The sequence below is a fragment of the Panthera leo genome, chromosome D2, assembly GCF_018350215.1.
Source record: "Panthera leo isolate Ple1 chromosome D2, P.leo_Ple1_pat1.1, whole genome shotgun sequence".
Classification (NCBI taxonomy): Eukaryota; Metazoa; Chordata; class Mammalia; order Carnivora; family Felidae; genus Panthera; species Panthera leo.
In genome coordinates, this window is record NC_056689.1 from 51312344 (window position 1) to 51456522 (window position 144179).

The 144179-nt window shown below is 40.1% G+C and overlaps 1 protein-coding gene across 7 annotated transcripts; it reads left to right on the plus strand.

Moving 5' to 3' along the window:
- Nucleotides 1–33418: 33418 nt before the first annotated feature.
- HECTD2 (HECT domain E3 ubiquitin protein ligase 2) lies at nt 33419–113418 on the plus strand. Of its 7 annotated transcripts, XM_042908623.1 has the most exons (23): nt 33419–33556; nt 52552–52681; nt 68951–69089; nt 69767–69869; nt 70532–70621; nt 72662–72726; nt 76716–76761; nt 78496–78605; nt 80021–80169; nt 80736–80859; nt 83139–83235; nt 87076–87183; nt 88043–88175; nt 88337–88402; nt 89102–89190; nt 92929–93087; nt 96192–96266; nt 97355–97442; nt 97529–97635; nt 98907–99022; nt 106631–106774; nt 108602–108705; nt 113160–113418. In XM_042908623.1, the coding sequence occupies exons 1-23, from the start codon at nt 33419–33421 to the stop codon at nt 113171–113173; spliced, it is 2394 nt and encodes a 797-aa protein (XP_042764557.1). In that variant the 3' UTR covers nt 113174–113418. The 7 variants fall into 7 exon arrangements, with proteins under 7 accessions (XP_042764557.1, XP_042764556.1, XP_042764558.1 ...); XM_042908622.1 differs by lacking the exon at nt 113160–113418 and having other exon boundaries at nt 108602–111050; XM_042908624.1 differs by lacking the exon at nt 113160–113418 and having other exon boundaries at nt 87076–87162; nt 108602–111050.
- The last annotated feature ends 30761 nt before the right edge of the window (nt 113419–144179 follow it).

Consider the following 144179-nt stretch of genomic DNA (forward strand, 5'->3'; position numbering starts at 1 on the left):
GCTCAGGTCATGATCTTGCCGTCTGTGAGTTCAGGTCCCGCGTCAGGCTCTGTGCTGACAGCTCAGAGCCTGGAGCTTGGAGCCTGTTTCAGATTCTGTGTCTCCCTCTCTCTCTGCTCCTCCCCCACTCACGCTCTGTCTCTCTGTCTCTGAAAAATGAATAAAACTTAAAAAATTTAAAAAAAAAATAAGTTTTGTCTTAGAACTCCTCTAATAAATGCACATATAGATTTTAATAAATCTGAAAGTGTTTGCTATTTAACTAGAGAATTTAACTCTTTTATACTTATTGTCATAATTGGCATGCTCCCTCTCACTTCACTGTCTTTTTCAAATGCTTCCTTACTATCTCCTTTGTTTTCTATGTTTTTATGGTTTCTATGGTTTATTTTTGCTTCTTCCCCCACCCCACTTCTCTTGTAATCTGAAAGATAGATATGATGTGCTTTATTTTTTAACTTTTACTAGCAATTGAAACTGTGTTTAATAACACAGGTATTTAAGTCCATATGAAATTTTTAACTAGTGGCTTGAAACATCAAAACAAAAAGCACCAATCAATAGAAACACTTGGAGGATAATCTTTTCTTGGTAAACTATTTTATTATTGTTGTTTTGTCTAGAGAAGTATTTAACTCTTTATATTTAAATTTTTTAAACATCACCAGCCTTCAATAGGTGAATGTTTAAGCAAACTGTGGTCCATACATACCAGAGAATATTACTCACTAACAAAAAGGAAGGAACTGGTGATACACACAACAAATTGGACAAATCTCTAAGGAATTATGCTGAGTGAATAAAGCCACTCCCAGGAAGTTACATATTATATGATTCCATTTGTACAACATTCTTGAAATAAGAAACTATTGACATGGAAAATGGATTTGCAGTTTCCAGGAGTTACCTATAGAAGGCAGAGTGTGGGGATGGGAAGGATGTTGGTATGGTTATAATACAAGGGATACTTGAGGTGATGGAAATGTTCAGCATCTTTACTATGGTGATAGATGTACAAAACCACACACATGATAACACTGTACAAAATACACACACATACAAATTGATCAAAACTCATACAAATGAGTGCAGTGAAACCAGAAGAATCTGAATAAGATTGGTAGATTGTATGTCAATATATTCTTTATGATATCATACTACAAGTTTGCAAATTGTTACCATTAGGAGAGCTGGGTAAAGGGTATATGAAATCTCTCTGTCTTATTTATTACAACTGCATATAAATTTACAATTTTCTTTGTAAAAATTTCAGTTAAAAAAGATTCACCAGGATTTATACAGGGCTTGGTAACTTTATAGAAGTATTTCCCTTATACTGCTATGAATCAATCACTTTCATTTTCAAACTCTAGTCATTCTTAAGCTTAAGGTCATATATGTTTGCAATTGTTGCTTCAGATTCACTAGCTTTTTTTTTTTCTTGTCTGTATTTTCAGATCTGTCTTCCTTACCCTCCACACCTGACATTCATTATTTTTTTTTTTTATCATGTTCTTCTCTGAGTCTTTTTCCTCTGTATCCTGGAAGAGTTTCACATTGGTTCTCTAGCCTACAGCATGGATTTGATTTTCTGTAGTGTTAATTCTTTAGTGTTGATTCTATTTTGTATTTTTAATTTACATTTTTACTTCCTTTGGACATTTTTTTAATCCCAGGCCTTTTCTGCTTATTAGTCAGTTCCTTTTCCATTTTAATGTTTTATCTTCTCATCTTTGATCTTTTGCTTTGTGAAGTTCACAGTTTTCACATTTTTAAAGAGTACAATATAGATGATTTCTAAAAATTAACTAGTTCCTTGAAGTAAATCGTTTTTAATGCTTTTAAATTTTATTTTTAAAGCTTATTTATTTTGAGGGAGAGAGAGAGAGCATGAGTTGGGTAGGGGCATAGAGAGGGAGAAAATCCCAAGCAGGCTCCACGCTCTCAGCACAGAGCCTGACATAGATAGAGCTTGAACTCATGAACCGTGAGATCATGATCTGAGTCGAGATCAAGAGTCGGTCACTCAACCGAATGAGCCACCCAGGCTTCCCATCCTTGAAGTAAATCTTCAACAAAAGTAAGCTCTTTTTCAGACAGTTGAGTGTTATGTTATCATTTTTCACTCTACAGAAACATTCAGTTTTGTTTTTAACTGTACTCATCCCTAAAAGAGGAGAGTCCCAGCATTTGTCCTTAAAGTGTATAGTTTCTCCTTGTCTCTTTTTACTATTCTCCTAGCCACCATCAAAATCTTTCTCTTTCCTCATAATCTAGAAGGTCATTTCTAGACAACTTTCCAGATTTTTGTGCCTTTTACTTGGTATAAATTCGCATCCTTAGAAAATATCTTTTGATCTTTTTGCTTGATTACCTTTCCATAAGGAGTGGAGCTTATTCCAGAATTCTCTGAAACCGTCTATGTTTCATTCCCTTCCAGAAACCATTCTTTTGCATTCAGTCCCTTGCCACTACCAAATTCACAACCCAAATATAACTGCTCCTAGGCATTTTAAATGACCTGAAACTGTAGCTCTGCATTGAGGAGAATGGGAATGGACATGAGTCTGGCAACCCTGGAAAGCAGCTCTTGTATATAAAGCTTCTCTCTCTCTCTTTCTCTCTCTCTCTCTCTCTCGTTCAATGCTTCTGTCTGTGACATAAGAGTTGTAGCCACATGCTTCTGACTCAGAGCTTCATTCCAAATAATACTAGTTGATAAATTTGTAGTGCTATTAATTTATCTAAATCACTTTTTATGTTTTCCAAAATAGTGGTAAATAATCCAGAAATTACCGTTACATATTTTTTTTTAATTTTTTTTCAACGTTTTTTATTTATTTTTGGGACAGAGAGAGACAGAGCATGAACAGGGGAGGGGCAGAGAGAGAGGGAGACACAGAATCGGAAACAGGCTCCAGGCTCCAAGCCATCAGCCCAGAGCCTGACGCGGGGCTCGAACTCATGGACCACGAGATCGTGACCTGGCTGAAGTCGGACGCTTAACCGACTGCGCCACCCAGGCGCCCCTACCGTTACATATTTTAAGCAAGGAAATAACATGGCTAGATTCATATTTTTAAAAGACTACTCAGAAAATATTGTGGGAAATGAGTTTTAAATGCATTAGAAGCAAAAGCAGGAAGTCAAATTAGGAGGATATTATAAGAGTCCAAGAGAGCAATGGTCTGACTTGGGCCAGGGAAGAGCAGTGGAGATGGTGAGGAAGCAGAGATTCATGAAAGGTTTATGAGGTAGAATTGACCTGAATGACTCCCCTGTGGTAAGCGGGTTATTTCAAGGTAAACAATTGTAACTGTGCTAAATAGAGAAATTCGAAGCTTCTAAGTGACTTCTGGTGAGTACATTAAAATGTTAAATTGTTCAATTTATTGGGGAAGGGATGCTAATATAGTAGAAAAACCAATAATCCTTCCTAAAGGTGTATAAGGGTTTTTTTCATCCTGTTTGTTATCAATCCCTGAATATTATGTTTATTTAATTCTGTTACAGCCAGGTAACTTTTCAAGAAATTTCTTTATTTTATGATACAAAGAGTCAATAGCATTAGCTTGCCTAAGGGGTAATCAAAACTGAAGAAACCACAGGATCAGTTGGTGCTGTTGTCTGGGATGCCATCTAGTGACCAAAATTCCACGCAGCAGACAAGGAGCCCTGAGGATATTACAGCTAGAAGTGATCCTGCTACTTGAAATTGATGTGGGTTGATATCCTTTCATATCCAGTCCATAAAGTGAATGCCTACCAAATGCAATCCAATTAACCAGTTGTTTGATTTTAGGCAAGTAACTTCATCTCAGTTGGTCTCAGTTTCCAAATACATAAAACGTAAGGCAAATGCTAGCTTCATTTATTTTGTTTTTGTGTGTGTTTGAGAAAGAGAGAGTGAGCTGGGGAGGGATAGAGAGAGAGGGAGAGAGAGAATCCCAAGCAGGCACCACACTGCCAGCACAGAGCCAGATGTGGGGCTTGATCTCACAAACAGTGAGATCATGACCTGAGAAATCAAGAGTCAGACACTTAACAGACTGAGTCACCCAGGTGCCCCACTAGCTTCACTTCTAAAAAATGTTTAATAGTTCAAATCCTTGTATTTTTTGGCAAACAGGTCAAAACAACAATGTCTTTTTGCTTTAATTTAGTCACCAAAGTCACATATTGTGTAGCTAGCTTAACATCATCTGAATGACCTCAAATTTTGAGATATCATGTTCAGCCATTTCATATCATTCCAGGTACTTCATTGCCTCAAGAAATTGTCCATATTGTTAACCCTTTGGTTAATTTTTCTATGAGCTGAATCAAATAATAAAATAATATCATATCACCATTTGCAACACTCCAATTGGTCTTTATAAGCCACAGCAATCATCTCCAAGATTTTAATCATTCATCCTTATCTGAAAAAAAAATGAGCATGCAACTCCTGTGTAGAATATATATTAGTGAAATATTATCTCTTCATTTGTAAATATTATTCATGCCTACTACACTAATATAAAAACAGAAATGTTCAAAGGGTAAGATAAAGGTGAAATAAAAGTTATTTATTGATTTCAGGAAAAAAAAACAACCCTGTTCTCACTAAATAATATCTTAGCACTTTTAAAAGAGATTTTAAAATAAGGAAAAAAAGAGTCTTCTGTATTAGCCAACATATTTACAATTCTAGGTACCCTTCATTCCTTTGTATAGATCCAGATTTCTATCTGGTTCCATTTTCCTTCTACATTAAGGACTTCCTTTGAGATTTCTTGGAATACTGGTCTGCTGTCAGTGAATTTCTTCAGCTTTTATATGTCTGGAAACAACATTTGTGTTGTTTTCATTTTTGAAAGATATTTTTGCTGGGTATAGAATTCCAAGTCGACAGAGGTGTTTTTCTTCCAATACTTAAAAGGTGTTGCTCCACTCTTTTTTTTTTTTTTTTTTTTTGTTATTTTTTTTAGTTGCATTGTTTTCAACAAGAAGTCTGCTGTCATTCTTAACTTTGTTCCTCTGTATTTAACTTATGTTTTTACTCTGGTTCCTTTAAAAGATTTTTCTCTTTATCACGAATTTTAATCAATTTGATTAGAAAGTGCCTTGAGGTAGTATTCATTTTTCATCTGCTTGTAGTTCATTGAGTCTCTTGAATCTGTAGATATGCAGTTTTCATCAAATTTGGAAGTTTTTCAGACATTATTTTCTCAAAAATTTTCACCTCCAGCCCTTCTTCTCCTTTTGAAACTCCAGCTATGTGCATATTAAGCCACTCGAAGTTGTTCCAAAGCTCTTCAATATTCTTTAGTGTTTTAATGGAGCAATTTCCGTGCTATTTTCTTTTTTTTTTATTTTTTATTTTTATTTTTAAAAAAAATTTTTTTTAACGTTTATTTATTTTTGAGACAGAGAGAGACAGAGCATAAACGGGGGAGGGGCAGAGAGAGGGAGACACAGAATCTGAAACAGGCTCCAGGCTCTGAGCCATCAGCCCAGAGCCTGACGCGGGGCTCGAACTCACGGACCGCGAGATCGTGACCTGAGCTGAAGTCGGACGCTTAACCGACTGAGCCACCCAGGCGCCCCATTCTGTGCTATTTTCAAGTTCACTCATTGTTTTCTTCTGAAATATCTAATCTGCTGTTAATTCCATTCAGTGTATTTTTCGTCTTAGACATTGTATTTTTCACCTTCAGAAGTTCAATATGGGTCTTTTTTATATCATCTAGATCTCTCCTAAAGCTGCTCATGTTTCCATATACAGTTTGAGCATATGGAATATATTAATCATACTTATTTTAGCATTCTTCTCTCTTAATTCTATCATCAGTGCTATTTTTGAATCTGCTTCTAATTGATTATTTTCCTCCTCATTGTGGGTTATCTTTTCTGCTTCTTTGCATGTCTGGATTGATTGGATGTCAGACATAGTGAATTTTATATGTTGGCATGCTAGATTATTTGTGTTTTCAATATTCCTAAATTTTGTTCTAGAATGCAACAGAGTTTTGAAACAACTTAATCCTTTTGCAGCTTGTTTTTAAGCTCTCTTAGGCAGGACCAGAGCCACTTTTCATCTTAGCAACTGCTCTACCAGGGACAATTTTGACCCTAAGGGAAGGACACATTTGGCAGTGTGACACTTCCAGTTGTCACAACTAGAGGAGTGGATGTGCTACTGTCATCTAGTAGGTAGAGGCTAGGGATCCTGATAAACATTCTATGATACACAGGACAACCCCCAATTATTTGGCCTAAAATGTCAATAGTGCCAAGATTAAGAAACCATGGTCTAGACTATTGGGGCTCCACTACTGAAATAGTACCCTTCTGAATGTTCTATGTGATGCCCCATTTATTAAGAGATTTCTCCGTTCTGGCTGTTGGAAAGGTGAACTAGTTCAGGTTCTTTGGGATGTCCAAGCATTCTTTTCCCTACCTCCCTCTGGTGTCCTCAGGTAGATTCCTCATACATACATGCCAATCAGTCTTTCAGTTGAATGGTGAGAGGACCCCTGTGATTCTTCTCCTCTGCAACACTTTGCGTGGTGGATTCTAGCCACTCTGACTTCTCTAAATTCTCAATTCTGTCCTAAACACAAGGCCCTGCCAGCCTCAGTTTGGGATTTCCTTCCCTGTGCTTTGGACTGGAAACTCTCTGTGAGCAGTAAACTGGGGTAATTGTAGGGCTCACTTCATTCATTTTCCTCCTTTCAGGGATCACTCTTTTGCACTGCCTGTCACCCAATGTCTGAAAGCCATATATTCTGGCTGTATTTTTAGTCAACTGGTTTTAAAAACAGATGAGTTATATGAAACAGTGACTTCCATCTTTAAATAGTGGTTAATGTCCTACCTAAGGCACAATATGTGGTTAGGTCAGGATTCATCTTTAAACATATTTCAAATAGTCTTGGTAGCTTAGAAGATTTTCCCCAGCTTCATGTCAGCTCTAATGAGATTATCATTGTTTTTATCTTAATCATTAGATGGCTGATAAAAGGCTCATACTAGGAAGAATATGTCAGCTCTGCTATTTTCTTGTTGGTATTTGCATTATTTGTATTCTCTTCAATCTGTTATTTTTTATCTATTTTATATTTATGACAGAAAAATTCAATCATATACAAAGGTAAGAGGATAGCATAATGAACCCTGATCTTCCCTCCACTCAGGTTCAACAATTATCAATTCACAGCCAATCTTGTCTCATCTATATTCCCACACACTTCTCATAGCATCCTCCTAACCCTGGATTATCCTGGAATGAATCCCAGGTATCACATCATGTTGTCTATAATTATTTCAGTGTGTATATCTAAAAAGCAAACCACAGGTCCATTACCATTCCTAAAAATGTCACAATAACTCTTTAATATGATGAATATATAATTCAGACTCAAACTTTGCTGATAACTTTAGACCTCTTGTTTTTTTGTGTGTTTATTTATTTGAATCAGCATCCAAATGACATTCATACATGGTGATTGGTTATATATCTCTAAAGTGTCTTTTAATTTATAGTCTCTGCTCCATCTTTTTTATCCGCCCCCTCCAATTTATATGTTAAAGAAACAGAGTCATTTGTCCTGTAGAATGTCAGGTGTCATTTAACAAACTCTTCAGTTCCCTGTACCAATTAAACACTGGTAATTATAGGGGTGCCTAGGTGGCTCAGTCAGTTAGCGTCCAACTTTGGCTTAGGTCATGATCTTGCAGTTCAGTGGTTCAAGGCCCGCTTCCAACTCTGTGCTGACAGCTCAGAGCCTGGAGCCTGCTTCGGATTCTGTGTCTCCCTTGCTCTCTGCCCCTCCCCCACTCACGCTCTGTCTCTTAAAGACAAACATTAAAAAAAGTTTTTTAAATTTGTAATGATACGTAGAGATTTTCTCAAATTCGGGTTCAATTTATTTGAATACTTCATGAGTGATGTGTGATTCTATCAGGAGGCACATTTGGTAATGCTAGCTGCCCTGGATAACCATTGCATAAATCCATTAATTCATTAGGGATATGGTATTAGTCTAATCTTATCATTCTTTCTTCATTTATTAGCTGGAATAAATGTGTAAAGGCAATCTTTTCTTCATGGTTATATTCTAATTCTATCATGCCCTCTTCATTCAGTAAATTGAATACTTCTATAAAGTTAGTACTTCTTAACTTCAACTATTCCTTTTCCCAAGGGTTAGGAATTGTATGGGAAAAGAATATATGCTCAATCCTTTCCCTTCATGTACCAGTTTTTTAAATAATAATTGTTTTCCTATGATGCTCCATATGTAACCAAAGTTTTTTATATCATTAGGAACTCATGGATTTAAATGTATTTGAAGTATATCAATCCATTGCACTCATTATTCTCGTCAATACTTGACTTGTTCCATTTCTCACCAGTGGGAGCCCATTCAAGTGAACGCTTGTGATCTTTTGACGTGACCCCAGTAGTCTTTGATGGCTTCCTTGCCACTTGGCTTCACAAGATATTTCAGGCTTCTGTGCTGGTTTCCCCATAGCTTCACCAACTGAGCATTGAGTCAAACTTGGATATTTAGAAATCTGATAGGTGATAAATAACATCCCTGTGCGGTTTTCATTTCCATTGACTGCCATGGGTTAGACTGATCGTCTTTAACATGGTTAAAAGCCACTTGCTGTCTATATTCCAGCCCATTTTGCAAAAAGCTTCTTGGTAAGCTATGGTTTCTTTTTAAGACTACCTTCAGCCATGTGCCTGTCCATTTTGTAAAGTCAGTTTAGTGAAAATGTAATATAATCTATCGGTCCACTTAACCAGGCAATATACATTTAAATGTGTGCTACTGCTAAAAGGCCCAAGTGATAGACTTTGAACTATAGAGCTGCCATCTCACTCTGTCCTTGTGATACTTCATGCTCTACATGTGACACTTTGGACCGAGGAATTAAGTGAGGGGGCCACGGCCAATGCATACGTTGTAGTTTAGAAATCTTTATTTTTTAATTTTTAGATTAAAAATATAATACAAGATACCTCAATAAAGCTAATTTTTTTTATTTTATTTTTTATTTTTTTAATAAAGCTAATTTTTTAATGAGCATAGGTATATCTAAATTTGCTTTTCATACTCCAGTAGCCCACTTTACACATCCCCAATGAGTAGACAGAGCCCATCTTGGAGACCACTGACTGCAAGATAAAGTTTAAATCTTTTGGCTTGGCAGAACAGAAAGACCATCAGAATGTGGCCCCTGCCCCTGTTTCAGCCTGTCCTGTGCCTCGGGCCCCCTTGCTCTGGCTATATCTCTGTCCTTGTAGTTCCCTATCCTGCTGTCTGTTTCAGCAGTTTAGGGATTTACTGACCAGCAAGCTCCTACCATGGGCTGCCACATAACCTGCACATAACCACATAACCCCAGGAGCCCTGTTCCTATTCCACTAGGGAGAGACAGCTCCTCTGTGAAACCATCCTGACTTTCTCAGACTGACTTAGGTCGTATCTTGCTCTAGGCTCACCATGAACACTATGGCAGGACTCCTGACATCTCTGCGGAGCATCTAGCAAGCAAGCGCTACTGGGCCTCTTCCCTTGACTTGAGAATCACCCTACAACTCTCCTCCACGGGAAGGCGGCTTCGGAGGAGGCATAAGAAGAGGTGACTGAGAACAAGGTCCCACCTGCACTTGACTTTCTCTGTGACTTCCCCCATTGCTAGTGATCTGCCCAGAGAATTGGCTGAGGGCTCAGAACCTGGAATGGTTACTTGAAGGCAGGCCAGAGGCGGAAGTCCTCGCCAGACACAACGGGGAAAAAACTGAGCTAGTAGAAAGAACTAAGCCAGAAACCGGGCTTGATAGGTGAAATCTGAAATTCATGGAGAAGTCAGGTGGAATCCAACTGAGAGTAGCTCAGGGAAGCAGAATATAATGTGATTCTAGAAGGGAACTCTTCTGTCAGCACCTGCCCTCTCAGAGACGGTAAGGATTAGAACGAGGGACTCTCGTTCACACCTGTCTACCAGGCAGAGTTACCATTTTCCAGCATAGCCCAACCTCTTGTCTCTTGATTCCTCTGGACCTACCCAATTGTACCTGACCCTGCCCCCACCCTTGGTGCACAAAGGCCTCCTAGTCAGGGCCTCCCTGCCGTTCTTCATTTCAGATTCTGAAAGCCCCCAAATCTAAGATCTAATAGAGAGCTGGGAGGCCCCAGCCCACTTGTCAAACTAAGCCTGATCAGAGAGTGCTAACTAAAAGCAACACTTAGATCCCCATTTGACTTCTTATATTGATTATTCAATGAATTAGAACCCAGAGGGGAGGAGAGATGAGCTCCTGGCTTCCTAGATGTCACTCAATAAGTTTAACTGGGCAAACCTAATCAACCAAGAACACTTCACTTGAAGAAAGACTGAAAAGATAGTGAATGGTCTGGGGTACCTGGGTGGATCAGTCAATTGAGCACCTGATTCTTGATTTCAGCTCAGGTCATGATCCCAGGGTCTTGGGATCGAGCCCCATGTTGCTCCCATGCTCAGTGTAGAGCCTGCTTTAAATTATCTCTCTCTCTCTCTCTCTCTCTCTCTCTCTCTCTGTCTCTCAGAGCACCTGGGTGGCTCAGTCGGTTAAGCATCCAACTTTGGCTCAGGTCATGATCTCACAGTTTGTGGGTTCAAGCCCCACATCAGACTCTGTGCTGACAGCTAGGAGCCTGGGGCCTGCTTCAGATTCTGTCTCCGTCTCTCTTTGCTGGCACTCTGCCTCTCTATAAAAAATGAATAAACGTTTTAAAAAAATTATTTTAAGATTCTCTCTCTCTCTCTGTCTCCCCCTCTGTCCCTCTTCCCTGCTCATGCTCTCTCTCAAGAAAAAGGGGGGGGGGGGAGGGAATGGTCAACCTAAAACTACATTCAGGCTTTATACATCCTATGAAGAATTTCTAAAATGCAGATTCTGGGGCCTCTCCCTTGAAGTTTTGGCTCTGAAAATCTCGGATACCTGAGTATCTGAACATTACTTTCCTCGGTGAGTTTGGATGCAGGACCCTGTCCAGATGACAAAACAGGGAATTTAAACCTGAAGTTAAATCTGAAGTTGCTGGGGTCATCTAAGCACTGCCCTGGGGATAGTCATTCTGTGTCAGCTGCAACCCTGTTGTGAATCGTGTAGCAAACTACCCTTGTTCTGGTTGTGGGCTCATCATAATTTGACTTCCCTCGTCTCTTGCCCACGGGGACATAACCCACAGATCTGCCCACACGAACACTGTCCACAGCCGTCTTTCTCATCATAAATCAATACATGGGCATTTGCTTCCTTGTTCATTTCTGTGGTTTTGTTTACTACAGGCCGCTCCTGAAAAGTAGAGCTTCTCTCACGGTGCGGGCGCAAACCATTTCCTGCCATTACAGAAAGTGAGCCTTAACTGCGAGCGAGCTGATCAGTCTCACACCCCGACAGGTCCAGAGGAACGTTCCGAACACTAACTTCCTGCTGGAACCATCTGCTCGAATTCCATCAGCTCCCACCGCGCTCAGCGCTCCGCCCCCGCCCGGCCTTTGTTCTCCACTCCCGGGCCACCCACACTGTCGCTCCCCTCCCGGGGCCCCCGGGAGCCCCCTCCCCCCTTTACCGAGTTCTTCCAGTTCCCTACCACCTCCTGTCTTTTCAGTCCCTCCGCTCCTGGCTCTCTGATCTCATCTCTTCCCCTCCTCGGCTCTTGGTCTGTCTTGTCAACCATTGCTTTCCCCTCTGCTTTTTGTAGCGCGCAGCTACTTTCCAGCCCCTGCTGGTGGCGGCAGTTCTGGCACAACAAAAGACCCCTTTCTGTCATCCTCGCCTAGTGCGAGGACCCCGGTGCACGCCGGACCCCCGAGCGGGGCTGGGTGTGTGCCATGCCCCAGGCAGAGGAGGGGAGGAGGGGCAGACTCAGCTGCCAAGAGGGTTGAACCAGCCCCTTGGCTGTGTTCAACTCACTACAGTGAATGTCACCCTGTGCCGTCTTGGCAGCCAGCTGGCTTTCCTGGGCGATTCCCCTGTGAATTGCCTGAACTGCGCGCATTAGCATTCACACTGCATCACCATTCAAGGAAAAGAACAGAAGAAAAGCTCCACTAGATTAGACCAATCTTCCTTCCCAGGCAGTTCTGGGGGGGGGGGGGGGGGGGGGCGGTGTCCTAATAGGGGCCATGACTGACAGGCTGCCCTCCAAGCTATTTACCTCAATAGATTAGGGACAGCCTCACACAGCTTCTTTCCTTTGGTAACCTGTTATTTAAGCTTCTCCTTTATTCCCCTCTATCGAATTTGTCATCATGCCCTGCCAATTTCTGCTGCCGCCGTCCTTCTAACCCTCATTTCCTCACATCCTGGCTCTGGAGAGGGTCTGGCTTCTGTGATGACCTCCCCCCCACCAAAAGCGATCTTCAGCATTTTCACCTTCCCTCTCGGCCCTCCTCGGGAGGTGGAGCCGTTGCCCCTTCCCAGATCTCAACAGCCTGGCTCCACCTGAACTGACCCCTCTTCCCACACATGTTCCCCACTTGCAGTCCAACCCACTCTGGTCCAGTGTGCAAAACTTCACATTCATATCTGCTTGCAGTGGCCTCACCTGTGTTTTCTTTGAAATTCTACCACTTTTTAAAATGCCCACTACAAACCTTGTGATTTCCGTTTTTTTTTTTTAATGTATTTTGCTTATTTTTGAGAGAGAGAGAGAGAGAGAGAGAGAGAGAGAGAGAAACCAAGTGTGATCAGGGGAGGGGCAGAGAGGGAGACACAGAATCCGAAGCAGGCTCCAGGCTCCAAGCTGTCAGCACAGAGCCCGATGCAGGGCTCGAACTCATAAACTGTGAGATCATGACTGGAGTTGCCGCTTAACTGACTGAGCCACCCAAATGCCCCAAACCTTGCGATTTCAAGTGGGCCACTGGGATAGGATGAGATGCCACTGGGCGTGGTGTCACAGGTCCTGGGTTGCCAGCTTTAAGACCACTTTCTGAGCCTGTGAGCATGGGCAGCCTGGATTGGATGGGGATCCACCAAATGTGGGGCATCCCGATTGGATGGGGACCAGCAGCATGGGCAGTGAAAGAATTCACCCACGGCAGAACAAAAGAGTTTATTAAATACATTGCAAGGGAATGACTGTCTGCGACAAGGCAGTGGTGAGGGGCCACAGTTACAGGATGGAGTGAGAGAGTATGGGGATGTATGGAATTTTCCCTTTTTGGTAATCTTAGGAACTGCGCTGGTTGTAATTGGTCAGTTAGGGCCTATGGCTGTTTCCAGGTGGGCCACTTAATGAGCCTGTTTATATTCAGCTTGGTGGTCACTGTGGGCCATTTGGCCTTGCTTAAGTTTCCACTGCTCAAGCCTATTGCCTAAAAGAGGCCTCTACGGGCAGGTAACTTAATGTCTCTGAACTGCAGCATTATTAGATGATAATCATACTTCACAGGGTTTTGTACTTTGAACCAGTTTGTTAACAATCTGAACTTGATGAGGGATACACAGGATATGGTGTTATTTCGCTCCAGCTTCCTGCCTTCCACCAGGTTATATCAACTTGAACAACAGGTTTCTGGAAACTTTGGGTCTTAAGAACAAATCTCAATTCCAAATACTAAAAAGTCCAGTCCAACCCAAATGCAAACCTAAAAGCTTCTCCCCTGCCCTCACGTTTCCCCTCCCACCAATTCAGCTTGACTGGTGGCTCGGGGACCAGCTGGCATCTACCTTTTTTATTCCTTCTTGCTTTTCCATCCCTCTTTGGCCTGCTTCTGGGTCTTCCAGAGTCGAGCAAGGGGAGGCAGAAACAGAAGAAAGGTGGCTGTCTTTTTTCGTAGCTGGCACTGTCTTCACCATGGAGACCCTCTCTCATGACAGGAAATGAAAGCCTGGGTCTTGTGGTAGCAGATGCCTAGATTCTTGGGTGGCCCCTTGAGGACGGAGCTCTGCATTGCACAGCTCCCAAAGGAAGTCAATGCATTCTTCACCTGGCCTCTTGATCCCACGCCCGGTAGCACACAGCATGTAGCCTCTTCTTGGCAAGAAGGCCCTTTCAGTGGGGTCCCAATAAGATGGACGGAGCCCGGTTATCTTCCCCAATGTCTGATTGACCCAGGAAACCTTTGCGTGTTTTTGCCTTCTCAATACCAGTCATGCAGGCTCTCCCCTCCTCACACTCTCTCTTTCCCTGCCATGGTGGGCAGCTCTAGCCCAGCTTCTCCCCTCAGGATGTTGAAGAAAGAAGCAGCTGTTTCACATCATAACCAGCAGTCAGTTAAGGCAAGAGATGCCAGTCTCCCCTAATCGTTCTGGGACCTCACTTCGCCCGGCTTAGGGGAAGGTGGAGCCCAGAGCTTGCCAGTAGGTCAACGAGTCAACAAATCTCTGCCTCAATGACATTCTCCATCATCTGTCTCTTCCAGTCTTTCCCACAAAAGGTAAAAAATGACAGCGAGAGATGAAAGACCAGCCTGTCTGTGAGTCTTCGCAGGGATGTAGCTAACGACTCCAGTAAAAAAAAATGTGGGGCTACTATTATCCACCGTTCTCAGATTTGGAGGCCTCATCTAGAAGTCCAAGACCTGAGGGGCGCCTGGGTGGCTCAGTCCGTTAAGCGTCTGACTCTTGATTTCGGCTCAGGTCGTGATCTCACGGTTCACGGGATCGAGCCCCACATCGGGCTCTGCACTGACAGTCCAGAGCCTCCGGGGGATTCTCTCTCTGCCCCTCCCTTGCTCTCTCTCTTTCTCTCTCAAAAAAATAAATTAAAAAAAAATTTTTTTTTTTTAAGTCCAAGACCTGAGGAAAAGCCCCTTTCAGTATTCATCCCATGTAGAACAGAACAAATAATGTCAAATTCTCCACAGAGCCTGGCATGGTATACACTTAATAAGTGGTCATTTTTACGTGGCTGTCCTCTATGAATGCTAAAAACAGTATATACACATGAGGTCATCTGATGCTAGTTCTCTGTCAACTTTGTGTAAAATTTGCTATCTCTACGCTGCAATAGCAGTCCATTCTATCTTATTCAATCATTTTTTTCATATGTATATGCGTTGGATTTTTCATTAGAATGTAAACCTCTTGAAAGCAATTATGCTTTTTCTCTATTCCCTATACCATCAAAAATGGGGCTGAGCATGTCATAATTGCTTAAGTAATATTTATTAATTTGTTCTCTTATTTTCCTTTACTTGATCTTCGATGATATTCAATTTAGAATTCTGTCATATTTTTCCTTCGGGACTTGCCATTGTTTTGTGGGTGCATTTTGCTATACCACGAAAGCCATAGAGTCACTGAGTGTAGGCATGCAAACGTTTGCCTCTTTGCCATCCTTCCTCGGTCTAATCGGAGAGCAAAGGTGAGTAGACAGGAATGGTGGACCACAGGCTGCAGGAGAAAGGTGAGGCCCCACGAGCACACTGCATGTAATGTAGAACGAGGCCATTAGTGACTTTCTGAAGAACGGTTCAGGTCTTAGAGATTCCTAGAGGGAAACTCAGACTCGTTGCAGGTAAGGGTTGTAAGCCAAGGGCAGCAAGCCCATTTCACACTTAAAATGAAGAAGGTAAAGAAGAAAAGAGAAGACCCTGTAGAGAAAAACTGCCCTAAGGAAGCAAAGGGGATGTTGGAGCAAGTTTATAGATCAAAAGAAAGGCACGCTGTGGTGCGTCCTAAGGGTGACAACGGGTGCCAGCAATAAGAACCTAAGCGGTGGGGTGCCCGAGTGGCCCAGTCCATTCGGCATCCGACTTCAGCTCAGTTCATGATCTCAGGGTTCATGGGTTCAAGCCCTGCATCCAGCTGTGTGCTGACAGCTCAGAGCCTGGAGCCTGCTTCAGATTCTGTCTCTCCCTCTCTCTCTCTCTCTGCCCCTCCCCTGCTCGCTCACTCTCTCTCTCTCAAACATAAACATTAAAAAAATAACATCATTAAAAAAAAAAAAGAAGAACCTAAGCAGAGATTGGCCTGGAACAGGCACTCTCAACGAGGGGCGATTTTGCCCCGCAGGGGATATTTGTCACTTTCTGAAGAAATTTTTGATTGTCATGACAGTGTGAACTATTGGCATCGAGTGGATAGAGACCAGAGATGCTGTTAAACCTACTACAACGCACAGGACAGCCTGCCCACCTTCCCCCTGCCCCTAACAGCAAAGAATTATCTTGCCTGAAATGTCAGTAGCACCAAGGTTGAGAAATCTTGGCCTAGAAAAGGGCGACATGGAAAGTCAGCATGAGATAGACACCCACTAAAACTAGCACAAGGAAAAATGGAGGGCATTTGACAGGATTCAGGGGAACTTCCCGGAACTCAGGTTTGGAGGCACAGCCTCGTAGGAACTGGAGAGTGATTTGGAGGCCATTGCCTCCATCTTGCTCAGTTTGGGGTCACAGGCTTCCCTTTTCTTCTCTCTGCTCACCTGCTGGGTCTCCTCCTTCCACTCTGCTTTCGCAGTACATGGCCCAGGCTCCCAGTCCCAACCCTGATCCCACTCCTGGCCCATGGTTTATGGTCCAAGTCTGTATATAGGCATTTGTTGCAATCTTGGTGCTGGGAGACCCAGATGGGCCAGTCCCGGCCAATGAATGATCTGGCTTTGAGTCCCACTGTAATCGACTATGGCCAGAGGGCAAGACCCTACCCATAGTCCTCTCAGCAGGGCTGTGGCAGGCAGAAGTGGTTTTTCCCTCAGAGACATGAAGAAAAAGAGTGGGTGAGGCAGAGAGAAAAGTATTCTAAGGAGTTCAAATCAGGTGGCCCGAAATCTTGCTAAAATGGTTACCTGCCAAGACCAGGGCCTCTGAGAAGATCATGGGGAACTGCAGAAGTAGGTGAGCTGGAAAAGAATAGCTGTGGGGGATTTGATCAGGATCTGACCAAGAGGCAGGGATCGCCAAGTGGCTCTAAGAGTCTCCACTACAACTGGAGAGGCGCCTGCTTCATGCAATGAAAAGGAGATGGGCTTCCCCTCCCGGATCACAACCGCTGGAGAGCCATTTTTTGGCCTGTGGAGAGACTGGGGCAAGTTCGGTAAGCGACCGAACAGGTGAGAGTTATAGGGGGAGACACTCCAGCCAAACAAGACTTCCCAGAACAGACGGTGAGAGGCTGAGAGCTCACAGGGTCTCATCACTCCTCCCTGGGAAACCAGACAAAGGGACGCTGCTTCTGTCCGAAGTTGGCCTCCTTCAAATCACCCGAAGTGGATGTCCAGAAAGGCTTCCTGCCTCCCCTCTGCTTGTGTAGTGGGCAAGTTATCAATTTATTGCCTCTCAGTTCCAAATATACGCTTCATTGCCTGCTCTGTGATCATTCAGGTGGGCCCTCTAAGCATTTTTCCATTGCAGCAAGCACGGTGTTACACATGATCAGCATAGGACATTGGAGGGACTCGAGGAGAAAGAGGCTTCTCTTCCTACATCCAGTATGCTTTCATCTGCTTCTTTCTGATCGCACTGCAAAACCTACGGAGCTGTGGAGTGTGGAACATCCGTGGCGTTCCACCCCAGCCAAGAGCCCAGACCTACAACGGTTTGACAAATTCACACCCCTAGCCTGGTGACCACCTTGTGGTGGCCCTCCTGATGGAACGTGGCGTATGTTCTACACACACAACATATACACACGTGCGCACACATGGGACGTGTGCACCTGTCAGCAATCACTCTCTCTATGCTGTGGGATTATGGGTAACTTGTATTTTACTATTACATATATATGTCAGGAATCAAGGCCGAAAAAAGAGGTATGAATTCTCAAATGTCAAAAGATCATCTTTCTCCTGTCTTTTAGAAAGAAAACTTCCCCTGGGGCACCTGGGTGGTTCGGTTGGTTAAGTGTCTGACTCTTGATTTCAGCTGAGGTCATGATCTCACAGGGACGGAGCCCTCCATTGGGCTCTGCGCTGACAGCACAGAGCCTGCTTGGGATTCTCTCTCTCCCTCTCTCTGACCCTACCCACCCCCTCTCAAAATAAGTAACCTTTTTTTTTTTAATTAAAGAAAGAAAACTTCTCCAAGTTAAGCTGGTATATATCAGTAGGTTAACTTTCCTCATGTAAGTGCATAGAACTATTACACGAGCTCTTATATTGGTTTGGAACACATGGAAATATACAGAAACAGAGCAGGCACTTCAAGTCTATTTACCTGCTGCCAAGGACAATAGCAGCCCACCTGGGAGGATATTGTACACAGAAAAATACATCTTGTATTTCTTTCTTGAAACTTGGGACGTGGGAGGAGAAATGAAAAGAAATATGGAATGCAAGCACATAGGAGTAATTATATATGCAAATGTGTAGTTACTTATTCATTTGGGGTGTTTCATTTGCCCTTGCAAATGTGTATTCTGAAACCACACAGGATGAGTAGTGTATACCCTGAATCTCTACCTTAATTGCTTTATTGATTTTGGCATTCCGGGAAGAAAAGCCTCAGGAAAGACAGAGGGGTGGTATGTTGGGGATGGGGTTGCATTTGTGATCATAATTGTGCTGTAATACTTGTGAAGCCCAAATTCTCTGCCCTCTTTTCCGTGGGTTAGAAATGTTTGTCTGTAATATCAAATGAATTTATTCCTTGACATTTAAAAGAAACACTCAAGTAACATAGTTTCAATGGGTTAAATCAATTTCAATTTCTGGGAAATGAAGGAGTGTGTGTGTGTGTGTGTGTGTGTGTGTGTGTGTGTAAATCATTTTCCAAGCCTCTTGGATTGTGCTGACACCATTGTTATTTCTTGAGAATAGATCCTTCCTAAGTCACCCACTCATATTTTGAAACTTGCCAGGATTTGAAATAACTTGATGCATTTTCAGTGCTAAAATTACCCTTGGAGGAAAAGTTCTACACACCAAACGTTACCCAAAAAAAAGGACTCTAAAAATGCTAATTTGGGGTTGTTCATGCCAGGAAGCAAGGCTGGAGAAGAAGTGAATTCATCCCTGCCCAAGTTAGGGAGGGAAAAAAATATCTGCTGTGCCTCTCGAAGCACAACTCTGTTACCATCGCAGCTTGGAAGCCTGCTCGTCATGCTGCTGTGTGTGCTCCTTCACCTCTCTTTGGCATTCTGATTCTTTAGCTAAGCAAAATGAGGAGTGAATCCAAGATGTCCACATCTGGTGAGTAGCTGGGGTGCAGGGATGGAATGCACAGTGAATAAATCATATTGTTAGCTAAGAAACTTTTTCTTCTTTTTAAGGCAGTTGTCGTAGTCTAGAAAATGCATGACTTTCTTTAAGGAAAACTACATCGCAGGAATATGCATGTATATGAAACAGTATTGGCACCACGATTTCATGAATAATTATCGCTACTCTGATTAGGATTAGAGACACTGTGGTTTAGCTAATGACTTTGATCTGGCTTTAACGAGACCGTGGCTAAGTTGTTTCAGGTATAGGTGATGGTTTTTCTAAGAGGCTTCAGTTACCTGGGCTACAAAACCCACTCATTTCACATCACATCCACCAGGCACATAAATAAATGACCAAAATATGATGATTTAGAAGATTCATTTGATCACAAATACGGATTTTCTCTTCTAGCCTTGATACTCTGTGTTTCCTCTTTCTGGAAAAGTCCCCTCTCTCCATCTTCACCACTCTCTGGCCCCTCCCTCACCTTCCACCTTCCCTCCACCCCAGCCCCCATGCATACTTCCTTTCATTTCCCACAAGACAAACTCTTCTTCCTGATTCACTTTACGTGCCCACTGCATCCCAAAGACCAACTTAAATTAGGTGCCCTTCTGTGCTCCTTCAGCACCCCCACCTATATCAGCACTTATTAAGCTGAATCGTATCTGGTTTTCTCATCTGCCTCCTCCCGCCTGACTGGAGGGCTTCTGGAGGGCAGTGATTGATGCTTTAATCCTAGCATTTTATTCGGCACAGAGTAGATTCTCAGTAAACGATGGTCAAGAGATGTTAAAACGCTGTGCCTCACAGGATTGGCCGAAGATCCAATGAAGTGAGGCAAAGGAGATTGAGTTTCAAATGGCAAAGCCCTTTCTGAGTGTTCGATAGTTTTGACAAAATGGAATACACAAAAAAGTTGTTCTGTTGTGCTCATGTTTAAGTGGAAGTTTGGAACAGCCTACGCTTGTTACAATGAATAAAGGGAGTTGGGAAGGGAACGGATCTTTGCTCATCATTTTCCCTGTGCCGCACACTTTTTCATATATTCTTATTAATCCCTTCAGCAATCCTGGAGGCGATATTAATATCCCCATTTTATAGAGGAGGAAATTGGAGCTCATAAAGACTAAGACACTTGCCAACATCACACAACTAATAAGTGGCAGAACCAGGATTTGATCCCCATCTGTCTGCCTTCAGAACCCACGTTTGCTCTCCTGCAGGATGATGCTGTTGCAGAGGAAAGAATCTTGGGCCATTCATAATTACCTTGCTCTTTCCTATCCTACCCATCCCCCATTCCACAGATCTGGAAAAAAAGGAGGGGGGGAGGTGGTGGGAGGGGGGGGGGGGGGGGGGGGGAGAAATTACCCAAGGGCGAAATTGCCTAAGGCATGCAACCCAGTAGTGTCTGAGATGGGGATGGCCCAGGAATCTGCACAAGTGTTGATGCCCAGAAGCCAGGAAGGTACTGCATCTTTTGCACAGCAAAAAGAAAAGGTATTCACCCATAGGGTAAATCAGCAAATCCACAAACCACTGGAGTCTGATAGTCAAATAAGTGTATTTTTCAAGCTCTGTTTTTATCCCACAAATTAAGGAACATAGGAATTTTTGTTTGTTTATTTTTCAGGTAGCCTCCAGCCCAACATGGGGCTTGATTTAAGACCCTGAAGTTAAGAATCACATGCTCTACTGACTGAGTCAGCCAGGCGCTCCAGGGTTTAAAATTTAGAAATTCTAAAAGGGATGGTAAACAGGTGTGCCTGGGTGGCTCAGTTGGTTAAACATCCGACTTCAGGTCATGATCTCAAGGTTTGTGAGTTCAAGTCCTGGGGTCTGGGCTGTCAGTGCAGAACATCCTTCAGATCCTCTGTCTGCTCCCCCCCATCTCAAAAATAAACATTTAAAAAAATATTTTTTAAAAAGGGGATGGTATATGTTTTCACTCTTATGTGGATCCTGAGAAACTTAACAGAAACCCATGGGGGAGGGGAAGGAAAAAAAACTGAGGTTAGAGTAGGAGACAGCCAAAGCATAAGAGACTCTTAAAAACTGAGAACAAACTGAGGGTTGATGTGGGGGTGGGAGAGAGGGAAGGGTAGGTGATGGGCATTGAAGAGGGCATCTTTTGGGATGAGCACTGGGTGTTGTATGGAAACCAATTTGACAATAAATTTCATATATTAAAAAAAAGGGGGGGATGGTAAAACAAAGTCAGTATTATATATCCAAGAAGGGGAGGATGAGAACCATAGCACGTGTTATAACAATAGTCTGGATTATTATTAAGAACACAGTCACTTACATATTATTATATTAATTGTATTATATTATATATAATGTTATATGTATTATTATAATCATGATAGATACAATCAGGGTAGAACAAAATCTTGACTATGATATATAATTAGTGTGTCCTCACATTTCCAGTAGAAAATCTGCAGTAAGTTTGGGAAATGTTTTGTGGGTATACATGGGGAGGTAGGATTATTTTAACATCAGGCTGAAGCACGTTTGAACCTCACATGGAAGGCACCTAGCCATCACCAGAACATCCTGTGTATTCTAATAGCTAATAAAGGACCAGCTTCCTTTACTCAGGCTGCGCCTTCAGTCATGAAGGAACACACACACACACACACACACACACACACACACACACCTCAAAAACTCCTATGCATTTTTGGAGGTGCTGCTCCAGTGTTATGTGTCCGAAAAGCCCTTCCAGACATACTTAGGGAGAATTAGTTACTACTGTCTCCTCTGCGTGCTCATGCATCTTTGTACATACTTCTGCTGTAGTTCCGTTTCACACTGTGCTATGGTTAATGTCCTTACTGCTGGACCAAGAAATCAACAAGAGTAAGAACTAGGTCTTAGCATCTCTCTGTTCTCAGAGGTGATCTCTGAGTGCTATGCAGTAGGTGCTCAATAAATGTTAAGAAAGGCGACCTAAAAGGAAATGTTTACTGCACTTTATACCCTCTTGCACCACTAGAGGGCAATGTAATCAAGATTACTGAACACCACTGTTGTAGTTCCAGATGAATAGATTTGTTTCTTGTTTTTGTTTTGTTTCGGCCATGCCTTTTAATGAATTCTGTACTTCAGGGTGAGCAAACATTTCACAAGTGTAAAAAGAACACTTGAAATAGAGGCTAAGTGCTGGAGTGCCGAGGAGTCTAGGGATTAAGTCCCTGGCCTGGCAAGAAGAAACCACGGACTACAAATGGGATTAGAGATGCTCCTTAGCCCTCTCAGACGTGAAGCGGCGATCTGAAACACTGTAGCTACATCTTTTCACATTTTTACATGCTTGATCCTCCACATTAACCCCAGGGTGAAGTTAAGCATCACTGCGTTTAAGGGAAATCTGAGGGATAAGGGAATTACATTTATGGGGTGCACGCTGAGGGGATACAAATTGAGCGCAAATTTCAGTCTAAGCAGTTTCTACATGTCCGTTCTGAGGCGTAGCAATTCCACAGCTGGTTTTCCTCCTGTTCTCATTTCAGGCCCTTGGCAGGACAAGAATTCGAGGGGCAAGTTTCTCATGAGACATCTCCTCTGTCAAATGTAATACGCTTTGGAGGAAACTCCACTCAGTGACCATTGCCGTGGTGCCAGAAGATACCTCCAGGAACCCTTTCCAGGTCTCTTCCACCACGGGGAAGCTCTCCACCCTTTCAGCTCCCGTAGGGTTTGTTCCCCGTGAGAGCCCCCGTCACACTCCACCTTGTACTATATTTATGCGGGTACCTGCGTCTGCCCCCCTCTAGACTGTTACTCCTGTAGGCGGGTTTCTTCATCCTCATAGTGCAAAGAGTGTCTGTTAATACCTTACATGTAGTAGGTGTTCAGTACATTTTGTTTCATTAAACCAAACGGAAATGAGTTTGTGTTCCACTAGCCATGAATCTGAACCTATTTTTTTTAATTATTTAATTTTTTTTTTAAGCCTGATTTTTTTAAGTCTATTTCCACTTTCTTTTCACACAGCTGACTTAGCAGCAGCACCTGTCAATTTTAAATTTGGATAGATGCTTGTTTGATTAAACAATTTTTTATCATAAACATTTAAAACCGGTCCAAGATTTAATTAACAGTTACATACTTATTTGGCCTAACTAGTTCCCTCACCTCTATATTTAATGGTGAGGTGTGGACAAAAATAATAGCTTTTTTTAAAAAAAAACAAACAAGTTAATAACTAATGTCCCTTTTCTTACTGTCTCCTGCCCATTAAAGCTATGGTTTGAATGATTTAGCCAATCTAACTGCATTTCAAAATACAAACAAGTTTATTATTGTCTAATGTATTCAAAACATAAATAATTGGCAAACCGTTGAATAACTGTGGTTATAGTACAGACTTGGTATAATTCTAGCTCAAATCATTTATTTGTTTCAGGTTCTGTTCTTAATGTTGGGCCTAATGGGAATAACTTCTAGTGGGGCTGAAAACGGAGAAACTTGATGGTTATCAAGATTAAGTAAACCTGTGTAGCAGTACTTAATAATAAATGCGTGACTTAATATAGGCTTTAAAATTTGGAAATAGCTTACAGCTTAATATAGGCTTTCAAAATGCTTCCTGTGTCTAGAGACCCTCTTTGTCTAGGTAACCAGTGGACTAGAGGCATTCTGTGGTCCCTTCTACCTTAAATATGCTGGCATTTTTCTCGACCGTATCAATTCTATGACAAGGCAAAAAATTAACACAAACTTAGCTGCTTAAGACAATACCCATTTTGATCTTACAGTTTTGTAGGTCAGAAGTCTAGGCAGGCTTGGGTGAGTTCTCTGCTTGGGGTCTCACAAGGCTGACGTCAAGGTGTCGGCCAGCTGGCCCTTCCGTGGAGGCCCTGGGAAGAACCCACTTAGGAGCTCATTCAAGCTGTTGTTAGAATGCAGTTAGTTGCAGTTGTAGGGCTGAGGTCTCTGTTTCCTGGCTGGCAGTCACTGAGTCCTCTTGCTCAGCTCCTTCAGGCCACTTAAAACTCCTTCTTGTGGGGGAAGGCCACGATGGCACATGAAATCCTTCCCGTACTTGAATCTTTCTGACTCCCGCCACCAGCCAGAGAAAGCGCTCCACTTTTCAGGACCCATGGGATTAGATGAGAGCCAGCTGCATAATCACCCTATTTAAGGTCAGCTGTGCCACATAGCACAATCACAAGTGTGACATCTCATCACATTCATGGGGGCTGGCTTTCAGCGAGGGACCTCTTTGAGGATCATTTCAGAAATTCTGCCTTCCATACTGACCAATGGAATTTCCACCTCAAGCAGTCAGTCACGGGGACACCTTTGCTGCCAGACAGGAAGATTTCACCCACGCCAGAGATAAGGTTTTCAGAATCATATAAGATTATTTTATTTAATTAAATGGACGTCTTTTAAAAGTGCCTGTTGGAATTTTATAGAATCCTTTCTAAGATTGTTCTGGTCCCTTTTCCTTCATGTCATTTCCTCAGAAAACATTACCTTTTTAGGGAGATAATAGGTTAATCACAGATACAATAAGCAGCTTCAAGTAAAAAGAATATTCATATTCATGAGGTGTCATTTACAGAAGTCTTTTTATGCCTAATCGTCTAAGATAGGGGTTAATAAACAATGCAATTCTCTTTTGGCTATTTTCATCTGCCACTCATTAAATTTTAGCATTTGGCTATTTTTATCGGCAGAGTACAGATGTGATGAGCTGGCACCTGAGGGAGGAAGATGACGATAAATGTGCAGATCACTGTTCTAGAACATTTTTTACTTTTGTGGAGTTGGAAGAGTAAAGGAACTGTTAGTTTTGTTTAAGTGTTCTCATCTGACTGTTGACTGGTTGACAGGTGACAGGTCACTTTCCACTAAGTAAACTCTACACTAAACACTACATAAAACTCATCTTCTCCACTTCACCCTGTAAGAGGCATTAACAATTGTTGTCATTGTGACCGCAGCGAACCTGGCTTTTCTGGCCTTATAAAACTAGAGTTTCATCAGCAACAATGGACAAAAGAGCCTAAAATCATAATAAGGCCATCACTAAGAATGCAGCTTCCTCCTTAGAAATGGCTTTCCAAAAGAGGTTTGTAATCATGATGATAAAAGTATATGAGTATCAAGGTAGTCATGGGACTTCTTGACTTTCACCATGAGCTTCTTTACCAATTTATTACTACTTCTATATTTATTTTTGGGACAGAGAGAGACAGAGCATGAACGGGGGAGGGGCAGAGAGAGAGGGAGACACAGAATCGGAAACAGGCTCCAGGCTCCGAGCCATCAGCCCAGAGCCTGACGCGGGGCTCGAACTCACGGACCGCGAGATCGTGACCTGGCTGAAGTCGGACGCTTAACCGACTGCGCCACCCAGGCGCCCCATTACTACTTCTATATTGATAGCATTCCCCCCTCCCTCCCCAAGAAGATGTTCTAGTGCCATTTAGTATTTTGTCACTAAGCAAAGCTCCTGCATGGTGAAAAGAAGGGTCAAAAGAAAGAAACAATGCATCAGAATGCATTAGTACAGACCCTGAAGCCAGGAACCCCTTGAAATTCTGGAAGATGTCCTCATGTTAGCAATCCTCAAGTCACAGGATACTGTTACCTTGTAGGTGATGAAATGAGTCAGTACTTCAGCTCCCTATGAAGAAAAATACAGTAGAAATAGAGTGGACCTAGGAAGGTTTAATGCACCCTCTTTGTTTTTAGAGGAAATTTACCAGGTGAGTGCTAATGACTGCCTAAATAGTGATACTGGGAGCCCCAGTTCCTTATCTGTCTGCCCTTTAATAATGAACTCTAATACCTGATGTGTTTCAATAACACAGGATTTACTACAAATCTTTCCAAAATGTCCTCTGTTGCTTTCTTGATCAAAATCTGATTATAACATAGTACGTTGGCAAAGCCCACAAAGGCAGAGTCTCTGTGAAGCATTTAACATTCTTCTGTTTAATAATATTTGTTGAGCCTCTGGGCCAGAAGGTTGCAAAAGGGATTCTCTGTACCTGTTCCAAAAAACTTCCAGAGGCAATAGAAATTATTAGCCAAAGATGCTTAACTTGAATCACCACCTCAATAAGAGCTGATTATTTCAATATCTCTAGTAGAAAATGTTCTATTAAGATGTTAGGCAACAAGGAGGTGCTGGATAGGCCCTCAGTAGCAGTATTTCATTGTGGCCAAATCTGAGTTTACAACATCCTAAATGGTATGCAATTCCTCAAAAGGAATAAAGTGCACCTCTATTCCTGCCACAAACATTTTTTGAGCAACTATTCTGCATTTTTTGGAGAGTAAAGAGATGAATCTGCACAATTTACTAGATATGATTGTTTAATTTCCCCATCTGTATAATGGGTTTGAGTTCTACGAAACAGAATAAAGGAAACCTTATTTAAAATAGAGTCTGGACGCACCTGGGTGGCTCAGTTGGTTAAGCCTCCAACTCTTAGTTTCAGCTCAGGTCATGATCCAGGCTCAGGTCATGATCTCATGGTTTCCTGAGTTTGAGTCCCGTGTCAGGTTCTGCACTGACACTGTAGAACCTGCTTGGCATTCTCTCCTCTTCTCTCTCTCTCTCTCTGCTCCTCCCCTCACGCTGTCTTAGTCTCTCTCAAAATAAATAAACAAACTTTAAAATTGAATCTGGAGGCCAAAGGGGGAGCGCTCATACTCTACCACTTAGTCAATCACAGATGCAAACTTGGAAGAATCCTACTTTACTACTCCCAAGGGAGGAGGTAGGAAGAATTTCTCCTTGCCCAGCAACTAGCTCAGCCAATAAGAAAATACCACAATTCGGCCAATGAGAAACTGTCATTAGCCTGAACTCTCCATTTCCTCCAATGGATGTTAGTTCAAAGCAGCTGCTCCCAACTTCCTTCTTCTCTCTATGAAGTTCCTCTCTTTTGAACTCCAGACTTGCCTATGTTTTGCCACAGCTTGCATGTCCTGGATTGCAATTCCTCTGCTATTCCCAAGTAAACTGGTTGTTTTACTTTTAAAGTCAATAGTCCCTACTCTACAGCAATATTAAAAGTAGGTTCCTGAGAAGAATACATGAGCCAATCCTTGGAAAGTGCTTAGCACAGCCTCTGATACCCAGTACGTGCTCATTGTTAGATTTATTAAAATGCATCACAATTCACAAAGCACTTTGTATGTTTTCTCATTTTGCCTCACAACACCCACGCAAGGATAAGGAAACTAACTCAAAGACAGAGTGATTTTGCCGAGGCCACATAATTAGTTAAAAATTGGAAGAAACAGAAAATCCACTGTTCAAAACTTCTAATTTTACTCTTTCCAATACCTTGCATTGAAATATAGAGGCACCTTTTCTAACTCTGAAGGGAAATGTTCATACTTGTACAGACGTGATTGCAATTTCTGAACTATTCATCTTAGAATTAAGACGACACATTTTACTTGATGAGGATTGTGTTTTCATAACTGAAAGAAAGGTTAAACTGATAGAAATTCAAACAGTTTACTAGTTTTGGGATCAACTAAGATGAAAACAAAACAAAACAAACCGTGTGTGTGTGTGTGTGTGTGTGTGTACGTGCACACGTGTGCAAGTGCGTATACACACACACACACTGTGTGTAACAGGAATGTGTTCAGCTGCAAATGACAGAATAAGCAATTAATACTAATTTAGGCAAGATAGGGACTTGTCTCATAAAACAAGAAATTTAGATATAGGTAGTCCAAGCTGATGCATCAGTTAGTTCCACAACGTCAGGAATGTTCCAGATGTCTTCCATCTTGTGACTACACTGTCAGTGTTTTGGCATTCATCCTCATACTTGCATCCTCATGGTTACAAGATTGTAGCACCAAATCCACACATCATACACTAATTTCAGGTGGGAAAAAGGTAGCAAAACTTTGCCTAAAACACTCAGCTTACACTTCATTGGCCTAAATTGTCATATGGCCACATGTAGCTACAAGGAAGTCCAGAAAAAAAGCCTCTTTTGGTTGGGCATACTGTCATCTCAAATTGAATCAGGGTTTTGTTAGCAAGACAAAGGGGAAGGATGAATAGCAGCGTCTGCCACTTTGACTTATTTTGATGTCGTCAGCAACCTTAGAACATGTAGTTTCTTTTATTTTTTAAATGTTTATTTTTGAGAAAGAATGTGAATGAGCGGGGGAGGGGCAGAGAGAGAGGGGGGACAGCGGATCTGAAGCAGCCTCTGTGTTGACAGCAGAGAGCCCGATGCAGGGCTCAAACCCATGAACTGTGAGATCATGCCCTGAGTTGAAGTCAGACGGTTAACCCACTGAGCCACACAGGTGCCCCAATTTTTTTAAGTTTCATTTATTTAAGCAGTCTCTACACCCCATGTGGGGCTCAAACTTGACTCTGAGATCAAGAGTCACACACTCTTCTGAGCCAGCCAAGTGCCTCCATATAGTTTAAGTTAGATTCATGAAAATTTGAAATAGGTGCATCATGCATGGGATGTTTTTGTTGTGCCATTGTTTTATTGTTGTTTTTTGTCTCACGAGTAGAAAACAAATCTAAAATTGGGGTTAAAGATTTAAAAGAAGTATTTACCTGCCTATACTGAGGTATCTAGGGGTGTCTATGTGTGTGTATGTGTGTGTTGACATACTGCTATTCCTTTGGAAATATCGAAAGATGGAATCCAAAACCAACTTGAAACACTCCATTTTACTGCCATTCACATTTTCTTCTATGTAGCACTGGGCTAAGACAAGATGTTTGTTTCATCCACAAGTGCCGACTCCCATGAAAACCAAGGGAAAAAAAAACTTAAAAAAGGAAGAAATTATTGAGAGTGTTAGGCTTGTTATCAGAACTCTTTAAGATCTGCCCTCATTATCAGGGAAGGTTTGCCTGCAGACATTCTAAAGAGTGAAGTTGAGAGGCAGTAAAGCCCATTAATAAAGATGCCAAACTTTTAAAAAGTTGAGATGTGACTCCAGAGCTATGCTGTGCAATAGGGTGACCATTAGTCACATGTGGCTGCTCAAATATAAATTAACTAAAATTTACAATTCAGTTCCTCAGTCACAATACCCACATGTAGCTAGCGGCTATCGTACAGGCCAGTAGAGATATAGAACACTCTCACCATTGCAGGAAGTTCCATTGGACAGTATTGGACTTTCAAGAAGCATTCAAGACCAAATTGTCTGAATGAGTACAGCCCATCACTCAGAGCATTTTTCTAATTCCTCTCCGAAAACTGTCTTCAAAGCTCTTACAAACCACACTAAGAAAACATCTTATTTCATTTATTCTGAGCATATCAAGAGCCTCCTTAACAACACACTCCAGATAGCGCTCCCTGAATAGCGATTCAAGGAGTAATTAGGCATGCCCCTTCTGCTCTGTGCCATGACCTACTGGGGGGAATAAATAACTAAGATGTAAGGTAATAGGTGTATAAATGTAAGTATGTACAATATGCTCTTGGAGCAGAGAGAGAGAAACAATTGATTCTAATTAGGACATTAAGAAAATGCCTTCTTTGTAAAGAATTCAAGTAAATGCTACACGAGCAAGGGGTTTCAAAGTTTTGCTTTGAAATTTTGAAACAAACGACTGACAAGAAGTTACGTATTTTGAAAAGGTCATTCCAGTAGGAATTGGAGCAAGTAAAACAGTGAAGGCAAGACCAAGTGGCAAGCTATGGAAATAATTTGGGTTAGAGGTTGTTGAGGGCCCTTACTAGGTCAATGGCCAATGGTATCTAGAAAGAAAGAACACATTCAACAGAGGTCTGATTCAAAATTCAAAGCTTCAGTTTTGCCTCTACATAAACTTCTGCAATTCTTAAAAAAAAGCCATCTTGGGGGTATTCTAAAGAATAAGTTGCACAGATTCAAAACGTATTTCAGTATGTTCTGTTATAAAAACAAATCAAGAAACTCTGTGTGTGTGTGTGTGTGTGTGTGTGTGTGTGTGTGTGTGTGCGCGGGTGTATGGATGGAGAAATTTTCTAAAGATACAGACCAAGGTCTTAGCAATTATCTGTAGTTGGTACGATCCAGAGTTTATTTTCTTCATTTTGCTAACCTGTACTTTCTTTTTCTATAATGACAATGTGTTGTTTATGTAATAAAGAAAAGCTATTTTTTACATAATAATTTTTAAAAGCCACAGTCATTAAACATAGGGAAGAGTTCTAACAATGTTTTTAACGACGTCAACATGGCTAAAATAGTTTCTTTCACCAAGTTTACTACTACTTTAGGACAACAGTTGAAATGTGAAAAGGATGTTTTCTTAAAAAAAAAAAAAAACACCTTAAAAAATAAAACAAGTTTACTATTTCACAGCTATACTTTCTATAATTAAGGTATTAGTTATAAATCACTCTTGAAAGACCCGTCAGAATTTACTTTTCTATTGTTCACTAGATTACTATTGTTCTGTGTAATTATAATAGAATGTTATCTATAATTAGACCTTCCATTACCTTGTAATTTGGTCCTTCCTTTTCTTCCATGGAAATAACCAGTTCTCTAACCTTTCCACTCTTCAAACTCCTAATCCCCATAGGTATAATTAATGGGCTTGGTTTTCTATCTGGATTTAGGAGGGTGAAATGTTTCTCCTGCCTCACTCCCAGTTTTTCCAAGGCTAATGAGTTTATACTTAGATGCCATCACTGTTGCACTTCTGGCTGACACTTGCATAGCCAAAAAGCATCTTCATACTTTTGTATGGAACTGCCAAAGCACGTCCTGCTCCACAACCCTCTCTCTCCCACCTGGGCCCCAGAGGCATGTTAGTGGTGATTGGGAATGAGCCCCTCAAGCCCACTAGTTCCCTGGGAGCCATCACTCTGAAGCTTTCCAGCATCCCCTTCCCTGCCTCCAACCCCCATCCTAGAGTTCATGTGCATCAAGAAGGGAAGGAGTTTTGCCTGGAGAGCAATGTACTTAGTAGGATGTAAAAGAAAACATCAATGAATTATGGTTTGGGGTATGTAACTCACAGGTGAGTTAATCAGTGGGCTTGTTTAGAAATGGATTATCTATGTTGGTGCAGTAGCAGAAATGAAAATTTCTGACTTGCCTGGTTTCGCCAATATTTAGGCATTTTGTTCTATTGAATGGGACTGCATGTACAGACACACTTTTATTTAGTCTCACACATGAAAAGAGAAAGCATAAGGGATGTAACTCAAGTGATTTCTCATCTAAGCATTTTTATCACAAATTACTAAATCTAGTTGAAAACAGTAAGAAAGGATACTTTTCCCCCTCTGGTATGTGTTCTACCAACCTAGCTTGGCAGCTCAGAACATCTTGAATTGTAGTTAAAGGCTTCCCTTTACAAAACAACAGCTAAGTTGTTGCCATTATCAAAAGATCAGCAAGCTGGCCTGCTCAAAGTCGGGTGTGATTATATGTTCCTCCCTAGAAGGTATTTCAGAGGCTTAACAAGGAAAGAAAATCCCGAGAAAGAATTCAAGAAAAATAGGGAGAATGCCTCAAAGTGATGTCTGTATACATTATTTTCCCCCAAGGCTAATTAGCACAGAAATACTTTTTCCTATCACACTTGCCCCATACCTTTTACTAATTAACACTTAAATTGGTGATAATGGCAACGATAACTAGAAAGCCTTTCTATAAATGAGTCATAATTTGTAATTTAGAAATTAATTGAATACTAATTGTTATACTCATTACATTGGTTGCTTCAGATCTGCTTGCTACAAATTCGGGGTTTGAAAAACATGCAACTTCTGCACTTTAGTACTTAGTTATGCTACTAATTCTGAATTATGTAAAACAACAGATGACCCAAACATCATCTTTGGCTTTGTTTCAGATATATTTTTGGTTCTTGGATCTGGGTATCCCTTTATCTGACAATTCACTCAACCTCAAAGCAACAAAGCCACAACCTAAAAATCTGAAGACCTGAATGCCAAGAAATTGCCTACATTTAATAGGCAAAACAGCTCATTCTTACTCTCTCCCTTCTCTTAGATCTGCAGGTGTCCCCGCTGCTCCAGTAGACTGAGAAAAGAAAAAAGAGGGGGCGACAAGAAAGACAAGGAAATTGTCTTTGTGGTTGGGGGTGGGGGAGAGGTTGTAATATCATGATTAAAAAGCTTTCCTTTTCTGTTTGAAAGTTCTTTCCCATATTAATGATCTGACATTAAGAAATATGAGTCTACGCAGCAGCGGAGTTTGAGCCTGTCCATCTGTAACTTATAAAAGGAAAGGAACAAAGCAGGGATAGGAGGCAGGAAAGGGATGCAGGGAGAGAGCGAGATGTAGGCGCGTGGGGACGGGAAGGGAGAGGCGGATTTGGCAGTCAAAGGGGGGACGAAACGAACAGGAATGGAAAGTGTGGCCTGGCCGTCCAGCGCTGTGGTGGAGAAGGTGGAACCCACGGCGTCTCACTTCCCCCCCACCCCCAGGTTTTTCCTTTGTAGGTGGGGGCTCTCAGGGCATCTGGAAAGGATCGGTGGGCTAAGAAAGGAAAGGCTGTCGCCTGAGGATGCGCAGGCTCGAGACCGCCTCTCCTGGAGCAGGCGGGCAGGCAGGGACAAACAGTGACCCCAAGGCTTTGTGGGCACTGGGCGGGGGAGGGGAGGGGAAAGGCCACCAGCCAGGTCCCGCGGGTCCCGGACGCCCAAGGTCAGGGCTGTCCATGCAAAGCATGTGGCCGCGCCCGCCCCGCCCTAACCAGCGCCAACTCGGGCGCTCTCTATCCCGGCCCGACCCTCTGCAGACCTCCGCTTGTCCCCCGGAGCCCAGACCCTCTAGGGCAGACCCCTCCTCGCCGTGCCTGGCGACAGTCGGCAAACAACATGGCGGCCGGCGTCGGCCGCGGCGCCTCCTCTCCCAACCCCGAGAACGGCCCGGCCGGCAGCGGCGGGCGCCCCGACCAGCAACCCGCGAGCCCGGGGCGGGGCGGGGGCGGCCGCGGCGAGCGGCGAGCGGCGAGCGGCGGCCGCGGGCCCGGGCGCGCGCGGGAGTGGTGGCAGGGCGGGGCATCAGGGCTCGCACACCAGGCCGGGCGGCGCGGGGAGCGCGGGCGCGGGGAGCGCGGGCGCGGGGAGCGCGGGCGCGGGGAGCGCGGGCGCGGGGAGCGCGGGCGCGGGGAGCGCGGGCGCGGGCGGAGGCGGCGGCGGCGGTTGGAAGCGGCGGCCCAGAGCCCTCTCGCGGCCGCGGCGGCAGCAGCGCCAGCCCCAGCAGCAGCCCGGCCGCCGCCGCCGCCGCCGCCGCCGCCGCCTCGCGCTCCCGCCGCCCGGCCCGACATGAGTGAGGCGGGTCGGGTGCCCTCGCCTGCCGCGCCGCCGGAGGTGGCGGCGGCCGCTCCGGACGACAGGAAAGGGAAGGAGCCGGAGCGCGAGAAGCTGCCGCCCATCGTGTCGGCGGGCGCCGGCGCGACTGCGGTAGGTGACGGGCGGGGGCAGCCGGGCGCCCCGACGGCGGGCGTCTGGAGGGAGGGCGGGGGGCGCTCGGAGACCCTCGGGGCCCCCCGCGGAGATGCGCCCGGGCCACCCTTCCCCGGGCTGCAGTAGAGTGTGCCTGGTGGACAGCCGCGAACACCTCTAAAGCTGCACCTTTCACCCTCGGGAAATGTTGGGGTGGCCGCTCCGCTGGCTGTTCGCGGTTATTGTCTGCTTTGAGGGGCCCACTTTGTCTAAGGAAATGGCCAGCATCTCGGAGGCGACGTTATCATCTGTTGGATGAGGATAAGGTGTCAGGCAGGGAGGAGTGGGTTTTCCACGGAGGTGCCTGCCTGCCTGCCTGCCTTAGGGGCGCCGAGATTTCCCCCCTGGCTTCGCTTTTCTTTCCCTTCCCCCCTTCGGATTGCACAGGCTGGGCGGCGAGTTTCCACTTAATTGTGACCTTTCCGTGGCTGTCAGGGTAGTGGGAGATAGATGCCTCGGTGATGGTTTTAGTTTTCATATGGTACAGACATGTGACGTAAGGTGGGGAGGCTTTTTTAACCTTTTATTTAAACTCAAGTTATCTAAGCTTGACAGGGATGATTTCCCAGCTGGATTTTCTTAAGGATTATTTGGAGAGCGCTCAGCGGCTTCAAACTACATATTGCCAGATGATGTAATGGGACAACCCCCCCCCCCCCCCCCCCCGCCCCTTCCCTGTTTTTACTGATGGTTATGACTCTGGTACTTTGGAGCACACACACAAAAATTAATCTTTAACTTCTGGGATTTTTATTTGACATAACATGTACTTTCTGAAAGTTTGCTTTGGTACATTTAAAGACCATGACTTGTCATGCATCTGTGCTTGACAAAATAGTAAAAGTTTAAAGAACATGATACATTTTCTTTATTCCTACTTGCAGTTCATTTCTTAAAACCTCCCTCTTAAATGACTAAGAAGTTACTAAAATAGCTCACTCTTTAAAGCGTTAGGAATAATGTTTTGATTCTGTAGGTTTTTCAAAAATGTCTAAGGACTGTGATAACTGGAAATTGTTAGAACAAGCTCTCTTCATTAAATCATTGTGGCTAAGTGTGGACAGTAATAAAAGAACACATATGGTAAAATATAGCTACAGTTGAGTGGTAAATTGGAGTTGCGGTTAGGAATCACTTTGGGAAATGCTTTGAAGGAATTCGTCATCCAACTGCTTGCAGACCCATTGGGGTTCCTGTGTTGGTACCCTGGACTTTCAGAGCTTATCCAGGACTTTCTGAACTTGCAAAAAGGCAGTGTTTTAAAAGTTCATTTCTAAATCGGTTGTTTAAAACAATGAATGCATATACTTATGAGAAACAGTTACATGAATGTGGGTCCTCAAGTGAGTGTCCTCCCCAAAACATATTTATCTCAGTGTGGCTGAAAAATTGAAGGCTTGTAACAAAAACTTGGAGAAATTGATAGTACGGACCCAGGACTACAGACTGTTTCCTGAAACCCTTGGAATTCAGAAATTTTCAGATTTTTAGGAAGGTAATTTGGTATATAGGTCATGTATAATATCCACAAGTGGGGTCCTGGCCAGTTCCCTATAATCAACATGTCAGTAGTTCTGCAGTGTAATGTATGTTTGTTCCCACTAAGTGAGGTGAAGTCAGACTTAAGTATAAATAGCGTCAGATCAGTTCAGATCAGGTTGGATTGTCAAAGAGTTCAGGTCAGGTACATGTTTCATCACCATATGAGTTACAAAAGCCTTTCCGTTTTAATAGCTTATGGGGTTTTGGAAGTGTGAATAAAGGATTATGGGCTTTTACCACTAGTCAAACAGAACAATAGAGTTCAGTAAGCTTTTTTTTTTTTTTAACCTCGAATTACAGAAGTTAAAGAAAATTGAAGAAAATATGTGTTTGGTTCTCCAGAGGGCAAGAGAGCTGGGATGATGTCTCAGTTCACCAGCAAGTGGGGAAGGCCTTCTTGGTGTGGAGGGGCAGGGAAAGACAGTTTGTGGCCTGTTTGGTTCTTTTTCAGCCTCCATTGTGGATTAGATGGAGCTTCTGGAAGTTTGCTTAGGAACCTGATTGCCATCAGTAACTTTTTTCTCTGGGCTATTTTCGTGATTCTTTTTTGCCCCAGGTGATCAGTTCTGTCTATGTAGACTGAGTTCATGATTCAATTAATGTAACCCTCCATTATTGGCTTTTTCCAAAAATCATTCCGTTACGTTTTTGTGAGAGTTTGGAAATAATTCAGAGTGACAGCTCCCTAGAATAAGTAGAAGGTCAGATTATGAAGACCCTAATGAAGCCTGAGGAGTTGGGACTATATCCTGGAAGTTTAAAGAAATGTGCAGGAGTGGGCTTCAGGGTGCTGGAAAGAGAGCCCTAAAGTGATTGATCCTAAGACCCCTGAAGTGTGAAGGAACCCCATTCTAGCCAGGAAGTGCCTAACACAGTGGTCTCAAACCTGACTGACCAGAGTTCCCCTGGTAGCACGTCAAAATCCTAATTCCCAGGTCTCCCTCCACAGCGCGGGTTTTCAACATTTGTTGCACCGTAGAATCGCCTGGGGAGCTGTTAGAGCCATCATTGCCCGGTTTCAAATGCAAGCCAGTGAAATCAATCTCAGTCTTCTTTTTACTTCTCACATGTAGCTAAGATTGAAAAATTGATGTTTTATGTACTGAATTAAGGGCTCCATGGAATCTGTGTTTTAACTACATTGCTTCAAGTCTACTTAGTTTGTAGAGCAGTATTTGAAATGGACTGGTGAAAGGTATGGATTAAATGAATGAGGCACAGCAGAAACCAGGGGTGGTGGGAGAACTGAGAGAAAAGGTGGTTAAAGTGGCTCTAGGATGCTCGAGAGGCTCAGGATAGAGCCCTGAGAGAACCATCAAGGTGCGTGGTTTGTGTGGCGAGGTCGTGCAGATCTGCAGAGATGAGGAGCCCAAGGAACTGGAAATAGTGTGTGGATACGAAAGGCTGGTGGTGTGAACACTGAATATACGGAGACTGATGGATTAGAGTGGAGGAGAAGATTGCAAATTAGTTGCTACTGTAGTTGCTAATGGAAGTTAGAAAAATATGGTGAATGGGGGAGAAGAAAGTGGTCAAAGGAAAAGCAGAAATGAGTGGTGGTGAGGATGAGTTTGACTGTCTACTTCAACATTTAAATCAGATGAACAGGAAAAGGGAGGAGGTTCTCCACAGGATAGGGTGGCAAGGAGTGGAATGGGTTCTAGCAAGAGTTAGCTTTAATCAGGTCAAGAAGGTGAAGGGAAATGGGGAAATCAGTTTAGGATTTCAAAGAGAAGTTTGCCCACAGTGAGGGCCAGGAGACTTGTCAAGTAGGTGGAAGGTGAGGGAAGGTTTTGAGGAAAGCACAAAGTTTGTGGAGAAGATTTGATAGGAAATCAGCAGGAATGAGAAGTTTGTACACATTCTATGAGGTGTGTATAAATGGGCTTAGTGGAACCACTAGCCAAAATGTAACTACCAGTTATTAAACACCTATTATGTTTAGCTTTGGGCTAGATGCTAAGAAAACCTAAAAACAAGGTTTAAAAACATTCCTGCCTCGGGGTAGGCAGGGCTAACACATAGAAACATAACAAAGCAAAGCAATGTGTAGAAGTCACAGTGAGCCATAGAAACAATTTGCCCCATAGGAGACCAGAGTAAGGAAATCAATGTGTGCAGAACTGTGAAGAAAGGCCTGGAAGTAAAGGTAATTATTTAAGCTGGCTGGCCATTGAAGGATGATAGGATTTGGATGGGCAAAAGAAAGTGGGAAAAGTACTCCAGTGGGGAAAACAACATGAACAAGGCTTACAGAGAAGCATTAGGGAGCCATACAGCGAGTCCAATGGAAGCGTGCTGGGAACTTGTGGGAGGTAAGTAAGATTGCATGGGGGCTGGAGCCAGATCACTAGGCACAGAAGTATGGACTTTTTTTTTTTTTTTTTTTGTCCATGGTTAGTGGGAAGCCACTGGAGTTGCTTAAATAGAGAATGAATGACATAATGAAATCCATGGTGGTGTTAGCGATAGCATGGACAGGAGGAGGAAGAGTATAAAGGAAGGAGCTTTATAGTTGGTACCCAAGATGACAGGTGCATCCACTCAGGTGGTGGCCACGTGATAACGGTAAGGGATGGAGGAACCCGAGTGATGTGGAACCTTATTAGACAACAGAATGAAAAAGAAGGAAGATTGATACATAAAAGGATTCTGCAGTTTCCAGACAGGTTCTCTCAGAGAAACATGTTTACATAAAAAGGTAATCCAGCCAACATCATTCCAAATGATGTGTATAAACTCACATAAACTCTGTCCCATCTAGTGTTCGGAACAATCTAACATATGGAGAATCTTGTGCCCTTTGTCCATCTTGTTCTAAACAAGAGGTGAGACAGGAAAGAGTGAAGGCTGTGGTGCCGAAGGTATTTTAAGCAATTGAATAAACAACAGATATCACAAAAATACATCATATATGTGTATGCTTAATACATATAAGTCATATAAATAATAGCTAGTATTTGAGTACCTACTCTACACTAAGCATTTTCCCTGTGTCTCTTGTTTAGTCAGACTGCAACCAAAAACAGTCACCACAACCACTGTGATGGTGAGGAAGATAATCTTCTTATTTCACAGAAAAGGAATCTGAGAGAGAGGTTACCTGTTCCTTGCTGGAGGGTAAAATGGCCGGTTAGGAGCAGAGTTGGTTTTAAAATTGAGATGTTTCTGACTCAAAAACTCTATAGTATGCTCTTTCCACATACTGTATTGCTGGTGAGGGGCAGTGTGCTTCAAAAAACCTACAGCAGTATTTGTTATTTTTGAAAAGAGGTTATGGTCCAGTGACAAGTTTGTTCAAAATTTTGTTACTGGAGCTAGAACTATTATGGAGGAGAAAGATGTGTTCAAGGATATCTGATAGTGTCAGTTTTCGTGATGGTGTGAATATATCATTAACTTCTATGTAAAATAAAGCAGTCTAATTAGAGAAAAATAATCTGAGAGTCTTGAGATGTAAAAAGGAAGGGCTATAGCTATATAAACACATATCCAGGGTGTCTCTAATTTTGAGTGGGTTGTAAAGTCTGTTTGTCAATTTTTTTAACTGCACAGCCATTATGTAGTTGCCTGCTTATTCTCTCATTCATAACTAATTCAGAATGTTAGGACGTGAGTAATTTGACTATATTTAACAATTGGAGAAAAGTGGTCGTTGTGCGTTGTGAACCAGGGAACCTCCAAAAGTGCCTTATATGATTCTGAATCTTCTGCACAGGGGAAATGAGAAGACTAAATTAATACACAAAAAGCATTTAGGAAAGAGGCTTGACAAAGTGAGCTGAATAAATGTTGGATGATATTATTATTATTATTATTATTATTATTATTATTATTATTATTTGCAAACCAACATCTGTCGCTGGAAAGCTGTTTGTAAGCCAGCCAGCCCTTTCTAAGTCCATCCTGTGGCTTTGGTACTTTCCTTCACAACTTTGTGTATCAAGCCCCGTATTACCCTGTCTTCTTTCTCCTTTCCTTCTGTGCGTAGGCACCACACACACACACATACACACACAGACACTCACACACACTGAATTAAAGGACCTCACGCGTCCTCTGAACTCTTCAGGGCTGGTGTATGCCTGGGTTCACGTGAATTTCTTTTTGGAGAGGAAAAGAAATAGCTTCACAAAGGGATACAGCTAGTGTTGCCAGAGCAGCAGCTTGTTTTGGCATAGTGTTTGGAAATTAACTTATTTTGAGTTTGAGTTGAGGAAGAGAGAGTAGAGAAGGATCAACAGAAGACAAGTGAGGAAGTAGGTGGAGCTGAGAAGGCTCTGGGAAGCTTTGATTTTTGATTTCCCTACTTTTTCTCTGGTCTTGCCTTGCAAAAATGTTAGACTGCTACGCCTTATATGAATAACAAGTTGTTCCTAAGTTGATATTTGTAACTTAGTGACATTTTGGTATGCAATCAAAACACATCTTTGGGGAAATGATTGTAGTAAATGAATATGCCTCTTAAAAATAGAAATTATTGCCTGGGTGCCTGGGTGGCTCAGTCAGTTAAGGGTCCGACTTCGGCTCAGGTCTCATGATCCTGTGGTTCATGGGTCGGAGCCCCATGTAGGGCTCTGTGCTGACAGCTCGGAGCCTGGAGCCTGCTTTGTGGATTCTGTCTCTTGCTCTCTCTGCCTCTCCCCTGCTCGTACTCTGTCTCTCTCTCTCAAAAATAAATAAAACATTTTTAAAAATTTTTTAAATTAGAAATTATTGAAATTTTACTAATTCAACTGAATTGAAAAGTCTGTCTGAAGTCTGAGCCTAGTCATTAAAAAGAGCTCTCTTTCAAATTACCTTGCTTTTGATCCACATGTTTTTATTAAAGAATAGCAAATTGGTTGAGGAATTGCGATTGCATCAAATCAGACATTTTAAAAGTAGTATTTTACTGTCTAAAGATAATCTGTTGATGAAAATTTTTTTTCTATTCCTATGTTGTAAGATATGTGAATAAAATTTCCCATGCCACCTTGCTTTCCTGATAAGTGAATACTGAATTTTCTGAGCTTCAGGACTAACCTTTCTTTTATATTAAGTCGGATTACTTTTCAGTTATTTATAAGATTAATTAATTGCATTGTGACTTTTCTGGTGTCAAGATTTTGTTTCAGAATCCACATCCTTATTCCTAGTCTCCTTTGAAAGAATTGGTTTATGTCACTTAAGAAAAGCAATTCCACTTGGACTGGTGCTACTTAGTTTGGGAGGGAAGTTCACACCTTGCAAGTAGCTAACTTTTCACATCTTAATAGAAGGCTATAGAGCAAAGTTAGCACTTCTGATTTTATAACGCAGCATCCTAATAGGGAACTGTGGAAAAAAAAAAAAAAAAAAAAAGAAAAACAAAATGTCTTTATCCAGTAACAGGGCTTAAAATAGTCTCCTTTGTAGACTAAATACAATTGAGACCTCTCATCTGATGTGTCCCTAACTGGTGGTTTAGGTCAGTTTCTATAAAAAAAAAAAAAAAAAAAAAAAAAATTGATAAAGCAGAGAATCTTAAATGCTTTTTATTTTAACTTAAAACAAACATATAAAAAAATTTAATGTTTATTTTTGAGAGGGAAAGAACAGGGGAGGGGCAGAGAGAGAGGGAAACACAGAATCCGAAGCAGGCTCCAGGCTCTGAGCTGTCAGCACAGAGCCTGACGTGGGGCTCGAACTCACAAACCATGAGATCATGGCCTGAACCAAAATCAAGGGTCAGACCCTTAATCGACTGAGCCACCCAGGCACCCCATTAACTTAAAACATATAAATGTACATATGTTCACCTGCCTTTTGATACGGTGACCTTTGCTCAGTATCATAGAAAGTCACTTAATCTTTTGTAAAGTAGTTTTTCTATGCATGATAGGTAGTCCCCGGACTCCTTAATACTGAATGATACATGCGTTACCTTAGGAGCACTTAAACTGTTGCTGAAATATTTATCTTTGGACTTGAAAAATAAATTTCAGTGAGGCACGGCCCAAAGTATAGATTGCTGTTATCCCTACATGCATATCAGAAATCACCAATGCAAGAAACTCAGTTTTTATCCATTTAGATAATCTTTCGTTCTTTTTCTATATTTTATACTGCATTTATATTTACCACTTTTCCAGCAAAGCCCTTCATCCAAAAGTGATGCAGGGATATTCTGAATCAGAATAATAGTTCTTTTCTTTTTCCTAAGGTTGTATGTTGTATTGAGTCTAGTTTAGGAAAGTATGTTTTCATCTGTCTGGATCAGCTCTGTCGAGTAGAAATATAATGTGAGCCACACATGCAATTAAAAACTTTCTAATAGCTACATTAAAAAGAGTAAAAATAAAGAGGAAAAGTTACTTTTAATAATATATTTTATTTAGCCCAACATATCCAGAAACTTACACTTCGGTATTTAACCAATATAGACACTTCCTGAGAGACTTTGCCTCTCTTTCGTACTAAGTCTTTGAAAATTGTGTATTTTATACTTCATAGATTATCTGTTTGGACTAGCACATTTCAAGTACTCAGTAGCTCCCTCTAGCAAATGGAGTATATGCTCCAGCAAATGGGCATATTAAGCAGTGCAGATCTAGAGAATATCTTCTTGTCCTCCCAAGATTCCTTAAATTCATTCTTAGTTTGAATGCCTATTGTTGCAATCCTCAGAGTGTCCTCCTCCTCCTCCTTGTAGAGATACATGAGGTGGAAACTACTTCTGTGATGATACTAAGTGTAGCATCGGAGTGTAGAGTGTAGTTTTCTAGAGGATACATGACACTTGGTATTGCAACAAATTGAACACAGAAGCAGGTAGAAGAATCCAGCTGTCTTCTGTGAAATCAGATGTTAAAAAATAGATTTGCAAAATGTAAAACAATGGCACTCTTCTCACTAAGAGGTTTGTTTGTTTGTTTGTTTGGGAAAATAATATTTTCCACAAATGGGTTTATTGTTCTCTTAAAAGGAATTAATACATGCAATAATTTTTAAGAGGGTAAAGGGATTCTCCGACCAGAAAGTTGGAGACACAGGTTGAATTCCCTTGGTTCTTTATTTGGCATTATTGATGACAGGTATTCTACATAAGTGTGTTTTCCAACTAACGAAGTGTTATTGCACATTTTAGAATGTCCAGATGTTGTTTATTGTATGGAGCATTTTCTAAAATACATCATGTACATGTCAGATAGACGATACTGAATGTAATCTAGCATGTCCTGTTGACTGGACCCCTGCGACAGCTCTGCATCCAGAGCTTATGTATCCGCGGAGTTCTGTGTCAAGTTCATCTAGCTGTACATTTGCAATGTTGGTCTCTTCCGTGAGTAAAATTTTGGCCAGTTGACCCATCTAAATAGCTAGAATGTAACATTAATTTTCACTTGATACAGTTTAAAATGCAAGCATTTCCAGCTTGTTCACAAAACTAGTAGGTTGAACCACGTTATGAATGAATAATGAGTTTTGTAGGTAGAGAAATTCAATTTTAATTCAGTCTAACATAGTGGTGAGATGCTATGGCTTGAAAATGTTTCATGATGAAACAGAGCCAGCAAGGATTATTTTATCAATGATTGGTTTAGAATGTGAACAAAAATGTTTTATATTGTACAGCAGCTTTTGGGGATTAGAGGATGAGCAAGGTAAATTTTATCACAATCTTGAATATGGTGGAACTTGGTATTCAGCACAAAAGCTATTATGGAAAACTATGAATGTCCTTTTTATTAGTATCTGATGAGAAATATGGTAAAGAAATCAGAAATTTAACTCAGGGGTAGTTTGTTCCTCAGTAAAAGTTGAAAATAGGAATTTGTATTAAAATAAAATTTAAAATAAAGTTGACAGTATTATATGTTAACAGGAGCAGAGTAGTTTTTGTCTATTTGTCTAAGTATTTTTTATTTCCATTTTTTGAAATTGCTTGTGATTATAGAGACCACTGAGGTCAATGTTAGGTACTTGTGAAATGTAATCTTTGATTAGTTATATAATTACTGCGTAAAAATTTTTCTGCTGTTCGTTGAACTCACAGTTGCCTCTGCCTAGAGAGTCAAGTCTATTATTTGCTATACCAGGTTTAAATATTTTGAGTTTTTTCCTCAATGAATTCTTGCTGTTCCCTGCCCCCCCCCCCCCCCCCCATTTGTGCTTATCTTCAATCTGTAACAGCTGGTTGGGTATCCTGCTACTCTGTGTTCTTCAACACATCCAGCCCACTGTTTGCAGGCTGGCCACATTCCAGGACTTCATCCTTAATGTTCTCCTTCTGTAGGACTCACAGATCGCATTTCTGAAACTCCTCACGAAACCAGATGTAATAGTTGTGGTAGATCCAATTCTTAGATGACTCAAAAAGTAATGATCTCTAACCTTTAATTTAGTCTGATGTTTGATGTCAATTAATACCCAGTAGCTTGTTGAGTTGATTCTCTGATTTTTAGTTTACATGGCACAATATGCTGCCCTGTTTCTTCTCATGAAAGTATTGGTTTCGTGTAAGAGTTCTCTCATGTCTTGGACAAGAGTGTGGGGCAGCGGCTGTTTTGAGAGTTGGCTGTTGTTAATCTGTAGTGTACTGTCAACCTGTAAAACGGTCCACGATTTATCCCATGTCATCTAAGTATAAGGTATCAAGAACACAGCTGTCTTACAAACGAGAGACTTACGAGACCAAGGATTTTTTTTTTTCATGTCATTTAAGGTTTTTTTATTAGAAGGAGCAGAAAGTAAGGCCAAATATGCCTCCTTTTTGAAAAAGGTGGGGGACGCCTGGGTGGCTCAGTCAGTTAAGCATCCGACTTCGGTTCAGGTCATGATCTCGCAGTTCATGGATTTGAGTGCCGCATTGGGCTCCAGTTTGGAGCCTGGAGCCTGCTTTGGATTCAGTGTCTCCCTTTCTCCCTGCCTTTCCCCCACTCACGCTCTGTCTCTCTCTGAAAAATAAACATTAAAAATTTTTTAAAAAAGAAAAGAAAAAGGGGGATTTATTGCAATGATACATGCATGCATATCAGAACCAGAAAGCAAAGTGGAAGAGAGACTGGCTACTTTCTGTGCCTCTGCTGTTCTCTTACTCTTGGCTGGGCTCTCTTTTCCATATTCCTTTATCTGAAATCTGGAAAGACCTTCTGATGAAATGCTAGGAAGCATCGATGCCCTTTATGTCAGGTAACCTAATGTGTAGCCACATAGGCTACAGATGGCTGCCTTTTGGTTGAGTGCCTGTCTCCGCTCCCATCCTTGGCCATTCCTGCACAAAGAATAGCAGTAATGCTATGGGGTCAACAGAAGCAAACATTGGATTTGGCAGCCATGAAACATGCTCGGTGTATCTTCCCTCAAACCTTTGTACCTTTCCAGCCACTGGCCTTTCTCCCCTGCTATGAAGCTTCTGGACAGAGCAATCCCTGCTCATTGCCTACATCCCAAATTTCCCATTCATTCACCAGTCCATTTCATATAGTTTCTGCCACTGCCTTCCCTGAATTTGTTGTCTCCAGTGTCCCCTAGATTTCACACTTGCTCATTCTAGTAGGCTCATTTCAGACCTAACCACTCTCCATCATTTAACATCGTTGATCACTTTTTTCTTGAAACTTTATCCTCCCTTAGTTTTTAACACATCACCTTTTCTTGGATTTCATATCTCTTTGGCTGTTGACTCCTTCTCTTCTTTGTCAGCTTAATCATACATGCCTCAGAGATACTGTAGGTTGAGTTCTAGGGCACTGCGATAAAGCAAATATTGCAATAAAGTGAGTCAAATGAATTTTTTGGTTTCCCGGTGCCTATAAAATTATGTTGACACTATACTGTAGCTTATTAAGTGTATAAAAGCATAATATCTAAAAATCAATACACATACCTTAATTAAAAATACTTTATTGCTAAAAAATGCTAACCATCATTGGAGCTTTCAGTGAGTTGTAATCTTTTTCGTGGTGGAGGGTCTTGCCTTTTTTTTTTTTTTTTTTAAGCAAAGCCTTGTTACTTATTTTCTTTAAAGGATGGGGAGAAGGACAGAGGAAGAGTGAGAATCCCACACTCAGTGTGGAGCCCAACATGGGGCTCAATCCCATGAGCCAGAATCAAGAGTCAGACACTCAACCAACTGAGCCACCCAAGCACCCCAGTCTTGCCTTGAGGTTGGGGTGTCTGTGGCAGTTTCTTAAGACAACAGTGAAGTTTGCTGCATCGATTAGCTTTCCTTTCACAAATGATTTCTCTGCGGCCTCTGATGCTCATTGATAGCATTTACCCACAGTAGGATTTCTTTCAAAATGAGAGTCATTTGTCTCAAACCCTGCTGCTGCTTTATCAACTAAGTTTTCATAATAATCTAAATCCTTTCTTGACATTTCAACAATCTTCACCAGGAGTTGATTCCATCTCAAGAAACCACTTTCTTTACTCATCCATAAGAAGCAACTCCTCACCTGTTCAAGTTTCATCGTGAGATCGCAGCCGTTCAGTCCCACCTTTGGGCTCCACTTCTGATTCCAGTTCTCTTGCTCTTTCCACCACATCTCCCTCCAGTGAAGTCCTGAGCCCCTCAAAGTCCTCCCATGAGGGTTGGAGTCAACTTCTTCCAAACTCGTGTGAATACTGATATTTTGACCTCTTCCCATTAGTCACAAATGTTCTTAATGTCATCTGGAATGGTAAATCCTTTCCAGAAGGTTTTTGGTTGACTTTGCCCAGGCCTATCAGAGGTAATCCTGTCTATGGCAGCTATAGCTTCATGAAATGTATTTTTTAGATATGACTTAGAAATCAAAATGACTCCTTGATATATGAGCTGTAGAATGTTGTGTTAGTAGGCATGGAAACAATATTCGATGCCTTGTACATCGTCATCAGAGTTCCTGAGTGACCAGGTGCCTTGTCAATGAGCAGTAATATTTTGAAATGCATCTTTTTTTTCTGAATAGTAGGTCTCAGCAGTGGGCTTAAAATACTCAGTAAACCATGTTGTAAACAGATGTGCTGTCACCCAGGCTTTGTTATTCCATTTATAGAGCACCGGGAGAGTAGACTTAGCATAATTCTTAAGGGCCCTAGAATTTCCAGAATGGTCAATGAGCATTGGCTTCAATTTAGAATCACCGGCTGCATTAGCTCCTAGAAGAGAGTCAGCCTGTCTTTTGAAACCAGGCATTAACTTCTCCTTTCTGTGAAAGTTTTAGGTGAATCTTCTTCCAATAGGAGGCTGTTACGTCTACACTGAAAAATCTGTTGTTTAGTGCAGCCCCCTTCGTGAATTAACCTTAGCTAGATCTTCTGGATAACTTCTGCAGCTTCTACATCAGCACTTGCTGTTTTACCTTGCACTTTTATGTTATGGAGACAGCTTCTTTCTTTAAACCTCATGAATCAACCTCTGCTAGCTTCCACCTTTTCTCCTGCAGCTTCCTCACCTCTCTCAGTCTTCATGGAATTGTAGAGAGTTAGGACCTTGCTCTGGATTAGGCTTTAGTTGAAGGGAATGTTGTGGCTGGTCTGATCTTCCGTCCAGATCACTAGACCTTTTTTCATATCAACCACAAAGCTGTTTTGCTTTCTTATCATTCATGTGTTCATGGGAGTAGCACTTTTAATTTCCTTCAAGAACTTTTCCTTTGCATTTTCAACCTGGCTGTTTGGTGCAACAGGCCTAATTTTCAGCTTATTTCATGCATCAAAATACCTTCTTCACTAAGCAGAATCACTTCTGGCTTTTGATTTAAAGTGAGATATGCAAGTCTTGCCTTCACTTGAGCACTTAGAAGCCATTGTAGGGTTATTAGTTGGCCTGATTTCAATATTGTTGTTTCTCAGGAGACAGGGAGGCCCAAAGAGAGGGAGAGAGATGGGAGAAAGGCCAATCCATGAAACAATCAGAACACACACATTTATCAATTAAATTTCCCATCTTATATTGGCATGGTTTGTGGTGCCCCAAAACAATTACAATACATCAAAACAATTATACCAAAGATCACTGATTACAGATCACCATAATAATAATGAAAAAGTTTGAAATATTGCAAGACTTATCAAAATGTGGCACAGAGACACAAAGTAAGCAAATATTATTGGAAAAATGGTGCTGATAGACTTCCTTGATGCAGTTGCCACAAACCTTCAATTTGTAAAAATGCAGTATCTGTGAAAAAGGATAAAGTAAAGCATAACAGAAGGTGTGCTTGTATTTCCCACAGTTCTGTCCTTATATTAGTTGTGCCTAACAATGGCTACACAACAGTGGCATAATGATAACCCTGTCAATTAGTAAAATATCCATTATCTTGACATGAGAAACATGCTTTTGCCTAGCAGCGAGCATTGATTCCTTTTCCGGTCACTCATGAATCATAGTCTTATAAAACCCAGTCTAGAATTTTCAAGTTTTTGGTGAGTTGTCAAAGTATGCCTGTTCTCCTGAAATTTGAAATAGAGCATTTTACATTCCTTATTTATTTTGTAATTTATGGAAGAGTTCTGTGATTCTCATTATGCTTCACATTTGGAACTGAAATAGCTGTTACGTTTTGCCATTGTTTTGGCCCAGCCCTTCATGCCTCTTCTTTCCCTGTTCCTGTTGTCCTGGTTCAGACTTCCTTGGTTCAGACTTCAGATTTCCTCTGATAGGCCTGGTTTAGCTTCTAGTATTAGTCCCTTCAGCCTCTTGCCTACACTGCCGACAGAGTGATTTTTCTAAGATACAGATATGATCATGTCACTCCCTGCTTAGAAGTCCTCAGTGATTTTTCCCTTTCTCCTTCCAGCACATCATCTCTACTCCATAGCCTGAAGCCTTCATGATATGGTTCTGCCTGCTTTTCCAGTCTCATCTTACTGGGCCATTCTCCCCTTCTGATTCTCTATTTCAACCACACTGCTCCCTAAATCCTACTATTGCTAAGTCTTAAATAACGGCTGTCTTTGACAGTTATCAGTGGAAAAAACAAAAACCTTCCTTTGCATATTAACTTATTAGAGATATTTAAAGCTAAGTTAACAAAGCTCCATTATTGAGAGGCCATTCATTGATCTCATTTTACAAATTGGTTACTTATATTGCTTACTATGTGTAAATGAAATATATAGTGCATCAAATTTGGCATTTGCTCCCACTATCCTTTAAGATATTCTATAGAACAAAACATACAAATAAGCAAACTTGGCCCTAGTAGTTAATAAAATTCTTATTTAAGTATCCTAATATTTATAGTAAGGAATGATTTACTTTTTAAATATATAGCTTATTTTTATTTTATTTTCCTAATCAACATACTAGTTTTGTGACTTTGATTATGCAAATTATGTAATTTACTAAGACTGTTTTATAGAAAAATATTGGATATCACTGTCTTTTTTTTTTTTAATGTTTTTATTTATTTTTGAGACAGAGAGAGAGCATGAGCAGGGGAGGGGCAGAGAGAGAGGGGGAACACAGAATCCGAAGCAGCTCCAGGCTCTGAGCTGTCAGCACAGAGCCTGACGCGGGGCTCGAACTCACAGACTGTGAGATCATGACCTGAGCCGAAGTCGGACGCTTAACCGCTTAACCGACTGAGCCACCCAGGCGCCCCTGGATATCACTGTCTTATCTCTTTATCCAATTTTCTCTCTCCTTGGGAATCTGTATTCTAATTCTACTAGAGATTAGAATTGATAACTGTTAAATGGCTTTATTGATAGGATCAGTTAGTTGTTATTTTTTGTTATTTGGAGATTCCACATATGAACTGAGCAATGTTCTTTGGGACCTTCTTTTATTGAGAAGGGGTAGAGGAAGCAAGAGGAAAATAAAACATTGAGTCTTTCCTGGATTGCTAGGACATCAAATATTTCCTTAAAGTACACTTAGTTTTTCTCTTTAACGTTAATTTCCTCTGCTTAGGTGAGTTGCTCCTAAAGCTATTGAATTTCATTCAGCATATATCTGTAAAAGTCAAGAAGATAATGTCAGCCACAAAAGGTTGTTGTGAAAACAGCCTGTGTTAGGTATAACACACTTACTGTCACAGGATAGATTCTTAATAAGTGATAGCTACTATACCGAGAGACTTTGATATAAGGTGATTTAAGGGTAGAGAGTTCAGAGTCATTCAGAGTTTGAATCCCCATTTACCAGCTTTGTGGCTTTGGGTTTGGCACTTCAGTTTCCTCATTCACAAAGTGGGGTGTAAATACATACCTCATAGGAATGTTATATTAAGGTACTTAATACAGCACCAAGCCTATAGCAAGTACTCAATAAATGACTTGTTTTACTGTGTTATCACAGGAATAGTCATTTCTTGAGCCACTCATTACATCATAGGTTTTGTATAAGACCCTACATAATCCTGTTTATGATTCTGAAAACAGATTCATATCCTACATCCATTAGAAAACTACTTTACAGAGGTGCCTGGGGGGCTCAGTCAGTTAAGCATTCGACTCTTGATTTCAGCTCAGTTCATAGTCCCATGGTTCGTGGGATCGAGCCCCGTGTCAGGCTCTGTGCTGACAGTGCAGAGCCTGCTTGGGATTCTGTCTCTCCCTCTCTCTGTCTCTGCCCCTTCCCTGCTCATGTGCTCTCTCTTTCTCTCTCTCTCAAGATAAATAAATAAACATAAAAAAAGAAGACTACTTTAGTTAGGCAATATGTTTAATGGGCTGGATTATATAGACTAATCCTAACTCAGAAATACTAATTAGTCTTCACTGAGCCTAAGTCTAGGCAATGAGGAAGTAAAATTTCTACTTGTCCCCATTAGAATGAGCCAGATGGCCCCACTTGTCTGTAAAAGAGTAGGGAAAGTGGGAGCATGAATCCATGGTAATTGTAAACATTTCTGCTACATGTTATATGAGCTGATTCTGAAAAGGCAAATGGAGGTCAGTTTGGTGAATGAGGAAGGAGGAGAAGAAAAAAAGAAACTGAAAGACAAATTAAAGGAGCAATATTCCATAGTATATATACACCACATCTTCTTTATCCATTCATCAATCAACGGACACTTGGGCTTTTTCCATAATTTGACTATTGTAGATAATGTGCCATAAACATCAAGGTGTAGGTACCCCTTTGAATTAGTATTTTTGTATTCTCTGGGTAAATACATAGTGCAGTTGCTGGATCGTAGGGTAGTTCTATTTTTAACTTAAAAAAATTTTTTTAATGTTTATTTTTGAGAGAAAGACAGAATGCAAATGGGGGAGGGGCAGAGAGAGGGAGACACAGAATCTGAAGCAGGCTCCAGGCTCTGAGCTGTCAGCACAGAGCCCCACGCGGGGCTTGAGCCCACAACCCGTGAGATCATGACCTGAGCTGAAGTCAGACGCTTAACTGACTGAGCCACCCAGGAGCCCCTTAACTTTTTGAGGAAACTCCATACTGTTTTCCAGAGTGGCTGCACCAGTTTGCAACAGTACAAGAGAGTTCCCCTTTCTCCACATCTCACCAACACCTATTGTTTCTTGTGTTGTTAATTGTAGCCATTCTAACAGGTGTGAGGTGGTATCTCATTGTAGTTTTGGTCTGCATTTCCTTCATCTTGAGTGCTGTTGAGCATCTTTTCATGTGTCTGTTGGCCATCAGTATGTCTTCTTTGGAAAAATGCCTCTTCATGTCTTCTGCCCATTTTTAAATTGGATTATTCATGTTTTGGGTGCTGAGTTTTAGAAATTCTTTATATATTTTAGATACTAACCCTCTATCAGATAAGTTGTTTGAAAATATTTTCTCCCATTTTGTAGCTTGCCTTTTAGTTTTGTTGTTTCTTTTCTTCCCTGTGCATAAACTTTTTATTTTGATACAGTCCCAATAGCTTATTTTTGCTTTTGCGTCCCTTCCGGAGACATATCTAGAAAGAAGTTGCTGCAGCTGATGTCAAAGAAGTTACTGCCTGTGTTCTCATCTAGGATTTTAATGGTTTCCTGTCTCACATTTAGGTCTTTAATCCATTTTGAATTTATTTTTGTATATGGTGTAAGAAAGTGGTCCAGTTTCATTCTTTTGCATGTTGCTGTCCAATTTTCCCAGCACCATTTGTTGAAGGGACAGTCTTTTTCCCATTGGATATTCTTTCTTGCTTTGTTGAAGATTAATTGACCATATGGTTGTGGGTTCATTTCTGGGTTTTCTTGAAGTCTGGAATTGTGTCTCCTTCAGCTTTGCTTTGTTTTTCAAGATTGCTTTGGCTATTTGGGGTCTTTTGTGGTTCCATACAAAATTTAGGATCGTTTGTTCTAGCTCTGTGAAGAATGCTGTTGGTGTTTTGATAGGGATTGCATAAATATGTAGATTGCTTTGGGTAGTACAGACATTTTAACAATATTTGTTCTTCCTGTCCACAAGCATGGAATGTCTTTCCATTGCCTTGTGTCATCTTCAATTTCTTTCAGCAGTGTTTTGTAGTTTTCAGAGTAGAGGCTTTCACTTCTTTGATTAGGCTTATTCGTAGGTATCTTATTATTTTTGGTGCAGTTGTAAATAGGATCAATCCCTTAATTTCTCTTTCTATTGCTTCATTATTGGTGTGTACAAATGCAACAGATTTCTGTACGTTGATTTTGTGTCCTGCAACTTCTGAATTCGTTTTTCAGTTCTAGCAGTTTTTTTGGTGGAGTCTTTCAGGTTTTTTATATATAGTATCATGTCTTTTGCAAATAGTGAAGGTTTTACTTCTTCCCTGCTGATTTGGATGTCTTTTGTTTCTTTCCGTTGCGTGATTGCTGAGGCTAGGACTTCCAGTACTATGTTGAATAAAAGTGGTGAGAGCGCACATCCCTGTCTTGTTCCTGACCGTAGAGGAAAAGCTCTCAGTTTCTCCCCATTTGGGATGATATTAGCTGTGAGTTTTTCACATGTGACCTTTATTATGTTAGCATTATCTTTTTAAATTCTGGCACACCCAAGGTATAGTCACAGTGCTTGAAAAGAAATGAACTCTAATAAAAGGTTTATCTTTTTGCCTGAACTTTTCAAGTTGCTGCATCAAAAGACAACAAAACCCTCAATGAATTGATGTGTGAAGTATCACATGCATGTTACCTATTGGAAATAATATTTGTGGAGCTCATAAAAATAAAGTTATCTAAATACAAAATGAAAAGAGCAGTTAACATGAATGGAGCGTGTTGTGCGAGAAGCTATGCCAGTTACTTTATGTGCATTATCTCAGTGAAACCTCACAGTAACCCTGTGAGGAAGATACTGTTAATACCCCTGTTTCCAAACTCTGTCAGTTTATAGCATGATATGACTATTTTCATTGTATATTTAAAACAATTTGGTCCTAGAAAAGGTAAGTCAATGTTATATATTTTGTCTATTATCATACATCTATCATCAAATTAAAATCTCTGTTATAAGTGTTTATGATTTCTGCAATAAAATAATTTAAATATAGCCAGTGGGAATTGTGCTGCAATGTTAACTTTTCTGTTTTTAGGGTTTGGACAGAGGATCCAAAGGCCAAATTTCCACTTTTAGCAGTTTTATTTCAACTGTTAACCAGAAGAAAGAAGCTGCTGAAAACAGAAGTTCACCTACACATCTTGTTTTCCCTAACATCAAGAATGGTAAATTAATAATAATTAAAAGTACGCATAGTCTGTATATTTTGGTTGAAAGTATATTATCAAACTATTAAAGAGTCATCTGGTAGGTGAAGTTAATTAATACAGTATGAAAAAGAAATAAGCAGTATAAATATTTACAGAAAGAAGCAAAATTGTTATTTGTAGGCGATTGTTACATAGGGTAAGGTATGAATGACATATAAATCTCATGAATAATAACGTTTGGTTAGGCAGCCAGACACAAAACAAATATACGAAAATTCACTAGATTTCCTTTATTTGAGGAATAATCAATTAGAAGACTTGATGGAAAACAATGAAATACTTAGAAATAAACCTAAAAGGAAACAAGCAAAACCTACATGAAGAAAAGTGTAATACTTTATCAAAAGACTAAAAGGTCGTGGGATGGAAAAATGTCATGAATATCATAAAGATGTCAGGTATACCTGGTTTACTCTCTACATTTAATCAAATTTTGGGCAGTTCTTTGGGGGAGAACTTAAGAAAATGGTACCCTATGTGATCTAGAAGCGTCATTGTCCAAGAAAATGCAAGCAAAAACACTGAGGAAGCCCGTTCCTCCAGAGGACATATATTATGAAGCTATTCTACTTGCATCAAAAGTAGCCAAACGGACAGTAAAAATGCAGTGTATACGTGGTATTCAGCTATTCAAAAAATGGAATCAGGATGACTGGTTAACCTATCAAAAATAATAACTTGAGATTTTTAAAACTAAAAAATACTAGAAGAAAAGGCAGGAGGTTGTTTCTATACGGTCTCCTGGCATGACAACAATGCCAAGAGCCATCAAACAAAAAATTGACAAGTTTGAGTACATAAGAAAATGTAAAACTTCCGTAGGAATTTTTAAAAGTCATAAAGTTAAAATATAAATGTCACAGTTGGTGAAAAACATATCCTTAATCATAAAGATTATGAATAAATCAATAAAAGGCATATTCCAATAAAAAAAAGGCGAGGGGTATGAGCAGACCAGTCAAAAGAGGAGATGTGAGCAGTTAACACGCATGTGAAAGGATGCTCAGTCTCACTTGTATTTAAAGAAGTACAAATTATAACAAGAAGTTAACATTTTCCTCTTCAGTTGCAAAGAGTGAAAGGATTTATATCTGTGATGTTGTCTAGGGAGTGTGAAAATTGGCACTTTTATGAATGGATGGCTTGGAATACTATGCCTCTATTAAGAAAAATGTGATATGTATATAAAGTGTCTAGGAGAAAGAGCCACACAATACACTGTAAAATGAAAAACCCAAGTTACACATAATATGACTCCAATTTTCTAAGAATAGGGAAACCTTTTTTACTTCTTTGAGCATATGAAGAGGCATGGAAGGATGCCCACCAATCAGTTAATGGTTTTCTCAGAAAAGTAGAATTGGGTGTATATTATAAATATGCTTTATTTCTTTATACAACTCTGTATTGTTTTGTCACAGGAAACATCCATTACTTGCATAATTTTGAGTTCCCCTGGCCTATAACAAAAGAAATCTGCAAAGGTTTAAATGTCCCTTGCATCCAAACAAAAGAAAACAAACCTAGAAATGTTTAAGGACACAGTTTTTGGTAAATTATTGTGTCCATCAGGTGCATGTGGCATAAATTATTCTTTTTTAAAAAATTTTTTAAATGATTATTTATTTTTGAGAGAGAGAGAGAGAGAGAGAGAGAGAGAGAACGAGCCAGGGAGGGGCAGAGAGAGAGAGAGGGAGACACAGAATCCAAAACAGGCTCCAGGCTCTGAGCTGTCAGCACAGAGCCCGACGTGGGGCTCAAACTCATGAACCATGAGATCATGACCTGAGCCAAAGTTGGACACTTAACCGACTGAGCCATCCAGGCACCCCTGGCATAAATTATTCTTACACAGATTTTTAAGTGACATTCCACACTAGTGCTCGACCTATTGATTTACACTTTTACTTAATTTACTTTTACTTAATTTACACAATAATTTACACTTTTGCAGGTTAGTATTTACATTATCTGATTTATCAACCTTTGCCTTTGATAACTTCCTTTTTCCTTTATTTATATACTCAACAGTGTGCACACATACATAAATTCATATTCTGTCATCTCAGGCTTACTCCAAGGAGGCACTTGTGCCCTTTATGTCACAGTCCCCAAGCCCACAACAAAATAAAATAAACCTGTAGTTTGGTACCATTAAACAAAGAAAATGAGCCTATTTGATGAGGGAGTGGAGTTGAGAGAAATGATATGTATATGAGACATGTTAACTGCATACCAGCTATAAATTTTATTTGTGTATTATTTGTGTATACATCATTTTATTTGAGCCTCACAGCAGTCACACAAAATAGAATAGATATTAGAATCCCTGTTGTATTAGTTATCTATTGCTGTATAACAAATTACCATAAACCTAATTGTTTTAAACAACACCTATTTATTAGCTGATGGCTCTTTAAGTCAGAGGTCTTGGCGGGTGGGCAGGGTTTTCTACTCAGAGCCTCACAAGGTGTTGGCTGGGCTAGACCCTGGGGAAGAATCCTTCAGGCACCTTCAGGCTGCTGGCAGAATTCGTTGTTTGCAGTTGTAAGGCCAACGTCCCGCCTCCCTGGTGGCCATAAGCCAGGGATGCTCTCAGCTTCTAGAGACCACTTGCACCCTCCACCTCCGCTCATAGACCCTGGAGTATCACAGCTTCCTGTTTTAAGGCCGGCAGCCGGCGCCCTTGTGTTGAATCCTCTTCCTGCTTCCAGTCTCTCTGACTTTATCTTTTGCAACCAGTGGGAGAAAACTCTCTGCCTCTAAAGGTCTCAGTCATTAGGTTTGCCTACCTGGATAATCTCCCTATTTTAAGGTCAACCAATTAGTAACCTTAAGTACTTATTTCTCTGCAGTCCCTTTTGTCATGTAATCCCGATGGAATATTAGAAAGCTGAGACTCATGGGGGCCATCTTAGTTTCTGTTTATAACACCATTTTATAAGTAAGGAAACAGGCTCAGAGAGGGTAAATGACTAGGCCGAGGTCACCGCTAAGTGTCAGAACCAAAATTCAGTCCACAATTTCTGACAACAAAACTCTTGTTCCTCTGACAGATAGAGGAAACTCCTGATTGACTTGTTTCTCTTGCCTGATTAATCATATCACATTAATCATACAACTCTTATTATATCATCTTCATATTCCCTAATGCTTCCAAAATTAAATTAAAAAAAATTTTTACCATGACACTCAAGGATGTTCAAAATATGACAGCTTTTCGTCATTATGTCCCACTTTTCCCCTACATATAACTTACATTTCAACTCTTCTCCTGGATGCCTCCTCACACCTTACCTCAGAGGGGTTTTTTTGCCAGTTTGATCCCACTGCCTGGAATGCACTCTCCCCTCATCTCCACCTGACAGAGATCCTGTCCTTCCAAACTACTTCTTTACCAAACCTTTGCTGATTCTCTCCAACCAGATACAGTTCTTCCCTTCTTTGACGCTCCATTTAGGTTTTCTTTTGTTATTACCTCTTATTAGTCTCCCAGTCTTATGAAATATCACTTGTATACTGTAATCTCTTAGACCGTATGTTCCATGAGGGAATAAATACCTCTGTAATCCCCACAGGCCCTAGGCAGTTACCTTGTCCATTAGAGGTTCTTAGCAAGTAGAGTTGACTCTTAAACAACACAGGTTTGAACCGTATAGATCCACTTATATGCAGATTTTTAAAATAAATACAGTACAGCGAATATATTTTCCTTATGATTTTTTTAACATTTTACTTTCTCTATCTTATTATTGTAAGACTACAGCATATAATACATCTGACATACAGAATATGTGTTAACCAACTGTTTATGTTATCAGTAAGGCTTCCAGTCGACAGTACACTATTAGTAGTTAAGTTTTGGGGGAGTCAAAAGTTATATCTGGGTTTTCAACTGAATGAGGGGTTGGTTGCCCCTAACCTCCACATTGTTAAGTGGTCACCTGTATATACTACATAGAGTAAAACCAAAGAGAATTCAGAACAGAGGAAATGGCTGTCGGAGTGGATGTCCCCAAGCAGTAACAGCAGCAGCCACAGCAGCAACTTCATGTAGTGCTTACTGTGTGCCACTCACAGTTCTAAGCACTGTACATATGTATGAATTCCTTTAGTCCTTACAGCAGTCTGATGTTGGAATTCTTTTCCCATTTCAAGGCTAAGGAAACTTAAGCCACAGAGACTTTTAAGTGACTTGCCCTGCTTGAATGTACACAGCTAATGAATGGCAGAAATAGAAAAAGGAAAAGAAAGCCAAAAGTGGTTTTTCGTAATGCCTTCATGGAAAGAAGAGTTGGTGAAAGAAAAGGAAGCGAGTCCTGAAAGAGGGAAAAAATCATGTTGTGCTGTGACTTAGAAATCAAGGGGGAAAAAATTAAAGGAGAGGATATAGTCTATAGTGTCATTGCTGAGTGAGGATAAGATGAGTAAGCACTGAGACAAAGCCAAAGATTTGTTGGTTAATGTGTGCATGGGTGACTTAACAGAACAGTTTCAGTAGGATGGTGTGAGGACAGTGCAAATTGTAAAAGTTAAGGGGTGGACTAGTGGCGAGGATGTAAGGGCAACGTAGACTGCCTTTAGAGTAGCTTGAACTGAAAGAAAAGCAGGATCTTGCAGGGTAGTGTTGTCAAGGGCAAGGATCTAATACAGAGGGAGACTAAAGTTTCAGTAGGAACATAGAATAATAAAATGAACTAGTAGACTAGAGAAGTGAGCGGCATGAGGATGGGATCAAGGAAAAACGCAAAGCGTAGGGGTTGAGACGTCAGCTCCAGTGAGGAGAGAAGAGCACCTCTTACTCACACTGTGGAATTAGAAGGAAGAGAGGAAGTAGGAAGAGGAAATGGAAGTAGGAAACTCACTTCTCACCTTGAATTCACTTCTCTCTGTGGAGGGTATATTAGTTTCCTCCTGCTGCTGTAACATAGAACATAAACGTGATAGCTTAAAACAACAGAACTTTATTCTCTCAAGGTGCTGGAGGCTAGAAGTCTAAAATCCAGGCATTGGGGGAATTGATTGCTTTTGAAGGTTCTGAGAGAGAATGTGTTCCATGCCTCTGTCCCGGCCTCTGGTGGTTACCAGCAATCCTTGGTGTCCCTTGGCTTGGAGATGCCTGTCTCCAATCTCTGCCTCTGTCTTCACATGGCATTATCTCGTGTATGCCTTTCTGTGTCCACATTTCCCTCTTCTTGTAAGGATGCCAGTCATTGAATTAGGGCCCACCCCAATCCAGTATGACCTCATCTTAATTTGATTACATCTACAGAGACCCTTTTTCCAATCAAGGTTACATTCACAGGTCCTAGAGTTTAGGACTTCAGTGTATCTTCAAACCTATCTATTTGAAAGACACAGTTCAGTCCACAACAGTGTCAAGAACCTTAAGAACGTTGAAATGTCTGCTGTGGAGAATGACAGTCAAAAAGAAAGTCATGATTAGCTGTGACCTTCTTTGTTTGGACTGTTTGTTCAAATTCATTAGCCTTTGCTTCCACACTGATTCCTGTATTCCATTCTGTCCATACTAAAATCCTGATGTCTGAACCAACTTATTTGCCCACAATCTACCTGCCTCCTCCTTGGGTGGGTGCGTTGACTCTGAATATGGTCCGTGTGTTTGAGACCCCACTGCTTGTCTGAGGCCCTCTCATCTGTGCCAGTCGTGTGGAATCTGGGCTCAGCCCCAACCTGAACTTGGAGTATTTGTATGCACCACTCTAGAGGAAAAGACCTCTTAGCAGACTTCTTTTACCCTCTTGGAATTCCTAGTGCTGACTTCTCCTAGCTGTTCTGTCTGGGTGCCGGCTGGATTCAGGTATGACCTGGAGTTCATATGTCAGGGATGCTGTAGACAGAATTACTTTCTTGAATGGGAAGTTAGACTAAGTCTGGCAAATGTAAGCATGTTTATAATTCCTTGATCTTTTGGGAAGCCTCTTTTACTTGCCAGTAAGATGGTTTCCTCAAAGATGCATCATTCTTGGCAGTTATTACAATTTCCTCCCTCTGGTAGCAGGACCTATGCTGGGTATTCTCTAACAGCTTGTCTCCCCATCTGATCTTCAAGTGGTATTAGAGAAGCTGCAAAAGCCCAGCGTGGGTTTACCTAACAGCTGAGGGATGCCTTTCCTCCCTGGAGATCACATGACTAGGTATGTGTGTCGAGTTGGCTGTCCTTTTGGAGATCAGGGAAGTGTAGGAGTTTTACCTACTACAACAGCTGCTAGGGATGATACATCTTCAGAGAAACAATATAAATGGTAAGTAATGGTGGAGGGGGATTAGCACTACCTTCTCTCTTATTCTTTTGTATCTTCCTTTCTAAAGTGGTTATGTCCCCTTTCAGACTTATTTAAAACATCTTTAAACAGCACAGAAAGATTTAAAAGAAATGAAGCAGTATCCTCCCCGTATCTTTTAAAATGTCTTTGCACTTCCGGTAATTCAGAAAAGAGTAGACAGGAACCCTGACATTTCCCTCAGGGTCACTGTCCCTCTCTGGCTCAGTGCATTTGGTGAGTTTAATCTAGAAGAGCCCTGAGGTGACACCGTGAGCTCTGCAGTTTTAGGCGTAACTCCGGAGAAAGGCGTCCTGTGAGCTTTGCCCCTCTGAAATAGCTCTGGGAAACAGAGTGGTCCTCAGCTCAAATGGTGGGTGGAGCCGTGCGTGGCGGGGTCCTGCGACCTCTACACAGGTGAACAGGTGAAGCACCACAGAGTTTGCACGGTTTCTCCGACAGCGGCTTCAGAGGCCGACCGAGCCACAAGCTGTTAGGAGAAATCCAGCACAGGACTTGCCATCTGGGAGAGAGAAAAGGATCTGAAATAGCTGCTTTTGGAATCTTACCCTAGAAGTATCTCCAAAACCTCAGATGACCCCACTTCCAGGTTTCTGGGGAGAATGAACTGATTTTGGACTAAATCTCCAAAATCTTTCCCTAGGTCGGAGTGCGTACCTTGGACTTGACTTTTCCTAACTCTACCTAGGGGAGAAGTACATCTATCGTGAACTCAGAGTGCCTTGCTGCATTTATTTGTTTATTCATCTGTCTCTTTACTAGTCTGTAGGCTCCTTAAGCCTCTATTTTGGAGAGGGAAAGGGCTATCTATCCTTTCTATTTTTTATACTGAAGGTAATTTTTTGAATAGGTAGCACATTTGTGTATTTCAAAAATCAGTACTATAAAAAATAAGTTATGTTTTGGACGTCTCAGTTTTACATTCCTCCCTGCTGTCTGTTGTATTCTTTCCTGTGCTTCTTTATGGAAATGAAATCAAATACAAATACACATTTTCACTTCCTACCTTTTCTTAAAGAAAAAGTAACTGCATGTGCATTGTCTTGCACCTTATTTTTTTTTAGTCCGTGTATCCTGTGTGTTTTTCTGTATCAGTACATAAAGAGCACCCTTATTCTTTTTTATAGTTTTCTTCCCCTGTATTGGACATACTATAGCTTATTTAATAAGATGATATTAAAAGAAATTTAATGAGTTGTGTCCATTCTTTTAGTGTAAACAGCGTCACACTGAATGAATTTATACGTGTCTTTTTGTTCATATGCCAGTGTTTCTAGGATATTCCTAGAAGTGGGATTGTTGGGTCTGAGAGCAAATGCATCTACAATCTCCTTGAGTTTTTAATACATCTGTGCATCAGGATCCAGCCTCCACGGTACATGGTGTCTTTACTCAGTGCAGAAATACATGGGAGACTGTTTTTTTCTGGGTTTCTGGTCAGTTTTCCCTGTTGGAATGTCAGACTCATCCCTATAATAAATTTTCAAAGATATGTCCAGTAGCACATCAAAAGGACTTTTTAATATTTTTATAAGTAGACCCACAAGAGAACATTTCGCCTATGCTTTTGTTGCAGTTTTACAAACATAAACATCATTGAACTTCGTAAAAAGTACATCTCCAAAAACTAATGAATATATTGCAATATATTTGGTTCTGGTGGCTAAAGTCCTATGAGTCAGAGGATTTTCCCCCCTCTCTCTTCCTTTCTCTCTCCCACCTTCCATTTTATTTTTTGCCAAATGTTCAGAAAAGTCACCCTATAGACAATGATGTAAACACCACCTGTTATGACTAATCCACTCTGGTCTCTTTCTGTTTCAGTTGCCTGCCACTACTAAAGTAATCAAAAGCAATAAAAGTACTGAATTGAGGGAGGGATCCTTCAAATTGTAGCTCATTTATTACTGCCTGGTATCCACACATTGTAAATTATAATATTAAATAAGAATTGAATTTTTGAGTTAACTACTACCAGTAATTGTCATTGCGACCTTAGACATTACATATAGCGCTCATGAGCCTTCTTTTTTACTCATTTATAGAGTGAGGAAATGGGGCGTTATGTGTTGAAAATACCTTCTACCTCAAAGTTTTATGATTTAAAGGGTTAATTTTCTAACATACTGATTTTGTTCGATCCTTGCTGAGTTTTGTTTGCCATTTCATAGTTTACCAGCCCCTACTTCCATGCACTTTAGGCTTTAGTTTTGCTACTTGTTTTCCTACATGGTAGAAGGTTTGGCATTATTAGACAGTGGAAAAAACATGGATGTTATGACTTATCAGGGTGTGTTTGAATCCTGGCTCTGTAACTTACCAGCTGTATGGTCCTGGAAAAGTTATTTAACCTCTCTGTGCTTGTTTTTCCATCTATAAAATAGCGTAATAAAGAAATCACCTCATAAATTTGTAAGGATTAATGAAAAAAAGCATTTAAAAGCATTCAGTTATGGGGCGCCTAGGTGGCTCAGTTGGTCAAGTGTCCAGTTTTGGCTCAGGTCATGATCTCGCAGTTCATGGGTTTGAGCCCCACATCAGGCTCTGTGCTGACAGCTCAGAGCTTGGAGCCTGCTTCGAATTCTGTGTCTCCCTCTCTCTCTGCCCCTCCCCCACTCATGCTCTGTCTCTGTCTCTCAAAAATGAATAAATGTTAAAAAAAAAATTTTAAAGCATTCATTTCTGTGCCTTATGAAATTCAGTAAGTGTGAGTGACAATATGACAAGCAGTTACATTGGACGGAAGGGATTACAATGGGCAGGAGTTTCCATTACTTATTTCATGAGTAACTGCACAAATTATTTAAAATTTGAAACATCACACATATAGAAAAATGTCATCAACATTTGTGTATGGTTTTGATAATAATAAAAGGAAAGCACACGAACTTAGCACTCAAATCAAGAAAAAGAACATTACGGGCCCCTTAAAAGCCCCATTGAGCCCACCCCAGTTGCATTGCCCTGCCTTTGTGTCCAGAGGTAACTACTATTCCCTTGATTTTTTTTAATTTTTATTTATTTTTCTTAATGTTTATTTTTGAGAGAGAGAGAGAGAGAGAGAGAGAGAGAGAGAGAGAGAGACAGCATGAGTAGAAGAGGGGCAGAGAGAGAGAGACAGAATCTGAAGCAGGGTCCAGGCTCTGAGCTGTCAGCACAGAGCCTGACATGGGGCTTGAACTCACAAACCCAGGCACCCTCCCTTGATTTAAAAAAAAAAAAATAGTTTTTATACATTCCTGTAAACAATATACTGCCTAAATTATATAATTATACAGACACACACTCACACACACACACACACACTCACACTCACACACACACACACACACTCACACACACACTGCTTAGTTCTGAAAAACTGAATAGCGAGCATAAACCTTGGATGTTTAAGGGACAATATTGCCACTATTAGGTGAAGATTCCCAGGAGATGATAGTCTGAACAGAGTCTGTGAATCAAATGTGGCTCCAGCTTCCCCAAGAATTTATGAGTCCTTTCTGGGGAAGTCAGTGGGCTTCCAGGCCATGAGTGAGTCCTGGGAAACAAAAGAACCATTGGCATATCTGACAGAGCTGTGATTTGGACTATGTAGTAAATGTCTGGCAGAAATATGGTCTCTCCAGCTGTCAGCAGTTCCCCAGGTTAAAGCAGTGAGGTGAACTGAGTGCCCTCAGCTGATTCAGATACCACAGCAAGAAATTTCATCTGGACCTAAGTACCTTTCTCTTTGGCTTCCTTCTTTTTCTGCTCATTTTCCTTCACGGGTTTCAGGAAGCTATCTTGGCTCTTTGAGTGCTTAATATGCTCAATACTTAGATTCATTCTCTTGGCAAGAATCTTGCCTTTAGCTTGTTTGTTTACGACAGTGCCAACAGCAAGATGGGTAACACTGTAGACTCTTCCAGTTTTGCCCTGGTAACATTTGTGGGGCATTCCTTTTTGAGTAATGTCCATTCCCTTGATGTCAACAACATCACCTTTCTTGTAGATTCACATGTATGTGGCCAAAGGAACAACTCCATGTTTTCTAAAAGGCCTAGAGAACATATGGCAGGTGCCTCTCCCCTACCCTTTGAGTTGGTCATTTTAGCGAATCACTAGAAGATGGTGGTTCCAGCCAAAAGGCTGGCGATAGGTTTTTAAATTTTTTCCCTCCCTGCATGATTTCTGACTCTTCCAGGTTGCTTTTGTTTATTTGTTTTGGTTTCTACAATATTGGAATCCCTTGAAGGCTTGTTCACTCCTATGCTGGTGACTGATGCTGGCTGTAGTCTTGGACTTTAAATCGGTTCTAGATGGAACACCTGCACCTGGCCTTTTCGTGGACTGCTTGGCTTCCTCACGGCATGGTGACTGGACCCCAGGGTCAAGCACCCCAAAAAGAGACAAGCAAGCAGAAGTTTTATTACCTTTCGTAACCTAGTCATACAGCATCACTCTGTCACAGTTTTTCATTAGCAAGGATTAACTAAAGCTGGCCCGTATTCCAAGGGAGAAGAGTTAGACTCCATCTTTTCATGGGGGAAATATAAAAGGATTTATAGATGTATTTTATTATTTTTTTTTTAATTTAAATTCAAGTTAGTTAACATACAATGTAGTCTTGGCTTCGGGAGTAGAACCTGGTGATTCATCTCTTACGGGTAACACCCAGTGCTCATCCCCACAAGTGCCCTCCTTAATGCCCATCACCCATTTAACCCATCCTCCCACGCACCTCCCCTTCAGCAACCCTCAGCTTGTTCGCCGTATTTAAGACTCTCTTATGCTTTGTCTCCCTTTCTGTTTTTCTCTTATTTTTCCTTCCCTTCCCCTATGTTCATCTATGTATTTTAAAATGACCACACCATGTGAGTGTAAAATCCTCAAAGAGGAGCCAGGTCTTTTGACTCTTGTTTTAGAACTTTTTCTTATATCCTGTTGTAGGACAGGAAATCATAACTAAAATCAGGTGTTTAGAAGACATATGCATGTTCCGTTTCCATGCTGCTTCAGTTTCTGTCATAATGTCATCGTATAGTTCACTCTATTAATAGAGAATTTTTTTCAACTTTTTTGATTGGTTTGTAAGTCCCCCTTTTGTTCTTAAGTAGTTGTAGAGATGGACATTAGAAATTATTAAACTAGTGGTTTTCAAACTTATTTTTATTTTTTATTTTCATAGAAAACACTTTTTTGAAAACTAAAATTTTTCTTGGGGCATCATTATGTTAAAAGCAGAGAAAAGCTAAGCTGCTCTGAGCAAACATATCCACCAGCACCAGTCCCATGAGGTGGTCCTTGAAGTTCTTTGGAACCTTGGGAATAATTAACTTAGGTTATCTCTTTCATATTATCATTATTATTTCTTAGGTTTATTTATTTTTGAGAGAGGGAGAGAGACAGACAGACAGACAGTGTGAGCAGGAAAGGAGCAAAGAGAGAAGGAGACACAGAATCTGAAGCAGGCTCCAGGCTCTGAGATGTCGGCACAGAGCCTGACACTAGTCTTGAACCCACTGACTGCGAGATCACGACCTGAGCCAAAGTTGGATGCTCAACTGACTGAGTAACCCAGGCGCACCGCCCCCATCTCTTTCATATTATAATGTCAAAAGTGTGGTCTAAGGAGTTTCAGTGACATGTCTAAGATTATAGGAGTAAGTGAGCCAACAATGGGACCAAGTCCTTACTTTTTTATTATTACTTGAGTGTAAATTATTTGGGATGACACTTAGAGGATGGCATTTTGCAACACTGTGTCACCAGCAGCAAACCTTTTAAACTAGTGTTTCCTTTCCATCAGTAGAGGGATAAGGAACAGGCCCAGGTTCTCCTCCTGAACGCCCAGCCTCCACAGAGACTCGTGTTTACCTCTGATGCTGCCATTGCCATCTGTGCTGGATGGCCAGGAACAGTCTTCAGTGTCCTAATCATGTGGCCAATTTAAAATGTCAGTCTTAATTTTGGTGGCTCCACTTGTGGAAAACCACATATTACGAGTTTCCAACCAGAGTCAGCTTATGATCGCTTCTTGAAAACAGTGAGTGAGCTGGCAAAATTTGGCTGATAATCTCACACCCTTATACATAGTTGTATTATGATCTTCACTCCCCCCCCCCCAATATACTTCCAGCCCCCACCAGAACCCTTAATCTTTTTGCACTGGCTTCAAGTGTTTCACTTAATGTTTCTAAGCAACCAACTAAAATTGGCAGCACTATATTAAAAGCTAGGGAAGACGATTACTGCTTATCAATTTAGCACAAATTGTTCCCAAGTATTGGCTGAATGAAACCAAAATGACAGGTTTTCACTGATAAACATATTTTGGCTTTTTTCAGCGTATTACAGTATTCTATATTGCAGAAAAGCCTGCACGTGATGGAACAAAGAATTGTTCTATTTATAATATCAGTTTGAGATTTAATTAATCTCTCATCACCACATTTATTGATTTTCTCTCTTGAATTAGACTTTAATAACCATCTGTGAGAACAGACTGAAAGCCTGTCTCTGGAAACAATGCCTTGATATTTAGGGGCATGAGAGCAGCTGTGAGCTGTTGTTCTTCCTTTCTTGATAGTTGAAAGTCACATCCTGTAGTTTGGCTTTCATTCACTAATGTGAGCAAATGATCTGCCTTTCTTTCTGACTCAAGTTCCATTTACATAGTACGTTAACATTCTGTGTTACTCTTCTGTCCAAGTTACCTTCTGACCTAAAAATAAATCCCATCTGGGCCTCTGGATCTAATCTCACCCTATAATCCTCTCGGTCTCAGCATTACTATTTCTCTTATATAAGAATCTTCCCACTCTCAGGCTTTGCCAAAATCCAGCTCTCTTACTAACTAGACTTTTTCACTCTTCTTCCACCTCAGCATGGTATTAATAAAAATGAGTGGGTATAAAAATGTATATATACGCTTTGTGAGTGAATAAGTTAATTTATATTTGAATGAGTCTGTGTGTATCTAATAGTGGGTGTTTATAGCCCAGGTTGGGAAAGGTGTGTGGGAAGGGATAGGAAAGGGTGAGCCTGGTGAAGAGGAAGAGAAACTGTAGAGGAGCCTCAAGACAACAGTAACAAGACCGGTGTTGGAGAGAGGAGACTGTCATCTGTTTCTTTGCTACTGAGATGCCCATTTCTTTCTTATGGTTATAGGTTTCCAAACACAACAAGATATCATTTGTAGAGATACCTAATTTTACTTGCTAATAAATTGAACCTCAGTCCAATATATGCCTAAAGTAAAAATTGCTAGAAATTGGGTATTTCCATATTGAATAAAGTGTATAAAAATCAGTTCTGGAACTGAATGAAAGAAATTTAATCGTCTCTCTTGTACTGTCAGCATCACTGGTCTTTCCTAGTACCCACTGAACAATGTTTCTCTGTGCGATCCTCGGACCGGCGGCATCAGCATCATCTGGTAACATGTTAGAAATACAGATTCTTGGGCCCCACCCCAGACCTACTCAATCGCAAACCTTGGGGAAGGCGCTAGTAACCTGTGTTTTAACAAGCTCTCCAGGTGATTCTGATACACAGTAAAGTTTGAAAATCATTGCTGTTAATTATAAGAAATTGGCATGTCTGAAGTATCCTCTAATATGAAAGATATTTTACTTTAAAATACACCCTGACACTAATGAAATTTATCCTAGTTTATTGAAGTTAGTCATAGATGCAAGGACCGATACTAGACTGGGGGAGTGGATAAGGAAGGAAAGACCTTATAGCTATGTTACGACTGTGATGATTGATACAGCTATGTTTGCTTAGTTGAAGATATATCCTGATTACATAAGAGTAGAATTAAATTCTATATGTGTACATTTCATTATTGTAGAATTTAGGATATGAAAAATATTCATCTACTCTATTGGTTTGGAAGTATTAATAATTCATAAAGTAAAATAACCAAAATAAAATGCTTAGTAGATGGGCTCGAAAGCAGAATGGAGGAGACAGGAATAAATTAGCTGGAACATAGAACAATGGAAGTTACCCCCTCTGAGCAATAGGCAGAAAATAGACTAGAAGGAAAACATGAATTATCTCAGAGACTTGTGGGACTGTAACAAAAGAGGTTACTTTCTTGTCATTGGTGTCTTAGAAGGACAGGAGAAAGAGGGTAGGCTGAAAAAGTACTTGGAAATGACTTAAAGCTTCCTATATTTGGGAAGAGACATAAACAGGTTCAAGAAACTGTGAACCACATACAGGATAAACCCAAAGAAATCTACGTCAAGACATTCGATAATCACATCTCTGAAAAGCAGCCAAACACAGCACCTTACCTATAGGGTAAGATCACTATAAACAGAAAACAGTGAAGGGAAGTAAAAGGTACCATTTCTATACTTCACTCCAACTGGTAAAATGGTAACACCAGTAGACTATGATAAGTTGTATGTATATAATATCTAGAGCAACCTTTCAGAAACACTACAGATGAATCAAAATGGAATTCTAAAAAATGCTCAAAATAACCCACAAGAAGGTAGGAAAAAAATAAAACAAATAGAAAACAAAAAATAAAACAACAGACTTAAGCCCTAATGGATCAATAATTACATTGATTGTAAATGGTCTAAAATACATCAGAAAAAAGAGATTGGCAGAGTAGATTAAAAATCTGACCTGACTGTATGTCATCTGTAAGAAATTCAACTCAAATATAACAATACAGGCAGGATAAACGTAAAAGGATGGGGAAAGATATACAGTAGTGGCTGTATTAATATCAGATAATCTAAGTAGACCTAGAACAAAGAAAATCCTGGAGAGAGAGAGAAATATTATATAATGATAAAATCAGAATTATAAGGAAAGAGGGGCGCCTGGGTGGCTCGGTCGGTTAAGCGGCCGACTTCGGCTCAGGTCATGATCTCGCGGTCCGTGAGTTCGAGCCCCGCGTCGGGCTCTGTGCTGACAGCTCAGAGCCTGGAGCCTGCTTCGGATTCTGTGTCCCCCTCTCTCTCTGCCCCTCCCCTGTTCATGCTCTGTCTCTCTCTGTCTCAAAAATAAATAAATGTTAAAAAAAAAAAAAAAAGAATTATAAAGAAAGAATTAGAAATATATTTTTTTTAATTTTAGAAATAAACCAGAGGGAACACAAAAGCAAACCTACATACCACATAATGCCCTAAGAGAACTAGAAGATGAAAAGGAGGAAATGTTTAAAATTTAAAAAGAAATGAAGAAATTGATAAAAAATTTGACAGAAATTAACTACAATTGAAACAGGCAGAGGCTCACATCTGGGTAATTGGAGAAAGGAGGGGCTTGGTAAGACTCTGTCACTCAACTGATTCATGATTTCAAAGCTATTTGTCTTCTAATAATTCATTAAGCCATGCATTCCTTTTGTGAGATTCTTCTGTATTTGTTTTGTTTTGCAATTAAAAGATTATGAAATGCAACAAAAAAGCAAACAGTGAACTGGCAAATATTTGCAAAAAGAAAAAGGAAAATATGGAAAAGTGTCATGCAAATAGTTTTTTTTAAAAAAAACTAAAACTACAGTCAATAATTACAGAGGATGTAAATAAATGGTTTACATATATTCAAGAAGGTAATAAACATTAAAAACATTGAGTCTCACTGAAATACTCCCCGAAACACAACTTTCTGGAAAGGAGCAAGGAAAGAAACTTTAAATTTAGTAGATTATATCTGTAGATAACTTTTAATTAAGATACGGCCTAATATTCGTTGTGAGTGAAGTTGGGGTTAGAGGGGACTGGTGGCAATAGAACCTACAGTAGGCGCCCTTTAACTGTGGTGGGTTTTCTGTTATGTGATCCCAAGGCAAATGTATTATTAAATAATTCATTTGTTTTCTGTTCACGTTGAGGTAGCCTGGCATTTTATAATTTGGAAAAGTTTTACCATTAATTACATTGAGTGCTTTTTTTATACTTCACAGTGAGAGACCTACCACCAATTTGCCTTGATGTTAGACAAAAACAGCGTATCTCTACAGAAGCATCATCATCTGAAATGAAGGCCCCAGTTCTTCCAGAACCTGTTCTTCCTAACCAGCCCAAGACCATCAAAGACTTTCAGTAAGTTTCAGCTCACTGTTATATGTAGACATATGGATATCTGCATGCTAGTACTTTCCATATTTTAATATTTTTGTGTGAGAAATTGGACTCGTGGCTGTTTGTAAGGCATTGGTCAAGAGGGAAGACACAAAAGTTGAAGGTGAAAACAAATGTATAAATAACAGGGAAGGGGTAGACAATGTGGCAGCAACACTAAATAACAATATGAGTTAAAATAGACAAAAAGGAGATGAAGGTGGTGATAAAATAATAAAATGTTGCCTTTTTAAAAAAACAGTATTTCATCTACTATGTAACACATAAACTCTAAAGCCTATGTCACTACTGAAGAAAGTCCAAATGGATACTTGAAGGGCTGAGTGATAATGGGAAAGTAGAGACAGAGAATGTAAACAAATCTTTCAAGAAGCTTAGCTGTGAAGTGGAGGAAAGGAAGTGTTAATTGTAAGGAGCATGTCAAGAATGACCTTTTTCAAAAGCATGTAGATGGGAAAGCTGAATTGATATCATGAGCTAATTAAGAATTATAGATTCATAAACTATATTTACGTTAACTGGAACATACTGAACGGCTTCAGTATTTCAAGTTACATGCTTGGTGACATTTGTAAAGAAGAAATGCTGTTTTATCCGGGTAGTATTTCTGTCATAGTTGATGTATGTTTTCATTTTAGGGAAGATACAGAAAAAGCTAAGTCGTCAGGAGATTGGAAAGCAGTACATGATTTTTATCTGACAACATTTGATTCTTTCCCAGAACTAAATGCTGCATTTAAGGTAATTACACATAAAACACATTTTTCAATTTTAGTTTTCTTTTTTTTTCTTTTCTTTTTTTTCTTTTATTACTTTTTTAATGTTTTTATTTATTTTCGAGAGACAGAGAAACAGAGCATGAGCAGGGGAGGGGCAGAGGGAAAAGGAGAAACAGAATGCAAAGCAGGCTCCAGGCTCCGAGCTGTCAGCACAGAGCCTGAGGTGGGGCTCGAACTCACGAATTGCAAGATCATGACCTGAGCCCTTCAGATGCTTAACTAACTGAGCCACCCAGGTGCCCCTAGTTTTCAATTTTCCAAAGAAGATACGATAATTCAGCTCTTTCCCTACCCAATATTGACTTAAGCAGCCGTTTAAACAGACATTTATAGGTATTAATTTCTGAAATTATGCATATCACAAATAAATATTACTTAACTGATATCTTAAAGGTTGTTTGTATTTGTACTAATGCTGATGCTTCACGCCACTCTTTCAGTTTTAAAAAGGAAAGTGACTAAAATAATTCTCATACGTTCATTTTTATTTTTAGCAACTTGGCCCTGAAAGTTCTTTTTCAACATCCTACCAAGACATTATGAAGTAGTGGTTAGGGCTCAGATATTACTAAGAACAGTCCTTAAATGTTATATATACACTAAACTTACTAATTGAATTTGCAGAAAGATGCCACCACCTCATTTAATACCATTGAAGACTCTGGGATTAATGCTAAGTTTGTGAATGCTGTATATGATGCCTTACTTAATACTGTAAGTATTGTTTGTGAACAGATGCAAATATCATAACTCTCTATCTCTTCTGTATTTCAAAAGCAGCCACAGAAATATTGTAATAATCACTTTGTAACATAATTATATTAGAAATTCTGATATAATTTTACAGTAAATTTAGTTGGAATTCTCAGAAAATTAGATTTTTTTAATTAAAGAAGAATTAAGCAGAAAATACTTCTGTGTCCAGTTCATCTAAGGCTTGCCGAAATAAAATCACGCTTCACTTAGTCAGCAAAAGAAGATAAATTATTTGATTGTACTGGCATTGCATTGAATTTATAGTGGTTCTCAAACTTTACTATGTATGGCAATCACAGGAAGGGCTTTTTAAAATACAAAGTTTCAGATTCAGTAGGTCTGGGTAGAGCCCAAGCATTTGTGTTTCTAACAAATTCCCAGGATATATTGATGCTCCTGATCCAGGGACCACATTTTGAGAACCACAGTACAACAGATGAATTTGTGAAGAATTGACATTTTTTTAATCCGTAAGCATGATATATCCCTCCAATTACTTGGATCTTGTTTAGTTTTTCTTGGTGATTCCTTGTAGTTTTCTGGATAAAGGTCTTACCTGTATATTGTTACATTTATTTCTAGTACTTGAATTTTTTCTGATGCTATTGTAATTTGCTATTCATATTCTAATTACTAGTAGATAGAAATACTTTCATATATTTATCTTTATTTACTTACCATGCCAAATTCACTCACTAATTCTAATAGTGCATCAGTAGATTTATTTGGATTTCTGTATGGACAATCCTGTCATTTGTGAAAAAGGAGACTTTGACCTCATTAGTCCTTTTATCTTGCCCTGGCTAGGACCTCTTGTACACTTTCAAATAAAAGAAGTAATAGATATCTGAGTACTTTACTGTTTAATATACATAAAAAGGTACATAATAATATTTGTCATGAGAGAAATGTAAATAACATTACATATTTGTTCAAAATGAGTAAAAAGTTTTTTAAGCACCTTACCATGAATTGACAATATTGTGGAGCAGATGGAACTTTCATACCTTGATGAGAGATGGATAAACTAGTACAACCACTTTGGAAAATTGCTTGGCATTACTTACTAACTCTTAAGCATGTACATATATACTGTGACCCAAAAATTCCACTCCTAGGACATTTGTCTGACCTTTTTTGACTTGGAATATTGTCAATGTTTTATAGACACTAAAAAATTAAATCTACAACACAAGGGGAAAACTCTCTAAAATGGAAATACGATTTTTTTTAGTATTTGAATTATTAAACTATATAGGAATTTTTTTTATGCCTTTTCCAAATCCAACAATGAGAAAAAGTCTTTCTGTTAATGTTTTATTTTTTTGAGAGAGAGAGAGAGAGAGAGAGACAAAGCATGAGCAGGGGAGGGGCAGAGAGAGAGGGAGACACAGAATCTGAAGCGGGCTCCAGGCTCCGAGCTGTCAGCACAGAGCCCGATCGGGGGCTCCCACTCACAAACCATGAGATCGTGACCTGAGCCGAAGTTGGATGCTCAACCGACTGAGCCACCCAGGCGCCCCTGAAAAAAAGTCTTATTTTTTTATTGAACATAATTTCATTGCACTTAATAGGATTGTGGGTTTAACTGCTAATTATAACTTGGTTCTGGTGGTATTCATATGTTTAAATATATGCAGCCATTTTATACTGTTAAACATGCTACTCTTGGACTTGTGCTCGTGATTTTATCCTGTCAATCCAGGGAGAGTGAAATTGTTTTTCAGTCATACAAAACTGATGTTGGTCATCAAAGGGCCACCGTATATGTTTGTGCAGTTGGTGGTGCATGACCCATCCCGGGGAGCATTCTCATTGTAATCTTATGTCATTGGTGCTCTAGCCCTCTCAGATGTGAAAGTGATACCACCATAAGTGGCAGTTCTGGGTCCTCAAGTCAGATTTTAACTATTGAAACAGATCTGTCACTATAATTAACATATAAAAGTCACCTAAGTAGTTAATCCTAATTATTTTATGATTTTCTTTTGCCTACAGCCTCAAGACATTCAGAAGACGGTATTAAAGGGAATCATTAACAGCCTATTACGAGAATGGAAAGGGTAATTGTAACTATCATTTAGCTAATTGATACAGATAATTTCTACATCCCATACGTCTTTAATATATATGTATGTAGTTTACTCTCAGAAAAAAATTTTAGTTGTTATAAAAACATAGATCAGAAAGAAATTATAAACTTTATGACAGGGGCGCCTGGGTGGCTCAGTCGGTTAAGCGTCCGACTTCAGCTCAGGTCACGATCTCGCAGTCCGTGAGTTCGAGCCCCGCGTCGGGCTCTGGGCTGATGGCCCAGAGCCTGGAGCCTGCTTCCTATTCTATGTCTCCCTCTCTCTCTGCCCCTCCCCCATTCATGCTCTGTCTCTCTCTCTGTCTCAAAAATAAATAAACGTTAAAATAAATAAATAAATAAATAAATAAATAAATAAATAAATAAATAAATAAATAAACAAACTGTTTATGACAAAGCTTTCTAACTTGAGATTTGTGACTTCTCAGGAAGGTCCATAGGTGAGCTTCAGAGGATCTGTGAGTCCTTTAAAATTGCATATAGGGGCACCTGGGTGGCTCAGTCAGTTGCGCATCCAACTTCAGCCCAGGTCATGATCTTGCGGTTCGTGAGTTCAAGCCCCGCTTTGGGCTCTGTGATGACAGCTCAGAGCCTGGAGCCTGCTTCAGATTCTGTGTCTCCCTCTCTGCCCCTTGCCCACTTGCACTCTATCTCTCTCTCAAAAATAAATAAACATTAAAAAAATTGCATATAAAATTTGTTATGTACAGATATGTGTGTGGAACAAAAACGGGATGGGTAGTTACATTGTAATCTAGAATTAAATAACGTGGACATTAAATTTAGCTTTGGACTTCCTGGTAACTAGAGCAAAATTTTTCTTCTTTCTAATATAAGGAAATGTAAGTTTGGCTACTGAAGTATTTTTTTTCTTAGAACTAAATCTTGAATCGTTATATAAGGAATGATGGGCCATGTGATTGATAATGTTGAAACTGTGGATATGCATAACACAACAATATACTTTCAAAAGTCCATATTATTTAAAATGATATTATTTAAGTAGGATATAATGTAAATAATAGCTGCTTTTGAAGCCAAAGAAATACCATTAAATTATAATCCGAATGTTTATATTAAGCCCCATTTAAAAATAACATCAAAATTATTAAATGTTAAATGTGCTCCGTATTTTTAAGTAACATTGCTCTGATTTTCAAAGAAATTCATGGTTATTACAGAAAATTTAGAGAAAGCACTACTAGTATTATTTAAAAGCATAAAAATGTTGAGGCACCTGGGTGGCTCGTCGGTTAAGCGTCAGACTTCGGATCAGGGCATGATCTCACAGTTCGTGTGTTCGAGCCCCACATCGGGCTCTGTGCTGACAGCTCAGAGCCTGGAGCCTGCTTTGAATTCTGTGTCTCCCTCTCTCTCTGCCCCTCCCCCACTCACACTCTGTTTCTACGCTGTCAAAAAATAAAACATTAAAACAAATTGTTTTTAAAGTATAAAATGTTAACATTTTGCCATCTTTTTTCCTAGTCACCTTTTTTAAACAATTGACATCACACTGTGTAGTTTCATGTGATTTTTAACTTAACAGTATTTTTCCTAATTTATCATTCCAGTAATAAGTTTACATTTCCTTGAATTGTATGGTTGTGGTCAAACACGTAGTGCTTTACTGAAAATGGAGAGATTTAGCACATGCGGAGCGTTCCGGAGAGATGAGGAAGCCCAGGGACCTGACCCTGCCCGGCCTCAGTCCACGCTCAGCATACTCAGTGCTTTCTAGCCTAGCACATGCCCTGCCGAAGCGTGCCTGAGACACATTAAATGATAATTCCATTGATCTATCTAAGGAGCGTGTGGTCTTTACCCAAAAATCTTGTTTTATTTTGGGTTTATTAGAATAACAACAAGATCTAAAGCTCGCTGACTATTATGGGCTAGGCACCTTTCTAATAATCATCCATGTGTTTCTCATTGAATCTTCACTACAAGCCTGTGAAGTGGGTAATACGATTATTTTCATTTCACAGTAGAGGAAACTAATTTACAGAAAAGTTACATAAATGGCTCAAGTTAACACAGTAAGTGCTGGAGTCAGGACTAGGACCCAAGCAGTCTGGCCTAGAGCTGTGATCTCCCGCCACAACTTGAGTGCACAGAACTGTGTACTGCATTGGATTACTAGTCCCCAGGACAGGAAATTGGCAATTGGCATGGTATTGCTATAAAATGGAAAAAATAGTGTTTGCCTGTCACCAGGAATTTTAATATTTATGAATTGCCTTGAGCATTTAAAAAAAATTTTTTTTAACATTTATTTATTTTTTGAGAGACATAGACAGAGTGTGAGCAGGAGACAGGCAGAAAGAAAGGGAGTCACAGAGTCCAAAGCAGGCTCTAGGCTCTGAGCTGTCAGCACAAAGCCCAGCGTGGGGCTCAAACTCATGAACCACGAGACCATGACCTGAGCCGAAGTCGGATACTTAACCGACTGAGCCACCCAGGCGCCCCTAAAATACTTCCAAATATAATTTCTAAAACATAACAATAGTCCCATTCAGAAAATAGTATGACAATTATTTAGAATATTACAGACAGAAATAGTTTAGATTTGTTTTAAGCGCAGTTTAAATCCTCATTCAGTCAAGATAGTTCTTCTACAAAGAAATGTTATTGACTAAACATTTTTATAAAAATATGTGTATACATTTTTCACATTTTAATACATATGTTATATATTTTCAGATTATGTAGCTTCACATTTTGTAAAGGTCGTTTAAGACATTTGGGGTAATGGTTTATGTTTTTAGATTTATTTTGTAACTATAACAGAAAAGTAAATAATTATTTAGTGATTTTATTTTCTTAAAGGAAATTCAAGGAGATACTGGAAGGGGAACCATTTTTCCCCAGCATTTAATTTTGAAAATTTTCAAACCACAGAAAACTTAAAGATGATGAAAACTCAGTACATCTTTCACCTAGATTCACCAGTTGTTAATTTAATGCCACATTTGCTTTTTGCCTTCTCGCCCTATGTATGTGAGTACATGTGTAATTATTTTTTGTAGCAAGTGGAAGACACTTCACCTCTAATTACTTCAGTGTGTATTCCCTAACAACATTCTCCTACATCACCATAACACTGTGTCGCACCAAACAAATTTAACATTTTTCTGATAGGACTCTCAAATGCAGTCCACGTTTACATTTCCCCCTGTTGTCTCAAAAGTGTTCTTTAATATCTGGGTTTTGTTTTTCAATCAAGGACCCAGTCAAGGATCATGAATTGCATCTGGTTAACATACAGGTGAACCATTTTTAATTCAAGAAGTTACTTCCGGGTATTTGCGAGAACGTATTCATTCGATCCCGAGAGGGTGAAAAAGAAACCCTTACCAGCTTTGGAATATCAAAAACTCTTGGTCAGATTTGATAATGTGACAATCCAGATTAACATGGAAGACAATTACCAGTTAGTCATTTTTCAGAGGTATTAAAATATGAATTTAATTTAGAATTTAATTTGAAACATACTAGATATATTTAAAGTGTGATTTGATTTGCAGACATTTCTAGATCTATCTCTTCAGAAATAGACCTGTAAACACAAACATATTTTCTTACTTCAGTGCATCAGTATTTTTAAGTGAGATATCAGCTATCCTTTATTAAAACAAAAACATAAGTGTTCTAAAATTGTTGATTGTTCATAGATTTTTAACTCCTTCCTGAGTTAGTCATGATATTTACCCCCCAAAATGTTATAGCCTACTTAATTCACTTTTTAGTTATCTTCAGAACCAGCCAAGGGTAAGCACAGAGGAACCTATATTCCCAGCATATCGTGAATGTTACTGTCTCAGTAATCATACATATTAACTCAAGTCTCATTTTTGGCTTTTACCAACTCAGTTCTCGCAGAAACATGTAGTGATCATTTTTTGTTAGATGCTATAAGATCAAATACGAATCTATAATCAATTATGCTTGTTTCTTTTACAGTCCACGAACAAAAGATGATCTTAGAGCATATTTTATACTTTTACAGGTAAGAAAGCAAGATCGAAGTTGTCTAATTCAGATCTTGGTCTATGCATGTGTTAAGGGAAATGATATCAAGTACTAAGTAGTATTTTGGGCAACATTATTGATACTTTTTAGGTTATAATATAACCAGAACATTAAAGTTATAACAGATAAACAATGGGAAGCTAAATTATCTTGGAGATTAAAATTTTAATGTAGTTCTTGCCTTTCTGCTGTGGTATTGGGTAACAAGCAGCATGGAAGCTCCTCTTCCTCCTCCAGCCAACCTCTTTTCTTGTCACTAGTTCTAACGGGCTTCACAACTTTATTGTATTTCCCAACTAATAGGTTTCTAACTTCTCTAGGTATTTTCAGTAAATGCATTTGTTAGAGTTCTAATGGAAAAATCAAAGTGGTTGCTTATATTTGCTCTACAAAGGTGATGAACTTTTTCCTCGTGAGAGATACAGGTTCTTGATATGAAAAAATAAGGTCCAGACAAATGAAAAGCAATTTTTAGTTTGTCTTATTTTTTGAAAAAGAAATATGTTATTACATAGCTAGCATACTGCTTTTGTATAGTCTTTACAATTTACAAAAGGTGCTTGTGTATATTCTTATCTCATTTAAAGGTAAGAAAAAATTATGTTAAATAAGATACGGTGTTCAATTCAATTTTATGTCCAGTAAAAGGAAACCTACATGGTAGGAATAAAAGAAAGGGGAGAAAGGAAAAATGGAAAAAAAGAGGAAGATGGAAAAGAGGTAGTTGAGAGATGAAAAAAGGGAAAGAGAGAGGTAGGAGAACAAAAGCAAAGGTAGAAGAAAGAGAGGAAACATATGTAGATAGTAAAAGCCAGAGAAATGACAGCTTGTTCAGATTTGTTAAGTGCGTATATTAATTAGCAGTCCCCTCTGCCCATGATACCTTCTCTTGAGCACCACTAGGTGAGGCTATCAACTGAGGGCATTCTCTGAATTTGAATTTGTGCTTGCCAGTAAGTCAATTTTGAAAATACATGGTGCTCTCTTATTTCCCACAATTTCAGTTTATTTTTCATTAATAATCCTTTCTTCAATGACGTTTTGAAATGCACATGGTGAGAAGAGTGCTAGATTTTGGAAATATAACTAGAGATTTTGCTTAGCCTTCAGGTACTCCTTCAGTGTCCCTTTAACATCTGAAAGTTGTCGAAAGCTGTTATATGGTTCTCTCCTTGTTCTTTGTGAGATATGCAACTAACTCATTTCATAGTGGCCAAAGTTTCACAACCAGCTTTTATTTTGTTTTTCCAGCATTGTTTTTTTTTTTTTTTTTAATCAAGGAAGAACCAGGTTTTTAAATTGGATGACAGTGATTGCCATCACTTATAACAGCCACCGAGCTAGGTGCCTTACATACATTTTCTTTTTTACTACTTAAAACAAGTAAGATAGGTATTATCATTCCTGTTTTACAGATGAGGAAATTGAGAATCAAAGTTTAAGGAACATGCCTAAGTGGTAGAATCAGCCCTCAGACCCAGATCTGTCTAAATTTCAAAGCCCATGCTCTTTCTGCTGTACCATAGCCAAAATCTAAAAATCTGTTAATTAAATAATCAAACAAATAGATTATTGTTTTCTAGAACTTCACCCAGTATTTCATAATCTCAAATGTAGTTTCCTAATTTACCACTTAGCTCATTAAGCATAGTGTCTTTCCTTTTACATGTTAACAAAATTTTAACACAATTATCTTTAATATCTTTTTCAGAATCCTCAATTTAATAACACATCTACGTATGTCATCTATGCTCACTTGCTACGACAGATAGCTACCTTAGTGGAAGCTGATCATCATTTCCTAGTTCACTGGTTTAAAAAGTAAATCATTCTATGATACTAATAAGAACTCTTATAATCGTACAGTTGCAAGTTTGATATTAGTGCTTTTATAACAAAATATATTTAAATGTTTTCAGGTCTTTAGAAATGATCTTCTAATTAACAGTATTTCAAAGCCAGTTATAAACATATATGTTAGTACCACAGAGAGGGCAAGTAACCATTTGCTGGTGCAAGCTGTTGAGATTTCTGTCCACTGCTTTCACCTTCCTGTCATTGGTTTTCATATATCTCAAAGATGGTGATTGGATTTGCTCAGATACTACTATTTCAGTGTGTGTTTTTTAATTTCCTATCTTTATGTCAGTAAAGACACATAGTGTCTTTTCCTTACCTAATAACATCATCATAAAATATAGATTAGCCATCAATATCAATTTTTTAAAAATACGGTATGTTTTTTCATAGAACTATACTCACATAAACAGTGACTTTTCTCTATGATTGAGAAAATATTAGAGGCAAAATATTTTCAAAATTATTTTTAAATACAGTGGATTCTCATTACTCATGATATTCGTGTTCTGTAAAGTTGCTGCTAACAGTGAATTAACAAATACTGAACCATTGTTCCCATGAGACATGACATGGTTAGGTTCATGTGAGCTGTGGGTCATAGCATTTCCATCAACCAATGAATACATCATCTTGCTTTATCTCCATTCTCTGTAAAGATATCTTATTTAATATAAGTTGTCAATTCATTAACATTGAACTTACGACCAACAGCACTATAATGTCTGAACAAACTTTGTCTAACACAAGTTTATTCTCCATAAGGTACCTCACATTCCCCTTGTACTTAGGAACACTGGACAGAATGTCAGCACTGCATTTTAGGAACTTTTAAAACACAGAATTACAGCAAAAAGCACAAAAGTGTGGAAAACATGACACTGAGTAAATTGTGTAAAGGATACCTGTTTACAGTATGAAAGCTAAAACAAGAAGGGAGAGTGTTTCTTTGTTCGACCTCAGCTGGGAAAATGCACATCTGGCAACACACATTCTTTGCCCTTCTCCACATCTGCAAATGACCACACATGAAAGCTCCACCAATACCGGTTTTGGGGGTTGCCATTAAATTTTAGCAAGTAGGCGAATTTGCAAATACTGAGTCTGAATAACAAGGATTGACTGCATATTGAAAGCCTTAAAAATGAAATGCTCAAGACTAACTTTATAGTAATTTTGGTGTTTATTTCTTATTTAACCAAGAAACACTATTCAAGGTAAGATTTTGCATCTTTTCAAATGTTTGGCAATTTAAGAAATAAAATTTGAGGGGATATTCTAAAATTGTATGTGTACAGGATGCACTTTGATATCTAACAAATATATTGCCAAAATAGAAAATGTGAATTTTATTGGAATTATTTCAAAATCTTTACCAGATTATCCCAGAAGAGGTTCAAACAATTGGTAGAGAGATTGCTGCAATTTATTTCCTTACGCCTGTTTCCTGCAAAGCCTGAAGAATTTCCACCTATAACAAAGTGCTCCTGGTGGATCCCATCAGCATCTAAAGTGTTGTCTTTACTCAGTAGGTTTTATGATTTTATCTTCTATTTTGTGAAATATTAGGGACGTTTCTATAAGGATCTCAAAGTACTGTAGAGGCATTCTCTTAAATTTTAAAACTTTCCTTTGAAGTGAAGAGTTGTAATCTACTTGTTTTGATAACAGATTTCACAGTCAATTTATAAGCATGGAAAAGCTTTATGCATTTTATTGGGCAGTGTTCTGTGTTATGGCCATCTGCTGCACGTGACCTGCTAAGTAGTGACCCATAAGGAAACAGGAACTTGCATTGATTCCTGAGAATTCCTAGGAGAGAACACACTGACAGGGAAGTGGTGGGAGAAGGTGACCATCTGTGTACTCCCTTTACTATAGTCTTCTAGTCCCCACCACAAGTTATTTTATAAAAGCAAGAAACTATTGGCTGCATTTGGACCGTAATTTTAAAACTACTTTTTAACTTCGGAACTACAATTGCTTAAAATAGGAATTTCTAGATAAAGTCTATCTGGTGGACATTAAAGTGTTCTTATTAGAGTGAATCACGTGTATTTTGGAAAAGATCATTGTTAGAATTTATCTTTACAGATACTGCAAACAGTTTGGTTCACCCTCCCCTTATTCCTTATACTGATTTCTATAATTCTACATTGGATCACATTGATCTCATGGAAGAATACCACACCTGGCAGAGCTTTGGAAACTCTCACAGGTACGCTCAAAAGCTCATTTTGGTTACTTACCTAAATGAAATACTGTTCAAAACAATGACTGGACGTTAAATTTGTAAAAATAAATTTAAATCTGCATATGACTTTATATATAAACTTTGGATATCCAGTCCTGAAACATTATTATATTTCTTAAGGCATTTTTTTCTTACATTTTGAGTTTATATACATGTTAATTTGGCTTTGGTTTGATTAACAACATCTTTTTAAGAAGGGAAAAGTTGTATCTTAGTATGCAAGTTTCTTATGTCCTCTTCTTCTATATGCTATCATCCAGTACAGTGGTCACAAACTTTCTCTCTAAAGAACTAGATGGTAAATATTTTTGGCTCTTTGGACTACACCAACTCTAGTGTACCACTGTAACACAAAAACAGTGTTAGAGAATATATAGATAAATGCATGCATCAGTGTCCCAGAAAACTTTCTATACAAACACAGGTGGTAGGCCATATTTGTTCCACGGGCCTGAGTTTGCCAGTGCCTGATCTAACACAGCAATCACACACATGTGCACATACACACATACATTTCATTCTTTTTCTACTTTATTCTGCAGAAAAAGTATCCTTTATACACAATATAAAAAGAAGGGGTGTTAGAGCAAAGGGGCTTCACCACAAAGTATTTACTACAATAGTATAATAGATTTTTTAAACACTTGACCAAATTCTTTAATACACTGCACCTATATCCACATTCATAGTTTGAATTAAACCAGTGAGACTGTCCCAAACATAATTTAATCCCAGACCATGTGATATCCTGGAGAGTGTGTTTATTCTAAAGGAGATTAAGAGATATAGTGTGGATATAAGTATCCTCAAAACCCCAGATTACTTTATAAATTGGTTCAGTCCACCAGGGACCCTTTCTACTAGAATTGGCCAAAACCATAGACTGGCCTTATGGACATATCTCAGTCCATATCTGAACACTCAGAACCAGATAAGAATTGTTTCTGGGGACCTTGTTCTGTCTGATGGATGTTCTTTTGGCAAAGCTGACTTATTTTACAAAGACTTTTTTTCTCCACCTTTAATATAATTGTAATGTTGTAGACAGAACAATTCCAAAAGTTACTGTGCATATTTCAGTGACATCTTTTAATACAGAGCTCTTCTAACCACTGGGCTACAGCATTGGTGTACCAGAATGAGTTACAGCGGAGTTTTGATCCTATGATCCTTTCAGTTTGGGGGAAGCCAGCCTGGACTTAGAGGGGGACCTGGAGCCCTAGAGCAAGTCACCTTTGGCCATGAGCAGATACATCAGTTTATTTGCTTAGTACCATTTTTCTATGTGCAAGACTAGGAGAAGGTTGAGACACACTGTTTGAAAGAACAGAATAAGACCGTTATATATCCTGCTAAGCTCATTGTACCTGTTTTATTTCCAGATTTTTAGTTAGCACTTAGTGATTCAAAACTATTACACATTAGTACTGAACAGCTCTTATTAATTGACAGTCGCCTCTTGGAGAAAGCTGCTTTATTTGTGGTTCACACTAGGGCTATCTCCTTTTTCCTCACAATGCCTTCTTTGCACCCAGGGTTTGACTGTACTTGAATGGATTCCAGCTGTAACTGATGGAGTGATTGCAGCCACTTCTGGTGAAAGGCTGGCTCCTGAAGTGTCACAGTTGCCATAGTAGTTCTCTCTAAAGGCATTTCTCTTGGGATAGTTTGTGGCTCTTTTATTAACATAAGATCAGCTCTGATCCAGGAAGGAAGTTAGTTATATTCATGACCTTTGATCATAATGTTGTGTGTCTTTACAAATACATACCATTCAATTCAACTACATTATTAAATACAATGAAGCTTGCACATCAGAAATATCCATGTAATAATGGATTTTTATAATAATTTCCACACATGAATTTTCTGTCCTAATCCTCCTTCATTAGCACTTCTGCCTCCTGGTTTTGGTGCCGGCCATATTTTCACAGGTAATGATCTACAGGTGACTATTCATAAACTGAAATTTTCTGTATAAACCATGTAAGTGATGAGCACGTTTCAGAACGTTCGATGTAGCTTGCTCTAGAGGATGAAAGCATAGTGCATCTAGTAATGATCTATGCTTCACAAGGCTGTGGGGATTGAAAGAGATGATACACATAAAATCATTTTGTAAATGGTAAAACACAATACAAAAGCAATGTTTTATATTGTTAGGAGGGGTACCTTAGATTCCCTTAGTATAATTTTGCTAAAAATACACCATTTTGCTTTTTCTGTTTTTACTTGTTGAGCAGGTTTTCCTTCTGTCAGTACCCATTCGTTATTTCTATAGCTGCAAAAAAAATCATTATTCAAAGAGACTCAGAGCAACAGATGATAAGCATCGCAAGGGTAAGCCAGCTACGAAAACGTATTTATGCTGACTATAATCAATATAGTACATAATTTAATAAATAAATCAAGTGTCTTGTGAATTGTTCTAGCATAATCAGGAAATGTTCAAAGTAAAATTCATTTTCTAACTCCCCCCAGAAGTGCTTAAACCTATTCACTATACAAGAAAGAGATAGCCCTCATCAAATTCTCACTGTATTATGAGTAGAGCAGGAAGATGAGAAGCCTCTCACAGATGCAAAGTACTGGGAACTTGTTGGATGCCATTCTGTGGAGACCATATTCCAGCTCCATGGCAGCGTCAGAGCACTGATGGGAACTATAGGAAGGCCAGGCGTGTCCTTACGAGCAAACCTCTCAAACCACTGGAATATTCCCTAGGTTTTATGAAAATCCAACAGAAATAACCTGAAAGTTATAAGATGTACAATGTTGGGAAACTGGGAAATAAGTCCAAAAAAAGTGAAAGACATTTTATCGATTCTCAGGGAACCAAAATGCATGGAGACCCATAGAAACTGGGATGGTAGTCAGACTGGCTGTAGGCACATCGTGCGTTCGGATGAAGTTGATCTCTGGGCCTATCCTTACCACCCCTGCCGCCTGTGATCCAGCACAGCGCAGGAAAACTACGTATTTTATCTAATAGATACAGATCTATCTAATAGATACTGCTCTGAAGGAGCAGATTTTCTTTTATTAGAATGCTAGACTATATATTTAAATGCTCATATATTTGGAGTATCTGCTTTCATGACACTACTTTAAAAATTAGAAGAAAGGTTGGCTGTAGTCTTCTAAAGATAAAAAGAGATCCTCAGAATAAAAAGAAATGATTTCCATGTCTTGTCCAAGAATATAAAAACAATTCTAAAGTATAAATTAGAATACTTCAAAATGCTTTTAAAAATAAGAAATGTTTATTCTTAAGTATTCAGTTCCCAGAAGGTGAGTATTTTTTTCTGTCACAGAGCAGGACAAAAGATTTGAGTGACTGGTGACATCCCAGAGTCAGCTTACACTGACTATGAGAATATTAGAAGAAACGTTATTGCCTGTGTGTACCAAGGGAGTTCCAAAGCCACTGTACCCCCCTGAAAAGTAAATTTAAACAGGTATATTTGGCATCAGAATTATTACTTAATCTCGGGTAGATATTGGCTCAAATATTAGTCTATAGAGCTACTCATTTTGGCAGTTTCTATTAGTTGCATTTATGCAATTTCATGCCACTAAACCTTGTCTACCATTAGCAACTTAGTATAACTTGGTTTGCTGGATATTTCCAGTGTGATGGCTTTCCAGGAGGTAGACTGGGAACAGAACATAAATGCAGCCAATAGTTACAATTGTATGCAATTTTAGTACTTTTTTTTAACCTAGGGCTATGATTTTGTACATTTGTAAAAACAAAAAGTCTGAAAGAGCTAGATAGAAGTTTCCCTTAGTTCCTCTGAGCAGTTTTCTGCTGTGGCACTCATTTTTGAAACATCAGATATCTTCTGTGGAACTTTTTTCTAATTAAAAGGAGAGTGGCAGCTGTAGACGCTGTCACAGGCGACTTCCACAGAGAATGGACACAAATGAGTAGAGATTGAAGACTTAAGTGGAATTATGTGTTATTATGGGTGTTTCCCAACATTTTAACTTGTAAATTGTCACACCACTTGGAATTAATGACTGGTGATCATTTTGACCCAAGGACAGACAGCCTTACATGTAGTTAATGTAAACAAGAGCTTATCTGAAGTTGCGAAAGAGATTGCCCAACAAAAATAACTTCCTCATCAGACTGTGTCCCAAATTCTACCATTTGGGGCTTACTTCTTTTGTTTGAAGTATTTTCTATTAAATATTAGTTCCTGATGGGAGGAGTAGCCACTAAACCTTGTCTCCCATTAGCATCTTAGTATAAATTTGTTTGCTGATTATTTCCAGAGCTATGGCTTTCCAGGAGCTAGACTGGGAACAGAACATAGGAAAGAGGACAGTAGGGTACTACCCCAGGAGTATAGATCTTTTTGAGTATCAAAGGGAAGACCCAGAGAAGGAAGAAAAACACTTTTAAAAACCTTTAGAGAAAGACAAATACCATGTGATTTCACTCCTACTTGGAATTTAAGAAGCAAAACAAATGAACGTGGTTCATAAAACGTGGTTTTATGGTTTATTGTTAACCATAAAACAGACTCTTAACAATAGAGAACAAACTGAGGGTTGCTGGAGGGGAGTTTGGAGGAGATGGGTTAAATGAATGATGGGCATTAAGGAGGACACTTGTGATGAGCACTGGGTACTTGTATATAAGTGATGAGTCACTAAATTCCACACCTGAAACTAATATTACCCTATATGTTAACTAATATTTACCCTGTAAATGTGAAACTAAAAAAAATATAATAATTTTTTTAATTGGAGTGTAACTGACATACGGTATCCTATTCGTTTTAGATGTATATCATAGTAATTCTATATTTTTACCCATTATGAAATGATCGCCATGATAAGTCTAGTTGCCATCTGTCACCATATGAAGTTTTTACAGTGTCATGACTATATTCCCTATGCTGTACGTTATATCACTTAGACAAATAAATTTTTAAAAAGAATAAAATTTCTAAAATAGGAAACAAAAATAAAAAGTAAAAGTCTTTAGAATTGGAAATAGAGAGATGAAGTGCTCTGAATTAGAGTGTTTTATTATAGTAATCTATAAAATCATGAGTACAGTGTTATGTAGATTTTTGGTATTAAAATTTTATCTACTAAAGCACTTTGCTGCATGTATTTAAAATGTCTGAAATGTTCATCTCTAGTCTGTAGAGTAATTTTCCTTTACTACCAAAGAAGATGAAGTAGTCTGATAAAAATTATTTAGGTAAATTATATAAAATTAATTAAATTATACAAGCTTGTAGATGCTATATGATAAATATTTATGTATTTCTAATAGATATCTTAAATGTTTTTTACATACTCATTACTTATATTTTGAAAAACCATGAAAAAAAGATTTTTTTAAATTACATTTCCATTAGCCAAACATAACAATTGTTAATATTTTGGTAAATTTTCTTCTGCTATTCCTTCTCTGTATTATTTTTAAAAGGCAATAGAGTTGAAACCATTTTGTATACACACTTTTGTTCCCTTATTTTTTCACTTGTACCTTTCTTGGATATTTTCATGGCATTTATATAATTATAACCATCCATTTTAATAGTATTAGATTCCATTATATAAATACATATATAGAATATTTCTAAAGTTCCACTTTTATAGGTGATGCTGTGGTGAACATCTCACTGTATAAAATAGTTTTTGTGTTTAGAATTCCCAGAATTGGAATTATTGGGACAAAGGGTATGGACCTTATTAATGTTTCTGATAAATGTTGACAAATTATTTTCTAAAAGTAGACTAATTGTGCTTTTAGAGTAAATTCAGTACCATTTAAAAAGCTTAAGCCAAGCTTGTCATCAGTAGTATGTACCTCATTTCAAATGTTCCCACTTTGTATCTATTGGACAGAAAGACTTACCATTTAAGAGATGAGACATATGGAAACTGATATGCAACATACTTTACTGTAGAAGGTGAATTATTTTTGGTCCTCCCTTTTGGACCCCGTTTGGTTATCATTATTTCAAAATGAAAAAAATATATAAATATATAATAATAATAATTTGTATAATTGAGTTTATGAAAATATTTATATGAGAGAGGGCATAGAGAAGGATACAACTGGTTTTTAGTCAAGTGCTTAAATGTTTTAAATGAAATTATAGTCTAAGTAAAAACTAAAAAGTAAAATGTTTGCTTTTCTTTTTTAATCAGCAAAGTCTGGTGGATAAAGTATCTCGAAGACAGAGACCTGATATGAACATGCTATTTCTAAATATGAAAGTAAGACGGACACATCTGGTTAGTGATTCGCTTGATGAGGTATAGATCATTTATTCCAACATGGAACTAATTGATTAAAACTTTAAATAAATTCTACAACATGGTGTATTACTGAAATCTTAGTAATCTGTTTTTCATTTCTGTATGCCAGTAGGTGTGCATCCTTATATTTTGATACCATAGTTAAAATCAGTCGTGTATTCACAATTAAGCCTTGTGTTCATTATTTATGTTTCTTAATGGTTTGTTGTTAACTCCCCAGAAAAGGATTTTGTGTTGAACACTGAAAATGAGTAATTCGTGTTTCTGAATATGTAACTTAGATTCTAGACCCACCTTTGTTACTGGTTGGGTGGGTAACAAGTCATTTTAACTTCTCCAGGCCTGAGATTACTCATCTATAGAGGTCTGACCTACAGGGTATATTAAGTATACTCAGGCTCAGAGGTACTTTGATTGTATGTATATGTGTATATTACAGAGCTTCATGTGTTTACGGTGCTTCAGCCAGATCTTCATGTGGCTGTTATAAGATAATGGCTGATGTCATTATGTGATTTTTAAAATCAGGAAGGAAAGTTAAAGAAAAGGAAATTAATTATTTTATGATATAACCTGTTAAATTAAAATCTTGGAGGCAGTGTAAGAACCCAGAAGACAGTAACTTTGGGCAAAGTACTTGATCTCTCTTAATCTTTCTCTTAATCTATATGACAGACATAATAATGCTTAATTCACATAGTATCTGACAAATTACAGGATGAATGGATGAATGGAGTGAGTTTTATGACATTGTAAAGAAAGATAAAGATTGCTTACCACATTTCCCAGAATTGAAAAAGTTAATTTCCTTTTTACTGCTCTTTGTTCATCTCTATAATATAATTTCTTCAAATAGTTAACCCGGAAAAGAGCAGACTTAAAAAAGAAGTTGAAAGTTACGTTTGTAGGGGAAGCTGGTTTGGATATGGGTGGCTTGACCAAAGAATGGTTCCTTCTTCTAATTCGCCAAATTTTTCATCCAGATTATGGTGAGCATTTAATTTTTATGAACTGGTCTTTCTTCATAATTGTTAGATTCAAGTAGTGACTTATTTTTCACCTACCCTATGACTTTATAGGTTTGTTTGTTTTTTTTTTGTCAACCAAAAATGTTGAATAATTTAAGGATTTTTGTTTATATTTTTAAAAGTGACCAAATTGATGATCAAAATGTTTGTTACCTTACTGGGAATCGTACACAAAATGTATAAAGACTGTAAGTATATATTTGCAAGGCAACATCCACCTCTTTCCTGAATAAATCAAACTTATGAAAATTTGTCATTGAAATAAAGAACATACAGAATTAGAAACAAGATGGCAGCTTGCTTTACACTAATAGCTGAGGGCTTTTCGTTAGATTGTGAGCCATTTTCATAAATAAGAATTCATTAATTTTTTAAGACAAAAGTAAACTTGAAATTTAAATTTTATTTTTTATTTAGAGAAAACACCTATACAGTCCTTAGTATCTATAAAATATTTTTCTTCAAATAGTTTTAAGTGTTTTTCTTATTTTTTATTTTGTATATATGTAGATATAACCTCTTTCTGGCAATGGAAAATAGAGATGACATGGATAAATTAAAATCCCCAGATAATCCTCATAATTAATTTTGATCATAACTTATAAATTATACATTGTTGTTTTTAAAAAAGAAAATCAACTGATTAATTTAGTTTCTATCTTTTTAATGCATATATACCCTTGGTTCAGGATACCAATAAACAGTAAAATGTTCTCACATACTCTTTGTGTATATATTTTATATATTTTACCATGAAAGATGGTTTATAACAATAACTGGTGCTGAAATGTTTTGCTTCTAATAGTTGAGATATCATGTACATTTTTAGTACTTTGATTTTTTTTAATCAGTCATGTTAATGAAATGTTTCTTTTTTTTTTTTTCAGGCATGTTTACATATCACAAGGATTCACACTGCCATTGGTTTAGCAGTTTTAAATGTGATAACTATTCTGAATTCCGATTGGTTGGAATTGTATCCTTTAAACTTTCCACTAGGAGGTGCTAATAGACTAGAAATTTTAAATTTTATCAGAATTTTGGAAAACTTCTCATTAAGTCTTGCAGATTAAATATTCTTGTCAAATTTGCTAATAGACTTTAAATCATTTGCAGTATCACAGTATATCACAGTTATATGTCAGCAGACTTAATTAAAAGGAATTATGAATTTTTTATATTTTTCTCTGAAAACATGATCTCAAAATAAAAACAGTTCTTGTTTCATATATTATTTAAATTATTAGAAAATTAAGATATTTTTAAAACAAAAGTATCTTTCCCATTCATAATGAGCTATTTTTCTGTTCTTTTACCTGTGCTTATTTCACTGAGTTTAATAAATTGAAATTGTGGAAATTAAATCTATGTCTTTAATATTCCCCCAAATCCTGAGACATCCATAAAAATTTTAAATTGAATAGAGTGGGAATATTTAAAGTATATGTTGTTATTTAAAGTGTTTTTTTAATTATGTAAATTAATTTACATCCTCTGTGCCATCCTCTGATGCTTCTCCGGTGTATTGAAGATGGCATTCCTGCATTGGGTAGGAGATTGGAAAAGATACCTACCGCATTAGGTCTTTTAATTCTAAGAAATATAATCGTCGGTGGAAGAAAGGAGGGAAGAGTAAATAAGTGAGCTAGCACTGGAGATAACTAGCTTAAAAGAGAGAAGAATATCCACCTTTAAGAAGGTTACCCTCTAGATGGGCAGATGACCACCAATTCAAGGTCATCAATTCTCAGAGTCACATGATTATTTGACATGAAGTGGTAAGGAGTTTGGAGAAGGAGGGGTCAGTGTATTCTTCCCAGAGAAGATAGAGATTTAAAAATGGAACCATTCTATCTGATTAGCACAGGGCTGGAGTGACTGGGAGAATGGCTAGAAAACAGGCTGCATTGTGCTGGGCTTGTTACAGAGCAGTGTGGGGGGCCTTGATTGAAGCAGAGGGCACCCCGGGAGTTAGGGAGGACACCTTCAGCAGTCAGGAATGACCATAGAGAGGGCTTGGAATGTCTCTTATACTTGTAATAAATCCTGAGGATTGTATATTAAAACTGAGAGAGTAGATGGAAGAAAAGGTAGTAGGGAGAAAACCACACATTAAGAGAATAAACTTAATTTGAAATTTTGTATATGTTGTTATGTCCAAAGGTCTGAAGTGCCAAGTTCCACAAAATAGAACACTTACCAGTTCTTAGACCTATGGTTTTATTTTGTATTATCTACAGTAATCATTTGTTGCACGTTCCAGTTTCACTGAAGGCCTGAGTCACAGATGCTTCTCACTATACTATGAGTATGAGTTGTTTGAATTCCCTCATATATATGTTTATTATACTTTACATTCTTATCACAGCTTAGATTTGGGTGATATTTTGACTTTCTAATATTTATAATGAAGTATTAGAGCTTACTTAGCCATCACATTTTTAGAATGGTATTATACATTAAGTCATGAGCTTACTAATTAGCTTCTTTGGCAAATAGGCATTAGTTTCTATCCAATCATTACCCAAAAAAGCAAGCACAGTAAGCATATTTACATATGCTGCATATTTCAAGTTAATTTATTAAATCTAAATTAAATTATTATAGCCACTACTATCGCATTATTATGTGTCTTTATCTCACATGCACACACATGACAAAACTATAGAAAGTGAGATTGACGCCCAAAAAGCACGATAATATATAGGAAAAATGTGAGATGGTTGTGAGATCACATGGATTGTGATCATGTACGTAGGTGAGAGATCTATCAAAGGTGAGGAGAAGTAAAAATTGAGAACACACATGACAATTGAGAAGATGTAGTTGGTTCTATAACGTATTTTCACCTTATAAATTTCAGTTCCAAAGATTTGTTGTGCTAGTAGTTCTGACAGCATTGCATTCCAAATACTTCATTTTTATATACAGTAAGGCTTTGGAGTTTACAAGAAATGATATAGGGAAACCTATAACAATAATTATAAAATGTTTCGAAGATTGCATGAAGAACCATAGTATACCAGTTTTTAAAAACTAGAATAGCTTTTACCAAAAAGGGCATTGACGCATGGTATTCAAACCCTACCCTGTTTGCACTACATGATGCCTCCCTCAGTGACCCAGAAGAACCTCCCTATCCTTGTCTCGCCCCTGCTTCAACCAGCGCAGCTGACTTACTGTGAAATGAAACACTGTACTCTGCATATGAAAGTGCCCTGTAGCAAATCTTATGAGCCTACTGTTAAAAACCTGCCTTTAGAGTTATGATTTTTTTTTAATTTTTAATCAAAAATGCTTGGAACTTGTCACTCTGGTAGATGATCATAAATGGTAACTATAATTATATTATGGTCATTATCATTGTTATTATTGCAATTATAGAAGTATGTTATAGCTCATTTTCAGTATCTGTCCCTTGAATACACTGCTCAGTCTCTGTCGATATGGCTACCTATAAAATAACTTATCAATTCCTTAAATTATTATTAACTTTTGTTCTGCCTTAGTAAATTGAAATACTGCTTGTCTTCCGATTAAAAATTTTTTTTGAGAGAGAGACAACACACACATGCACAAGAGGAAGAGAATCTTAAGCAGGCTCCGTGCTCAGTGCAGAGCCCAACTTGGGGCTCGATCTCACAACTGTGAGATCATGACCTGAGCTGAAATCAAGAGTCAGATGCTTAACCGACTGACCCACCCAGGCGCCCCTTCTAATTTCTAAAAACTATTTTCAGTAATTTAGCCAGCCCACATGTTTAGATTTCCTTTTGAGCCTATAAAATTAATGATTTCCTTAATAACTTGATATAGTAGTCTTTATTTGGCGGTTGAAATATGACATTTAAAACCCCTCTTTTCGTGGGTTCAAACCCCAAGTCAGGCTCTGTGCTGACCGTCCAGAGCCTGGAGCCTGCTTCGGATCCTGTGTCTCTATCTCTGTCCTTCCCCTGCTTGTGCGCATGCTCGCTCTCTCTCTCTCTCTCTCTCTCTCTCTCTCTCTCTCTCTCAAAAATGAATAAATAAACATTGAAAAAATTTTTTAAAACCCTCTTTCAGCAAATGGATAAGTTAAATTCTGCCATATAAGTAATAAATAATATATAGTGGGGCAGGGTTTAGATATATAACATCTATAGCTTTTTAACTTCAGCACTTTGAGTAAACTCCAGGTAATAAAGCCCTTGCAACTATTTCTGTAGGAGACTGATTGTCTTATTAGCTTACCAGTAGCATGTGTGTGCGTTTGTGTGCGTGTATCCATATGGTTTATTCAGTTCAGCTGTCTTTACATAGTCTGTAGTTAGTTTTAAAATAGCAAAATGATCACCAGAATTAGTAGTGTGTTCTGCATCGAGTTCTGAATAAATTGCTGCTACTTATAAAATCACCAAAATTGTTTAAATTTAGAAAATGTTTCCTTGTATGTTAAACAATTTATGAAATGTCTGAAGTTGTTATCTACTGTGATCTTAGATGAATTTTTCTAGGGAAATCATCAAATACTGTCACCTGAACCCTTCCCTCTTTTCACATGACTTTTGGTAATCAAGGAATTATATTATGGAAAATAAAGGAAAGGAAGTATGTGGGATTAATTAAAGTCGGTGTTAGATCTGAAAAAACTGTGCAAGAAATATACTGATGCATAATTCAAAACTCATTTGTTGTCATGGATTTTATGTTAATGCTTAACATTCAGTATGCATAGCTTATGGGACTAGCTGTTTATAACAGCATTACCTTGGATATTCGTTTCCCCCCCTGCTGTTACAAGAAACTGTTGAGCCCTCCCATCATTCCTAGTGATCAGAATACACCAGTAGGCATCTGCAGTGTGACCACTGACGACTTATGTCAAATTATGCCTGTAAGTATAAAGTCATTAGCATCTTATTCCTTAATGCTAAATCATCTCTCTTCTACCTGAAGCCTTTCTCCTTCTAATGCTATTCTTGTTTTTAAATATGGTTTCTCTCTACCTTTGGAACCCATCTCCTTTTTCGTCTTTCTCCTTCCTCATAGAGACACATCACCCACTTTGCAGCACCCCTAAGCTCTTGCAGCATAGTGGAACAGGCTTTGAAGTGAGCTCTGCCACTTACAGTCCTGTGAACTTGGATAGGTTGTTTAATCTTTCTGAACTCTAGTTTCCTTATGTGAACAATGGGATAGCAAAACTTACATACGGAGGATTACATGGGATAATAAAGTTCTTGGTACTTGATTACTTCTGTGGATTCTTATTAAGATGATACTGTGCAGTATCGTTAATAGTATCTGCAAAAATGTCTCTAAAATGAAGACAACAAATGAATTTCATGGTACTGTCTCTTATAACATTCCTCAATTCAGAAATTAGATTTCTGATCATCAGATTTAATCCAAGATTAAAATTTAGTAGAGGAGTGGATACTATCCATATCCTTCTGACAAACCCCTATGATCATGTTTTTTACAGCTGAGTTTTCATAACTATTGGTCAGCAGAAAATTCTCAGTAAAGTCTTTGGCAAATAGCCTAGATGTGGAGAATCTCTGTTGCTAAGTATTCCTATCTAAATACCCCGGTGTTTTAATGGCCTGATGAGTTTGGTGCAGGGTTGGCGCCTTCCTGTGAAAGTTGAGAAACGCGTCCAGAACACGTGTTTGGTTAGAAAACTACTCTTCATACTCCTCAGTGGGTTGACACCAGGCACATTTTTGGAAGTTAGTTTGGGATATTTTCAATTAAGAGCATAAAACCACATTTTTATTAGACTTAGTAGTTAGAAAAAAATAGGATATGAGAGTTTACCCAAGTTAATAGAGTAGGATCTGATTAAGAAACTGAGAGGTCTCCCTTTTATGGTCTTGTATCTGCAACACACTAGCTATGACTCTGGATGATTCACTTAATTTTTTATCTGTAAAATGTTGGGAGTAGACTGATATCTGAGTTACTGTCTCATTTTAGATTTTTGTGATTTTTTTTTTGTCGCACATATCCAGTTTTTGTCAAATTTGTTACCAGTCTTCTCATTTTATTACTGGTTTTGGCCAATAAATTGCCTAATTTTATGATTAAAGTTATTCAAATTTGGCTCATTTAGGTCTAATTTTATTGTTGTTGTCAATAATAATGGATATTTTATGAATAACCATACCAAAACATTGTTTTATATTATGGAGCTGAAGATTTCACTGCACTAATTTCATATTCTTATGTTGGCTCTTTAATGAATCAAGATTCTGCGTATACCAGATCAGCTGTAGAAGAAATTAAGTTTCTATACATGCATTAATCAAGACTAAAAGGATGTAGAAAAACTGCTGTGTTAGAGTAGTGGAATGTGGGTAATTTTTTTTAATTTTTATGAATGGATTATTTATTAATAGCACCTATTAAAAGTTGCTACCTAATTTCCACTTCACATGGGGTAAATATATCCATAAAAATTTTTAATGCTTTTTTATTCAAATCTTATTTACCCATTTGTTCACTGTATGTTTCTAAGAAGAGTAACACGAAAGCAAAGAGAAACATGTAGAAGTAGACAGGTTTCTTAATTTAAGGACAGTATATGTGAACACAGGATGAAAGTACAGAAAGTAAGTGAAATATCCAACGATGGAGCCTAGTGTGTGCTGTTAATAAATACAGTAATAAATGCAGTAATACTCGACTGTTTCCTTAGACAAAGCACTAGAATTGTCCAGTGGCAACAATAAGAAATCTTCCCAACACAGTCTTGTGAAAATTACACTTGAGGGTTTTAGATGAGAATAGAAGAGACTCCAGAATAACCTTGAATCAGCAACTGTAATATCTCTTCTGCTTAAGTCACTCCCGAATATGTTGTATTAAACAAGACCAGAGTATTCAAATGGTGTATAAAAATAGTATTCAGTATCTTCACATACTCTTTCTTTAATTACACGTTTACAAAATCATAAGTTTATGTGGGTAACTAATATTTTAGAAATAGTATATTATAGTTAAGAGTCTAAGACTGACAGTACAGGTAAAAAAAAAAAAAATTCTCCACAAAAATAGGGGTTTGAGACTACAAAGTCTGGAAATAAAGGGCCTGTAGTCCTAAATAAAACAGATCTGAATATATAACTTCATGACCTATTAACTTTGTCATTAAAAGTTTCACCTCTGAAAGATGAGAAGTCCTTTCCCTTGGGTTCACCTACTAGTCCCTGGAGTTCTTACAAATTTCAAACTCCCAATTATAATTTTCAGCATCCATAATTTTTATTAATAATTGAAGGATGACAAGCATACCAAATCTGTGCCAGCCTAGATTTGTATAAAATTTTCTGACTTTAATGGAATGGAAAATGTATTATGTATGTAAAATCTAACTATTCTGTTGTTTACCTTTTCTTCTAATAATTTAAAATAAATTAAACTATAATATTTTTCATAAAACGTGAAAATTTTTTTAATAATGCATTAATTTTTCTGTTTGTAAATATTTGTTCATGGATAACATGAGTTAGAGGAAACTATTTCTTCCACTGTTCTCACTTTTTGGGGGGGAGAGGAGAGCACTGTAACAAATGTAGGAACCACTTAACATATATGAACTGTGTGTATTTATGCTTAAAAGATGTATCCTAATACAGCAGATTTTTTAAATACTACAAATTCGTAAGTAGTAATGTTGCAGAAAGCAGTGATTTACTATGGAAACTGCACTCTTGCTACCTAAGAACAGATCCCAGAGTCATGCCTCCATCATTTCAACTGGATGTTTTCCTCTTATATGACTTTTTCTAGTGAGTTTTTCCAAGCCTTTTATGTCATAGAAATCACTAACAAACATTTCATTCCCTGGAAAATATATCCCAAATATTACCTTTAGTTTAAAATTGGAGTGTATCGACTCTATCTCACATGTAAGTTAACTGAAGTAGACGTGCTTAACTATTTTAGGTAACGTTATTTGATTTAAAAACACGGGTAACAGATTTCTTTCTACAGGAGTTGGCCCATGGGTTAAGTGAACTCCTATCATATGAAGGCAATGTTGAAGAAGATTTCTATTCAACATTCCAGGTACTATTAAAGGCAAATAGCTTTCTGTTAACCATGTATTTCATATATGAAAAAATGCCATTTGTTATTTAACACCTATCATTAGAAAAGATGAACAAGGATTAATCAGTACACACCATTCCTTGTCATAAAGGATCTTAACTCAATAAAGCAGAGACAGTGAAGTAGACACTTGTAGATGAGCAGTCAAGAGAGTGCCTAAAGAAATTCCTATGACTCTGCTAGGCAACTGTCATATTTCCTTGACTCAGTTACTTTTTCACAGTTTTCAGCTTCTAAAAATAAGCCTCTCCTAATAAAAACTAAAAGAAACAAACGGGAAGCCTGGGTGACCCTGTTAGTTAAGCGTCCAGCTCTTGGTTTCGGGTCAGGTCATGACCTCATGGTTCATGAGGTCGGGCTCTGGGCTGGTGGTGCAGAGCCTGCTTGGGATTCTCTCTCTCCCTCTCTCGTTGCCCCTCCCTGTCTTGTGCATGCATGCTCTCTCTTTCTCTCAAACAAAAATAAAAATAAGCCTCTATTTTAGCTTCATACAAGAAGATAGGAGCATGGGGCACTTGGGTGGCTCAATTAGTTGAGCATCTAACTTCGTCTTGGGTCATGATGTCACGGTTTGTGAGTTCAAGCCCCACATTAGTCTTGCTGTTGCTGCTGTTAGCACAGAGCCCGCTTGAGATCCTCTGTCCCTCTCTCTCTGCCCCTTCCCCTCTCATCCCCCCCCCCCCACCCCGGCCACCACCTCTCAAAAATGACTAAACATTTACAAGAAAAAAGTTAGAAGCAGGAACTAATGGTTCAGACCAAAATGGTCTCATTTCCATTCCCCTAACAATAATTGGGAGATGGAAATCAGAGTAATCCACATAGCTCCAAAAGCTCCAAAGACCTGTGTATTATCTAAATGGCCACACAAGTTTATGAACAGCTGTTAGGTGTTTAACTGTATTCAACAGAGAGGATTTGTCCCTGCAGTTTCTATATTTAAAACCAGGAAGAAAACTGTTCTTAAATGTCACAGACCAGTTCACTGAATCCTACTATTAAATTAACCATAGCAATAAATATCGTGTGTTGGAATCTCCCATCAGGTTTTTCAAGAAGAATTTGGAATAATTAAGTCCTATAATTTAAAGCCAGGTGGTGATAAAATTCCAGTTACCAATCAAAATAGGAAAGGTAAGTTAGACACCATTTCTTAATTAAAATGCATCAATGTTTACCATTTACTTTTACTGTTTAACAGATGTAAAATTGCTTTCCAGAATATGTACAGCTTTATGTTGACTTTCTTCTCAACAAATCCATCTATAAGCAGTTTGCTGCATTTTATTATGGATTTCATAGTGTGTGTGCTTCAAATGCCCTGATGGTGAGTTTAAAACTAACTTAGGCTTTTAATTAGGTTTTGTAATACTATAATATTGACAAATAACTCCTTAAGTATTTTAATAGATAAGCTTCTAAAATAGAAAATAATTTCTACTTTTTAAAGGTAGAGCTAGAAATAAAGAGTTTTCTCATTTCAGCCTTAATTCTCTAATAGGAAAAAAGGCCAGTCAACTCTGTTTTTCTTTCCTTGTGCTGTGTCTTATACTGTCTCTTTTGGGGCTTTAAGAATTTTCCTCAAGAGTAGATGAAGAGATCCCATAGGCTCAAGGTCTTAACGGAGTCAACACATAAGCTCCCGGGCGAAAGCCACAACTTCTGATTAAGGAACATATTGACACTGCTTCTGGCTGCAGCTCGGAGTTATCATTTACCCATAGGAAATAGTTTGTCTTCAGAATCATGATGAACTCTCGTTGGTTTGGCTTGCCTTAGCTATGTGAATATGGGTCAGCTGCTATATAGAACACTGTGTCGGAAATATCCTAAGATAAAAGCATAGCTTTCTAAAGAAGCACTGCTCTCCACCCAAGCTACGTAGGGTGCACTCCGTCATGCCACTTGTATCTCCCCTCGGTTTTATTATGAGGGTTTGGAGTAAGGTCTTCCATTTGAGTTATTTTTATAGAAAAGAGCTTGTTTTAGAGTAACCTTTGTCACATACTTGTTGTTAAAAACACCTTTGAAAATGGAGCACTTTATTGAGTTCTAAGTGGATTTTGGCTGTGACGCACTGGTAGTTGTGGGGGTGGAAGGAGGGAAAATAAGAATGAAATGGCATAGCATGGTCTCTATTCTTAAGTTTTAATCTCTTTAGGTGGGAGACAACTTATATGGGTGAAAAAACAAGTAGGCGACATGAGACAGACTGTAACCCAAGTACCCAAATTCTGCATGCACCTAGAAGGTGCGTGGGGTATCGGGAGGAGGCTGGAGTAACTCAGAGTTTCAAGCAGGCTGTGGGGGGAGAATTGTAATTTGGATTCATGCTTAGTCATCTGCTTGTTTTTCTGGCAAACAGCTAATTACTATTTGCAAAAGGGAGAGCCTAATAGTTTGACAAGATTTATAAACTTTCAGAAGCAAAAATATCTTAACCTCGGTAGAAAAATAAAAACGGAGATTTTTCCTTAACAAAAATGGCTTGATTTACTAGAAGACATGTTTTGTAATTTGATTCAGGGAAGATAGTTCCAATTTCACTTTTTTAATCATCACTTTTTATTATTATTTTGGGGAAATGACTGTCGGCAGCTGCTTCGTCCAGAAGAGGTTGAAATTCTGGTCTGTGGAAGTCCTGAGCTGGATATGCACGCTCTGCAGAGAAGCACTCAGTATGATGGCTACGCGAAAACAGACTTAACTATACGGTGAGCTCATTTCCTTCTGAAAGTGAGATTGCAGAGAGGGAATGAAAGAGAATGTGACTTATTTGTCAAATTCACAGTCTTTGAATCAAGTTAAGTTAGCTCAAATATTGTAGAGTCCCACCCTACCTTATTTTATCTTTAGAAAGTAAGGTGAGACTATTAAATATGAAATCACTTAGCAATCCACTTGGGAGAAAGTGATCTAAGTAAGTTTCTATAAAACTATAGAAAATTTACTCTTTTTTTAAGTTTATTTATTTATTTTGAGAGAGAGGGAGAGAGAGAGCATGAGTGAGCACAGGGGAGGGGCAGAGAGAGAGAGAGAGAGAGAGAAAGAATCCTAAGCAGGCTCCAAGCTGTCAGCACAGAGCCCAACTTGGGGCTTGAACTCACAAACAATGAGACCATGACCTAAGCTGAAATCAAGAGTAGGATGCTTAGCCTACTGAGCCACCCAGGCACCCCCTAGAGACTTTACTTAAAAAAAAAAAAAAAAGACTTTGGGGAGGAGCCAAGATGGCAGAACAGCATGGAGGTTTTTTGTGTGTCTCACATCCATGAAATACAGCCAGACCAACATTAAACCATCCTTCACACCTAGAAAACTGATCTGAGGGTTAACACAACAATCTGCACAGCCTGAACCACAGAATTCAGCAGGTACATGGCACAGAGAGATGAACTTGGGGAAAGAGAAGCCGCGGAGGACAGGGAGCTGCTTTTGCATGCAGAGAGAGGGTGGAGACCATGGGAGAGAATATGGGAAAAGTACCCCCCGCTGAAAGCAGCTGGAGAGAAAGTGGAAAATTGGAAACAGCCACAGGGACTGAACTAAAAAGGGAGAAAGGAGAAAGTTTAAATTCCATTAAGACTATAAAAAACAGGGAGCACAGAGTCTGAAACTCCACAGCTGATACCTGGAGGTGCTCTGTTGGGAAGGGCGAATCCCCAGGAGCGGAGTGGGGTCTGGGCGGTTCTCAGGCCACACGGGGATAACCAGTTCCACTGCTGGAAGGACATTAGTTAGAGGATGTGAGGCCATCTGGTCCCAGCAGACCCCAGAGAACAGCCACATTCACTGGTGCTGGAACAAGGTCATTAAGGGTGAAGCCTGGTGCCAGATGTGTGTTGTGATTTCTCATAATCCTTGAAATGCTGCTGCTACACTATTTCGCAAACTTTTTCTGGGGCGGGCTGGCACCTGGTCACAGTCTCTGGGCATCTGCAGCAGCACAGTCCTGCAAGCGCTCCTGGGTGCGGCCAGCACCTGGCCATTGCTCGGTGAGACCCTCCACATAGGGGCTGAACGGGTCAAAGCCACAGTCCCTCAGATGAAAGGGGCCAGGAAAAACAGCCACATCTGAGACAAAACTCAGGAGGGATGTGCTGCCTGGGGCTTGGTCATGGACTGTGTAAAAGCAGGGAGTGGACGGAAGCCGAGGACAAAGGACAGGTGCACAGTTGCTGATTGGGGAGAACAGAGTTCCAATAGTAGAGACTGGGTAGCTGGGTGACGTAATTTTCACCACTCCGGTGTATACACACCTACAAGCGCCATAACAATCCACCCCAGTAAGCTAAGCAGTGCCATCTAGTGGAGAACAGAACCATTACACTAAGCCACACCCAACTGGGCCAACCTTGCTCTTCAAGAACACATCTCACTGCTGCTTAGTTTATGGACTATAAAGCACTTCATAGTTTGACTTCTAGTGGAAAATGAAGTGATTTAAGTCGTATTTCAGTCTGTTAGCCAGTCTATCCAATTTTCTTTGTTTTTTTTTCTTTTTTCTCTTTTTTGTTTCTCTTCTTTTTCTTGAATACAGAGAGAAAATTCATTTCTATTTTCAATTTTTATTAAACATATTTTTCTTTAATTTTTTTCTACTGTATTTTTTACTTTTGTGTAAATTTTTTCAAATTCTATTTTACTGCAATCATTTCATTTTAGTCTACTTCAGTGTATTCATTTTTTTCAAATATTCAAACAATTTTTCTTTTTTCCCCCCTTTTTTCTCTAGTCTATCAAGCCACTTTGAACACCCAGACCAAAACACACCTAGGATCTAGCATCATTTATTTGATTTTGTGTGTGTGTGTGTGTGTGCTTGTTTTTAATTTTTTAATTTTAATATTGTTTTAATTTCAATTTTTTATTTTAATTTTTCTACCTCGTTAATTCCTTTTCTCCCTTCAAAATGATGAAACGAAGGAATTCACCCCCAAAGAAAGAGCAGGAAGAAACAACAGCCAGGGACTTAACACAGATACAAGAAAGGTGTCTGAACCAGAATTTAGAATCACAATAATAAGAATACTAGCTGGAGTCGAAAATAGATTAGAATCCCTTTATGCAGAGATAAAAGAAGTAAAAGCTAGTCAGGATGAAATAAAAAATGGTATAACTGAGCTGCAATCTCGAATGGAGGCCACAGTGGCAAGGACGGATGAGGCAGAACAGAGAATCAGTGATACAGAGGACAAACTTATGGAGAATAATGAAGCAGAAAAAAAGAGGGAGATTAAGGCAACATAGCATGATTTAAGAATTAGAGAAATCAGTGACTCATTAAAAAGGAACAACATCAGAATCATAGGGGTCCTAGAAGAGGAAGAGAGAGAAATAGGGGTAGAAGGGTTATGTGCAAGCCAGAAAGGAGTGGCAGGATATATTCAATGTGCTGAATCAGAAAAATATGCAGCCAAGAATTCTTTATCCAGCAAGGCTGTCATTCAAAATAGGAGAGATAAAAAGTTTCCCAGACAAACAAAAATTAAAGGAGTTCGTGACCACTAAACCAGCCCTGCAAGAAATTTTAAGGGGGACTCTCTGAGGGGAGAAAAGATGAAAAAATAAAAATAAAAAACAATGAATAAAGACCAAAAGCAACAAAGACTGGAAAGGACCAGAGAACACCACCAGAAACTCCAGCTCTACAAGCGACATAATGGCAATAAATTCATATCTTTCAGTACTAACTCTAAACATCAATGGACTAAATGCTCCAATCAAAAGACACAGGGTAATAGAATGGATAAGAAAACAAGATCCATCTATAAGCTGTTTACAAGAGACCCACTTTAGACCTAAAGACACCTTCAGATTGAAAGTAAGGGGATGGAGAACCATCTATCATGCTAATGATCAGCAAAAGAAAGATGGAAAAGCCATACTTATATCCAACAATCTAGACTTTTTTTTTTTTAATTTTTTTTTTTTTAACATTTATTTAGTTTTGAGACAGAGAGAGAGAGAGAGAGAGCATGAACAGGGGAGGGTCAGAGAAAGAGGGAAACACAGAATCTGAAACAGGCTCCAGGCTCTGAGCTGTCAGCACAGAGCCCGACGCGGGGCTTGAACCCACAGACCGTGAGATCATGACCTGAGCCGAAGTCAGACGCCCAACCGATTGAGCCACCCAGGCGCCCCAACAATCTAGACTTTAAAGTTGAAGACTGTATCAAGAGATGAAGAAGGGCATTATATCATAATTAAGGGGGTCTATCCACCAAGAAGACCTAACAATGTAAATATTTATGTGCCAAATGTGGAAGCACCCAAATATATAAATCAATTAATCACAAACATAAAGAAACTCATTGTACTAATACCATAATAGTAGGGGACTTCAACCCTCCACTCACAGCAATAGACAGATCATCTAATCAAAAATCAACAAGGTAACAATGGCTTTGAATGACACACTGGACCAGATGGACTTAACAGATATATTCAGAGCATTTTATCCTAAAGCAGCGGAATATACATTCTTCTCCAGTGCACGTGGAAATTTCTCCAGAATAGACCACATACCGGGACACAAAACAGCCGTCAACAAGTACAAAAAGATCGAGATCATGCCGTGCATATTTTCAGATCACAACGCTATGAAACTCTAAATCAACCACAAGAAAAAATTTGGAAAGGTAACAAATACTTGGAGACTAAAGAACATCCCCCTAAAGAATGAATGGGCTAACCAAGAAGTTAAAGAGGAAATTAAAAAGTTCATGGAAGCCAATGAAAATGGTAACACCACAAACCAAAACCTCTGGGATGCAGGAAAGGCCATCATAAGAGGGAAGTATATAGCAATCCAGACCTTCCTAAAGAAGGAAAAAATATCTCAGATACACAACCTAACCTTATGCCTTAAAGAATTGAGAACAGCAAATAAAACCCAAAACCAGCCCAAGACAAGAAATAATAAAAATTAGAACAGAAATTAATGCTATCAAAACCAAAAAAAAAATAGTAGAACAGATCAATGAAACCAGAAGCTGGTTCTTTGAAAGAATTAACAAAATTGATAAACCACTAGCCTGTTTGATCAAAAAGAAAAAGGAAAGGACCCAAATAAATAAAATCAGGAATGAAAGAAGAGAGATCACAACCAACACAGCAGAAATAAAAACAATAATAAGAGAATATTATGAGCAATTATACACCAATAAAATGGGCAATCTGGAAGAAATGGACAAATTCCTAGAAACATATACACTACCAAAACTGAAGTAGGAAGACATAGAAAATTTGAACAGACCCATAACCAGTAAAGAAATTGAATTAGTAATCAAAATCTCCCAAAAAATAAGAGTCTGGGGCCAGATGGCTTTCCAGGGGAATTCTACCAAACATTTAAGAGAGAGTTAACACCAATTCTCTTGAAGCTGTTCTAAAAAATAGAAATGGGAGGAAAACTTCCAAATTCTTTCTATGAAGCCAGCATTACCTTGATTCCAAAAGCAGACAGAGACCCACTAAAAAGGAGAACTATAGACCAATTTCCCTGATGAACATGGATGCAAAAATCCTCAACAAGATACTAGCCAACTGGATCCAACAATACATTTTAAAAAATTATTCACCATGACCAACTGGGATTTATACCTGGGATGCAGGGCTGGTTCAATATCTGCAAAACAATCAATGTGATTCATCACATCAATAAAAGAAAGGACGAGAACCATCTGATCCTCTCAATAAATGCAGAGAAAGCATTTGACAAAATACAACATCCTTTCTTGCTAAAAATCCTCAAGAAAGTAGGGATAGAAGGATCATACCTCAAGATCATAAAAGCCATGTATGAAAGACCCAACACTAATATCATCCTCAATGGGGAAAAACTGAGAGCTTTCCCCCTAAGGTCAGGAACAAGACGGGGATGTCCATTCTCGCCACTGTTATTCAACATAGTATTGGAAGTCTTAGCCTCAGCAATCAGATAACACAAAGAAATAAAAGGCATCCAAATAGGCCAGGAGGAGGTCAAACTTTCACTCTTCAGATGACATGATACTCTACCAATCAAAAGATTCTACCAAAAAACTGCTAGAACTGATTCATGAATTCAGCAAAGTTGCAGGATATAAAATCAATGCACAGAAATCGGTTGCATTCCTATACACCAACAATGAAGCAACAGAAAGAGAAATCAAGGAATCGATCCTATTTACAATTGCACCACAAAACATAAAATACCTAGGAATAAATCTAACCAAAGAGGTGAAAAATCTATACGCTGAAAACTATAGAAAACTTATGAAAGAAATTGAAGAAGACACAAAAAAAAGGGAAAAAACATTCCATGCTCCTGGATAGGAAAAACAAATATTGTTAAAATGTCAGTGCTACCCAAAGCAATCTACATATTCAATGCAATCCCTATCAAAATAACACCAGCAGCATTCTTCACAGAGCTAGAACAAACAATCCTAAAATTTGTATGGAGCCAGAAAAGACCCCCAAAGCTGGAGGCATCACAATCCTGGACTTCAAGCTGTATTACAAAGTTGTAATCATCAAGACAATATGGTTCTGGCACAAAAACAGACATTCAGATCAATGGAACAGAATAGAGAACCCAGAAATGGACCATACACGTACGGCCAACTAATTTTTGACAAAGCCGGAAAGAATATCCACTGGAATAAAGAGTCTCTTCAGCAAGTGGTGCTGGGAAAACTGGACAGCGACATGCAGAAAAATGAACCTGGACCACTTTCTTACACCATTCAGAAAAATAAGCTCAAAATGGATGAAAGACCTCAATGTAAGACAGGAAGCCATCAAAATCCTCGAGGAGAAAGCAGGCAAAAACCTCTTTGATCTTGCCTGCAGCAACTTCTTACTCAACATGTCTCTGGAGATAAGGGAAACCAAAGTAAAAATGAACTGTTGGGACCTCACCAAAATAAAAAGCTTCTGCACAGCGAAGGAAACAGCAAAACTAAAAGGCAACTGACAGAATGGGAGAAGATATTTGCAAACGACATATCAGACAAAGGGTTAGTATCCAAAATCTATAAAGAACTTATCAAACTCAACACCTGAAAAACAAATAATCCAGTGAAGAAATGGGCAAAAGACATGAATAGACACTTCTCCAAAGAAGATATCCAGATGGCCAACCAACACATGAAAAATGCTCAACATCACTCACTCATCATCAGCGAAATATAAATCAAAACCACAAGGAGATACCACCTTACACCTGTCAGAATGGCTAACATTAACAACTCAGGCAGCAACAGATGTTGGCAAGGATGCGGAGAAAGAGGATCTCTTGCATTGTGGGTGGGAATGCAAGTGGGTGCAGCCACTCTGGAAAACAGTATGGAGGTTCCTCAAAAAATTAAAAATAGAACTACCCTACAACGCAGCAATTGCACTACCAGGTATTTATCCAAGGGATACAGATGTGCTGTTCCGAAGGGACACCTGCACGCCAATGTTTATAGCAGCACTATCAACAGTATCCAAAGTATGGAAAGAGCCCAAATGTCCATTCATGGATGAATGGATAAAGAAGAAGTAGTATACACACACGCACACGCACACGCACACACACACAATGGAGTATTACTCGGCAATCAGAAGGAATGAAATCTTGCCATTTGCAACTATGTGGATGAAACTAGAGGGTATTATGCTAAGCGAAATTAGAGAAAGACAAATATCATATGACTTCATTGATATGTGGAATTTAAGATATAAAAAAGATGAACTTAAGGGAATGGAAGGAAAAATAATATAAAAGCAGGAAGGGGGACAAAATATAAGAGACTCTTAAATATGGAGAACAAACACAGGGTTACTGGAGGGGTTGTGGGAGGGGGGATGGGCTAAATGGGTAACGGGCATTAAGGAATGTACTCCTGAAATCATTGTTGCACTACATGCTAACTAATTTGGATGTAAATTAAAAAAATAAAATTTAAAAAAATTAAAAAATAAATAAAAGGATAGATTTTAAATTTTAAAAAATGACTTTGGTTCTAGAATTTTAGGGATGCTATACTTATAAGTAGAATTTTAATAGCACTGTACTGAAGAAATAAGAATTGTAAGTTATATAATAGAGAAATGGCTTTTGTACTATACCCTGTTGGACTACTTTTATAATTTTATAAAAATGTTACTTTTATAATAATGTTAGAAATAAGTCATACATAGAGGCTTGTCATTTGTCAATCTCACATTAAGGAGTATTAATGTATGTTTAAGGGAATTTTTATCCTCAGAGCTTACTTTACGTTACTTTACTCTGACCTGCAGGATTTCTGACAAGACATTTTATATAAATTTCCTTTGGTGTTCTTTAGATATTTTTGGGATGTTGTGCTTGGATTTCCTCTTGATCTTCAGAAGAAGTTGCTACATTTTACTACAGGAAGTGACAGAGTGCCTGTAGGAGGAATGGCTGACTTGAACTTTAAAATCTCAAAGAATGAAACTTCTACTAACTGGTAACTTTCCAGATTGTAATTTTATTTTTAATCTGTAAGTTTTGCTAATAATAATATGCTTGGACTTGGAGGAGTCTTTCAATCTGAAGTCATTTTCATAGAAAAATCTTGGGAGTAAAAACAAGCCTGAAATGAGAGAGTGTGCTTTAAAGTTTCTGTTAATTTTTGAGACTTGCCAATGATAACCTATTGCCTTTTTTACAATGCTAAGTCAACTGCTTTGTAGTCCCTTTTAAAATCTAGCTGGCTTTTAGTAGAATATTGTGTAATGTTCATTTTTATTTAAAGGTTTTTTTAATTAAAAAATATTAAGGTGAGGGGTGCCTGGGTGGCTCAGTCAGTTAAGCGTCCAACTCTTGATTTCAGCTCAGATCATGATCTCATGTTTCATGAGTTCAAGCCCTGCATTGGGCTCTGTGCTGACTGCTTGGGATTCTTTCTCCCCCTTTCCCTGCCCTCCCCAGCTCGCTTTCTCTCTTTCTCAAAGTTAAAAAAAAAAAAAAAAAAAAAGTAATCTGAGTTACGTAATTTAATACAAAGGTGACATTACATCTAAACTTTTCCTATTATTATTTCAGGGATTATTTTATGAGTTCCCATGGCTTAGGCATGAATCTTCCACAACTCTAGGATTTGCTGTAAGACATTCACAAAGATTAAATATAAGTGACCGTCAAAGATGTATACATCACTGTCGTAGACCCACTAGGTTTTTGTTAAATAAGAATGTTAAATTTTTACATGGTAACAACATTGGTGTAAAGTCAGACTGATCTGAATTTGATTTTCGGGTGTGTGACTTCACCGGCTCTACAACCTGGAACAGATTACTTAACTCGTATATTCCCATATTTAGTTTTCCTCATCGGTAAATTGAGGATAACAAAAATCTGTTTTTTTAGATCGCTTTGAGTCTTAAACACTGCATATAAAAGCACTTGGCACAATGCTTATCATAGACCAAGCACTCAGTAAATGCAAACTGACTATAACAATTTTAAGTCTTTCAGTACAGAGGGCTGTCAAAGTTTAGTTTCTAATAAATGCAAACTGACTATAACAGTTTTAAGTCTTTCAGTACAGAGGGCTGTCAAAGTTTAGTTTCTAATAGTATAAACTTCTTTTAAAATGTTCTCCTTTTCCCTGGTACATTCCCTATTTTTATTCACGGACTTCTCTGACCACCTTTGTGATGCTGTGAAGTTCATAAAGACTGAAGGAAGGGCCTAAGAAACCCATAGCCTCTAGGGTGAAGATAGATACACAGTGTCACGGAGGAGAGGATGGGGGGGGGGGGGTTTGAAGGGGGGGGTGCTGCGTTGAGGGCAGCGGCATGGAGAGTGCAGATATCAAGTATCCAGGAGTGATCTTTTTATTACTTTTTGACGGTCAAGACTGAAATTATAGTAACAGTTATATTGTCTACCATCCTGCCTGTTTAAATCTTTTAAACAACCCACTTGGATGGCTTACCCTGTCATGGTGGCAAGGACACTAAGATTTGGAGACATGAAGCTACTGGAACAAGGTCCCACGGCCAGTAGTCGGGGAGACAGCATCAGTCTGACTCCAAACATAATGCCTCTAGGATGAAAGTTTCCCAGGAGCACAGGGACATTGACTGCCTTGTCTTCAGAGGCTGCCTCAGTGTCTAGACTGGTGCCGATACGTAGTAGTCCTCCGTAAGTATCTGTTCAGCGAAGGCATTGATGAGCCGCCTCCTACCATAGTGAAATAGATTTGAATTGCCCTGTTTGAAAGTAGTTTAGCAGCTATCCTGTATGTATTTTGAGGCTTCGTATCTTTAAAATACATTTTTTCCCCTAGGTTGCCTGTGGCCCACACCTGCTTCAATCAACTTTGCCTTCCCCCCTACAAGAGCAAAAAGGACCTGAAGCAGAAATTGATCATTGGAATTTCAAATTCAGAAGGTTTTGGACTTGAGTAACCTAGAAGACTTGAAATATATTTTATATGTAGCATTCACTTCCCTCTTATTGTGCCTTTAACCTTTTCATGTCTCTGTCTCACAACACCTTGACAAAGCTCACCAACTTTAAAATACTGATTTTTTTTTTAAATCGAGTATGAAGTATGTTCAATGGGGGAGGCACGATTTTCTAAAAACACAGAAATCGCTCGAGTAAGGAAGAGACCAGACGGCAGAGACAGGTGTGGGTCCGGCCCCTCTTTTTTATAGCACTTTATGATTCTCCGTAAGTAGCTTCTCACAGGTGTTCCACTGGGAAAGCAAAGCACAGTGAAGCATGCGTTGACCCTGTAGCGGAGCCCAGTGGCAGATTGCGTGCTGCCAGCACACGTAGCAACGCACATAGCTACGTTCTCATTCATGTAAGGCATGTAGCCATATTTTCATACACCTGAGGGCAACAACAAACAGCAGTATAAATGCAGTTTACAGGGTTTTTTGATATACTGGCTTTGGTCCTATAAGATTCTTTTCAACTGTTGCTGAAAAGCATGTAAATAACTACATACTAGCCTGAGAATAATGGGATTTTGATAGTGCCATTTATTGCTAAAAGATTTATTTTTACAAAGTAAATTCAGGGTTTTAGATGTGTATACAGCTTTTACAAATCAATAAAGATGACTGTACAGGAGTGTTAACTATTTTCAGACCATTGGATTCAAGGTTATGTTCTTTTAAGTAACGTTAGTCTGCATGCACGTTGGCAGTAAACTAGTTAGAGTATTCTGTAATATTTGTATAATGATCATTTCTTCTTAAGGGTCAGAATATTAGAAAGGAAATCAGATCTAACGAATTGTTGATAAATTAAGTCAATTACAAGCACAAAAGAAAAGAACTGTTTTTATACATACTTTGACATACAAGGCTTATTTCTAGTATTTTTGATCACCAGTTGTACTGAAACACTAATTTTTGCTAAAGGCTAGGATAAAATATTTGACAAAAGTGAATACAATAATAACATCTGTGTCAAAATGATATAGCTTGGTGTAAAAATAAAGTTCAACATTTTGGCCAAAATGTTTGTATTTCACTGGATTCTGAATGTAGTAAATTCAAAAGTTCCCTTTTTGGAGTTTCTTAAAAAAGCAGCATGTAAAAAGAAACTACATTTTAAGTGAGACAGTAAATGGTTTTCTTTTTATTTACAGCAACTGAAGCAGTTTTATTAGCATGTTACAAATATTTTCGAATCAAGACTTCTCTATTATACTTTGAATAGCTTTCCTTCAGAAAACTCTGAAGATGTATTTGCAATAATAATGAAGCCAGCATTTAGTACCAGCATATGGTTCACAGGCAAATAATACTGTCCCCCAATTTTTTCTCAGTTACACTGTTTTCTTATCGCTCTGCTTCCTGCACCCAACCAGCAGAATTCTTTTAGGGTGGAGGAATGAATTAACTCATTCTCCTGTAGTTCGAAAGCCAATTCGCCAATCTTCAAGGAAAAGGAGTTAATTACTTTGTTTCCTATTCTCTTTAAGACGGAAGTGACTCTGCTTTTCCATAGGGTATACTATGTCAAGGATTTTTCTTCTTAAAAATCTTGGAAAATCCTAAGAAAGTTCAAGGCATGTTGGTTTTGTTTCATTTGCTCTGTTTTTTTATCCATATGCAAATAAAACTGCTTCTCGGTTACTCTGCTTGAAATAGAACGTAAGATGTTTAATGTAGGTTACTGCTTACTAGTAAGCACAAAAGAATCATGTATAAGAAATCAGACTTAAGTGTTTTAAATAAAATGTAAACAGTTTTTATTTGGTAGAGACGGGAAAATTGTGCTGGCTTGGTCTGCATGTTTAACGATGTGCTTGTATAGCGATAGCTACGTCACTTTTAAATAAGTACACAAGCAAGCCAAATTTTTAAATGACAAAGTCCATAAATAACTGGAAAACTATTGTTGTCTGTTGTTAATAAGTTGAAATTTGTAACCATTTATCACTTACTTACACATTGCCTTTATTTATTTATGTTCTGTTTTTGGTTTACAGTGTAATAATACCTCATTTTTTTAAAAAAATCACTACTGTTCTATTTCATTAATTTAAATCGCTAGAAAATTCATGTAGTTGCTTTTTTAAATATAATCTGTTAAGGAATTCTTGATTTTTATATCCGCCACAGTAAATTAAAGCATTGCACAGTATTTATCAGTATTTACAAAATGTCCTGTCCTTTTTAAATCTTTGCTTAATCATATTTTTGTCTGTATGATCAAAAGTTTTTAATGGTCTGTCTTTTTTGTACAAATCTGTATTGTATTAAGTTGTTCATTTCTGGAAGAAAATTTTTCAAATATTAAAGTTATACAATCAGTCAGGCTTCAGCTCAATTTTTTAACATTTGGCAATTCCTTAAAACCATTAGTTGAAAATACATTATAAAAGCAAACTATTCTTTTCACTACACTCTTAAACTAGTGCTTAGGAAAACTGCTAATACATACAGCTTCAAAAGCTATGTGTTAATATTGACACCAAATAAAACCAACTTCTTTCACATTATTTTCAGTATGAAACAATGTATATCCAGTGTCTGGACGGTCACAGATATTCTGTCAAATGAATGTTAAAATGCCATGGAGACCACTGGAAACAAACTAAGTATGGCATTTCATTGGCTAACTTCAGATCTTATGTGTTCCTCCCCAAAACCATTAGTTTGGCCATTTCCCCCTTGCCCACATCTCCTATGCTTAAGGAAAAGAGAGAGGAGATTGTGAGAATGTAGGGGAGAATATTATGGGTGATTAATGGAAGAAGGTAGATAACTGATTAACAGAAGATAGGTAGCTGGGTGGGAGAAAGACCAGGGTGGCCTTTCACAGGAGCAAATACAAGATCAGTTCACCCAGATGGCCACACAGCCGTTAATCCTTTAGGTTTACCAGTCGTGCTTTGGAGCCAGACCGCCTGGGTTGGGGTTTACTATGTACTACTTTTGTTTCCTTGGGCCAGTTACTTACTCTCCTCACGCCTCGATTGCTGCTTGAAAATAATTTGTAAATGGAGCTAACAAACCTACCTACCTCGTAGATAGGGTTGTAGGAAGATTAAATGGATTAATGTGTGTAAAGCACTCACAGTGCCTGGCATATAGTAAACCGTATGATGTGGTGCAAGAGGAACCATGGTGGTAATGTGGTAACATCTTAAAACCCCTGCTTCTGAAGCCTTCTGGAGGTTTTGGTCTATCAGACATGAGGGCCAACCACAGATTAAAGAACGCAAAGAGCTTCTGAGGCATTAAAATGATGTTAAGAGAATATTTCTTATTCTAGAAACAGCTTCAGAATTTATCCCATGATCATTTATGTGTTTGTATGATGACTATTATTAGTATAGATTATGCATCGCAGAGATCTTCTAGTATGAGGCCTGACTTTCATGATACAAATTTTTAACTGTTACTGTAGTCCCTAAAATAAAACATTATATAGTTTGTTTAGATTTAACCACGTATTTACAATCCCCTTGCACACCATTCCCTTGTCTGTTGTTCCTCACACTTACCTCCGGGATCAATTTTCTTCCTCCTAAGTTACAATTATTAAAAGCTCCTTTAATGTTTGTTGGTAGTAAATTCTTTTTTCATTTGTCTGAAAATGACTTTCTTTCACTTTTATTCATGAAAGATTCATTAAGCATGCATTTTTATGTTGATGCTTTTTGTGGTTTTTTTTCTCTTAGGACTTTTAATATATTAATCTACTATCTTTGGGTTTCATTGTTGATATGAAGTTAGCTGTCGGTGTAATTGCCATTCCTTGGTAGATAATCTCTTTTTCTCTACTTTTAATATTTTCTCATGACACTGCTGAACATCAATGACATATATAGATATATATACACACATATATAAAAACACAGAGCTTCTGAGGCATTAAAATGATGTTGAGATGTTTATATATATATATATATATATATATATATATATATATATATATATACAGTGTATTTTTTGTCCCACTTAGAATTCATTATGGTTCTTATATCTATGGATTTGTAACTTTCAATTCTAGAAAATTCTTCAGCCATTTCCTCTTTGAATATTATTTCTTCCCTTTTCTAATATCTCCTATTAAGCGTATAATGGAACATCTCATTCAACCATTCCATCTCTCTGTGTGCCTAATCTGTTGTTTAACCAACTCACTGAGTTTTTGGTTTTGGTTTTTTTTTTTTTTCAATGGCTATACTTTTTATTTCTAGAAATTTTTTTAGTTCCTTTTCAAGTTCACCTACTCTTTTTTCATACTGTTCTTTCCTTCATATGGTTTTATTTCTTTAACAATTTTCAGCGTACCTGTTTGATATTCCTGTAGATGGTTCTACTCTTCAGTTCTTGAAGTACTAATTCTCATATTTCTTTTTTTCTTTTTAGGATTTTCTTTTTAAGGATTCTCTACATCAACATGGGTAAAACCCACAGCCTCGAGATCAAGAGTCACATGCTCCACCGACTGAGCCAGCCAGGTGCCCCTAATTCTTGTATTTCTTCATCTGCTGGCTCTCGTAGTGATTTGCTTCCTCATGTAATTTGTAATTTTGTATTTTTGCATTTTCTGTTTAATTTTGGGTCCTGAATCGTGCAAGTGCCCTAGCACAGTAGTTTCATGTTATTCTCAACCAAGGCCGCACATATTTCCCACACCAATTTATGTTAACTTCTTAGATTAGGGTTCCCTTTCCATGTAAATGTGGACACCCTCAACTGTAGTGGGTTTATGAGTAGAATTTTCCTATCCCCTTTTCATAGACATAACAACCCTTTTAAATTCTAGGCTTTCTAAAGTGGGGTTAGTTTTTGGCTCCTCTCCTTGAATAGGCCTGAGGCATGTCTACTGAACGCATGCACGTGGAAATCCATGAGAGGTCTCATCACCCCATGAGTCACCTAATCCTGCTTATCGCTTTCAGCTTTTCATTTCATCCTCATTTCCTATAACTAATGATTTCCCTTCCTTTCAATCTTGGACATTTATATTTTAAGATTTTTATAGATATGTTTCCAAAATTTATAAAATTTTACAGTAGTCAATGGCCTCTTCCATTTCAGCTCAGCCTATATAAGCGTGCCCCTTGGTTCTTTTACCCCATCCAATGCACGAAACTTTTAAAAACATTGTTTTCTGTAGCTTATTTGCAACAAGCCTTATTAATTTCTTGATTTAACACTTGTTTATTGAGTTACTATTATATTCAGCTGGAGGCAGATCTTCCATTCCATACACCTCTTGGTTATTCTTTACAAACATATGAAGCAGATGTAATTTTAAATATTTATGAAGCATTAAAATATGTATTATAGCAAAAAAAAAAAAAACTTCTCCAGGATTTTCATAGCAATTATACAACTCAATGTTTTCATGCCATTTAGATATTATGACTGCACCCATGGGTATACATACAATAGGAGCATTAGTCCCCATCAAGTTTAGCTGCTGGGTTTTCCAGCAACAAAACTTGTTTTTTTCTATGTGTATGAACACACACACACACACACACACACACACACCCATCACAAAAGAGAAAAAAAAGAATTATTTCAGTAGAATTTCTCCAGAAGCACAGTCTTGTACCGTGTTTCCACTTGTATATAGCCCACCTCTCAATTTGCCTTCCCTATTCGTCTCTTTCTCTCTTACTCTCCTGATTGACTTGACTGGTAAACATTGGTCTCATTTTGACTTTTCTTTCTCTTCAACCTCCTATCAGCAAGCTTCACCTTTATGTTTTATCTCCCAATTTCACCCTTCTTTCTACTCCAGTCCTACAGCCTCCTCCTTGGTTTAGACACTCAACCTTGACATCTAACTGGCCTCCCTGACTGTAGGCTCACTCTTTCCCCATTTATCCTAAGGCTCCTACAGTTAATCTTTATAAAATTCTGTTTTTAACGTGCCTCGCCATCAAATGTTGAAGATATATCTGGTGCTTATCTGACCACCTTCCAACTCCAGAGTCTAACATGCATTCCACTTCTATTTTGCATATTCCCCAAAACCAGCTTCCAAGAGGATCCTCCTTTACTGAACACCCTACTTAGTCCCATCCCTGCTCAACCTAGTGCTTCTGAAGTGCACGTCCTGATCCTCTCCAGCCAAGTCCTCCCTCAGCTCTACCCCAAATCAACTCCACAGTCTCCTGTCCTCCATAGCCTCCCAGACTCGAATTTTCTGTCCCCGGCCGAACCTTTCCCTGAACCATCATTCCCCCCTCCAAACAAAAAAGTTAGCTTGAAGGCACATCTCACTCTTTTTCACACCACCCCACCTATCTTCATTCCTCAGGTGGCGCTTCATGTTTTCAAACTGTTGTGTGGGTCAGTATGTGCATATCAGCAGCTTGAGAATGGAAGATATTTCCCGTGTCCCCACCTAGCACCTAGCACCTAGCACAGTGCTGGGTCAGTAAACTCAGATAAAATCCTACCTGACTTGTTGACTTGACTGGACAGGTGAAACAGTCATCAAATCAGTGGAGTGAACCAGAAAACTACTTACCCTGCTTGGGTAGTTTCATCGTTAATCGTAGCCTATTGTCCTGATTCACACAAACCCTTTCACACTCTGGCTGGCAAGACTCCCGTGTGTAGGCCTTGGAGAAACAGCTTTTGAACCCCCACCTACCACCATGTTCCCATCAGCCTAGGCCCACCTTTCCACACCAAACTACACAGAGCCTTAGCCTGCCTGCCTGCAATTACCAAGTGGTTCATTCACCAAATGAAACAAAACCAAGGAGCAGTGGTGGTCATCATACATTCACTGTGAAAGGGAAGAAAAAAATGACTGCGAATTAGTTCTGTGGTATAATCCAAATTTTGGTTATGAGTGTATGTATGTGTGTGAATATGTATGTGCCTGTGTATGTGTGTGTTATGTTCTGAAAGATTGTATTGCACTTTTTTAATAGTCGTTATCTCTGGGATTATGTATAATTTTACTTTTGTCTTTTTGCTCATGTGTTTTTAATTTCTCTGCATGAATACTTCCTAATAAGGGGAAAAAAAAACTTTTTTAATTTTCTAAACCAGCTATCCAGTACTCTAAGTGCCTACAGAATATTAAATGAAGGAACAGAGATAAATATTTATGGACACTTACGATGTATGAGACATATACATTTCACATTCAGTCTTTACAACAACGACATAAAAATTGAGATGAAAATTGAAACTCAGAGAAGTCTGGAAATTTGCCCGAGGTCACACAGGAACCAAGGCAGAATTTGAACTCATGTCTGTCTGACTCAAAACATTATGATTTTCCATTTCAAATGCTTCCCCAATTAGTGAGACTTTCCAGAAACGCCTAAGCTCAAACTATGCTGCTAGATGTGGACAAAATATTTCCTCATTGATTGGCCCAGGAGTCAGTCAGTCTCTGTTCTCATCCTAACTCTGACACTTAATGGCTGGGTAACCTTAGATGATTCCTTTATTTGCCTTTTTTTTTTTTTCTTTTGTCTTCAAAAAAATTACAAATATTCTTGGAATTTTAAAATATAGTACCGAAAAATAATTTTCTTTGGGTGAAGGAAGAAATTTAGTCTGTAATAATGTCTAGGAAAACCCCAATAGTGAAACATTATATATCCGATCGTCTGGAATATAGGCAAAGAGTGTTTGTGGGGAAATTTATAGTTCTAAATATTTTTATTGCCAAAAGATAAAATTAGTTGATTTGACAAATAAATTAAAATTTCAGTTGGGGGGGGGGTGGGACAAAGAAAAATAAAGAGAAAAGGAGAAAAGCATCAATAAAGAACTAAATCAGAAAAGATAGAAACAGTATAAGTGAGACATTAACCCAATAGCAGGTCCCTTGAAGAGGCTGATGCAATCAATAAACTTCTAGCAACGTTAAGGGAAAACAGAAAACCACACCAGCTTAGAAAGGAGAAGCAGTTGCAAGTGGTGAGGTGTGTCATAGAGCCCACGTTTATCCTGCTCAGCAGAGGCTGCAGTTTCGCCACTGGACAAAAACAGGTTGGACAGGACAGATGTCAGAGACTGTTCTCACAACACCCTCCAGAAACATGGCTAAGGAGAAAGAAACCGCATTGGACCTAATCACCACACCCGGGGACTCCTTCCGGTTATGCTCTGTCCTTTGCCCTAACCTCTCCTCTGAACTCCACTCCCAAATTTCAGCAGCAGCCCAAGTGCTCCCCTCAGGGTCCTAACAGCTCCTTCAAAATGCAGCCACTTGGTTCTCAGATCTTAGATCCTCCCTTCCTCCTCTCATCCCCCGCCGTCCTTCATCTCTCTTCTTCTCCACCTACCTGGTCACTCCAGCTTTCCCCTTTGTCCTTGTCCTTGTCCGAGCAGTTGCTGAGCCCTGAAAATTTTGTCTGTACAGTGTATGTGTTTACTGGTCCAGGCCTCGACCACCTAATCACGTTGGGAACTCCAACCTGGTCTCTCTGTGGCCTCTTTCTTCCCAAATCTGTGTACACACAAGCTACCATCACCACTTTGCTCAAAAACCCTCAACAGCTCTCTGTTGCCCACAACACAAGGTCAAAACATGACAGCAGATTGGAGTCTTTCCATTGTTCAACCCAATTTTCTCAACCTTAGCGCCTACGCTTCTCCTACAAATGTGCCATAATCCTCCCAAACAGACTTGCTGGAAAGCTATGACAAGAGTTCTGAGAGTGTTACTAAGAAATTGTGTAGGCACCCAAGTTGTTCCTCAAACAAAAGAGCAATAAACATATTTGGGTATGCAAGAATTTAGGGAATGCATCCCTTCAAATGCCTGTCTTAACCAGATGAACAAGAACTACTAGATGGCAAATACAAGCTACAAGTAGATGAATCCTAAACGTAAGAAAACAAAAGCAAACATAATGTCTGATGGGGCAAGTGAAACCCTGTGTATGGGGCAAACAAGACATGTTCATTGCAATCCTCAGCAGAGAGAAGGATATAGAGTCGGGTTTTAAGTCCCAGCTCTGAGTCAAACTAGACCTGGATTTAAATCCTCCTCTCCTCTATACTAGTTATGGGACTATGGAAACATACCTCAACGTCTCTGAGCCTCGATTTCCTACCTGTCTACCTACTTACTTACCTATCTTCATCTATCTACTGCATCTATTCATTGTCTAAAATCTATATACCATCTATCATCTACCTCTCCACCTCACTCTGTCTGTCACCTGTCACCTAGCTATCCATGAATTATAAAACAACTGAATTATTCCATTGTTGGGGAAATCCTGCTTCTTTTCCTACATACCCACACTGACCCCTCCCTCCCACCCACCTCACCCCCACACACACACCCACACACACAAAAGGCCTTTGATTCTCCTCTTCATTCAGGGAGTGTTAGAATGAGAACTTCTCTCCAATCTCTGACTGGGGGCAGGGGAATGGGGCAGCTGCTTTTTGATGGATGAGTGCCTGGGCACATTGGGCCATGGTTCACTGGAGTATGGATCTATGCACGGAAAAGCTTCCCCAGGCCTTGTTCTTCTCTCTAGTGCTCTGGGTGGCCTAGCCACCATGGGTATGTGAGTTTTCAGACTCCTCAGTCAATGGCCACGCCCATGGAGACCCACCATTCTCAAGCTCCTCCATTTGTGGGGAAGTAAGTGCAGAGGGGAGATAGGTCAGTGAAGATCAAGCTAGAGTAACAAAACAGATGCCCTAAACTCAGTGGTTTTGCCCAGTAGAAGTTAATTTCTAACTCACTTAACAGTTCTGGGAGGATAATCAGGTCATCAGGCAGCTGTCACCATCACGATGCCCAGGCCACTTCCATTTTGTGGCTCCACCATCCCCTAGTGCATCACTGATGTCCATATCCAGTGGGCTGAAGGAGAAAGTGTGGCAGATCCACCCAGGAGATTTTCACGGGCCAGGCCAAAAAATAGCACACACTACACGGGAGAGAACTCAGTCACAGAGCCACGGGCTGGATTCTCAAGAAGCAGATGCTGACATGAAGTTCAGGGGTGCACAAAAGTCTTTAGAAAGCAGTGCCTATGGAAGAAAAATGGGGGAAGCAGAACTAGGCAGAGGGAGAAGCCAGGCCATGATAGCACAATCTGACAGTGCAATGGCCAAACCCATGGGGAGCTCTGGAGCGAATATTGCATGTCAGACTTGTCCTTTTTCGTTCAAAATGGCCAGGCCTTTCTTCCATGCCTCAGGCAGTCAGGACAGCCCTGGGAAGGGTGTGACATTGGGTGAGGTGGCTCCATGTACTTCAAGCTGAACCTGAAGGAGCTGACAGCTGAAGTCTGTCTACTGACTACACTTCCTGGAAGCGGTGTCTGGAGGCACACCTGCGTGTCTGCCATACATGACCACACCTAACTTCCAGGGAGTCTGAAAAATGTGATCCAGCTCCAGGCCCAAAAAAAGGGGAAAGCAGAATGCTGTGACACCCAACAGTCAGGCAAGATCTCAGCATGTTCTCCAAACCCAGGAGGGGCCTGTACTTGGGAGCTAAACGACACAGCAGGTAGTCTGATTTCCGTTTAGCCACGTGTGTTTACTCCATCTGCTACAGCCCTGAGGAGGGTGGGTAATGGGCACAGGAACCTAACCCTGGCAATAATGTCCAGAAAGTACCCGAACAGAAGGTGCCTGATCAATGTGGCTTCCGTCTCCAGGTTTGCCTGCTGCATTGGACTTCTTTGAGAGTGTGAGCAGCCCCATCTGGAGTCTTGCTTATCAGCATGGGGAGTGATTTATTAAGTGAAAGGGGGAGATGAAAATGGCCTCTGAATTACACAACTGCTCTTGTTTATGTGTGGGCCCATCGGCCTTGACCTCCAAGCTGCTGAGGGCCTATGATCACTTTCTAGGTCCAAGAGAGAAATCTGGAAACCTAGAAATAAATCCCCCACTTTATACCAAGTGAACTACTTTTCTCTTTTGACTGTCATTTCTGAAGTTCCAATGGTCAAAGGAAGAGTTGGGAAGTTTTCTGTGTAGGTCACAGCTGAGAGCACTGCTGCCAAGCCCTCCTCTTTGATCCCTCACATGAGAACATTGGGAAATTCAAGCCAAACACAAGTCCTAGCCAGGGAGGCTGCCTGGGTTAACTCAGGTCTGGTCATCCAGAACCACAGGCAACTAGCCCTGGGTAGCTACCTCCTCCCTGAGCAGGGAGTCTGACAGGCTGCCAGCCCAGGTGGGTGAGGAGCAGGAGGGTTGCAGAGGAGGGCGTGGTGGGATGGGCAAATCTGGGCCCACCATTCTTTCTCCTGTCACTCCTCAGTGGCATCTTAAGTCTGGTGCTCCCTTTGAAGAAAAGAGACGGGCGCCTGGGTGGCTCAGTTGGTTAAGCATCTGACTTCGGCTCAGGTCATGATCTTGAGGTTCATGAGTTTGAGCCCCACATCGGGCTCTGTGCGGACAGCTCAGAGCCTGGAGCCTGCTTAGGATTCTGTGTCTCCCTCTCTCTCTGCCACTATCCTGCTAGTACTCTCAAAAATAAATAAACATTTTTTTAAAAAAAGATGAGAAACCATCACAGAACTGAGAGGAAAAGACCATCTCAGCCCTGCTCAGGCCCTCACCTGCTCTGTGACCTTAGGCAAGTGATCTTGCAGAGCCTCCATGTTGTAGCCATCAAATGGGGGGTGGGGGGAGGAAGAATATCAAGTCCACCGACCTCTGTGGTGGCTTTTTATTTTTATTTCTCTTTTCTGGTGACTTTTTAAACCTTGGGTTTGTAGACCTCCAGGCTCTGTGTGCATTCTTCTTGAGGCCAATCAGCTCTCCTTTGTCACTTTTCTTTTTGATTTTGATAACCTAAAATAATTTCTGCAAGATGACTCTGGCTTACCTGAGGGCCATGTCATACTGAGTACTGGAGGTGTCATGATTTCAGACAGTGTTTATGTTTGAATCCAGGGGAGACGAAACAACGTCTCAACATGTAAGACAAATGAATGAAGGTGTATTAGTTTCTTATTGCTGCTATGACAAATTACCACAAACTTAGAAGCTTAAAACAACAACTTTATTTTCTTCTAGTTCTCAAGATCAGAAGTGTGAAATGGGTCCTCCAAGCTAAAATCAAGGTGTCAGAAGTGCTACATTTCTTCCGGAGGCTCTAGGGGAGAATTGGTTTCCTGGCCTTTTCAAGCTTCTGGAGGCTGCCCACATTCCTTGGCTTGTGACCCCGTCCTTCATCTTCAAAGCCAGCAATGTAGCATCTTCTAATCTCTCACTCTGACCCTCCAGCCTCCGTCTTTCATTTATAAAGGCCCCTGTGCTTATATCAGGCCCACCCAAATTATCCAGGATAATCTGCCCACCTCAAGATCCTTCACTTAATCATATGGGCAGTGTCCCAATGGCCAGCTAAGGCAACATATTCACAAATTCCTGGGATTCAGACATGTATCTTTGGCGGTCATTGTTCTGCCTACCACAGAAAGCTTTCCATTGCTCAGCCAGTCCAGTTGAAGACCAAATGGACACAAGAATAAAGAATGGTCAGAATGGTAAAGCAGGTCTTTCTCATTCACTGTTTTTCTTCAGTGATCCAAGTGTCATTCTTGTGACTTTTTTTATTTGACTATATCTGAAGTATTTGAAAACTAATTTTAGATATTATCCTGTGCCTAAATACAGCACAAATAATATTGAAAATGAAAGAAAGTAAGCTTTATATACTTCATGGTTTCCTCCCTTTCCTAAAGTCCCCAGTGCATTAAGAAGACCTCTTCTTGTGCTAACATAGACCGATGTCGAAAATTCGTGGTTAAGTATGAAAAGCGACCTTCAGAGCATCATGTTTGGTATGATCCCCGTTCCACAAAATAACAGATTTGTGTTTGTTTCTACAGAGCAAATACCTACAAGAATATAAACCAAACTATTAACTGTGTTATCCAGGGAAGAAGAGGCAATAGGATTCCAGATTTTCACTTTCTGAGTTACAATTTCAATAAGGTTTGATTGTGTGTGTGTGTGTATGTGTGTGTGTGTGTGTGTGTGTGTATATATATATATACATATATACATATATATGTATATATATATATGTGTATATACATATATATATACAACTTCAATAACGTTTGATTGTACATGTGTATATATATATACATGCATGTGTATATATAGTGTGTATATATATGTGTGTGTGTGTGTAAAATATTGTCTGTAATACAATAATATAATATATATGTAATAAACATTATTTTTTATAACCAGGGGAAAATAAGGTAGTACTTGCTTATGTTTAAAGACTAAGGGGCTCTCCTAAAATATAGTTTTTGCTAGAGAATAGCATGAACCAAAACTTCAGGATTCTGCCCAATCAATGAGAACCTTAGGCCTCACCTCTAGGTACTTCCTATTACCTCCTTTCCAATTCCTCATTAGAAATTTGAGATCTGTTCCCTACCATTGCAATCACAGGGAATGTAGGTCAGGTAATTAGTAACCAGGGTTTGTATACTTTGGAAAACACTCAGTACACTCAGGAAAAATAGGTCAGTTCCCATTCCTCAGGACAGTATCCTAGGGCTTTTGACAGAAGAGGGACCCTAAAGTCACTGAAAGCAGGCCCCTCATTGTACCCTGAGACACAGAGCTAGGTCACCGGGTAGGAAGCAGCAGTGCGGGATTCAAGTGAGCTCTATGGGACTCTGGAAGCCTTGTTCTTGCCACTTGACTGCCCCCTGGTCAAATACTGAACACGGCCCTTCCTGGGATTCCAACTAGGGCTCCAGAGAACTGGCAGTGTCCAGATGTGCAGGAATGGCTCCTCTCATGCCCTGTTTCACCTTAGGCTGGGACACTAGTGACCATGGGGAGTAATTGGGTGCATTGGTCACCCAAACAGCCCAGAAATACACATGTTGCAAATGGGTCAAAGGCTGGTTGGGGGGTGGGTGAGGCTGGAGGGTGGCTGGACTGCTCCTGCTGCAAAGCAGCACCATCTGTGTTAATGCTACTGTCTTGATGATTTCTTAAGTAACTGTTGGCCCCTTAAATGTAGACTTTTACAACAAAGCCATTCTCGTGAGTGAACTGAATATGTTATGGCTCGTAGACCCCAGAATGGTTCTGGCCAGTGAGAATATCAGTGCAGACAAATTGGAATAGCTTTAGAAAATCACTGGGGGTGTTTACACCACCCACCAAGCACCAGGTGAGTTGGAAAATTCACATGCAGAAAATCCTGAGATTCACCCAGAGAGTCAGGACAGGAGGTCCCAGGATATAGTAGCATTTGCTCCAAGGCTCACCAGTTGGCAGAAATCTATGAAGAAAGGTGGCCCAGCTGGTAGCCAGCCTGGAAATGCTGCTTGCTATTTTCTCACCAGACTCTTTGCTAGTGTTGGTGTGGTCACCATACTCTCCTCTTATCAGGACAAGGCATACAGTGGAAGATGCTGAGAACACATAGCATTGGTGAATGGGGCCGAGCTGCTTCTGTGTGACACCTCCAGGGTGTCACTACCTATGAGCAAAGCCTGAATACAGAAAGTCACCAAGCTTTCTCTCAAACGAAGTGGGATCCCAGTGCCACACCATATAGATCCAGCTACTACACTGCTACATTCCCTTGAAAGCTGGAAACATGTGCTTTGTTCTATGGGGATGGGGTGAATAAGGACTGAAGCATCTACTCCAACTCAGAATTCAGAAGCATCTCCTCCAGAGCTTTCCAGAGTTGTTCTCATCAGTCCCAATTTTCAAGGATTCATCAGTGTGGAAAGCCAACCAGCTAATCTGTGTGCCAGAGGGCTGGTCCTTCTATGCAATCAAGAACACAGAAAGGTCCTTAGGAAAAGAGCCCCTCATCCTTCCCCCCATTGCTTATAAGCCTGTGTTTGGTAAGTGGAGATTGTCCTACCCCCAGGTCTTCCACCTAGAATTCTATCTAGGATGGCAGGTTTTGGAATGTAGGGCACATGTGAGACCAGACCTCAGACACCAGGAAGCTCTACCTTCCAATGGAAGCATTCTGTTCCTTCTGGGTTCCTATGTTCAAATGCCTGGGGATTATGAGGAAGCCATTGTGTACTACTAAAGGTTGATTTGTTGAAGGCCAGCTTCTTTCTTTCCTCCTCATTGTGGACAGTATCATAGCCTGGCTATAAGGGAACAAGAGGCCATAGAAGCAGAAATCTTGTAAGCTGGGTCAGAACTCAGAGGCCACCTAGTGAGGAACACAGCCATACCATCAGGGGCTTTATACACATGATTGCAAAGGAAATGGATGATCTTATGGCACGTAAGGCCCCAGAGCTCCAGGAGTCTGCAAAAGAGAACGACCACTTTTCCACATCAGATTTTGGTTTCACTATCCAGGGTGTTCCAGAAAGCAGGAAAAGGCAGATGGTCCCGAGATGCCCTGACCATCTTGGCAGTCTTCCCTCCTTCCTCCACTCTGAGGAGTGAAATGACTCGTCACAACACCTTCCTTCCCTTCCCAAGGCCTGATGATTTCCTGTCTAGGAACTGTGGAAGGAGCTGAAATAGGCCAGGGCCCAGGGTAGGAGCAGAGAAAGGTGGTGAGGAGAAGACAGCACCCAGAGATCCAAGCACAGAAATTAGCTAAGAGAAGAGCTACTTCCTTTGAAACGAGCTACAAGGGACTCAGGGCTCTGGCTACCTGGCTTCTGTCACGCAATTCCCCCGAGGCCTCTGCAAGAACCTCAGGCCCTCCAAAGCCCGGGGTAGAAAATGTCATCCATCCAATCCAGTGTCCTCGGGGAGTGACTTCAAGAGGAGTCGGGGGGGGGGCGGGGCAGGAAGGGACCACTTGCCCCACACCAAACACATTCCGGGCCAGGCCCTCTGGGCTCCACCTTGGCTCCCTTGGGCCACTCTTCCTCTTTTCAGGGTTTCTCGGAGCTCTGACAGCCATATCCTCTTGCAGCAAGGCCTATGGGCACATCATTACTGGCCCTAAGTGTTTACATCTAGGCTTCTCCATGCCGTGTGGCCCAACACTGAAGCACATGGTGGGGCTGGAGGGTGCCCTTCCTGTCTCCCAGTCACACTGCCTGATACCTGTAACCAAGCCACTGCAGGACACTGACGAAACACTGTGTGGACGGGGTGGGGGGTGGGGGGGGCCGCAGGGATGATGGGTTGACCTTACTGGCATCTCTGAAAGAGCAGTCTGCACAAGAATGTGGGAATGATGAGTGTCTCTAAATTCCTCCCTAAATCCTGTCCAGGCATTTAATCTTCAAAGCCTTAGGATCTCCACACCACCCCCTAACTCCTGCCAAAGGACGTCTCAATTTACCAGGCTCTGCCCATAAGATCCCAGGATCCTTCCTGCTTGTGTCAGCCCCCAAAATTCTGCCCAAGGACTCTACACTAAGCTTTTTTATAATGCAGCTCTGGACTGCCTTCTCTGCTCTGTTGGCATGGGGAGCACAGAAAACACAGAAATGACAGAAGAGCCCAGCCCCACCCTTGCTAAGCTCTCCACCTGGTAGAGAGATAGGACCTATGTATTCTAGTCCCATAGATTTCATGGTGGCATGTGCTGTAGGAGAGAATCCTCAAAGAGCCAGGGAATCCCAAGGAGTGATCAGTTTGAAGTGAGTAGATCTGGGCGGGCTCAGAAAGGTTGAGGAGAGTAGAAAGATGAAGACCAAAGCCTTGGGCTGGGCAGACCAGATGTAAATCTTCCACTTCCTGCTGTGTGACTCTGTGCCTGTTAACATCTCTGAGCCCAATGGGGATAGTAATACTCATCCCACCAAACTATTGAAGGCTACTGAAGACTGTACTTGGTGCTTGCCCCACTGTGGATGCTCAGTACACATTATTTCCAAGTAGGAGGAAACTATCTGAGGCCAAGGGCTGTAATAGTTTAGGTTATGGGCTTATTTTACAAATGGAGGAAATCGAGGCCCAAACAAGGGAAGCAACTTACTCAAGGTCATGATACAAGAACAGAACTCTGGGCTCCGAATTCCCACTTTTGTGATTTTTCTACTATACCACCACACTGCCCAGCACATTTTCGTTTGGTAAATTTCTTTCTTGTTAGAAAAAAATATTTTTATTTTTGAAGTATTGTAGTAGGAAAACCATCTTTTAAATTTTATTTAATTTTTAAATAATTAATTTAATTATTTAATTAATTCTTTTAATTCAATTTACTTAAACTAAAAAACCAAAAACAACACAGTTTACCCTTTTCTCTAACCCCTTCACCCTATTACAAACCATCAATCTATTTTCTGTACCTGAGCTTATTTTTGCTTTTTAATTTGATTCCACATATAAGTAGAATCATACGGTATTTGTGTGACTTCTCTCACTTAGCATGATGCCCTAAAGGTCCATCCAGGTTGTCACAAATGACAGGATTTCCTTCTTTCTCATGGCTGAATAATATTCCATTGTGTGTATACATACCACAGTTTCTTTATCCAGTCATCCATCATGGGCACTTAGGTTGTTTCCATATCTTGGCCATTATAAATATTGCTGCAACAAACATGGAACAGCTACCTTTTCAAATTAGTGTTTTTGTTTTCTTTACTTAAATACCCAGACGTGGAGTTGCTATATTGGTAGATTTTTACCTTTTTGAGGAATCTGCATACTGTTTCAACTTTTTGAGGAATCTCCATACTGTTGTCTGTAGTGGCTGCACCAATTTACGTTCCCACCAACAATGCAGAAAGTTTCCCTTTTCTCCACATCCTCATCAGCGCTTATTATCTATTGTCTTTTTGATACTAGCCGTTCTGACAGTGTGAGGTGATATCTCATTGTGGTTTTGATTTGCATTTCCCTGATGGTTCGCAATGTTGATCATTTGTATGTCTTCATTGTATGTCTAGTCAGATCTTCTGACCATTTTTTATTTGGATTGGTTTTTTTGCTATTGAGTTGTATTATGAGGTTAGGTTTTTTGGGTTTTTTTTTTTTTTGAGTTGTATGAGTTCTTTATATATTTTGGATATTGGCCCCTTATCAGATATATGATTTGCAAATATCTTCTCCCATTCAGTAGGTTGCCTTTTTATTTTATTGACGGTTTCCTTTGTTGTGCAGAAACTTTTTAGTTGATGTAGGCCCCCTTGTTTACTTTTGCTTTTGCTCCTTTTGCTTTTTGGTGCCAGATTAAAAAAAAAATCATCACTAAAACCTATGTCACGGAGCTTGCTGTCTATGTTTTCTTCTATGAGTTTTATGGTTTCAGGTCTTAAGTTCGAGTCTTTAGTTCACACTGAGTTAATATACCATCTGTGTGTCAGAGTTCTGCCCCAGCTCTGTTTTAAGTTGAGGAAAACTTGGGCCCCTGAAGGGCAAGTGACTTGCCCCAGGTCACACAGCCAGGAAGTGGCAAAGTGGGATGGGTATCCTTGCTCCTTCCCCTGCCCCACTGGTCCAACCCCTTAAACATGAATGTGCATGTCCCAGCCTGGGGCTCTGGGCTCAGCTCCTACTGTGTCTGACTGACCTTCCTCTCACCACACTGGATTCTGTACACAGTTGGCTGTCCCCCTGGTTGTTCAAGCACAAAACTGAACCTTACGTGGATTTGGGAATGGACATGTTTTCATTTCCTGGGAAAGCCTAAGCCCCCTAGTTGGGGCTGAATACAATAGAATGTGATTTAAAAGTTTTCTTTTTGTTGCAGGACTCCTCAGTCTTTATTATAATAATGTGGATTAATTTCTAAGAGAAAATGTCATTTATAAAACTTTTTCCAAACTTTAAGTGCTTTTTCCCAACAAACACTTACTGATATCTTCATAAATAAAACAGGTGGGAAATGTAGGTCTTATCTTGTCTATCTATTTGCATCTAAAAATAATCATTCCCTAATCCAAAACTCAATCATAATTAAGAAGATACAGACTTGGGGTGCCTGGGTGACTCAGTCGGTTGAGTGTCAGACTTCAGCTCAGGTCATGATCTCACGGTCTGTGAGCCGGAGTCCCACGTTGGGCTCTGTGCTGACAGCTCAGAGCCTGGAGCCTGCTTTGGATTCTCTGTCTCCCTCTCTCTCTGCCCTTTCCCCACTTATGCTCTGTCTCTCTCTCTCTTTCTCTCTCTCCCTCTCTCTCTCTCTCTCAAAAATAAACATTAGAAAAAGAAGATAAAGACAGGAGCCTCTTCTTGAAATGAAAAAATAAATCCCAACAAAGGTTCAGTGTGAGCATGAGATTACGTGGACTGCCCGTCATTCCTCCAACACCCAGTGTCTGAAAGTTGGTTATCTACCTACTAGCAGGGGAAGCTGGTGGGAGTGTTCCAGATTGTATTTTCCAAAGATGGCTGCACAAATATTCTTGTCCCACTTTCTCTTCCACAATGCAACTTTGCCAAGCTGCCATTAGGAGGCAGAACAGATTTCCCTCCCCTGAAATCTCAGTGGGCTTGGAACTGCTTTGACCAGAGTACGGCAGGAAGTAACACTTTGATTTTGGGGGCTGAGTCATAAAAACTGATGCAGCTTCTACCTTGGCTCACTGGAATACTTCCAGCCATGTAAGAATTCCATCTGCCCCACGGCTGCCATGGTATCAGGGAGCTCAGGCCACATGGAGAAGCCATATGTAGGTGCTCTGGTCAGCAGTCCTGGTCTTCAAGTCATAGCAACCAAGGCACCAGACATGGGAGTAGAGGAGCGTGCAGGTGACTGTGGCCCCCAGCTGAGGTCCCAGATGTCATGGAGCAAGGACAAGCCAGCCCCTTTGTGCCCTCTCTGAATTCCTGACCCAAAGACTCTGTGAGCATAATAAAAATGGTTGTTGTTTTAAAGCCACCAAGTTTTGGGATGGCTTGTCATGCAGCAATAGTAACTGGAACAGGGAGTGTGTGTTATTTGGGCACAAGTGAGCACATTTCATTGAAGATTCAGCTTGTATCGATATTCTCTTTTATATTGATAAATGATACTGTCTTGTATGCTTTTTTGATTGACATTCAACCTTTTGATTGAGAGCTCCTTTATTTTACAATACATATTCAAATACAGCTATTTGCAGGATCAAAGGGACAATGCACAGATGTGGTACCATCTCCACGGGGCTTATACTTTATGTGGACACTTGGTCAAATGCTGGTTTCACACAGTTGGAAACACTCAACAGGAAGGAGGGACTGGGGGAGGAAAAAGGAAAAAGAAACCCCCTGGTAACCAGGAGATAAATAAAGCTCTGGGTGCTCGAAGCCACAGAGACAGTAAGTCAAATGGCTTGAAGCCGGAAATGGTTTTCCAACCAGCTGTGAATTTGAAAATCCCATATGTGGTACAACATTAAGCTGCTATTTTGGAAATTCTTTCATCTTTTTCAGAAGCATCTCAGGAGCCCTTCCTTCCTCTTGGAAGGCAGCCAGTCCTCTACAGAAATCACTTCATCAGCAGGAGCCGAGGCATTTTGCATGCAACTGTACAATTCTAGAAACAAGGCTTAAAAATATTCTCTCCTGGGTGAAGAAAGAAACATCACAGAGCAGTGTTTCTGTAAGCACCAGCTGGGTAGCTTTGGATGCACTTTTTTTCCCCCTTTTCTCCTTTGAAGTGGCAAAATTCTGGCATCTGCGTATAAGTGTAATGCAGCATTATTGATTTTCTTAAAAGAATGATTCCACTTCTGAGTTATTGGGAATTTTCCACTATCACCAATGTCCACGGCACCAGGAACATCCTCTTAAATGTTCAATTGAATTTATAACTATTCATTGAGTATTTGGGCCAGAAACCATCAGGAGCGGAAGAGGGAATAATGAACAAGAGAGTTAGCCTCTCTGCCCAGCGGCAAGAAGAAAAGCAAGGAAGGGCGCTCCCTCAGATGGAAACAGCGCTAAAAGCACCTGCATCAGGATGAGTGGGAACCCACCCTGATAAACACATTTTGGACACAAGGAGAAAGAAGTGATTGAGATGGAGAAACGTTAATGCGAACTGGGTATTAGGAATAATTAACTATGTTTATATGATAGTGGCACTGTATATGGGTGGATTGTTGTAGTTTTGGATTTTGTTTCAGTCCTTTTCTGTTACAGGCACATAGAGTATTTATGAGTGAAATAATATGCTGTCTGAGATTTGCCTTTTAAATGTCCAGGAACACACACACACACACACACACACACACACACACTCCAGACCAGACAACTTCCCAAGTGTCTCCCACCAACCCTTTAGGAATATATCATTGCAGTGCTATTTAAACTGTTCAGAGAACTGAAGATGAATTCACTCATTTGATCCCCATTCTCTCATTTAATGACCCTACGGGGCAAAGAGTGTCCTCACTTTACATGTAAGGTTAGTAAGTCACAGAGATGTGAAGAATCTAGGAGGTCATGGAGACAAAGTCAAAACCAGACGATGAAATCCCGGTGTAAGTGCCCCTAACCTAGGGCTACCACATATGGTCCCTGTGGATGGCACCCCTGGAATTGAGCAGAACACAGCATGACCTCTAGAGTGGGCCTCTCATGTGGGCCTACCTTTATTACTATGCTATTCAGTGTTTCATAAATGAGTAAATGAGAGAATAAATAAATGATAAATGAAGGAATTCTCTTCACTTCTTCTTACTAGTTTCCCCCTCAGCAGATGGGTTCCCTAAATCTTTCCTTGTTCTCAAGAAGGCTGAATGCAGAGGTATCCATGCCAAGGCTGCACTGACTGAATTCCAGCAGCATCTTGGCTAACTCTGCTTTCCTGCTTGGGAACAAATCAATTGTCAAAATTGCCTTTAGGAAATGAAGTGATGTTGGCCTGGCTCCTTTTGGCTGCCCTGTCTTCCTCCAACTAAGAGGAAGAGCAGTCTGCCCCCTGTCAGAAACCCTGGCCTAAGATGAAGGAAAAAGCCATCAACACGGTGGGGTGCAAAAGAAACCAGAGGCCCATCTGCCCAAAAGTACTTACTTCCTTGGACTACTTCTGTGCTTGAAATTCCTGCCATTGGCATCTCTTGCCTAGATTAAGGCCCAATCAAAATGTGAATCTATAAGCTGAGGGTAAGAGCACACAGATGAACTTTGGTCACATGTTCACAGAAACACAAATTCCTTCATCCACAAACTAGGAAATAGTGGGACCAAGAGGAATGGGATCCAAAGGGGTATCATGAAAGGAGAGAGGAATCTCCAGAAGTCCCACGTGTGGAGCTATTTATTGAGAGGAACCTGTCTCTGGTGCGATTCCGGAGGGAAGAATGGTCTGGGAAGATAAGCGAGGCAGCATGTGGACATTGGGAGACCAGCAGCAGATCTGCGGGACCAGGAGCTGTGAGAAGAGAGAAGACTGAGAGAGGGTTGGGATGGATGTGTTGGTTTATTTTGGTGTCCACCACTCTCTCCCATGTTCTTTCCTTTGAACCTTTGTGGAATCCCTCCCCATTTCATAAGGTCCCCAGTGAGGCTATCTATCACAGTGTCTTACTCCCATCTCAATGAAATGAGCATGTGATCCAGGCTAACCAGATTCTTCCATGAGATCTATACACAGACTTTGAGAGAAGTCTGCCATCAATGCTTTTTAAAGAATTTTTTTAATTTATATGTTGTTTTCAAAATCCAAACTTACACAAAAATAGCAAGAATAATACAATGAACCTAGTATGTCCTTCACCAAGATTAACACTTTGCTGTATTTGCTTTATGATTCTCTTTCCTTTTCCCTTCTCTGCATATTCTTTTCTGTTCTATTCTATTCTGTTTTGTTCTATTGTATTGTACTTTCTTCTGTGATATTATAGTACTATTGTGGTTGTTGTAATTGTTGCTGAACCATCTGAGAGAACGTCACAAACCTCATGATCCTTTATCCCTAAATACTTTACATTTATCTCTTAAGAACAAGAATATTCTTTTATATAACCATAATACAATGATCAAATCCAGGAAATTTAACATCGAATCACTACTATTACCTAATATACAGTAAATTCCTTTATAACAACTTTTTTCCCCATCCAAGACCTAATCCAGGACCTAGGATGGCACATTGCATTTAGTTTTCATGAAAGAAAATGAGACTCTCTAGTCTCGTTTAGTTTGAGGAACTCCTTAGCCTTTCTTTGTTTTTCATGACATTGGCATTTTAAACAATATGTAGGCCAGTTGTTTTTGTAGAATGTTCCTGAATTTGGGTTTGTCTGACTGTTTCCTCACGATTGGATTCACTTTTGGCAGGAGTACCAGCAACTTTCCTGATAGGGAGAGCCTATCAGAGGAATGAAGCCTTATAGGGACGAGATGAACAAAGAGGTAGAGAAAAAGAACCAACCCTGATGACCCCTTTAGTCCAGTGTACCTAAAGTTATTTGCAGCTCTGGACCTTCCAGTTACATAAGGCAATAAATTCCTCTTTTTTTTTCTTTCTTAAATTAATCTGAGTGGGTTTCTGGCTACTCTGACTCACTCGTCTCTTAGCCAATAATCTTGGGCTACTCAGTATCCTCAAAAGGCCTCAGATGGGTAGGACCAAATGAAGTCTGACCAGAAGGACACGTCCTAGACATTCCACACGAAACTGACCATCTTCCCTAGTAACAAGTCAGAGGCCATAAGGCAATAACTACTTCCACTTGTTTGCCCCCTGAGAGCCCTTGACTCTGGAGAAAGCCCATAACCTGCTATGGTCTAAGACCTAATGATACAGAAAGGAATCTGGCTTATCTTTAGTGCAGGGATATACATGGTCTTTCTCTTCTCTCTGCCTCTTCTCCTTTTCCAGGACCTCCCCATGGGGGCCTCAGTTGTCCTCTCCTTTGTCCTTCAACTTGTAGTCACCAGATGTCCTATCTTCATTGACCATTTATGCCTCATTACTATCTCATTATATGGCACAGGCTGTTGGGCAGTGGTGTGGCGGAGGTCCAGCTGAGGTATGCAGGGGGAACTTGAGACAAGGAGAATCACTAGGAGACCCCCAGCCCCCAGAAACAGAGGCCCATGTTTTGGAAGCTAAAGAGGGGAGAGGCATCCAGAACTAAGAAGGTGGGTGGATCGGAGAAGCACAAATGAAGACAGAAATGGCAGAGCTCCCGGATGAAGCACAGAGAATAAATGTAGAGACAGGGAGACCAAAATTTCCCCTTGTCCAGGGTTGAGGACACACACAGCTGCTCCCCATCTGCATTAAGCCTCACACTGACACCCTGAGTTGGTTAGGAAATGGCTTGGCAAGGTCCCTCCTGGCTTTTTGGAAATTCCCTCTGAGGAACTGTTCATTTCCCCTCCCTGCTCTTCCTTCCCTTTCTCCACTCCTCCTCCTCTTTCCCTCCTCGTCTTCTGGCTCTTGTGGCATAAACATGACCTGGCTTGACCATAACAAACATGACCATAAAACTTTCTGGCTTCTAGGGGAAAAGCTCCCCCAGCTATGCCCCCAATTCTTGGAGGACAGACGTCCTCACTCACTGGACCCAGAAGATCGGGAAGATGCCAGAATACCTCTGCCTACTACTCCCACCAGCCTGACTCCAGCTGCCTCATCCCCAAAAACCTGCCCAAAGGAGAAGATCCAATGACACAGGAAGACTCCTTTTTTCTCAAAACTCTCCAAGCTGCTGCCACCCAGCTTGTGGGGAGAGGGTACTAGTGGCATTTGGGGCAGGAAGGACCTCAGCTCACTAGAAAGGCTGGCTTCTATTGCCAAGGGACCACGTGTGCTCAGAGGTCTGTGGTCAGGTACGGCTAGCACACCCTGATGTCAGTCTTGGTGTGTGTCCTCAAGGGGGCAGGGCTGCCTCTTCTTAAGTGTATGTGTGCATGCACAAGCACACATGTACATGCGCACACATACACTTAGGCACAGCAACCCACCCAACGTTAGGAAAAGGTCATTCTAACCCCTCGTTGGTAGAAATGGACTCTTGCAGCTCTAGATGGGAATTTGAAAGCCCAGACCAGCAGAAAACCAGCTTCAACTGCTTCACTGAGCCATAGTCGACTCAATTAATAAATCCTGGTGCCAGGAAGGTCCTGCTGACCTACGCAGACTGAGCCTCCTAAGCCCCCCTCTCCTTTGTGCAGCCATCCTCCCAAGAAAACCATTTCCTACTGCATACAGCACTCTGCACACTGGAGGCGCCCCACAGGTATTGGGCAAAGGGATGTGGATTTTCCCAGAGAAGCCTTTAAACTACCAGTATCTTGGCTGCAAGGCTTCAGCCTCTCCCATTTGTAGTTTGTCCAGGGCCATTCAGTTGAGCAGGGATCCCTGGAACGGCCCACACCTGCAATGCAGGTCATGTTTATGCCACAAGTTTCAAGTCAGGTGCATATCCTCGAGGGTTCTTTCCCAAGTGCAAGGGTTGGCGGATGTGATCACTGTCTGGAATTTGACACTGTCTGAACTTCCTCCCCCATAAGGACACATGTGCACTCACACTCACGTAGACACCTAGACACCTGTGGATATACATACACATTAACATATTCCCGCACACACACGGTCACAACTCTCTTTTTTGCTTTATTCAAGATTTTAAATTTTTTTTTAAAACATTTTTATTTATTTTTGAGACAGGGAGAGACAGAGCATGAACAGGGGAGGGTCAGAGAGAGGGAGACACAGAATCCGAAACAGGCTCCAGGCTCTGAGCCGTCAGCACAGAGCCCGACGTGGGGCTCGAACTCACGGACCGTGAGATCATGACCTGAGCCGAAGTCGGGCGCTTAACCGACTGAGCCACCCAGGCGCCCCTATTCAAGATTTTATAATAACAAGATTTTTATACTTACAGTAGGCAAGGTATTTCAAAGATAATACTTTAATAATCTCAATGCTTCTATGTTATCAGTGTTAGTAGTATGGGATATGTGCTCCTGTATCTTTCTTGGAACTGACACAAACACGTATAAACATTCATCAGGGATTTCTAGGTCTGAAAACAGGATCATTATTAAACTTCTTTTTCAGCAACTTACATCGTTATCACTGTATTTTAGCTATTCCATCAACTCAGTATGGATCTAACTCTTTATAATAGCTGCACGCACACACAATCTGCACCTACTTATGTTTGCATAGACATGTGTGTATAATTACACACACCCACACACATCCATCCCCAAGACTATTCGTGCTGGCGCTGCCCCCAGTCTGCCAAACACGAGGTCACTGCTGCATGGTTTCACCCTCACAACCACTTTCGAGACCTCACCGGTTTGATGCTAGAAGGTGGTTAAAGGCGCGCCACCTGGCCAGCCTGAGCTTCTGAACAGGCTGCTCATGCACCTCCCCAGTCCCTTCCAGGACCTTCTAGAGGTAAAAACTTTAGCCTGGGAACATGGACCATGCTCAGGGCCAGGCAAACACATTCGGAGGCTGCCATGGTGACGGGAGGGAAGAGAGCAAACTGGCAGGCCCAGCAAGAAGCTATGGGGTGTCCCGGAGCAGCAAAAGATCCCCTTTGGCTAGGAATCAGAAACTGGGTTCTAGCCCCAGCCCTGACATTAACTCACTGTGTGACTTCAGGCAAGCCTTTACCCTCTCTGGGCTTCTGTTTCCTCTTCCACGAAATGAGGTGTTAGCACTGATGTTCCTAAGGCCCTTCCAGCACAAGTACTGGGTTTGATCGGTGAGCCTTGCTTCTCCCTCTGTGCTGGCAGCTCCCTTTTACATCTTCCTCCCCTTGGACTCTGCTTCCCACACCCTCAGGGCTAAGGACTCCCGGGAGGGAGCTGGGGAGGCCAGGGCAGAGGCTGTGCCTGCTGAGAGAGCCCGGCAGAGAAGCTGTCCTGGATGCCAGAAGAGACGGGAATTGCCTAGGCCTGAGCAAAGCCTCAACACCTCCTCCTCAGGCCGGAGAAGGTCTTGCTGTGCTTTGAAACCACGTTGCACCGTAATTACACCTGGTGACAGCAAGCACTTTCTTCTCAATTTGCCCAAAGAACAAGGTAATATTTCAGCAAGCGCTGAGCACTTTCTACCTTGCGGAGCAAGTTCTCGTATGATCTTCCCTGGTGAACTGTGGGCTCCTTAAGTGCACCATCTACTACTTGCCCATTGCTATATCCCCAGGGTCTAGATGATTCCTGAGATATATTAAGTGTAGAGTAAATATTTCTACGTCTAATTGACTCTGATTACAAATATAATCACTTACGTTGCTAAAAAAAATCCTAGCAACACGTAAATGATTAAACTTAGTAAGTGAAAACTTTTCCAAACTTCTGTTCCAGCTTCCTTCCCACCAATACCCATTATTAACAGCTTGGCAACGAACATTCTTTCATGCTAGGGCCAGATAATTCTTTGTCTTAGATGATTAGCAGTCTATCTGTCCTCTACCGAGAAGATCAGTAACATCTCCTCAGTTGAGATGACCAAAAATATCTCCAGACATTGCCACATACCCCCAGGGGGTCAAATCACCCTGGATGAGAACTACCATTCTGTACAGATACAGAAGGAGAGAGAGAAGACAAGTAAGCAGGAGCAAGAGAGCAGGGAGAGTGGTCGGTAGGCATAGGTGTAGACAAATCCATACAACTGGTTGAATGTAAATTAAAATTCCTATTCCTGATTCCCAGTCTTCTGTGGTCCTAGTCTATTCATTTTTTTTCCCTCTTCATTCACCAAATATTTCCTGAGTGCTTACTTACTATGGGCTGGAAACTCTGCTCACAGATATATTTAAAATGCAAAATGACAGCTCTATTTCCTACCATTGCCCCCTTCTTCATAGGCATTTTCAACCCCCCAAATGAAAGGAGAGTGGGAGCAAGTCATTCCCAGATTCGGACGGTTACACCTCAACCTCCAACCAGTACTGACCAGCTCCCTCCCTGCTTCTGCCCACACACCTCCATCTGGCTGGCTGCCATATTGGGCTGAGAAGAGAGAAAGGGACAGAAGAAAGAGAAAAGAGGAAGGGTGTTGCTTGGTGCCCTTGGACTTCCTTGGAATGGACAGCTGGAATAAATGCTGTCTGGAGAGACTGGAGCTCTGGGTCCTCTCCAGCCCACCAGCACCACAAATGCCATCTCTCTGCAACAAATCTCTAAGCACTTAGCGAGTACCCATCTCCCAGATGTATATAAATCCCTGTCCTGCCCAACTGGTCTCAGCCTTAACTGTGTATCTTGGATGGTCCCTGAGCAGAGTCTGTCCACCCTCAAATCAGGCAACTGGCACAGCCTCTGGGTATTGACTGATTCAAAGATTATGGTTGAGCAAACAGGAGCATGTTAATTTTTAATTTCGCTTTGTTGGTTGGTGATCAGGCTTCCTCTTTGTCCTATAACCAATAGTTACCTGGTCAGAAGACACACGCAATCCTTTCCCTGTAATGAAAGTCCACTCGTCTGGCCTTCCTGACCCTAGCTGGGATTTTTAAAGCAACTCCCATATTGATTTGGTCTCTGTCAACAGAGAAATAAGGGACTTATTCTGAGTTGGGCAACCCTGGATCAATGAGAGACCCAAGCTGAGCAGCATGGTCGTCCTAGAATTAAAGAGGAATTCCCAGGGAGGTCTTTGAGGTTTGGGCTTTTGGGTGGGGACAGGGCCTTTCTTCTAACCAAGGAGAGACTGTGACAGGGCAAGTATCTCTTTCCACGGCCCCAGTTCATAATTCACCACCTACCACAGACACCCTGCAGCACAACATGAGGGTAGAAAACACCAGCGATGTTCACCTCATCTTCACAGGAGCTCTGCCATTTGCCACATGCCTTCGTTCACATTGACATCATGTCTTTCCTCGCAGGTCGCTGACTGCACTCCATGGCATGGAGAAGGAAACTGAAGATTATTGGCCTGCCAAAAGCTACACGGTTTTTCAATATCTTATAAGGTCCAATCACTCCATGTAGAGATCAGCCATATATTTTTCTTCTTCCTGTTTTCCTTTTGCTTTTGGGGGCCAAAGTGGTTTCAGTTTGAATACCGTGATGAATTTAACATAGGTCAGGAAAAGACACAGAAGTAAGTTTTCCCATCTGGGATGGAGTAGATTTTTCTTTTTTATGCCATGATGTCTACCCTGTCACTAACTGCAGAGAAAACATTCTAACATTTCCCTGAGGTTGTTGAACCAAAAACAAACAAACAAACAAAAAAACCTAGAGAGATAAAAAATGTAGTCAGAACCTGAGTAAAACTTGAATGTTAGAGACCCACTGAGCAAGGATTCATTCAGCTAGCCTGTTTAAAGAATTCACTCCCGGAGCACCTGGGTGGCTCAGCTGGTTAAGTGTCCAACTTTGGCTCAGGTCATGATCTCATGGTTCATGGGTTAGAGCCCCGCATCGGGCTGTGTGCTGACAGCTCAGAGCCTGGAGCCCGCTTCAGATTCTGTCTCCAGCTCTCTCTGCCCCTCCCCCACTTGTGTTCTGTCTCTAAAATAAATAAACATTAAAAATTTTTTTTAAATAATTCATTCCAGAAAAAGATGTGTTGAAGACACAAGTGTGCAGATGTGGGTGTGTGTGTGTGTGTGTGTGTGTGTGTGTGTGTATACAACTTCAACTTCATTTACAGATGTTGGCAAGTGGCTAAAAAAGGAAGGAAAATTTTGTTCAATGCTCACAGACAAATGTACCAAATTATACAAGCCCCACAGAATTCGAGAACCCGAAGGAGACCAAGAAATGAGTTAGTAAAGTAAGTTAAGGCTTATGACCTTTTTCTGAAAAGCTACTTCTGAGTTTCCTTAAGTTTTAAGATTATAGGAGACATAATCTTTGGTGTGGCTGGAGAGTGAAGGTGGGGTTTACCGAGCACATACGGCTATCTGCCTGCATTAAAGTCTCACAAGCCTCCCCATCGCCTATACTTGTGTTTCGGTACAATATCAGCCTCACGGGATCCTCTATGCCCGTTTGCATGGTCACGCTTGGTTGGGAAATGCTGCCCTTGGATATTTACAATACCAATCCACATAATAAAGGCTGTTGCATTGAGAAGTCCCAGAATAAGGGAAACCTCATTAACTTTGTTTAAGATGAATACCCAGTCTTATTTCATGATGGTAACAGGTAGGACACAGCTGCAAGTGACAGAAATTCTGACCCAAAACTAGGACGACAAGGAAGTTGATACTTCACAAATCAGATGTTCAACAAGGTAAACAGGCTTGGGAGATTTTTCCTCACGTGATTCTATTCTGGTAGTCTCAGTCACAGTTTCCGTTTGGCAGACTCGTCCTGAGATGGCCATTCCAGGCATCACATTATATTTCCCACTTACTCTACAAGCACACCAGGGGCTTTTTAAGTACAAATAAAACACCAACTGGAAAATCTAATCTGGGGCGCCTGGGTGGCTCGGTCAGTTGGGCGTCAGACTTCGGATCAGGTCATGATCTCACACTTCCTGAGTTCGAGCCCCACATCGGGCTCTGTGCTGACAGCTCAGAGCCTGGAGCCTGCTTCAGGTTCTGTGTCTCCCTCTCTCTCTGCCCCTCCCCCACTTGCGCTCCGTCTGTCTCTCAAAAATAAACATTAAAAAAATTTTTAATAAAAAATTAAAAAAAAAGAAAAGAAAATCACTTCTTGGTGAAGGGTTGCCCTGCACCTCTTGGAATACTCGTCTGCCATGTGGTTATGCCTTGCTCCAGGTCCCAACCCAGGCTGCAAGTTACAGCTCTTATAATCACACCTACCAGCAGAGCTGTGCCCTCAGAGCTTTACTCCAGTGACTTCCACGGCCATCATTAGGCTCTCTGTGGATCCCAAGCCACAAAGCCAGACTCTGCTTTCCGCCATGCCAAGTCCCTCGCTGGAGACTTTGAGGAGATATTCTGTCAGTCAGGTCAAAGTCTGACCACCCCAGTCCACCCCCATCAAATCCCCCTCACTTCCACACTCTGCTCCGTCCTTTCCCTCCCCAGAAGGGCTTTGTATGCAAACTGACCCAACCTTCTTCAGAGTGCTGCAAACCAGAGGGAGAAGCCACTAAACAAGTCCTCATTACACCTTTCTCCCAGGCCACCACAGCCTCTTCCTCTAGAGCCTACTAAGCCAGTGGCTTCTATATTGAGCTGTGTTGGTCACTGTGACAATTGCCAAAGCCGTATGCCCACAGCTGTAATGCCAGAAGGCCCACTCGCTCTGTTACAGTTAATCTGGTGGATGGTAGATAAGGTTGCAACCTTGATCAAGTTGCAACCCGGCTTCTGCCTTCCCATGATCATTACTGTTACCTCAGCACCTGCTGTATCTGAAAGGACTGTGAAAAAGGATCCCCCACCCTCCTACAGAAGTATTTGTAAGTCGTAATGCTGAAAGCATCTTAGCTGAGACATACACACTAAGCATTGGGTTGGGTTCTGAAAAGCATATAACCTGGCACGTTCATCAAAAACTAATTCCATTCAAGGGTGCCTGGGTGGCTCAGTCAGTTAAGTGTATGACTCTTGATTTCAGTTCAGGTCATGATCTCATGGTTTATGAGTTCGAGCCCCACGTAGGGCTCTGGGCTGGCAGTGAGGAGCCTTCTTGAGATTCTGTCTCTCTCCCTCTCTGTCTGCCCTGCTTCAACTCTCTCTCTCTCTCTCTCTCTTCCCCAAAATAAACAAATGAACATTAAAAAAAACACAAAAACTAATTCAATTCAACCCGGCTTCTGCCTTCCCATGATCATTACTGTTACCTCAGCACCTGCTGTATCTGAAAGGACTGTGAAAAAGGATCCCCCACCCTCCTACAGAAGTATTTGTAAGTCGTAATGCTGAAAGCATCTTAGCTGAGACATACACACTAAGCATTGGGTTGGGTTCTGAAAAGCATATAACCTGGCACGTTCATCAAAAACTAATTCCATTCAAGGGTGCCTGGGTGGCTCAGTCAGTTAAGTGTATGACTCTTGATTTCAAATAAATTGAATATATTCAAAAACAAATACGCAAATATTTATACAGCAACTGCCCTATGGTCTGCTGTGTAGTCTGTTTCAATCAACAGTTTGGACTGTCTCTGTCTTTGCTGAGATTAACAATGTACATAGAGTTGTTTTGTAAACATAAGTTATTTGAGCTAAGGGGAAGTAAAAGAAAAAGGAACACCTGAGACTGAGTGCCCACCCGCCTACAAAAAAGATAACCATTTGAAGTTGAGATGCTGGACATTGATAAAACTTTCCCCAGGCTCAGGGGCCCAGGTGGAGGAAACATTACAGGTTTCTGAGTGAGTATGGGATCCAAGGGAAGGAGCCAATAGCACTTAGTGGCTGCAGAAGAGCTGGACTTGAGGTCCAGCCAGAAAAGAGTAAATTTCACTAAGAACTGGGGCTGAGAAAACTCACTGAACAGACCGGGCAATCCCTGGAATGCCTATAGCCAGGCCACCCTGGACTCCAAGATTTTGGAGCACACCTGTAAATTGCTTTCCTACATGTCACATATGCCCTGAAATTCCTCGTAGAGGAGTCAAATTTAGCTCTGGAAGGGTCATATGCTTCGGATGATTCACCACCAAACAAGTCTAAGGGGGAAGGAGGAACAAGGAGTCAAGATTTAGGTCTTAGGTCACAGGCAAGAGAAGGAAAAGGCTTTAGTTCTTTGGAGGCACTGAAAGCGACAATGAAAAGGGGAGCTAGCCTCCCATTTGAGGGTGTCATTCAGGAACTGACCACAAGCTAAGAATCATTTGTATACAGGAGGGACCACAAGGTCTCTTAAAAGGCCTAATTGGCAAGGAGAAGGACCCTGCACATGTGGCCATGGTCCCAGCTGCAGCCTGGCTCTCCGCTAAGTCATTGGTTCCACAGATGCCCTTGTGATCCCCAATTGGCTGACATCCGTGCACTGAGAGACCCCACCTGGGTGAGCTTTGTGGCAATGCACGGTTCTGAAATCTTAGCTCGTTGTCAAGGTGATCCCCACAAAGAGCATCTGGAGCAAAGATTGGCCAGGACATGTTGATCCAGGGTTATGCCTCAAGTTTCCACGGAGCTCAGACAATAGGAAGGGGCAATTTTTGCCCATGGACATCATCTGGGATATAGGACAGGTCAGCTTTCCAAGGCATTCAAGGACTAAAAAAAAAAAATTCTTGGGGGATAATCAGGAGATGCTTCTAAGGACAAGAGATCAGAGTATTAGCAGAAGGGGAAGGGTTAAGAAGTAAGAATTATTGAATATCTACCATGCGCCAGCTGCTTTATTTGCAGTCTGTCTCTTAATCCTGAAAAAAAATTCCATAAAGGAAATGTGACCTTTCTGCATGTGACAAATGAGAAAACAGATTCAGAGAGAGAGAGAGAGAGAGCTGCCCAGGGATGCTACGAAGTGGCTGGGTCAGGGTGCAAAGCCAGCTCTCATTTTTAGCAGAGCCTGTGTTTTCCCAGTTAGACTGGAAATCTAATTCAACAACAACAACAAAATATTAAATGTCTATTGTTTAATAAGGCATAGAGCTGGGCCCTGTGGGCATATACAAATACGAGCAAGACACACTGTCCCTGCCTCACAGTCTACCAGGAGACGCGAGAACTGTAATTATAAAGTCCGGAAACTAATAGTAGATAAAATAGTCAATATCAACAGCTCTTCAACCTCACCTTGCACACTCCACCCTCAGTCACTGGATCTGGCTAGACTGGACTTCTTGCCCACTCTTCTAGCTCATTCCTGCCTCAGAGTTTCTGTATTTGCCCTCTCCCCTGCCTCTCCTGACCTTCCCCAGCTCCCTTGCCCCCTATGTACACCCTCACCCCCTTTCCTCCCTCCTGGCTTTATTTTCTTCCTAACACTGAGGACAGGCTTTGAAGCCTTATTCTCTGGGATCCAGTCCTGGCTTCACCACCTTCTGTGTGATTTTAGGCAAATTAGTAACTCTCTGAGCTGCAGTTCCCTGCCTGTTGGTCGACAACAATTGTACGTAGTACAGAGTATTTCAGTGAGGGCAGACGAGAATAATTAATGAAAATACCTAGAGCAATGGCTGGCATAGAGCAACTGCTTCACATAGGACAGCTATCGCTATTATTATTAATTTGTTTGCTTCTTGTGTCTCTTCCCCATTAAAATGTAAGCGCCACGAAGCAGGGATGGGGTCTGTTCACCAGGACGTCCTCAGGGCCCAGCACAGGGAAGCCCCACGATAATTATTTATTGAATGAATAACTTTCTACGTGGCAGGCATGGGTTATCCAACTAAAGCTTCATAATAACTCCACGAGGCAAGAGCTATCATCATCCCCATTTTACAGATGAGATTCAGAAAGGCTAAATACGTTTCCTAAGACCACACAGCCAAAACATGGCGAGCCAGGACTCAGACCAAGTAGCTCCACCCTCAAACACCACCTGGCTCACAAGCCAGGGGAGGCCGTGGAAATACAGCGAATGAGGCAGACACAACGGGCAGGAAGAAGGAGCGTTGGTCGTTTTGTGGCCTTCAGTTTAGGTACCCAGGAAAAGCTGAGTTAGAAGAGGGGGTTTCTGAGTGGGTCTGAAGGATGGGCAGCATTCATGGACAAAGATTGAGGAGAAGGCATTTCTGGAAGAGAAAGGAGGAAGGAGTAGGGCACAGGCCGGAGGACAGGAAAGCTCTGAGCATGTTTAAGAAAAAGCAAATTGTCTGACTGGGATATGAATGCCCTGGGGTGTGACCTGTTGAGTCACTGCTGGCCAGTCACTGCTGGAGCTAATGCATTATTTGTAAAGGGGTGGCTGCTGAGGGAAATTATGCAATGCCAGCCTTTTCTGTGTCCAGATGGTTAGTCACCTTGGAGCAGACTTTTGTATTGATGGGAAAAATCACTTGAGTGATTCCTTATCCGGGGAAGGGGGGAAATGGGGAATTTTTCCTGTGGTCTGGCCAAGGCTGCCCCCTCCTCACCCCTCTGTATGTAGAGCCCCGGAGCAGGGGAGCCAGGAGAGGACGAGAAGCAATTTGCAAAGGAGCCCTTCTGGAAGGGAAGTGACCACAACCACACTTTCTTCCCAGAGTGGGAGGGTGGAAGCAATTAGCCCTGATTATGGCTCAGTTCACAGGAAAGGGCATCAATGGCCCAGAAGGAACTTGCCCCGAGGTAAGAGCCCTGGGCTGGTGCCCTGAGTTTAACACAAAGTTAAGGCAATTGGTGTGGCACAGGGTGATGACACAGAACACAGGGTCCCTCAGACCCCAGCCACGGACCAGTATCATGCTTTGGAAGCATCCACTGGGCACATGAGAGAACTGGAAACCATGACCCTGGGTCATAGCCCTGCTGTGATTGCTCAGAGCTCCCTGCATCATTGAACACATGTCTGTAGACAGGGAGGAATGGAATGCCATAACCAAAATAGTGACACAGTTGGAATGATAGAACATTCTAGTGCTCTCTGCCTAGATATAGAAACAGTATTGATAGCCACTTGTGATGTTTGGCTAATTCTGAAGGAGATGAGCTTCAAAAGCAGGATATCAGCCTTTCTGCTACTAAGAGAAGAGGAGCTAGAGGAACCAACTAGAGAAAAAAAAAGAGATTGAAATGTGACCATATTTTTACTTCAACCTAATGACGTG

Excerpts from the sequence above, each read along its gene's own strand:
- HECTD2 (XM_042908622.1), top strand. The coding sequence starts at position 33,419 with ATGAGTGAGGCGGGTCGGGTGCCCTCGCCTGCCGCGCCGCCGGAGGTG. Across the intron at positions 52,682-68,950 it reads TTTCCCTAACATCAAGAATG|TGAGAGACCTACCACCAATT; the intron begins GTAAATTAATAA and ends TATACTTCACAG. Across the intron at positions 88,176-88,336 it reads AATTTTTCATCCAGATTATG|TGACCAAATTGATGATCAAA; the intron begins GTGAGCATTTAA and ends TATTTTTAAAAG.